Source organism: Salvelinus alpinus, chromosome 6, assembly GCF_045679555.1.
Source record: "Salvelinus alpinus chromosome 6, SLU_Salpinus.1, whole genome shotgun sequence".
Classification (NCBI taxonomy): domain Eukaryota; kingdom Metazoa; phylum Chordata; class Actinopteri; order Salmoniformes; family Salmonidae; genus Salvelinus; species Salvelinus alpinus.
Window position 1 is genome coordinate 23,689,176 of NC_092091.1, and position 144,179 is coordinate 23,833,354.

Consider the following 144,179-nt stretch of genomic DNA (forward strand, 5'->3'; position numbering starts at 1 on the left):
TGTTGTTTTCACTTGCATAAAGATGACATGAAAGGCCATTGTCATAGTTGTGTCATGGCATGAGTCCTGGCTGTCACTCCTGTCTTTAGGCAACATACCTTTTAGATGTGCTCACATAAAACATTTCACAACTATTCAGGGACCTGTAACTGGCTTACTCTAGCAATAAGTTGAAAATTGATTTATACTGATGCCTCTTAAGTAGTTTTGGTATATACATTTAGCAATATTCATAGTTAGTGTGTCATGTAACCCCTTTCAACATAGTACAGCAAACCAGTATATTGAAATTGGTATATTTCACAAAGAAAAATAAAGTTGAATGTGTTTTTTTCTCTATCTCTGTAGTATCTCTGAATATATTTGGTCTGATTTAAATGGACTCCTGCATGGAGAGAATTTTACAGGAACCTTTCAATTCACATTTGAACTGTGGATCATGCCTCTCCCGCTCACTCCAGCACAGCCTTCCTGTGGTAAGCTCAGATTGCATGACAAGACAGATTACTCCACCAAACTCCTCAGGTTGGCCTAAAGGCACACATGCATTATCAATCTGCAAATGTATTTGGCAATAGGTGAATGAATCTCATGAATTGTATTGTGTAACCATGTGATTACACAAGTGGTTCTTGACTGAGTAGCCTAATGCAGTGGTTCCAAACTGTGGGGGTTCTTGCAGGAACCTAACTGCCCAACTGAAACATTTGGATTTGACAGGACAGCAGGTGCAGTCACTTAACTGAAAAACGTAAAGATCTCCTAAATTTAAGGTAAGGTTTGTCCCTTGTATGATCTAAATGTTATATTGTTTTGTGATGATACCATATCTTTTAACATTTGTGTAAATCTTTCTAAAACAGAAAATGGACACAGTTCAATGGATATCAATCAACAAAGGGGTAAGAATATGTACTGTATGCTATAAGAATATGTTGAAGGCTAGCTGTATTGGGTGCAGAGACTGAACTGCTCACTTTTGTGTCTGTGTCTGCAGGTATACAGACGAGGAGGCATACAAAGGTATGTCTACTGGTATCACGACTCAGGACAAGACCCAGATGCAGACAGTTCGAATCACAGATGTTTATAGACAAAAACAGGGGGCAGGCAGACGACAGGTCAAGGGGCAGGCAGAGGTCAGTAATCCAGGGCAGTCAGAAAGGTACAGAACGGCTGGCAGGCTCAGGGTCAGGGCAGAATGGTCAAAACCGGAAAAACTAGAAAACAGGGACTACAGAGAACAGGAGTACGAGGAAAAACCACGCTGGTAGGCTTGACGAGGCAAGACGAACTGGCTACTGTCAAACAGAAAACACAGGTATAAATACACAGGGAATGATGGGTAAAATGGGCGACACCTGGAGGGGGGTGGAGACAAGGACAAGACAGGTGAAACAGATCAGGGTGTGACAATTGTTATGCAGATCACATGTACCACCCTCATCCATTACCTCTTCAATGAAAATCCCGTAGGCCTCTACGTTATGGACAAGGTATATGTATGAAAACCATCACCAAAACATTTTTTCCCCCACATAAACCAAGGTATGAATACTGTCATGTGCATGTTTTGTTAAACATCTGTATAATTAAAAATGTTAGGATTCACAGACTTCACCCTCACTACACATCTGATGAATATAACAGGAAACCTGTTCAATCACCATGCACTGCAAAATCATTCTGGCTATGGATACGGAGGACATCAACACATTAACATCAACACGCCAGAGGATATAACCATTGGATTTGGGGCTCTGCTGGGAGTTTACCATTATTTTGATTTTGTTATTGTGCTTTGCCACTAAAATCATAATAAACACTGACATCTAAAATGTAATATTGTTGTTATTGTTATGCCTATTATTAATAATAATAATAGGGGAGGGGGTAGTTCAGATATTAACCCCAAAAGTTACTTCAAAAGGTTATTCGATGATCCATTGAGAGGGGTTCTTTGAAGAACTTATAGGGTTCCCCCACAGTTTCAATTTGAAACCCCCTAAAAGATACTCCAGGAACCTTTTGTTTTTAGAGTGTACAATTGCAGGAAATAAGATTTAAAGCTGCCAAATTCTCTCCACCAACAAGAGGGGTGTGAACAGTTTGTGTCATGAACAGTGCTTGTGCCCATAGAAATAGATGTGGGATGTTCCCCAATGATGGAAGGGGGACCCCGAGTGAAAAGATTTGGGAACCCCTGGCCTAGTGTATGGTATTTAATCAAGTTGGCGTTTTTCTCACATTAAAATATGTTTTAATTTCCTCTATCTTGCAAAAGCAGTTTTTTTACCACATGTATGATTGACGTTGTCAAGTCCGATTTTACAGGTGGTGGAGGATGTTATTCTACTCCAATATCGATCATTTTTGCAGCGCATTACATGTATAGCCTACATCTTAACGTTTAACAGCACCACTGTTTTACTGCACATGGCCTAAATGTGTTGGTCCAAACCCTTATCTTGTTTACTGTCACTGGTCCCACACTGCATTATAAGATTATGTATTTCTGCTTCACTTTTTTTCCTTCATGATTCAACAATTGTTTTAAATAAATAAAAAGCTGTATAATGTCTCCTGATGGGCCAAATCCTAATTTGAGATTTCGGTCGCAATGATGTGGCAGTCTAAAAAAAGGGCAACTCTCTAACGTGCAGTACAGGCTGTCCATGTACTGGACGCTGGACAGGTGCTGGATCTGCCTCCATGGACCCAACAAAAATAGAATTTTCAAGAAACAGTATGGCAACTATAGGCTACTACATATTTTAATAATAAAGGCAATATACTTTGAAATGTTCGAATCAAGTAGGCCTATTTCTGATAAAGTAAACATAACTTGGGTTTAGGCTATGTTAATTGGGTTTAGGCTATATTAATACAATTGATTTAGCCTATAAGGCCTATCCATGAGAGAATGTAACGAGGTAAAGGTATCCTGATGACGACAAATTTATGAAATCAATCATTTACATTTTAAAACTAACTTCATGGTGGAGATTCTATGAAGTTTGCGCCACATGGTTTCACATTGAAAACTCATTCAGGCTAAAATACAAAAGCAACGTTTTTGTCCTTTCTGCAAGTTATCGTCAGTTTGATTTTCTGCTAATTTCATTTGAAATAAACCTACAGATAAGAGTTTTTAGAAAAATAACTACCCAACATCCGTTTTTTAAGAAGTACAGGTAAAAGAAAAAAAGAGTGACCAATCCCAAGTATGCCGAGGTTAAAATAGCTTTCCAATTAGAGATGGTTGTGATTTCAGAATCGTATTTTCCCTTTGTCTCCTTTTGATTCGTGCAACCATGGACCAGTGAATGTTTCCCGACAGTTAATTAGACATTTCAGCTGCTAGCCAAAACCTGTTGCATTAGTTATTCTGATTTCATTCCGTATATGCTGAGTTTAACAAACACTCGTCCAAGCAAGTGAATTCGTTTGGCCAGAGGCTTTCTATTCAACACAAGATCATTGAGTTTCTGTTAGTTTCCTGTTTAATTCATGTTGTTCTTGTCGTCCTTTACAAAACTATCAAAAACATTGTAATAGCATTTACTCCTGCTTAGGGGTTTTATAGAATAAACAATGATTGGATGTCAGACCTAAAACGTATAAACAAAACAACCACAAATATACAAGAAACCATAAAATTGATCCCACAGTGTAATGTAAAATATCTCATACACTCTAAAAATAAAAGTCTCCTGGAGTATCCTTTAGGGGTTCTTCAAATTGAAACTGTGGGGGAACCCCTATAAATTCTTCAAAGAACCCTTTAAAAAAGGGTTCTTCAAAGAACTACTATCAATGGATCCTCGAAGAACCCTTTGAAGAACCTTTTGGGGTTCGATTTTTTAACCACCCCCCTCCCCTATTATTATTAATAATACGCATAACAATAAGAACAATAACGCAATATTTTAGTTGTCAGTGTTTATTATGATTTTAGTGGCAAAGCAGAATAGAAAAATCTAAATATGAGGTAAACTCCCAGCAGAGCCCCAAGTCCAATGCGTATATTAGTGGAACCTGAAAATGATTTAGTATTTTAAATCCCATGTCAGAAAAAATAAAAGGATTATTATTCTTCATAAATGTAGCTAAGGGACATTAAGCTTAACTGTCAAAGTAATGTGACATTTGAAAAATATTACTGTTTGTTTCAAAGAAATACTATTTTATTTTACCTCATATCACCAGTTTGGGCAAAAAGGTTTGAAGTTAGTCTTCAAATTATACATTTACGGTTATTGATAATCAAAGCATGGTAAAAACAAAACATGAATTTCACCCCAATCGATTTTTTTTTTAAATTAATGTTATCCAAGAGTTGAGCAACAAGTTACAATTTTATTTTAGCATATGAAGGGTTAAATATTCTGGCTAAATATTTGCGTTTTCCGTAAGCAGATTTTATGGAAATCATGCTTTCAATTGTATAAACCAGCATTTTCTAAAAACAGAACACAATGTCAAGTTTGCCTGGGTCGGGCCTAGATCTAACTGTATCAAACAGTATCAAATAAAGAGTGCATTAAAAGTAAAAGGAAGAAAACACTCACACACACACAATCTGCCTCTCCAGCTCTTGAATGGATTGTCTCATTTCTGTCTCATATATTAACAAATACTCCAGTATGGATTTTGTATGATCAGTTCACTGTTAAAATGCAAACCTGAGACTTAAATTCAAACAGGTGTATTATCCCATTGCATAACCAAGCTCGTAAACCTAGTCGAGATAAGACCTTAATATTCTTCATCAAATTATGCTATTAAGATTCTAATTAACAGGGCCATTTGACCTTTGACATCAAACAGTGAAGGGAAATCGAAAGAGGAGAATAATCCAGTAACAGCCTATACATTGGGGATTTCATTGCTACTGAAAATCATTAGTTCAGGTTAGATAACGACAAAAAGCCTTGCATGCGAGAGACAATCTCTTCAAACCAGATTCTATAATTGCACTAAAGACCAAATCCTTCAATCAAAGAATGCATATTCACTTGGGTCAATTTTCACTGTTACAATTCTACAATTATGTAGTAATATTGAACTGCTTTATCATTTTGGAAGAATGTGGTCATGGCCTACAGTTTTCAGTAACACTTTATTTTAAGGGTCTATAATAAACCATTTATAAGGCATTTATAAACAATCTGATCAACATTTATTGATCATTACTCCTACATTTCTAAGTTATTCACACGTGATGTTTAACGAAATACATGTTTAAGGAAATATATATATATTTCCTTAAACATCCTGTGTTGTGTGCTTATTCTTTACCAGGTACTGCAGGAATGTCTACCAATGCATGTCCATCTTTTTGTGAGAAGTTACACTGGTCACTCAGAACATTTATAAAGTATTTATAACATGTAAATAGCACTCATTTTAGATTTGAAACTGCCAAAATACGTTACTAATGATTGGTAAATGGTTTGCTAATGTGGGGATAATGATTCATAAATGGTGAACATACAATTTATATATTATTTATTATTATTTTTTTATTACAGACCCTTAAAATAAAGTCTTACCCAGTTTTCAAACACTTTAGTCCTAATGAACTGACACGCAGAAAGCAGTTGAACACACTGGGTTAAGTCACACTTATAAACTCATGCAGGACTTCCCTAAATTTCAGCAGAAATTTCCCTAAATTTCAGCAGAAACCAGCTGAACGCGCAGGGTTAATTTCGTGTAAAAGTCAATTTATAAGAATACTTATGCTACATTCATGAAAATTGAATATCAATAGAAAAACGATTAGGCTACGAATTATGAATAATTATTAATTAATTACAAATTATATTGTGTTTGGAATGTTAGGCTATTATAGTCAACTTCAGATATATTTTCCTTGAGGATGGATGCATAACCGTCTGTGGTCAAGTTCCCTTCTCCCTTCTGAAAGGTTTGAGCAAAGTGGGGTTAAAAGCAATGACAGATTTGACAACACCTGCCACGTTGACAGCTCTTCAAACCATTGTGCAGGTGTAATAAATACTGAGGATGTAATACACACCCCCACACACACACACACACACACACACACACACACACACACACACGCACACGCACACGCACACACACACACAATAAAAACAAGACCAATATTGTTATAGGCTGTTATATCTCTATTATAGAATGTATATCTCTCTGAGATTACAACATGTTTTGTAATAGCGTCTCACAGTGGGCAATAGTTGTCTTTTAGCTTTTTATAAACTACGCCATCAAGTGCAACACTAATAGAATGCGTTAAGCCACACACACTACCTCGCCCTCTCTCTCGCGCGCGCACACACACACACACACACACGCACACACACACACACCCGCACCCGCGCACACAGACACACACACCACCTTCGCGTTTCATCTATTCCTTCCCCGAGACGACTGTAAGATCTCCTATGAGCCCATCGTTCGGGACGTCTTTAAGGACGTTCACATACAGACGAAGCATTGATACCACATATTAAGGACATCTAGGCTATGTGTAGCCTACAATGCTGCAAATCAATGAGACCGAAGGATCAGTTCTGTAATTTAAAGATATAAAAACAATAACAGCACTATACATTACGACACCGTCAAGCGGTGTACAGTTTGCAGAATCTGCCCGAAATCGTTCAGCCCTTAGCTATTTTATAGGGAAATCTTTATTTTGTCCCATTTTACCTTGTAGCGAAGATTCTACGGGGATTGACGCTGAAGTAGCGAAGATTCTACGGGGATTGACGCTGCAGACTTCGCGTGGGACGTTTCTATTTGATCTCTGCGGGTTATTCTCCCCTCCGAAGACCACGGATTACTTCTGTTCGCGGATAAATGGATATGGAATAATAATAAAAACACGTCGACGAGATGACCATGCTTTGAACCGCGGTGCTGCATAAACTATAACTTGTCTGGGGGGGTTGGCAGTTTCGCTTCGAAATGGTACGTTTACAAATCAATTTCATCTTTATTTGTCCATGTTACAACAGACGCAAGGCGAGAATGATCACGCGTCAGTTGTGTGCACTCTGTAAAGTCAAATTGAGATTGCGTAGAGCTGCATTTTGGTGTTCTGCTCCTTTCCGTCTTTCTCGGCAGGCTACTCCTTTTATTGTTGGTTTTCAGCCAAGCGGAGTATTTGTGGGAAAGGCTAGAAATGCAGACATATGGTATATTTATGTTACACCTGCGCGTAATGATTGATATAGCCTACAAAGCGTTTTGGCACTTCTCCGCAGTGAAAGTTATTAGTTTTTTTTGTTCCCAGTTTGACTAGTGCAGCGCAGATGTATATTCACCACGGGATGTTGAAGTTCAAAGCCAATATACTCTGTGCCCGGTTAGAGTTTGTTCAGCAGAAAATGGCCGCAGCCAGAGCCAGAGCCGCAGGGGCGCCGGCTTGAATTTGAACCATAGACCGACAGAGGCGCTCCGTCCCTGGATGCAGTGCCGTTATAACCCACATAGCCTACTTGCAGAGTTGCAATCGGAGTGTTTTGAAAGTGCACTCAATTGGCATGGGGATATTTAGAGTCTGTGTGAAAACAATATACTTTCTCTGGCCTACTGTTTTGGAAATATCAAATAAATATATTCAGGGCGTTATATTTCGGGATGTCATAGATAACAAAATGGCCAATTCTTCCAGTTATGTCTGAACTGCAGTTCACTTCACTTCATGAAGGCTGATTTACCCGCCACCACCAACGAACCGCTACAGACGTTAAACTTGTGCTACATGGATTGCATTCCGTTATTACTTTATACTTGGCTTATATAACGTTATTGCCAACTCAGGGTGTTAACTAATATTGATGCAGACAACATTGTCCCTTCAGACTGATCTCAGAATAGTTTTCTCAACTTTGCCAGATATAAACTGGTCTGGTACTCACTTAAAGTAGACCAAGAAAGTTTATATTTCATTTTCTCTTCTGGCTTCATGGAGAGTCGTTAATACTCTTGTGTTCGTGATGACATGGGGATATATCTTTTAAGGGGAGATACAGGAATATTAGGCCTATTTTAGTATAGAATCCCAACCATTGATATCAATCAAACTGTGTAACATTTGGAGTCTTTTCAAACTTTAATGCTACAATGACTTTATACGTACACTTTATTGGCTACTTACGATCCCTTAGTTTAAAACTTGTTGTTGTGTGCATAGTTACAAAAGCAGAATGTGTCCATAAAGTCGAAAGACATCATCTTTCTTGGATAGTTCTCCAAATATTATTGTCATTACATCGACCACTTGTTTTGTGTGCAAGTCACATCTGACAATAATAAATACAATACTGTAGAAATTTATAAAAGTAGGTTACATCTGAATTCAATGAAAAGTAACAGTATGCTCACCACTGACGTCTCTGCGCTTTTACGCACAGACGTGTATAGCTTATTATTAGTTTGTATAGATGTCAGTGTGACATGGCTTCCCTATGTGCATGCATATATTATAGAAAACAGTTACCTTTATAACGGATGATGCATTTAGAAGCTTGGTTTTCTGAATGGTAGGCTATAATTGCATGATTAGGATATCTACGTTATCTGAGTTTTTTTTTAAACAAATCTTAGCAATTCTGATCATTTCATAAAGCTGTTGAACTTAGATGACATGACATTTTAGTCATTTATCAGACGGATCTTATCCAGAGCGACTTACAGTAGTGAGAGCCTACATTTTCTTACCATGCTCTACCAACTGAGCCACACGGGACCGCAGCTTAATGAAGTGTAGTAATAACAGCTCAATTAAGTGTAGTTCATTTTGTAGTTTAGTCATGAGGCCACTTGGTAGTGCAGGCTACTGTATCTGTAAACCAACGCACTCAAATGGTTCATAGGCCAATTACGCAGCAAGTTGCCACAGACACGATTTTGAATTAACGCTACAAGCGCACATGCAAAGTCGCTGTCCTCGATGCTGGGATAGGCTATGCGAGGGAGGGAGTGTGCGCACTTGCATGGGCGAGAGAAGTCCTCTGCAATTTGTCTTTCTAACCATCCGTACCAGTGTTGCACCTGATCTAAACGCATTACTTTGTTTAATTCGTGGATTTAACGGGTATTGCCACATGGAATCAGGGTTACTGCTTCTTTAAGTGATTTTTTGGGGATGGGCTATTTTCATAACGTCATTTAATTCCTCCCTCTTTTTCATTTTCTCGTTCTTTGATTATTTTTTCTCCCCCCATTTCCTAAATGGAACAGATTGCCCGAGCATTTTCATTTCCCAGCTTTCCCAATTTGTTGTATTAAAAGTTAGCCTACTCTTTTTATTTTACAGTATTTTTTAAGTTGAACTTTTCTTCTGTGTTTGAGGGCTTACATCTCAGTGGACGTAAACTGCAAGTCAATTGGGGCGATGGTGGAGGTGCAATGATGATGATGAACTTTAAAATAATGATTCACTAACTTGTTTGTCTTTTTCTACCTGACAAGTTGTTATAAGTTCCTTTTCATCATGATGTACTCTCCTCTCTGTCTTACTCAGGTAAATGATTCCTTACTTTTGGGGGGGAGTTATTATGCATGTGCGTCTGTCTTGACTGAACGTGGCTGTGAAATACAGATGATATTTCAGTTTAGAAAAGGGCGGGATGAGTGTTGTTGGCACAGTCCTTAACGAGACGCGGAAACCCGAGTCTCTCAGCCTCTATTAACTCCAGACTTTTTGTTAACACTATTTTACTCAATAGCATTATACCGACTCATATTTAACGTATATTTTTAGTCTCAGCTTTTCATGAAGTTTGTTTACCTTGGAGAAGTATAAGGCTAAAGTGTCCGCATTTTCATTCATTAGCTGTGACCGATGCAGGGCGCATGATGGCAAGCTGTGCATGCCGGAAGTATCATCAGAATTGTTAATCATAAAGTATAATCAAAAATTAGGCTATCAACCCTGTGTATGGGAGCGTTTCCCCCGAAGTATTCTACTCATTTTTGAGTTTAGGAGGGACAACAAACCACCCCCGAGAACTGTGGTCAGGCAAGGGAGCACTTCGGTTTAGTATTGATGTCCTGATTAATTATTTAAATGCTTATAATCTTTGGAAATAAAAAAGGCAATACAAACCAATAGTTTGTCGTTGGATAAGGATTAGTGTCTGTTCTCTCTCTCATGGAGTAGTGTGCACTTGTGTTTTGCGGCATTTTGTGTATCCAAATAGTCTATCAGTTTATTGAGAACACTACTCCGCATACTGTGATATCAGGATGTTTATTTAGAATATGTAATAGTGAACAAGTCAGAGCCACATTTCTTACCTGTTGTTGATTCTTTTTAATTGTGTTTTTGTCGTATGCATGAGAATTAGGCCTATTTTGAGTCAGGTTGACGCACGGTTTTGGACATCTAGTTAAAATATAATACATGTTGATCTAGTACGCATCCAATTAACATTTAATGAAGTTGTAATTGAGTAGATAATATTGCATACAATTTTAATGTAAAACTTAGAGAGAAGTGATATGTAAAGAAAGGCACTGCCTGGCCTATATGATAAATCAAGTAGCCTATGATCTTTGTATTGCAAGGTAGGCCTATTACAGGCCATGGCTGGTTTGGAGGAGCCTATTTCAATATATAGGTGGATGTATTTCACTTGGGTAAAACTATCCAAATAGGAAAAAATCTCTCTTCAATTTATTGATAGCCTTTAGCTGCCATTTACACGCAATAAGGTATAGCCACAAAGTCTTCATATAGGCCTACTGTAGTTCACCAGTAAAATTATAATTTGTTGGTCATTTTCAAATGGAATTCCACTTAACTTAATTCACAAAGTACATAGTAATAAAGGGATTGTAAATCAATAATATACCTTGTTTTAATAGCTGAAGACATAAATAGTACTGTAGTTTCCGTGAATAAATGCACTGCAAGAGGAATCCAGGGAAGAAGGGTTTGGGTTTTCTTGCATGGTTCTAAACTGTTATTGTGAAGGACTGTTTTTAATTCAGCAGAGGAAAGAATATTAGGCTAAATTCCTCATGTTGCTGTATGCAACAGGTTCCATATGTTTTACTGAATGTATATTTCAATAGTATTGTAACTTAACATTGTAGTAATACTGGTGACAGTTGTATTATTAATGTGCTTATGGAGTTGCCTCATATGAATAGTAGCAGTTCAAACATAATAATGCATTAAGGCCTTGGCCTACTTTATTTACAAAAGTTTATTGATGTCTCAGGTAGTGGCATTATATTTTTACTGAAATGTCCAGTATATAATTATGAATGGTTAAAATTAGCTGATGAATGTATTGTTTATTCATTGAGATTATCCAAATGAAATAATGAAGATGGTAAACCAAGTGTGATGTGAAAAGGAGTTCTATTTTTGGTCTTGAAATTAAGTCTGGAAGGCGATACACTCCTAGTGTATGCAGCCAACTGGTTTGTTGTATTGCTCATATGCATATCTTTAAACGTTTGGAACATTAGTGAATTCAGACTTGTTTAATGGTAGTAGAATATCAGTGTCGTTTGTAATATTTAGATGAATGTTAGTAAAGCAAAATAGTTCATTTTAAAACAGCAGAGATGGGCTCTTTTCCTTGAGTTGAGTTCACAACATAATAATACATTCCTATGTATTTGAACTTTTAAACACTTGTGACAATGAGTACAAATAAATCTGCATTCTGAAGGATAATAGGCCTACAATATCTAAATGAGGGGAAGACATTTTTGTTTACAAAGTTTTCTAAAGTTGGAGTTATGGTTGAGGTACTTTGCCGTACTAATTTGTGAGCCATGAACAACCCGCTTGCCTCCACCTTAGGAGAGCTGCTCTCGTGTCCAGCTCAAGTTGCACCTTTTCCTGGTGTGGATTTTGACAGGGTCTGATAGCGGGAGTGAGCCAGGCTGAGCTCCACAGTGTGCTGCTACTCTGTACTGTAGCTGCAGCAGGCCAGCCAGCTAGGCAGGCAGGCGGGAGGTGCAGGGCCGTACCAGGCTTATGTGAGGCCTCTCGTCTGCTGGCTGTCTGAGGCAGGGAGAGAGAGGAAGCCAGGGAGAGAGATAGGCGGGGAGAGAGGGGAAGGCAGGGAGAGAGAGGAAGGTAGAGGGAGGCAGGGAGAGAGGGGAAGGCAGGGAGAGAGAGGAAGGCAGGGAGAGAGGGGAAGGCAGGGAGAGAGGGAGGCAGAGCGTGCCAGACAACACTGCTGCCGCTCTGGTTCTGCTGGCAACCTGAAGGGCTGTGGCACTGCTAACGCTAAACACAAGTTATTACGCATTATTCCTTTACTGCTTCTTTTCCTCTCTGTTGCTGACAAATGCAGATAGATGCCGACGTTTTGTTCGTTTTGTTACCTCTTCCAAGAAGCTGATTTGATTTTTCACTTCCGAGTTTAATTTACATGAAATCATAAGCGATTCTCCTTTAAGGTCTGACTGAGTTTTTGCTGACCCCTGCTTAGAAAATCATTTTCAGCAGGTTTCCCTGCTTGAAGGACTGTTGTGGTGGTGAGCTTAAGGGGCATAACCCGAAGCTAGTATCAGTATGGTCAATAAACATTGCCATGACTAAGTGCATGCCCTGTGCTACAAAGTGATAGCCAAACCAGGGTATTCCTACAGCAGCATTTAAAAAGAGATGTAGGCTAATATCCATTTTAAGAGGGATTAGAGCAAGACAATGAGTATGCAGGGGTTTAATACTTGTAAACATACATGTGAAATTCATGGAAGATATTTACTGAATTTATCATGGTGAATCACATGAACATGAATAACATAAAATGATGACCCACCTTTTGTTTTGTAAAGGCATACATGTACATGGTAGAGTACTTTGAAGCATGCCAGCTTATATTATCTGTCAATATTGGATTATTTTGATTAGTTAGTAAAACCATGCCGCTGATGCGTTGTGTGTCTGCTGGAGATCTGTGAGTCTCAAATCCCACTGTGCTGGAAGTGCACTGTCATGCCCCCATTTTCTCATCCATTCAGTCTGTTAGAGCTGCAATTAGTGCCCCAAGGGAGAACCCAGCGTCGGGTCGAGTCAGGCCTGAGCTGGTCGCTACACAGCCCAACCATTTCACCATATTAAAACTCACCCAACTTTCATTAATTTCTGTCATTTGTCAAGTTCTACTTTTTTGCTCTGTGTTTTGTTGTAATGGATGTGAAATCTAAACCTCTACTGATATTTCTCTCTCATTCAACACAGGCCTGTCTTTTTGTCCATGCTGTACGTATAGTTTGCACGGTTGTTTCCATTGATCCACCCGCATAATAGTTTTGCTTTTGTGCAATCAGTGCCTGCGTTGCATAAGCGCGTTATAAAATGTAGGTTTTCCCCCATTATTTTTAGGCCCAGCCTCAACAAGAACAATTTTTGTGTAACAGTTGTTCTGGGGCTAGCAGACAGAGCAGGCCCTTCTTTAATTTAGGCTGAAATGTTCTGCACCCCTCTCCATGGTTGGACACATTGTGTTTGAAGTGCCGCTCGCTGCTCTCTCAAACCCAACAGTTTCCAAAAGAACCCCTGCTGGGTAGAGACTGGTATCTCTGAAGGCATCATTGCCGGAATGGGGGTGGGGAGAGTTCATTCGGAACAGAAATGCTTGCCCCACTTTTCCTCTCAGTGTCCTGAGTGGCACAACAGTCCTGGACGTGCTGTCCCTCTGCACCGCTCATCAGATGCACTGCCTCTAGTGATGGTCGCTCGCTGCCTGTGTGTGCCAATCAACATACTAATGAAGTTTATTTTGATTATTGGCCTCTCCAGAGTGTTGGGGGAGGGTCTTCTACTTTTTAAAAGTCTTTATTTATTCATGTCAGGAAGTGGAAAAATGGGACGGGTCTTAAGTAGAGCAGCTGCCTTCATGTGTTGATCCTGTTGACTGTCTGATTGTCACTAGGGGAAAGTGGGGAAAGTGGGAGGGCGGGGGCCCTGAAAAGTGCCCGCAGTTATAAAACCTAGAGCTCTTGTCATAGAGACTGGGACTCCATGTGGCCGTCGTTGCAGATGTCTGTCGAAGGTTGGCTGCATTTTATATCACACCCAGGTTCCTCGGCAGGGAGCATGGTGAGCAGAATTTTTTAATATTTACAGTATGATGCCTTGTTTAAATTCCACCTGAATATGCAGCCTCCTCTCATCGGCAGCCAGGGGAGGTTAGAACTGAGGAAGCTTTCTGGGCTTTTCACTTTTGGCCAGGCCAGACCAGGGTGTAGCTAGCTGTCTGTGACAGGCACAGCCAGGTTGGCAATGTCTCTCTTGTGGAATGATGCTTATAATGGATTCCTTGGCCTGCAAAGCCCTGGCGCAGAACTGGTATACAGGAGCCAGTTATAACAACTGACTTGGGTCTCTGAAGTGCTATTAGGATTCTGAGATAGAAGGAATTAAAAACACAAACAATTAGGCTACACTTCAGCTCACAGCTCTGTGGTTGTGTTCCCAATTCCTATTCAGTTGTTATTTGTATTTGGTACAAATATGTATCATATCTATTATTATATACCCACATGGACAGAGTTTTGGACATGGTAAGACATAGTCTTTGCTGTGTTTACTATCAGTGTATATGTCTTGGAAATGGATGAAAGCTTGTCAAGGCAGGCAGTTTGTTTCATAGTTAGAGGGTTTGAGGCTCAGATTTAGAGGGATTGAGGCTCCGATTTAGAGGGTTTGAGACTCAGTTAGAGGGTTTGAGGCTCAGAGTTAGGGAGTTTGAGGCTCCGAGTTAGGGGGTTTGAGGCTCAGAGTCAGGAGGTTTGAGGCTCAGAGTTAGGGTGTTTGAGGCTCAGAGTTAGGGTGTTTGAGGCTCAGAGTTAGGAGGTTTGAGGCTCAGCGTTAGGGGGTTTGAGGCTCCGAGTTAGGGAGTTTGAGGCTCAGAGTCAGGACTTTTGAGGCTCAGAGTTAGGGTGTTGGAGGCTCAGAGTTAGGAGGTTTGAGGCTCAGAGTTAGGAGGTTTGTGGCTCAGAGTTAGGGTGTTGGAGGCTCAGAGTTAGGAGGTTGGAGGCTCAGAGTTAGGGTGTTTGAGGCTCAGAGTTAGGAGGTTTGAAGCTCAGCGTTAGGAGGTTTGAGACTCAGCGTTAGGAGGTTTGAGGATCAGCGTTAGGAGATTTGAGGCTCATAGTTAGGAGGTTTGAGGCACAGCGTTAGGAGGTTTGAGGCTCAGAGTTAGGAGGTTTGAGGCTCAGCGTTAGGAGGTTTGGGGCTCAGCGTTAGGAGGTTTGAGTCTCAGAGTTAGGTTTGAGGCTCAGCGTTAGGATGTTTGAGGCTCAGAGTTAGGAGGTTTGAGGCTCAGCGTTAGGAGGTTTGAGGCTCAGCGTTAGGAGGTTTGAGGCTCAGAGTTAGGAGGTTTAAGGCTCAGCGTTAGGAGGTTTGAGGCTCAGAGTTAGGAGGTTTGAGGCTCAGAGTTAGGAGGGTTGAGGCTCAGTGTTAGGAGGTTTGAGGCTCAGAGTTAGGAGGTTTGAGGCTCAGAGTTAGGAGATTTGAGGCTCAGAGTTAGGAGGTTTGAGGCTCAGCGTTAGGAGGTTTGAGGCTCAGAGTTAGGAGGGTTGAGGCTCAGTGTTAGGAGGTTTGAGGCTCAGAGTTAGGAGGTTTGAGGCTCAGAGTTAGGAGGTTTGAGGCTCAGAGCTAGGAGGTTTGAGGCTCAGCGTTAGGAGGTTTGAGGCTCAGAGTTAGGAGGTTTGAGGCTCAGAGTTAGGAGGTTTGAGGCTCAGCGTTAGGAGGTTTGAGGCTCAGCGTTAGGAGGGTTGAGGCTCAGTGTTAGGAGGTTTGAGGCTCAGAGTTAGGAGGTTTGAGGCTCCGAGTTAGGAGGTTTGAGGCTCAGCGTTATGAGGTTTGAGGCTCAGAGTTAGGAGGTTTGAGGCTCAGAGTTAGGAGGTTTGAGGCTCAGAGTTAGTAGGTTTGAGGCTCAGCGTTAGGAGGTTTGAGGCTCAGAGTTAGGAGGTTTGAGGCTCAGAGTTAGGAGGTTTGAGGCTCAGAGTTAGGAGGTTTGAGGTTCAGTAGTAGGTCGACGTGAGAAGAACCTCAGCTCTTGGCAACACAAACAGAGTGCTGCTGGAGAGGCTTTTTGAAATGGTCCAACTGGAGGGCTATCAAAAATATACTGTTGCCGTGGCACAGTGCTGTGTTTATTTAAAATATCTTTGGTCCACTGCTGTTGCCAATGTAGCCTCGTTATGCACTGAACTGAATTCCTGGGTTTTAACCGTTCACTTATTCTTTCTTTCTAATGTCCACCAAACTTTATTCTTAAATGTACCATGGAGTGAATAAAATGGGAATAGTTTCTCAAGGATTTTGCTCATCAGAGCTTCATGTTGTCTTTGTGTGAGGCTGTACGCCACGTAGTTTATATTGAGCCGACAGTGATATTGATTGTTTATCAGGAATACTCTGGCACTTGACAAGTCTCAACACAGAGGGATAGAAAGGGAATTCAGGGTCTTGGCTCTCTCTCTCTGTGTGTGTGTGTGTGTGTGTGTGTGCGTGTGCGTGTGCGTGTGCGTGTGTGTGTGTGTGTGTGTGTGTGTGTGTGTGTGTGTGTGTGTGTGTGTGTGTGTGTGTGTGTGTGTGTGTGCGTGCGTGCGTGCGGTAGAGGTGAGGAGTGGCAGTGGAGAGGGCAGATCCCTTTGACATCTCTTCTTCTGTGTACTGCAATACAAAATAACGGTATAGACAGCAATTGCTTTAGCAGTGTGTGAAGAAGGGGCTGTTGTTTGTGACCGTATGAGAGGAATGGTAAGCAAGGAACTAGAGCTGTATTTTGTGATTGGGATCCAGTCATGCACAACGGCCACTGCGGGTGCTTTCAGAAGGTGAATCATACACATTTTGTATGGCTTGAGCTTTTATTCTAGAGTTGAAATTCGAATGTCTTTGCTCAGTTTCGGACAATATGAGACAGCCATGTGTGACTTCCAGTCTCTTCACAGTTTTATTTTTATTTATTTTTTAATTAATGACGTTTTGAGTAGCTTGTACACCACTTTATTTCAATCCTTGATATTAATATGGGTACTTCATTACCAGCTGAAATTAGGACTAAGTAGCTTAGAAACGCCATCTAATGGCGTGCGAGGCACTAATGAATGCAACGTAGTTTATTGGTATATTTCAGAATGCATGCTTCTGAGAACATACTCAATTGAAGCACCAGTGATGCTTCTCACGGTGGAAAACAGGCTTATTATCTGTCCCTTCATCTCTCCTATCTGGGTTCATACAGTACAATAGCCCTTCCTAGAGCCTAATCCATAGCCCATCATCTCATCTCATCCAGGTCCGGGGGCACAGCAGGTACTGTACTGCTGCAGCAGAAGCCCAGTAGTCTCTGGCTTGGCCTCCCAGTCCACCAGCAGACCTGCAGTACAGTATGGATGGGTATTGTGTTGTACTGTATGGTCGTGCCATCTGCAGCATGCTCCCTCTCATCTCCTGTGTTCCTCTTGGACAAGTGAAAAGGGGAACTATCCTGCCCTCTATTGAGATGCGCAGTTTTAATATTCCATCATCGTTGCAGTAGGTCATTTGTGATTTCAGAAGGGGGACGAGTTTTAAGGAGCCCAGTGCACATACTGTAGGTACAGTTTCTCACTGATTTACCTATAATAGGCTGCCTGTAATAACCAGAACAAAATAAATTCCTATGTTTCTTTAGCAGAACACAAGCATAAAACATTTACAGTATAGGAAACTGTTCTACAGGTGTGGCAGGTTGGAAATCATACGTATTGTTGATTGTAACATTGATATATAGATGACATTTAGAAAGGTGTGACACTTATCTTTAATTATTTGGTTTAACCTTGACTACCTAGAATCTGCTCCATGCCTGTGATTGGTTTTGATCCCTTGATTAGTTTCACTCAGTCAAAACAGTAGTGATGGGAGAAAAAATAGATACAGTTACATATCGGTATATTATTTTTGACCACATATTGTATCGTTTTGACTATATCGCAATATAATGTTTTGGGCTAGTTGGCTGTACCTGCACCAAAACTGTTTTTCCTTCATAGCTTGTTCTCCATCTACAATTTTTTTTCAGCACTTTTATTTCCATGGCTGATCAAAACTTGTTTTCTCATGGCTCTCTCTTGTACTTCTGCAGCAGACATATGGTCAGTAATATGTTTGGAACATCGAATTGGAATAAAATCACACTATCGACTCGCAATACATGTAGAATCGTGAAAATCGCGATACATATTGTATCAGCACAAAATAATCGTAATAATATCTTATCCTGAGGTCCCTGGCAATTCCCAGTCCTACAAAACAGCGTTTTCTATTTACACAGGGTTGACTTATTGCGTAATGTACACTATTTAAAAAATATGTTCGTTTATTATAGATGTGTTATAATCTGTATGACTGAAAATTCAGCTTTGGGCACTTGCGATTGTCAGAAAGCAATACACCATGCATAAGAATAAGAATAGCAAAAACGTATTCAGCTGCAATAACTTCTTCGTGGCAGTGAATGCAGACGATTTGCAAGTATTTAGGCAATGATGAATCACATCATATATCACTGTCAAAGCAGACGCTGCTCTAAGTGTAGAGATTTACAGGAAGTACGGAAGTGGAGACAGTCCCGTGAGACTCCCACTGGCTGGCTGCTGCTGGGCTGCTGGACCTCAACTCTCCTTGGGTCAGAATCGTCACACGACACTGGTTCCAGTCCCAGACATCAGTTAAATTCATTTAGGAAATGTATCTCCAAAATTAGGACAAATCAAAGAGATACTTTTGGATGATTTGGATTTAATGCAAAAAAAAATTTGAATATCGGTCCAATGACTAGAATGGGATTTGTGCCACAAATGCTAAAATGTTAGCATGTGGAAACAGTTCCAGGGAAACTAAACCAAAGCATGGATTACTGTCATATCTTGTCCATGGACTGCTTACAGGGTAAGGAAAACAATGTGTCACTTGGGTAAACTATCCCTTTAACGTTAATGAGGCCATCTATGACACAGTCATGTTTGTCATTGTCGGTCTTTAGACAACTCTGTGTTTAGAGAGACATTTCTTTGTGTGGAAAATAAGCTCACCCTTTCAGCCAGTGTGCCATGCTAATAGTGACAGGAACAGAAGGGTGGGGTGGGAAGTGTACTCTCAGGGGCGGTGTCCTAGGACACCTGTGGGCGGAGTGCTTGGGCCTGGGCTGACAGGAAAGCTGGTGAGGATAAACCATGTTCAGCAAGCTTTCTGTTCTCCCTCTTTTATTTGTTGACTTTGATTTTTTTGTTCTGCTCAATTCACTTACAACCCCCTGCTTGTCGAACATCTCATTCCAAAACCATGGGCATTAATACGGAGTTGGTCCCCCCTTTGCTGCAATAACAACCTCGACTCTTCTGGGAATGCGTTCCACTAGATTTTGGAACATTTCTGCGGGGACTTTTTTCCATTCAGCCGCAAGAGCATTAGTGAAGTTGGGCAATGATGTTGGGCGATTAGGCCTGGCTCGCAGTCGGCGTTCCAATTCATCCCAAAGGTGTTCGTTGGGGTTGAGGTCAGGGCTCTGCGCAGGCCAGTAAAGTTCTTCCACACTGATCTCGACAAACCATTTCTGTATGGACCTCGCTTTGTGCATGTGGGGCATTGTCATGCTGAAACAGGAAAGGGCCTTCCCCAAACTGTTGCCACAAATTTGGAAGCACAGAATCATCTAGAATGTAATTGTATGTTGTAGCATTAAGATTTCCCTTCACTGGAACTGAGGGGCCTTGCCCAAACCATGAAAAACAACCCCAGACCATTATTCCTCCTCCACCAAACTTTACAGTAGGCACTATGGGCAGCGTTCTCCTGGCATCTGCCAAACCCAGATTCGTCCATCGGACTGCCAGATGGGGAAGCGTGATTCATCACTCCAGAGAACGCGTTTCCACTGCTCCAGAGTCCCATGGTGGCGAGCTTTACACCACTCCAGCCGACGCTTGGCATTGCGCATAGTGATCTTAGGCTTGTGTGCGGCTGCTCGGCCATGGAAATCCATTTTATGAAGCTCCCGACGAACAGTTCTTATGCTGACGTTGTTTCCAGAGGCGGTTTGGAACTCAGTAGTGAGTGTTGTAACTGAGGACAGATGATTTTTAAGTGCTACGCGCTTTAGCTCTCGGCGGTCCCGTTCTGTGAGCTTGTGTGGCCTACCACTTTGCGGCTGAGCTGTTGTTGCTCCTAGACGTTTCCACTTCACAATAACAGAACTTATAGTTGACCGGGGCAGCTCTAGCAGGGCAGGAATTTGACAAACTGACTTGTTGGAGAGGTGTCATCCTATGACGGTGCCACGTTGAAAGTCACTGAGCTCTTCAGTAAGGCCATTCTACTGCCAATGTTTCTCTATGGAGATGCATGGCTGTGTGCTCAATTTTATTCACCTGTCAGCAACAGGTGTGGCTGACATAGGCAAATCCACTAATTTGAAGGGGAGTCCACATACTTTTGCATATATAGTGTAGTAGTACGGCGCCACCCGAAGAAATTAGGATTAAGTGCCTTGCTCAAGGGCACATCGGCAGATTCTTCACCTTGTCAGGAGGACATGTTTGGCCATTTGGCTGTGACCTAATATGACTCCAGCACCGCTCGGCTGCAGAAGTAGGGCAAGAAAATCGCTCTCACCCAGTCTTAACTCAACAGGCAATATTGCACAAGAGAAATTCCTTTTACTTCAGCCCTGATGGTTGCCAGATAACTGAACTCAGAGGCGGTGTAATGTTTATTGATAAATATTGTCAAGGTTGTTGGAAGCTGTAAAGGAGGCTGTCAATGGAACACTTATGGACAAATAGAATTTGTTCTCAATACTATAACCTGGTTTAGTAAAGATTGAATGTTATAACCTCCTTTGAAGGTTTCATCAATGAAACGTTGGTAAAGCACAGTAAGCTGTTTCATATTAGCTGTTCTGAGAACACTTTGATTCAGTCTGCAGGAAACAGACTACGTATACAACTTTTAGTGGGAAAATATTGAAACAAAACTTTTAGCTCCCTCAATTCCTCACGGAAATGGTGCACATTTCTTCAGTTATTTTTTAAGTTTGTATATTATGATTATGAACACTTGTTACTGAAACAACATTTGTCCACCCCCGACCCTGGTTTTTCCAAAAACTTTGATAGATTCCAGTTAGAAAATTATACTTGAGACCAGGTAACAAGCAGGCCAATTGGGAGTTAGATTCAGCCACAGTGAGGCTCAGTGGTTTGATCTTCAAGGAGCAGTCAGCCCACGTCTCAATGAGTGGGTGCACAAGGCCTGATGGCTCCAGCACAGCTCCCAGGGCAGGTTTTTCTTCCTCAAAACACTTATGGAGGAGAAAGGGAGCTTAAAGAACAGGCTTTGTTCAAGGCTAAGAGCAGTGCCCTGTTGTGGCACGACAGGGATTAGGGAGATTAGCCCGCTAGTATGTTATGTAATTGAATGTAACTGTTAGGGATAAAGCCGCAAGGGACATTGTCAGGACTCACTGCTGCTTGAGAAATCACAGAGCCACAGACACAGAGAGAGGGAGAGACACAGAGAGAGAGAGGGAGGGAGAGAGAGAGTGCAAGAGATACGGAGACAAAGAGAGAGAGAGAGAGAGAAAGAGGGAGGGGATGGGCTGTTGGCCCGCCATTATCAGGTCACTCGGTTCTCTTACCTAGAATGGCGTGGTGGATGAAAAGCTTTCCCAATCTGGTTCAGAGTTAGTTAAATCTGGAAAACATTGAGTGGAAAGTCAACAGAGATTTATCCATTGCAAAGCTGGTCCTAATGATATTTTGTTTTGAAGCTGATCCCTCTGGTATGCCCTCTAAGATATAGAACCATGTTTATTCTATTCAGTACATTTCTATGAATAGACAGACATTGATAGTGGGCCTAAGTTTAATATGCTTTTTGACAACTGTACTTCATTGATTCTTTTCAGATATCCTAACAGAGTGAGTTTATATGACTTCACCTCATTGTAATTTTTGAAAATCAGCCACATAAGCCTCCAAGTTTTCTCTATTTGCATTGTGCAATGACCAGTATGGAATACAGAACTGGCACTTCCATCAACAGGGACAGATTATTGTGAAATAGACACAAATTGCTTATTGGACATTTATGACTGGCACACGAAAATATTTTTTTGTTGTTGTTGTGTCAAGTCCACGATTTTGAGTACTTTTCAATCACAGATAAAGACTGTAGGTTACTTAAGACAGAAAATATAGGAGGGGAGGATGGGTGTGCTACCATATAGCAAACCCAAACGTTGCGTGTTTGAATCACGTCATGGACTATTTTAGCTATGGCCCAAAAAATTGCCAAGGACTCCAGCCACCCTAGTCATAGACTGTTCTCTCTGCTACCGCACGGCAAGCGGTACCGGAGAGCCAAGTCTAGGTCCAAAAGGCTTCTTAACAGCTACTACCCCCAAGCCGTAAGACTCCTGAACTATTTGCATTGTCCCCCACCCCCATTTTTACACTGATGCTACTCTCTGTTTATTATCTATGCATAGTCACTTTACCTCTACCTATATGTACATATTACCTCAATTACCTCGAATACCTGTACTCCCGCACATTGACTCTGTACCGTTACCCCCTCTATATATATATTTATTTTTTAATTTTTTATTTCAGTTTATTTTAGTAAATACTTTCTCAACACTTAATTTTTTTTTTAACTGCATTGTTGGTTAGGGGCTTGTAAGAAAGCATTTCACTGTAAGGTCTACACCGGTTGTATTTGGCGGATGTGACAAATCAAATTTGATTTGATTTAATTAGCTACTCTGCAACAACTTACTTACAACTTTTTTAACTACTTAGCTTGCACGTTAGCTAACCCAAACCTAGCCTTAACCCTACTTAGCTAGAATGTTACCTAACCCTAACCTTAACCCCTAACCCCTAGCCTAGCTAATGCTAGCCACCTAGCTATTGTTAACCACAAGAAATTGGAATTTGTGTAATACACAAAATGTGTTGTGAAGAAAAATCATATAGTAAGACCTTTTCATGTGCCCCTCACCAATTTTAAATAAGTAATGCTTATTAATAAGCTGTGATAGTGTGTTTGATCGACAATGTACTTTTATGTGTTTTAATCATGTGTTTTAATCCTCTATTTCTGTTATGCCCTGAGGCTTCTGAACACAACATCCTGATTGTTAAGAAGGCCACCTGAGGATAGCTGTATTTATGATCATAGACAATCTAACTGGTTGTTCATGTTAAATCCACGTATGCATGTTATTATATGTTTTCTGTTTATTAGCACAGCACCTGAACAGATTTGCTACAGACCTACTTTTAAAGATGCAAAACATATATTGAATGGCTGTGCTTCTGGCACCAACAGCTGACCTGTTCAAGAAACGTTTCTCATTATTTTAGTAAACACATTATACCTGCTCCTCAACCAAATGTACAGTACCAAGCTAGAGGCTGCAGGTGTTGCTAGCACTCATGGAAGGGAATTCACATTCTTTGACAGCAACTTGGTTTGTTAGAGCTGGAATAAAACTCTCATGGTTATTTATAAAAACCTGTGCCTTATCCGATCTTGATAAGAAAAGCTTCAAACTGGGATGGATAACAGTCAATCATTCCTGAAATTCACATCTGACTTTAATTAATTGAAAGGCTCCATATCCTCCTCTTTTTGACTGATTATTCATCATTCCCTCTCTCTCTTTCTCTCTCTCTCTCTCTTTCTCTTTCTCTCTCTCTTATAAATGTTCCCCTGACATACAGGAGGGGAGATTTTATATATAAGAGCGAGAGAGAGGGAGAGAGAGAGAACCTAGTTAATTTCTCCTGGATTTTCCACAGTAGAGAGCGGAACCCAATTAAATGACCCCCTAATGTGATTAAAGCAGTGGAGATGAGAGGACAGGGGTGTAGAAGAGACAGGGGCTCCCGCGCCTGTCCCTGGACCAGTCAACGCCAGACCAGGAGGCTACTGAGGACCCTCGCTACTCACTGGCATAATCTGACGATCTTTGGGTCCAGTCAGATCTCCTGTTTTTCCATCATTCTAATCATAAATCATCTTCCAAATCATATTTGATACTCTGTAGGACCCCACAATACATAAACATCTTTTGTAGAAACAGAACGATCTGTCATGTCAAGTTTATTTGTCATATGCACAGGTTACACATTGTACACAGTACTTTGAAATGCTTCATCTGTTTGTCTGTGGTCTGCTGTTCACCACAGTCAGTTTATTTCTCTATCTTGTTTGGGTTATTCTCCGTTGACCTGGTTGAGGACTGTTCTGGGCTCAGTGTTCATTGGCTCATTACACAGGTGGGTTTTAAATGGCTGTTGACTGGTCTCCCAAATGTTGTGTTTTTTTAGCAGCATGATTAACATCCATTATTAATCCAGCCATGAGTAGTTCTGCAGAAGGTTCCCTTTGGTGCGCTCTATGACGCTCGCAGACGCCTCTACGAGACTCCATGTTGACTTTTTATACACAGTGTACTGTAATAGTGGCATCAGTATTGTATAGATATGTTCCTTTGTATTTTCAGGAAGGGAAAGGGACTGTGTTCGGTCCACTGCATATCCTGTACTTGCACTGTACAATGGAATTATGATTGACTATGCTACATAGTGCACCTTCAGATGTATACATCTAAAAACTATGACTCAGGCTTTGCGTGTAGCTTACAAAAATAACAAACCATCCCAAAACATGAATATTTGACATAATTGTCTAGTTTACAAAATTACATAATTTTTTTCTCTCTCTCTCAGAGGTGGTAATGATTTGAAATGAATCTGTTCTAAACATAATGATAAAACAAATAATGATAAAGCAAAAACAGGTTTTTATAAATCTTTGCAAATGTATTACAAATAAAAAACGAAAATATCAATTTTACATAAGTATTCAGACCCTTTACTCAGTACTTTGTTGAAGTACCTTTGGCAGTGATTACAGCATCGAGTCTTCTTGGGTATGATGCTACAAGCTTGGCACACCTGCATTTGGGGAGTTTCTCCCATTCTTCTCTGCAGATCATCTCAAGCTCTGTCAGGCTGGATGAGGAGCATCGCTGCACAGCTATTTTCAGGTCTCTCCATAGATGTTCAATCGGGTTCAAGTCCGGGCTCTTGCTTGGCCACTCAAGGACATTCAGAGACTTGTCCCGAAGCCACTCCTGCTTTGTCTTGGCTGTATGCTTAGGGTCGTTGTCCTTTTGGAAGGTGAACCTTCGCTCCAGTCTGAAGCAGGTTTTCATCAAGGATCCCTCTGCACTTTGCTCCGTTCATCTTTGCTTCGATCCTGACTAGTCTCCAAGTCCCTGCCGCTGAAAAACATCCCCACAGCGTGATGCTGCAACCACCATGCTTCACCATAGGGATGGGGCCAGGTTTCCTCCAGACATGACGCTTGGCATTCAGGACAAAGAGTTCAATCTTGGTTTTATCAGACCAGAGAATCTTGTTTCTCATGGTCTGAGAGTCCTTAAGGTGCCTTTTGGCAAACTCCAAGTGGGCTGTCATGTGTCTTTTTACTGAGGAGTGGCTTCCGTCTGGCCACTCTACCATAAAGGCCTGATTGGTGGAGTGCTGCAGAGATAGTTGTCCTAAATAAATAAATACAGTATGGGGATGAGGTAGTTGGATGGGCTATTTACAGATGGGCTATGAACAGCTGCAGTGATCTGTGAGCTGCTCTGACAGCTGGTGCTTAAAGCTAGTGAGGGAGATATGAGTCTCCAGCTTCAGTGATTTTTGCAGTTCGTTCCAGTCATTTGCAGCAGAGAACTGGAAGAAAAGGCGGCCAAAGGAAGAATTGGCTTTGGGGGTGACCAGTGAGATATACCTGCTGGAGCGCGTGCTACGGGTGGGTGCTGCTATGGTGACCAGTGAGCTGAGATAAGATGGGGCTTTACCTAGCAAAGACTTGTAGATGACCTGGAGCCAGTGGGTTTGGCGACGAGTATGAAGCGAGGGCCAGCCAACGAGAGCGTACAGGTCACAGTGGTGGGTAGTATATGGAGCTTTGGTGACAAAACGGATGGCACTGTGATAGACTGCATCCAATTTGTTGAGTAGAGTGTTGGAGGCTCTTTTGTAGATGACATCACCGAAGTCGAGGATAGGTAAGATGGTCAGTTTTAGAGGGTATGTTTGGCAGCATGCGTGAAGCATGCGAAATAGAATGCCGATTCTAGATTTAATTTTGGATTGGAGATGCTTAATGTGAGTCTGGAAGGAGAGTTTACAGTCTAGCCAGACACCTAGGTATTTGTAGTTGTCCACATATTCTAAGTCAGAACCGTCCAGAGTAGTGATGCTGGACGGGCGGGCAGGTGCGGGTAGCGATCGGTTGAAGAGCATGCATTTAGTTTTACTTGCATTTAAGAGCAGTTGGAGGCCACGGAAGGAGAGTTGTATGGCATTGAAGCTCATCTGTAGGTTAGTTAACACAGTGTCCTAAGAAGGGCCAGAAGTATACAGAATGGTGTCATCTGCGTATAGGTGGATCAGAGAATCACCAGCAGCAAGAGCGACATCATTGATGTATACAGAGAAGAGAGTCGGCCTGAGAATTGAACCCTGTGGCACCCCCATAGAGACTGCCAGAGGTCCGGACAACAGGCCCTCCGATTTGAAACACTGAACTCTATCAGAGAAGTAGTTGGTAAACCAGGCGAGGCAGTAGTTGGTGAAATAGCCGAGCAGTTGAGGTTGAAATGAAGTCAAACAAGCAGTAGGCCTAACAGAGGTGTGTTTTTCCTGGATATGACGTACGTGTGTCTGTGTGAGTACAGTATGTTTTGGAGAACCCTATCAACCTTATCTCTGGGTGACAGGAGGCAATGGGGTCTGCTACTATCATGTCCGCATCATGATGTGTCCACATGCCTGCATGCCTCTACATTGGCCCCTTCTGACAGTTATCGATGGGCCGTAGCGCATAGGAATTTTCAGTCTTGCCACCGGCTGTTGTTATATGAAGTCTATTACACTATTTTTTGGTTCGCTAGGCCATCTTTGTGTGCCTATGGGTTCCCTGGTTTTGTGGTTTATGATATCCACTGCAAGGGAAATTCCAGGATAATATCTCTGATATCAACTCTGAATCAATGGCCAATAAAACCAATTTTAAGTGTAACAAACTGGAACTATCAATTGCATGAATGGAAATTATACAACAGCACTACTAGAAAGTTCTGTCATGATGTCATGAATATGTTTTTGTATTATTACTCATTGCTTACTGAGCGAATAACAGCGTCTGTGATTGGGCCTTTAGAGTGTAGTTGAACCCAGAAAGATGTCACTTAGTCCAATGCGTGTTCTGATGGATGTCATGCGATGCAGATTGCAGACGGTGGCATCTTGTTCATGTCAGCCATGTCATAATGTGGAGTGGGCCCCGGCGATTCAGTCTCATTGTCAGTGTGCATGGCCTCAGAAATCATTTTAGTCCCGGGGTCATGCCCTGTCTGACTTTGTCATTGAGTTGGGGCAAAGGCATGAGCTGGTTTTAAGTAGGGCTCAGTGTGCTGGTCCGTGTCTCCCAGGCCTGGGACTGTAGAGACTGTAGGAAGCTATGGGAGTCAATAAAACGGCCCATATTTTCAGGCTCAAGGGGGACTTGGGCACTTTGATCCTCTAAATCAGAGGCCAATTGTTTTGCACTTAACAAGGTCAGAGCTCAAGTGGTTGTGTAGCATTGCTAAAACATTTTGCTCTGCTGTGAGATTCAGCAATGCATGACTGAGGACACTTGACCAATAATGCTGTTCTGAGCCATGTGGTGGTGATACAAAATCATTAATGTCCCAGTGCTTGGAAGGCTGCCACGGTGCCTCCTTTATTTAAAGAGGAGATTAAGCTGATCCTAACAGTTATAGGCCAATTTATATCTTGCCCTGTTTATTAAAAGTTTTGGAAAAACTTGTTAATAATCAAGTGACTGGCTTTCTTGATGTCTATTGAATTCTCTCTGGTATGCAATTTGGTTTCCGCTCTGGTTATGGATGTGTCACTGGAACCTTAAAGGTCCTAAATTATTTCACCACTTCCCTTGACTCTAAGCAATGTTGTGCTGCGATCTGTATTGACTGCCCAAGCTTTCGATACGGTAGGTCATTCCATTCTTTTGGGTCGGCTAAGAAGTATTGGTGTCTCCTGAGGGGTCTCCTGCCTGATTTACTAACTACCTCCCTCAAAGAGTTCATTGTTTAAAGTCAGAACATCTGCTGTCTCAGCCCCTTCCTGTTACCAATGGAGTACCCCAAGGCTCGATCCTACGCCCCCCGCTCTTCTCAATTTATATCAACAACATAGCTCAGGCAGTAGGAACCTCTCGCCTCTACTTATATGCAGATGATACAGTCTTATACTCAGCTGGCCTCTCCCTAGATTTTGTGAACGCTCTACAACAAACCTTTCTTAGTGTCCAGCAAGCTTTCTCTGCCCTTAACCTTGTTCTGAACAACTCCAAAACAAAGGTAATGTGGTTCAGTAGGAAGAATTGCCATCTCTGTATTCCCAGCACAAAACCCATTTGTTGATGCTTATTTATATAACCCTCATTGGCCTCACTCCTCCCTATCTGAGATACCTACTACAACCCTCATCCCCCCCAAAGCACACACATCCCTGGGTCACTCCTCTTTTCAGTTCGCTCTAGCTAGCGACTGGAACGAGCTGCAAAAAACACTCAAACTGGATAGTTTTATCTCTCTGTTGTGTTGCTACCATGTTGTGTTGTTGTCATGCTGTGTAGCTGCCATGTTGTGTTGTTGTCATGTTGTGTTGCTGCTATGTTGTGTTTTTGTCATGTTGTGTTGCTGCCATGTTGTGTTGTTGTCTTAGGTCTCTCTTTATGTAGTGTTGTGGTTAGGGTTGGGTGGTATTCCGATTTTTATACCGTCATAGCGTTTCTGTACCATTCCGAGGTACACAGTATTACCAGAAGTGCACACAAGGGGCACTATTAAAAAAAGGAAAACAAATGTTTTTTCTTTTTACTCACAAAACAATTTAGGCATCAAGGATCTTGAATGTCTCTGCTGTAACCAAGAAACTTGATCTTGACATCTAGCCACTTAGCTAGCAAGTTAGCAAACCAAATGCATAGCTGGAGCCCTGAGCTGGATATTGTTTATTTGACTCTTCTTAGATTTGTCGTAGTTATACTTAACTTAACTTATAAGCAGTGATGTAAGGGTAGGCAACAACACATCTGCTACGCTGATCCTCAACACTGGGGCCCCTCAGGAGTGTGTGCTTAGACCCCTCCTGTACTCCCTGTTCACCCACAATTGCGTGGCCAAACACGACTCCAACACCATCATTAAGTTTGCTGACGACACAACAGTGGTAGGCCTGATCACCGACAACGATGAGACACCCTATAGGGAGTCATAGACTGTTTTCTCTGCTACCGCACGGCAAGCAGTACCGGAGCGCCAAGTCTAGGACCAAAAGGCTCCTTAACAGCTTCTACCCCCAAGCCGTAAGACTACTGAACAATTAATCAAATGGCCACACCGGATTATTTACATTGACACCCCCCCTCCCCATTTGTTTTTTACACTGCTGCTACTCGCTGTTTATTATCTATGCATAGTCACTTCACCCCTACCTACATGTACAAATTACCTCGACTAACCTGTACCCCTGCACATTGACTCGGTAACGGTACGCCCTGTATATAGCCTCGTTATTTTATTGTGTTACTTTTTATAATTTTTTACTTTAGTTTATTTGGTAAATATTTTCTTAACTCTTTATTGAACTGCACTGTTAGTTAAGGGCTTGTAAGTAAGCATTTCAGCGCAGGTGACTAATAAAGTTAGATTTTATTTGTAGAACGCACCCCCGCAGCCCCCTCCCCCCCTAACGGTATTGAAAATTATACTGTCGATATTTGGAAATATCCCGCTATGCTGTATAAATGGTATATCGCCCAAGCCTAGTTGTGGTATATCTTTATTTTCTTTTTATCCCAGACCCGTCCCTACAGGAGGCCTTTTGCTTCTTGCTAGGCCCTCATTGTAAATAAGAATTTGTTCTTAATTGACTTGCCTAGTTAAATAAAGGTTAAATAAATGAAAAAAGTGTTTGGTACAATTTAATGAAGAACAAATGGATCATTGATCAGATAGAGTATACATATGTCTACTCTGTAGCCTGCATAACACACAGAAAAAACACTGCCAGAGAGAGAGAGATTGCTTTGGCAATGTTAACATATATTTCCCATGCCAATAAAGCCCTTGAATTGAATTGAATTGAATTGAATTGAATTGAATTGAATTGAATTGAGAGAGAGAGAGAGAGAGAGAGAGAGAGCTGGGAAAGAGGGAGAGCAAAAGGTGTTGAAAAGCTATCGATTTTGAGACATGACTCCACTGTGCCATTTTCCGTTATGCTGCACCAATCAATGGAGCTAATGTCTGACTGCCTGTCTGTTTCTGCCTACTAGCACACCTGCGATCAGAGCCAGGCTGGCAGTGTTGTCAGTTTCAATGGCAGGCTGCAGCAGTGGTCTTGTTCCCACACTTAGGGCCTAACAACCTAACCGTGGTGGTGGTCTCAGCTGCAGTCTCATCCTGCTCTCAGAACTTGACTTTCAGTCCTCATGGGTACAAACCAGATCATTTCTTGACAGCTTGCCTCTCTCTCTCTCTCTCTCTCTCTCTCTCTCTCTCTCTCTCTCTCTCTCTCTCTCTCTCTCTCTCTCTCTCTCTCTCTCTCTCTCTCTCTCTCTCTCTCTCTCTCTCTCTCTCTCTCTCTCTCTCTCTCTCTCTCTCTCTCAGTATGAAAAAGCCAGGGGAGGGTGGGAGAGGACAGATGCAAAGTAAGTTATTTGAAGTGAGACACGGACCCAAAAAATTAATCATATTGCATTTCCAGGAAAGTGGGCTTATCAGGGGTTTCACCTTGAATCAGCAGAGTATTTTCAGCTTGGGTTCATCATTCTGGCACTGACGGAGGTGGAGAGATACGTTTGAATTTTTGCTTTAAACTGTGTAATTGTGAATCTGTATTCGCACTAGGGCTAGGCGACATGGCCTAAAAATCATATCTTTATTATTTTCAAACTTATGTGCTTATACTGTATATATATATATAAACTTATATATATATAATTTTTTGTAAAGTTTTCTCTAAATAAGCTTTGTGATACAATAAGGTCAAATACACTGTATTTAAAACAGTAAGCTATAATCTAATGAATTCAGGGCTTGTGAAATTATGTGTCCACAATCATAAGACCCACTAATAATGTAATTATTTTATCAAAATAGTTTAACCAGCTTTTTTGCAGTAATCACTGATCTGGCTTTTAAGTCTATGAAAATGCCCTTTTTGTTACAAATGTAACCAGAACTATGCATAATGCACATTCGCTTCTTGTTGCAGGCATAATAGAAAATCAAAACAGATCTCTCAAGCACAAGCCCACGTGCTAGTGAGTAACCAGCTAATCTTTATAGGAATCTTTATATGTCAGGTTTAGCCTACTTGGATCTACACTGAACAAAAATATCAACGCAACATGTAAAGTATTGGTCCCATTTTTCATGAGCTGAAATAAAAGACCCCAGAAATGTTCCATATGCACAAAAAGCTTATTTCTCTCAAATGATGTGCACAAATTTGTTTACATCCCTGTTAGTGACTAGTTCTCCTTTGGAGAAGGATAAGGATAATCCATCCACCTGACAGGTGTGGCATATCAAGAAGCTGATTAAACAGAATGATCATTACACAGGTGCAGCTTGTGCTGGGGACAATAAAAGCCACTAAAATGTGCAGTTTTCTCACACAACCCAATGCCACAGATGTCTCAAGTTTTGAGGGAGTGTGCAATTGGCATGCTGACTGCAGGAATATCCACCAGAGCTGTTGCCAGATAATTGGATGTTAATTTATCTACTGTAAGCCACCTCCAAGGTCGTTTTAGAGAATTTGGCGGTACGTCCAACCGGCCTCACAACCTCAGACCAAGTGTATGGCGTCGTGTGAGCGAGAAGTTTGCTGATGTCAACATTGTGAACAGAGTGCACCATGGTGGCCGTGGGGTTATGGTATGGGCAGGCATAAGCTACTGACAACGAACACAATTGCATTTTATTAATGGCAATTTGAACGCACAAAAATACCATGACGAGATCCTGAGGCCCATTTTTTGGGGGGGGGAATCTGTGACCAACAGATACATATCTGTATTCCTAATCATGTGAAATCCATAAATTATGGCCTAATACATTTATTTCACTTGACTGATTTCCTCATTTGAACTGTAACTAAATGGTTGCATGTTGCGTTTATGTTTTTGTTCAGTATATTTTATAGCTAACAGGGCAGAACAGTTAAATTGTTATGAACGCTCCCTTCTGTCCGTCTCCAACTGTTTGAACAGCATGCTAGCCTGTCCAGTTTGTTCAGATGTTGAAATCAAGTGGCCTAGCTTATTTCTCAGAATGAGAACAAGTTGGCAATTCCATACATAATTGTGTTTTATGCTTATTGCACATTTATAAAACAGATTTGGCAAATATTGTCGCATTGTGTTTTGGTGTCCAAATGATCGATTCTGTTGGCCCAAACCTCTAATGCAAATAGCGAGTTGAAACCCCTTGTCTGAGAGGAAAAAGTGATATCTCATCTTTGTTGTTGCGAGTGGCAGGCCCCCGACAGCTGCAACCAACCATAGAAATACAATCCATAGATGGCAGTTCCCATAAGACTTTCATCCATTGCTAGTCTACCCAGTCAAATGACCAGGGTAAGAGGTTACAAAACCCTTTCTATGGATTATATGTCTATAGCAACAAGCTGTAGCCTATATTTGTCTCACATGCTGCCCAAACTGCAGCGTTCCCGACTGTAGACATACATGTAACTGCCAAAATAAAGGAAACACTTGAGTAAACAAGGGATGTTATGGTGTGAGGTGCATTTGCCTGGCATGGTTTAGGTCCACTTGTAGAATCTATGCCAAGGCGCGTTGAAGCTGTTCTGGCAGCTCGTGGTGGCGCAATTACCCTTTTAAGACGCTCAATGTAGGTGTTTCCTTAATTTTGTGCTTGTGATAAAACTTAAATCCACAGTTATTTTTTTATAAACTATTGATTCTCTGTGGCTAAATGATGCTCTCTGGTGTATTCTGAACATTGAGAGCGGGCTCCTGTGGTTGGATAATAAAATATAATCATAAAAAAAATACTTTATATTTTTGCCTCTTGGGCCCAGCCCCTGACTCACACAATTGACCAGTCACATGTATTTATTATGCAGTTTTTATTTCATATTTTATTAATCAGTTACCCAATCAAGGCATAGCCCCCCCAGTTACCCACGTGGGCCCCTACCTCCTCTCCTCCCTCCTTCTGAAGATTAGCAGAGCGGCAGCAGGCAGCAGCAGGCTGTCTACACTCATTGAGAGCAGGCTCCTGAGTCTTCTTGTGGTTGACGCTTGCAGTGAAAAAATATGAAATATATACTACACATATAATAATGTTTTAATTTTAATTTTATATTTGTATATTTTTTGCTGCCTCTTGGGCCCCCCATGGGCCAGGGCCCAGGTGTTTCATTAATCTGGCCCTGCAAACGGCACAAAAGCCACTAAGGAGATGAGACCGAAACGACAACATGAGAACAAGTGGACATAAATGCTCATAAAAATGAAAAAAAATGAAATGCTTGTTTCTTGTGATACAGGTATTTGGAATATCATGCAAAAACATACATTAGAATTAATCAAATTAATTTGATATATCGCCCAGCCCTAATTTGCACTTCTTGAATCTTTCGTCATGACATTACTGGGTTTCTCTAGTCATCCGAGGATCTAAAACATATGGTTGATGACGTCTCCGAATGGCATAGGAAACACCAAACTCTCTCCCTCCCACAAACAAACCAAAAGATCACAGATTCAGTCATGACTGAAATATAAATTTAAATAGCTTACACAAATGTGCTATCTTAATTTGACCAGTTTCTCACAGCTGGAAAATAATCATGCAGCAACAGAAAATGTGAATTATTATGTGGATTATAATTAATGGCCATTTTTGTAGTGGTTGATACATTTTTCTTTAGGGCAAATCAAGTCTGACATGTGAAAGTGGAAATTACAAACTTTAGAAGCCTTCAATACACTACAATTTGCATTTCCTGCTGCGCAGGGAAATTCTCTGAAATAACAGTGATCAAATTAAGAGTGTAAATCTGTAGATTTGTATTTTGATCCCAATGTCACAGTTTATGTTCACTACTGGAACAGTTAAGATGCTGTGATTTCTTGAACGGTTCTCAAATCTTGAGATTTGCAATTAGAAAACTTACCCCCATCATTCCCATGCTACTAAATTATGTTTTCTCACGTTGAAAGGACTTATGTTTGATGTTTTGAAGACGAGGCAAGACGACATTATCAGTTACTCTCTCAGGATGTCTTTTACTATAACAGCCCTTTGCCAAGCCTAGACAGCCAGACTCTCACATGTTCAACCGTCCTGTGTACACACAGACATGCATGGTCATTATCTCACAGTCTCCTTTCCCACGTTAGGGGCTCTCATGGGATGTGTTGAAGGCCCACAGAGACCTGTCTCAAATCAGCCCAGACACACGGCTGCTTGTGCTACTTAAACCCAAGGCAGACGCAGGGATTACACTACATGACCAAAAGTATGTGGACACCTGTTCTTTGAACATCTCATTCCAAAATCATGACCATTAATATGGAGTTGGTCCCCCCTTTGCTGGTTATAACAGCCTCCACTCTTCTGGGAAGGCTTTCCACTAGATGTTGGAACATTGCTGCGGGGTCTTTTTTCCATTCAGCCACAAGAGCATTAGTGAGGTCGGGCACTGATGTTGGGTGATTAGGCCTGGCTCGCAATCGGCATTCCAATTCATCCCAAAGATGTTCAATGGGGTTGAGGTCAGGGCTCTGTGCAGGCCAGTCAAGTTCTTCCACACAAATCTCAACAAACCACTTCTGTATGGACCTCACTTTGTGCACGGGTGCATTGTTATGCTGAAACGGCAAAGGGCCTTCCTCAAACTGTTGCCACAAAGTTGGAAGCACGGAATCGTCTAGAATCTGTAGCGTTAAGATTTCCCTCCACTGGAACTAAGGGGCCTAGCCCAAACCATGTAAAACAGCCCCATACCATTATTCCTCCTCCACCAAACATTAGTTGGCACTATACAGTTGGCACTATGCATTGAGGCAAGTAGTGTTCTCCTGGCACCCGCCAAACCCAGATTCGTCCGTCGGACTGCCAGATGGTGAAGCGTGATTCATCACTCCAGAGAACGCGTTTACACTGTTCCAGAGTCCAATGGCGGCGAGCTTTACACCACTCCAGCTGACACTTGGCATTGCGCATGAGGATCTTAGGCTTGTGTGTGGCTGCTCGGCCATGAAAACCCATTTCATGAAGCTCCCGATGAACAGTTCTTGTGCTGACGTTGCTTCCAGAGGCAGTTTGGAACTCGGTAGTGAATGTTGCAACCGAGGACAGACGATTTTGTGCTTCAGCACTCGGTGGTCCCGTTCTGTGAGCTTGTGTGGCCTACCACTTCACGGCTGACCCGTTGTTGCTCTTAGACATTTCCACTTCACAATACGAGCACTTAGAGTTGACCGGGGCAGCTCTAGTAGGGCAGAAATTTGATGAACTGACTTGTTGGAAAGTTGTCATCCTATGATGGTGCCACGTTGAAAGTCACTGAGCTCTTCAGTAAGTCCATTCTACTGCCATTGTTTGTCTATGGAGATTGCATGGCTGTGTGCTCGATTTTATGCAACTGTCAGCAACGGGTGTGGCTGAAATTGCCAAATCCACTTATTTATAGGGGCGTCCACATACTTTTGTATTTTGTATAGTGTAGATCCGTCAACATAAAGCATGTATTGTTAATGGCATGCAGTGGAGTTAATGAGGTTTATTTGCCACTCAAATAATGGCAAGGAATGATAAACCCTCACTACTTTCAGTGAGACTGTGGGAAACAGATGCAATGTCCAGTCTTTTCTAAGAAGAAGAAGAAGAAGAGCCATGGACAATGGCCATAATCAGTGGTGTAAATAGTACCCAATTTTCATACTTGAGTAAAAGTAAAGATACCGTAATGGAAAATGACTCAAGTAAAAGTAAAATCACCCAGTAAAATACTACTTGAGTAAAAGTCTAAAAGTATTTGGTTTAAAATATACTTAAGTATCAAAAGTAAATACTAAAATATACTTAAATATCAAAAGTAAAAGTATAAATAATTTCTAATTCCTTATATTAAGCAAACCAGATGGCACCATTTTATTGTTTTTGAAATTTACGGATAGCCAGGGGCCTGCTACAACATTCACACATTATTTACAAATGAAGCCTGTGTGTTTAGTGAGTCCACCAGATCACAGACAGTAGAGATGACCAGGGATGTTCTCTTGATAAGTGTGTGAACTGGACCATTTTCCTGTCCTGCTAAGCATTCAAAATGTAATGAGTACTTTTGGGTGTCAAGGTGTGGAGTAAAAAGTACAATATTTTCTTAAAGAATTTAGTTCAGTAAAAGTAGTGAAAAATATAAATATTAAAGTAAAGTACAGATACCCAAAAAACTACTTAAGTAGTACTTTAAAGTATTTTTACTTAAGTACTTTACACCACTGGCCATATTAACCCAGTTTTGGAGAGAATGAGTGATCTGTTCATCAACACTAATAAAGAACTTTGACGTGGAAATTGCAGATGGGTTTTCCCCAGTATTTAATTGAGTCATAGTGAGTATGGCGTGTCTGACTCTGAACTCATACTGCCGCATAGTGAGTATGGCGTGTCTGACTCTGAACTCATACTGCCGCATAGTGAGTATGGTGTGTTTGACTCTGAACTCATACTGCCGCATAGTGAGTATGGCGTGTCTGACTCTGAACTCATACTGCCGCATAGTGAGTATGGTGTGTTTGACTCTGAACTTATACCGACGAAACACAAAATACAGCTTGTTAGATCAACATTTCAAAGGTCAGAATGTTCCCTTTCAGTTGACGGAGCACCTCCATAGTTGTGAGACCGTCACAAAGCTGTAGCCTCCATGTGGGACAGCAAAGGAGATCGACAGAGTGAGCTAACCCAAATACTGCAGTGAGTCTTCCCTCCTCTGTAGCTTGCTGCCTCTGTTCCAGTGCCCATCCCTCCTCCCTGCCCTCTATTGTCATTGTGCGTGGCTGAGGGCTGACTCAGCGATTGTGCAGCTACTAGGCAGGATGACTCACTGCTGGAAGTCAACACAACATCCCCTTTGACCCACTTAACATGCACAGCCATACCACGGCCCTGCTGGAAACAGGCCGACACACTTTCCCTAACTATTTATTACTCAGTAATGGAGCTAACAGTTATTTAGATATCCACATTCAGTATCACGCAGGGACATTCCTGTAATAGAGATGAGTGGTGAGATTGGTGCAGTCTTGGGGTTATTACTGATCGTTTGTTCTTGACGGGAACGATGCTTTTCACATCGTAACTGACCAAGGAAGGTTTGCCTCTGAAAAAGTGGAATTGTGCTGATGGTCTGGAGGAGATGGACACTGCAGACACTTTCATGGACGGTCAGTGTCTAGCCAGTCACACCCTAGTCACTTTCCTTCTAAATCTGGTTCCCTCTACAGTGTTGTGCCTGTTTGTAGGTGTAGTTGGCTGGCAGTGTGGTTAGAAGGTCTTTGGTACTAGCAGAGAGCATTTTTCTGATTTCTTGGCAATCAGCTGTTTTAGTATTCTACGACCATTAGCATTGAAATGAGAGAGGGAAGGAGATTTTGCCATTTTCATCCAGAGCCTCTGGCGATTGCTGCAGTTACAGTGCAGGATGGGGTGTGGAGGGAGGAATTCTTGTCATGAAAGCTTAGAAAGGCATAAATTCTGAGCATAATGAATTCAACATCACACTTGCCTCGATAAAGAGAATATGGGGGGAAAAATACAGCTCTTCAGTTTAAGTTGATGTTATAATACCGTACCTACAATATTCACAATGCAAAATAGGGTAAGGCTATACCAACCTTCCTGATGACAAAGGTGGTAGATTCTGTAGAAGTAATTTGAAAGTTCCATAGCTTAGATGTGTTATTTCATCAACTGTAAGAATACTTTCCACCCTCTCCTTCTTTGCTTGGGTTGTGACACGTGCTTGGCACAAAGTGTGACCATGGCAACATTGTGCATCTGACCACAACTCCACCATTCTCTCATTCGCTAGAAAGACCAACCCCCCTCCGGAAAAGGATTTGCAAAGAAATTACATTCTCTGTTTAAGACATAATAAAAATGGTATCCGAGCAACGAGCAGGAATAAAAACACATCTCCCTGGGCTCTGCAAAAACAAAATGATTAAATTACTGCACAAACACAGCTGTGATGGTCATGTCTTTCCTCTATGAGCAGGGCTCTGGACTCAGGTTATTTCTGGCCACTCTGACTCCAGTCAGTAGCCACCAGTATATACTATTGAATGGCCAAACTGATAGGTGCACAGAACAGATATCTTAGCAGGCCTCTGCTCTAAGCTGAGCTGCCTTCAGACCCAGGCTCTGATCAAAGATCTGCAGTCGGTCTGCCATATGGGAACTCATTCATCACCTCTGTTTATCAATAACATTCTCATCGTCAGAGTGTAAACAAATCTGAAGTCAAAGCAACCTTTTGATTTTGATTGTAGAAAAACCTTAGCATTCCATTGGAGCGGGTCCCTGCCCAGTATGGAAAGGAGAGAGAGGGTCCGCTTCTCAACTCCTTCCCTCAACTCCTTTACTCTGCACGGCTTTCTCATCCTCGTCTTTAATTCTGTAGTTATGAATGGATCAACATTTACAGAATGGTTAACTGGAGGAAAATGGGGGAGGGTCATGCTTCTTCCATTTCAGTGAAGGGGAGGGTTTAGTATTTTTTTTAAAAATCTAGTCCAGGGGAGGGTCATGTCATTTGTAATTGATGAAATGTCTATATTTCTCAGTATTGTAGAACTAGTTGCTTATTAGACTATATATCGATGTGTGCCCGATGCCCCCCCTCATCTCTGATTCAACGCTGGGCACGCAATATTAAGTCTGCCTATTTTTTTGGGATAGGCCTAGTCCAAAAATGCATTATCTTGCGCACCGACTAGCCTATAGCCCCAGGGTTCCCCAACTGGTGGTCCAAGTCCGAATTTGGCCCCCGACCATCCGCTCAAGAACAAATCGGCCCACGACTGAATCTAGTTGATGATCCCTGTTATAGCCTATGTTCAGTTCAGTTTGAGAAGGATAGCGCAAAGATGAGGAGGACCGGAGGTCAACTTTGATAGTTTGCTACTACTATAATAGATTTTATTAAAAACAATGTATTTCTTGCCCATTATGTATTTATCATAGTTACTGACCTCACAATAAGCCAGTTTCGAATAACTTACATTGTGGTGCTGGAACTTGAAGCAGCAGTCGCAGCACAATCAATCGGAAATGGACAGCTCATGGTGCTGAAAGTAGGCAAATTCGAGTAGGCATAATTAATTTACACCGTACTCATGTTTAATTAGACTTTACTAACAACAAGAGGGCTTTGTGTTCGAGCATATGTCTTCCTATTTAAGAAATAAGAGGTAGGCCTACTTGTTTTACAGACGAAATTAAGCTATAGGCTGCTATACCCATTGATTTGTCTGTCAATTCCTCCACCCACCATGCAGTCTTTGAATAGTCCTACCTCTGTGTCAGTGAAGGCTGTTAAATTAAAACCAAAACTGGAATTGAGAGCGTATGAGAAGGTATGCATGCCATAGGCTTACATTTAATTACAGAAAATGGCAAAAAGCACAGGCCTATATATAAGGATTGGTTATATAAAGTTATCTATAACAGCGCTTAGGTCCGCGATGCTGTATGCCATAAACATGCTGTAAAATACCCGGGAAAGATGTGACTCCGGTGCATAAGGGGATATCATTGTTTCGTTTCTTTGACATTCAGAGGCTGAGCTACAACCTTCTATAGCCGAGGAGACAAAAATTGACTTTGCTTTGGAAGTAATCTAATTCTGTCACTATGAATTGAGCTATTCACTTTCTGTGTACAAGATGTTTAAACCCAGACAGCATTTAGGGAAACACTTGTAACCTACACTAGCTGGGTTAAGCCACGGAAGAAGAGCAGCCAGCAGTTAATGCTTAACATCTTCTGCATCAGTAGGCTTAATCTGTCTGGGGTGGAAAGGTAGGCCTAACCTTTGCAAGTAACATGCTCAGATTCCTTATGACTTCTCAGATTTAATTATTTGCAAACAGGGAGAGTTTCGTTGCAAACATGTCACACTGGTTTGGCATTGGAGAAATATGATAAGATGAACACATGGACCTATCTCTCTGTCCATTCTTAGCATGTCATTTCTGTCATTTGTGTGGTATTAAAAAAGATTATGCTAATATGTAAAATGACACAGAATTGCATGAAATAGGATGATAGACGCATGCAATGCTTTTACTATAAAGGAGATCTTTTCACCCCTACTCTTTTCCACAGTGGTCTGCAAACCCAACCCCTTCTGGCCCGCAGCCCTGTACACTATCAAAATTCCTGTGTTGCCATGTAATGCTTGCAGGACGAAAAACTGTTTTTAAAACTGCATATCTAAGGCTCTGGTCTGTCCAAGAAGTGATGGTAAACGGTATAGACATGTTCTCTGCTATCCACTTTGTTTTAGTTGTTATTTTGGGCATAGGTGAGGGTCACTATTTTTTTTCCCTAGCGTTCAGGGAGGGTTTAGGGGGATGGCCATCCATTTTCATTTCAGAGAGGTCCGATTTTCTCCATGTAAGTAACCCTTATCATAAATAACGTTCACTACCTTAACGTTCGATAAGGCAACACTAGTTTCACCGCTAGGTTAATGGGTACTTTTAAATGATGGTCTCAGACCTCTATTCAGCTGTACAGTTAAGAAACTGTCCTGTATTGCTGTGGGGTTGGGACAGAGAGACGGTAGGGCACAGGTGAAAGAAGGACAGGTTTGTGTGGCTAGAGGCTACCATTAGGGGCCTGTAAAAGTCTAGTTTGCACAGATGGATGCTGTAGCTAGGGGGTATGTGGATGGAGGGAGCTATGAAAACATAAGGACCTCATAAAAGGGAGGCAGGGATAAGTGGAAAAGAGGGACATGCCCTAAAGTCCAGAAATGCACGTTTGGAGTTCACTGTAAATGTCATGGAAATATTTCAAAAATAGGAACTAACCTCAATGAAAGTATATTAGTGTTTACTTTTGCTGCAGGGGTGGTTGGTGTTCATATTCCAGCTCAATGTGGTTAATGAGAGGAACTCTATCCATGGGCCAGACAGGGGAACATCCATGGGCCAGACAGGGGAACATCCATGGTCAGGAGTCTTGTCTATGTGGGCTAGACACAAATAGGCAAGATAGGCACCCAATTGAGAAGTATACCACACATTGAAAATGGACTTGGCCTTGTACTCAAATTGTTACAATATCTTGAGTCTTTCCCCCCCTAAACGTTTTGTGGTGTTATCATTTGGCTAAAACACATATGATTATGAATGCCTGAAATGGCAGCTAACCTCTCTTCATCTTGACTGGAGAGCCGCAGCTCTGTTGTAAACGTTCTCTACAAAAACCAAACGTTATGTAACCGTTAAATAGACATACTGGGAGTTTGTTGTACCCGTGGCAGTGTTGAATTGCCTCTTTTTGGAAATTCATAAAGCCCCAGATTGTCTGTCTGGTTTCCAGGCCTCTGGTTTCTATCATGAGAGTTTCTCTCTGCTCTACTTGTTAGCTTTGGAACATTTACACAGTAACTCTATCTCTTCTCCATGATCCCTCTTCCGGCCCTGATTGTACATACTTGTGTATGTGCGCTGTGCATTCAGCAGGGCCAAGACAAAGGACTCTGAACCCCAAAATTACAGCCGACTGTTTTCTTTGAACCCTGTTTAGATATAAAGTTGACATAAGTGAAGCGGACATGAAAACACAATTTGTCCTGCTGTTACTGTTTAAAATAGGATGTATAAAACTGGTTTCCTCTTCTCAGTGGAGTCGTTGCTTTGAATATATTTGTTTTATAACTGTCCTGAATAGGAACACAGTGAAGCCAGACTAAATAAACGTGAAATAAAGGATGCTGTCTCTGCCACCACAGATGCTTTATTACGATTAAACTTCAAAAAGCATAAACCTTATCATACAGAATGCCCTCAAGGACATGATGCATCTTTTATTTAATGCAAACAGTAGTAAAATAATACACTAGCCATCCCTGGATCAAATGTAATGTTGGTATGGGAGGAATGATTAAAAGAAATAGATATATCTGAAACCGATGTCGTCTGCTCAGAGCAGGATGCCATGGTTGAGAAAGCTGGAAGCATTTAAAATGTTGTGCTGCTGAGAGCAGTACTGCAGACTGTTTATTGCATGAGATCTGCAGTGTAATACAGTCATGTCCAATTACGCTCTCTGGGCCGGCTCCTAGGGCCTGTATGGGCTCTCTGAAGCACCTTCACACTCCACTCCAACCTCTCTGTGTGGACACCAAGAATCCCATAGAGACGCCATTAACCAACACGTTAACCCTTTGAGGAAGGAAATCCTACAATGTTCTATTTTGGAGTGTTACAGTTAATTGAAAGAGATGATGATCACTGGAGAGTTGATATTGTGACACCGGTATTCCACAAAGGGTTAAACCTCATGGACACCAGGGTAAATACACAAAACCTAAAGGGCAGCATGATAAGTGGGTTGTACAGATTTGAGCACTGTACTCGCAATAAATCTTTAACTCAGCTTGTATGTGCAAATTACATTTTATTACATTTGGATGGATGACCCCTTTGCACACAATCGCTCAATTAATGGGCCTTCATGAGCAAGAACAAACACATACATACATATGCATGCATTTATAGCCTATGATGTGCTCATAAACAAACCTTAGTCTATACATTGTTTGGCTAAACCTGCAGACACGCAAACACATGCACGTAGGCACCATGCCTATATAATAGACTATATCGTTTTGCGTATTATATGTGCAAATTATCTCTGAATGCCTTTTATAGGGCAGGCTGGTGCATATGGGATTTTTGCTCAGTGAAAATATGGAAGTAATTAGAGATACCAAGAGAACATTGCTCAATCGTTGTGGGCTAAACAGCAAAGCAGCTGTGGCTTGTGAGGTGCCCAAAAGTCCTGCAGATGTATATTTTGTTTGTTGAAAATCTGACCAAAAGAAGGCAAATAATCAACAAAACATAATTGAATAAATGATTACTGTTGGTGGTGGTGTTCCACTGAGCATGGAGACAAAGAACCACTATGGTTGCACTTTTCTTTATTTACAGTAATTGGTTCCATACACATGTACTGTATACACTGTTATAGGTTACGGTTCATACAGCATGGTCGCTTCTGGTACATTTATGTAGAAAGTAGTACTAACCCCTTTCTTCTTGTTCACTTATCCAGGATGAGTTTCATCCGTTCATCGAGGCCCTTCTGCCGCATGTGCGTGCCTTCGCCTACACCTGGTTCAACCTGCAGGCGCGCAAACGCAAGTACTTCAAGAAGCACGAGAAAAGGATGACTAAGGACGAAGAGCGGGCGGTGAAGGACGAGCTGCTGGGAGAGAAGCCCGAGGTCAAGCAGAAGTGGGCGTCGCGTCTGCTGGCCAAACTGCGCAAGGACATCCGGCCCGAGTGCCGCGAGGACTTTGTGCTGTCCATCACAGGGAAGAAGCCCCCGTGCTGCGTCCTCTCCAACCCTGACCAGAAGGGCAAGATGAGGAGGATCGACTGCCTGCGTCAGGCCGACAAGGTGTGGAGGCTGGACCTGGTTATGGTCATCCTGTTCAAGGGCATCCCGCTGGAGAGCACGGACGGAGAGCGCCTGGTCAAGGCTGGGCCATGCAACAACCCCATCCTCTGTGTCCAGCCACACCACATCAGCGTCTCGGTCAAAGAGCTGGACCTCTACCTGGCCTACTTCGTACAGGAGAGAGGTACTGCACTCACATTCTCGCTAGTGTTTTATCAAAGGTTCCTTGTGCATCAGTGTAATGTCAGTGGAGGAAGTCTACATAGATGCTGTGGTGTAGTGAAAAACTGTTGACTCAGAGGAGTATCTTTTGAACAACCACTTTACTGAGTCACACAGCACTGTAGAAGTTGGTATTGAGAGAGCGAGGGGATACCTAGTCGGTTGTACAACTGAATGCATTCAACTGAATTGTGTCTTGTGCATTTAACCCAACCCCTCTGAATCAGAGAGGTGCGGGGGATTGTCTGAATGGGGGTTAACTGCCTTGCTCAAGGGCAGAACAGCAGATTTTAGCACCTTGCCAGCTCACGGATTTGAACCAGAAACATTTCAATTACTGGCCCAGCGATCTTAACCACTAAGCTACCTGCCGCCCCGAGAGAGCGAGAGAGACAGATAGTTAGCGAGAGAGAGAGAGAGCAAGCGAGAGAGAGAGAGAGAGAGAGAGAGCAAGCGAGAGAGAGAGAGAGAGAGAGCAAGCGAGAGAGAAGAAAGTAGAAAGAGAGAAATTAACTGGAGCCAAGTCCTGACAGTGTAAATCATTTTAAATTAGCATGGATTTCGAATGCCAGCCTCAGAGATGTGTTAAAATGTACAGTGTTTAATAAAAGGGTGTAGCCTGGTAGTTAGAGGGGAAAGCTGGGCACCAGCTGATGCACAGACAGGCAGGCAGGCTGCCTCTCAGGGCTAGAGCCAGCAGCCATCAGCCAGGGCCACTCTCTGCATCCTCTCTGCTACTTGGCTCAGAGTGGGGTGACTTGGCAGGCTGGTTGGGACCCATGGCAGAGGCCAAGGAGGAGCTGTCCCATCAGAGGAGGCAGCCCTTCCCTGGCCCCTGCCATAGGTCTCAACCAGCCTGCCAGGTCACCCTACATAACCCCAACCAGTAGGATAGACACACAATGAGCCTGTGCGCCCAATAGGCTGTTCTATTAGACCTCTTTAGTGGCAGGGAGGAGCAAAGCCTGTCATTAAATAAAATGATGAAAATAAATCATCTGCTACTGTCAGCCTGCAAACAGGTTGAAATATTATGGGAAGCAATTGGCTCCATATGCAGGTAAAATAATCATTTGCTGTACGATATACTGAATGCAGGGAATCAGCACTGCAGAAGACCCTCCTCAGCCCCTCTATGTGTGAGCAGAGCAGAAAGACAGGGTCTTCTCTATGGCCTGGTTGTGTGTGTGTGTGTGTGTGTGTGTGTGTGTGTGTGTGTGTGTGTGTGTGTGTGTGTGTGTGTGTGTGTGTGTGTGTGTGTGTGTGTGTGTGTGTGTGTGTGTGTGTGTGTGTGTGTGTGTGTGTGTGTGTGGGAGCAGTGGAGTGTGTGTTTATGTGGGCATCTGAGCGGTCAGTGTATCAACATGATCGAGAGTGAGCCTGAGGGGGTGATGTGTGTATGTGTGTGTGTGTGTGTGTGTGCGGGTGTGTATGTGTGTGTGTATGTGTGTGTCTCCACACAGCTCAGATTCACACACCGGTTTCTCTACCATCCCTCTGCAGCTACGGATGCTCTCATTCATCACCTTCTATCATGTCACCAGCAATATCATCCTGCAATGTACATACAGTACTGTACAGTGCAGAACTCCCCCATACAGCCAAGCCCACTCTGTAGGGGTTCCCTGCTATGCACACTGTCCTGGTAGGATTGTTTTGTGTATGTGTGTGTTGTGTTACATTATCAGTAATTGCTTTAATTTTGCTATATATTCTTAGCTGAATATTTTTTTTACAAGACTTTTCAAGCTTGTTAGCTTAGTTTATTTTCTTCTTAATTATTAATATATTTTATTTAGGACTTTGTCCACGTTTGACTCTGAATATGATAGGCATAAAGCTGAAAGCCTTTCTGTGCTGGTCAATCTCAGGTCAATCTGCCCCTGCCCCTTTCTGTGCTGGTCAATCTGCCCTTGAACAAGGTAGTTAACTCACTGTTTCCCGGTAGGCCATCATTGTAAATAAACATTTGTTCTTAACTGACTTGCCTAGTTAAATAAAGGTAAAAAATCTGCTGTATTTGTTTAGATTGAATAAATATGGCTGTTCCTGAGGTGAACGGGAAAAGGAAGATGGCAGAGAGGGAAGCCTGATAGCTGAGCTAGTGCTGGAAATTATTTCTGTCCTCAGCTGTGAGCCTCCAGCTAGCACATAATGCTCTGAGAACCATCCCAGCTAGCACATAATGTTATGAGAACCATATGTTTCTTAGAGCTTGGTGAGAGTGTGTTTGTCCTATGGTTATTTTGCATACAACCTTCCCACAACTTTCTGGGAATGGTGCAGGATAGTTGCTTGGCTTTGGAACATTCTCAGCACATTAACGGAAGTTGACAAAAAAACGTTATTTTAATGAAACTTTATTTCATTACCTTAATCGAACGTTTCCTAAAAGTTCAAACGTGGTTACATTTAATTTAAATTTTCGTAATGTTCTAGGAACGTTCGTCAACTGGTTAGGAAACCTGTTTCCTACAGGTTTCCTCATGGTTCTATTTAAAGTAATGTTCTCAAATTGTTCTGAGAATGTTAAGAAAACTTTCCATAAAAACTTTAGTAACGTTAAGAGAACGTTCTAAGAATGTTATTTAAAAACATATTCATTCCGTTCTCAGCATCAACAAACTCGCTCTATCCTTTATCTTGTTGTGTTTGTTCACGTGTTGGCCGCACCCACTAATTGGCCACACCTGATCTTAATGAGTGTTTGTTTACTTTGAAATGGGGTCTGTTTGAATAGACTAAAATGAACAGCTTTGTATGCGCAAAAAACATGTAATGCTAGCTTCATCCTGGTGATGCATTGGACTAATTCCATCGATAGAGAGCAAAAGATTATATGTTCAAATCTCACTGATGCCTTGTCACAATCAAAAATAAATATGTTTGCATGATTAATGCCTGAGGAAATGAATTTCCATGTGTCCTATCTGTGTTTGGAGTTAAAAAATGTTTAAAAAAAATAAGCTGGCTGTGTTATTAAAAGTCTTAATGAAACATTCAGTGAAAGTTTTAAGAAAGTTATTCCAAAACCTAGCATTTCCGTTCTCAGAGCATTAATAAAACCTCCCAAGAAACTTTAAAGAAAGCAGAGTAAAATGTTCTCAGAACCTCCCTGCAACCTAAAAATAAACCTTCCCAGAACAGGCGAAATGTTCACTTTAGTTTTACAAGTCAGGAAACATATGGCTTTGTTCCCACAACTTATATGGAACCAAAAACATACGTTCCCACAACTTATATGGAACCAAAAACATACGTTCCCACAACTTATATGGAACCAAAAACATACGTTCCCACAACTTATATGGAACCAAAAACATACGTTCCCACAACTTATATGGAATCAAAAACATACGTTCCCACAACTTATATGGAACCAAAAACATACATTCCCACAACTTATATGGAACCAAAAACATACGTTCCCACAACTTATATGGAACCAAAAACATACGTTCCCACAACTTCCATGGAACCAAATAAACTGGCTGGGCTGTGTGTCTGCCACTGATCTACCTCTGGCCTGGCTGGCTCTGGCCCCTCCCACCAGTAAACCCTGTCACCCCCCCTCCCTGAGGCAACCTTCACCCTGAGATGTCTGGGTCATGGTGCAGCACAGCCTCCCTGTCACCTGACCTGCCTAATAGCCTACAAACCCCTGGCTGTAAACACTCTGATAAGGAGCTGCAGCTTTTCACTTTCACTCAGACCAAAGAAAGAGGGAGGGCTGGAGGGAGAAGGCTAGTGCTGAGAGAGGGAAAGGAAAGGAAGGAGGGGGAGGAGAGAGGGAGAGCAGAGAGGCAACCAGTCAGCATTTGTTCTTAAAGGCACAGACCCCCCTTTCAGTTCCAAGGATATGTTGTGCTCTGCTTCCTTCATCAGAGCTCTCTCTCCACCTTCTCCCTCCCTCCCTCCCTGATCTCATCTCTGGGTTGGACAGGGAGAGCAGTGTTAGCAGTGTTAAGCCATCAAACAGCAACACCAGCTGGGCTGTGTTGGTCCCTGCTCATTTGCTGGCCTGTGTTTTGGTATCTTTACTAATTGAGCAGAGTGCAGTACTCCCGCGTGCATTGGATCCCCAAGGATGATGCTGGCTTAAAGCTTGTTGTTTTCTGCCTCTATGTTAATCAGGGTTTCATTTGCAGCAATAATGTGTTTACACAAACTCCCCTGTTTGGCTTATTACTCATATTTGTGTTAATAGTTTTTATTGCAGAATAATAAATGATGACCCAATGTAATAACTCTGCCAACTCTTTTAACAGGTTCTACTTGTCTTCTGTTATTCAGAATTTTTCTTGTGTTTGAAGACTTTTTATTAAACTCAATATAGCATAAATATTGTCACAATAGATGGTACGGTGGTTTGACCAATTTCACAAAAGACTCTTGTGAGGAGACAGTGCCAAAGTTCTAAGTGAGCACTTACTGAGAAGCCGAGCTCAGCCTGTCTGCCTCGAGCTGCCCGTGAACCCCTCCCATCTCCGGACTCCTCCATCTGCGGCCACGGCACTGCACAAAAAACACATTGTGTGTGTGCACTGTAACATTATGCTGTTATGTCACACACACTAAACTACCACACTGTACAGTTGTCTCTGTGACCGTTGAGCAGCATACCGTAAATCTGCACCCTGCACTGTGGCGGCCGCTTCCTGCTGCTGCAGAGGCTCAGACTCAGAGAGATCCCGCTCTCTCAGGCTCAGTCACAGACACGCATGTTCAGTCAACACAGCCACAGAGGAATGTGCTCCGCGGCTCTGGCAACGGAAATTTAGAAGGGATGGGAGGAGGAGCGGGCCTCCGAAGGGTCAAGTTCAGCAGTGTTGTTTTCCTCCGACAGGGGGAGGTGTTCTGCTCTCGTACCTGGAGTTATTTAACAGCCAATGAAACAGATTGTCATAGACACTTGAGCTAATTATATCACCTTGGACAGCAATTTTTTTTACTGTGAGCTGCATCCAGCCTTTCCCCTCTGGTTATTATCCAAGATCACTGCCAGTAGTTTGAAGGTGCAATAGTATGACTGATATGGAAAGAAAATGAAGTATAAATGGCCTTTACATTTAATTGAAGCAACGTCAATGTTGGCTTGAACCAGGCTACGTTCATTGGTAGGCTACGTGGTTCAACATATGAATGAATCAATTGGGAAGTGGTGTTAATTACCAATATTCAAACACATATGTTTAAAGTTAAATAAGTCATTAGTCTACATGGTCAAATATGAGTTTGCCTTTTGTTTACTGTAAATGTAGTTATGTATACTCTCTCTCTACCACCTGTGGTCCTTAGGGCTCCCATTCCCAGTGGACAGAAATAACACCTGGGTGAGCATGATCCTGGCAGGAGTCTCTCACTTTCATTCTGCTGGAAAATGGGACTGACCTCCCCCCCTCTCCACGCTTGGCTGCATATGTCAATATGGAATGACGTAGAGCGGGGAGTTTGTGGCTGTGATTCCACTGTGGTCACATTCACAACCCTATCCTTCCCTATTACCACCGTGGCTTACACACACACATTAATATTTTTACATTTGAGTCATTTAGCAGACTCTCTTATCCAGAGCGACTAACAGTATCGAGTGCATACAGCCCTGGCATTGCCAGCGCCATGCTCTACCAACTGAGCCACACGACAGACACCCACACACGCGCACACAGACACAGAGAGAGAAGGAGAGGGAGGTCACGGGTGAAAGTCAAAGACATTGCAGCTCTATGGTAATCAATCTAGTGGATCGATGGGCTGGGAGTGTGCTGGCAGAATGCAGGCATTGTGCTGAGTCTGGGCTCTATATTGGAACGGCTCTCTGTATTGGAGAGGCTCTCTGTATTGGAGAGGCTCTCTGTTTTGGAGAGGTGTCAGTGGACATGTGAGAGAACTCAGATAGGCAAACTGTCAGAGGCGTAAGGATACTAATGTGTCTGATTACTAGTAGCACTATGCAACACTGACTCAATTAGAGATATGCTGTTTTTGTTACACATTAGCTTTCTAAAGAGATCTTTGTGTTTGCATAAAAGTATAATTTTAGCACAGCAAGGGGTCTTAGGTATACATCAATATCTGTTCATTTGGACTCAAATCATCGACTTGGATTTAGTAACACGTCCAAAAGAACACTTGTTTTTTCGGCTTAAAATAAAACATTGAATGCAGATGCTGTTTTCAGATAATGCTTTTCAGGTTCTCAACTTTATACTTCAGAATTTTGGGCCAATGGTTATTGAGCCATTTAAAGTAGGCCTAGCGATGACTGGTGATCAATTTAATTTGAACTTAGGCCCAAACAGGTGTATATATAGACCATAGAGTGTATATCTACCTATCGCAAGTGTTTTTATTTGTAGTTATCAATAACAAATTCCACTCAACAAGCTCAATAATATTTCGAGAGTCTAATGAGATAGGAGGATTATATTTGACATTTTCAAGCAGAGTGCTTTGATGCTTTCTGACTCCCTGTCTCTGTGTTATAACAGTGCTTTCTGATTCCCTGTCTCTGTGTTAAAACAGTGCTTTCTGATTCCCTGTCTCTGTGTTATAACAGTGCTTTCTGACTCCCTGTCTCTGTGTTATAACAGTGCTTTCTGACTCCCTGTCTCTGTGTTATAACAGTGCTTTCTGACTCCCTGTCTCTGTGTTATAACAGTGCTTTCTGACTCCCTGTCTCTGTGTTATAACAGTGCTTTCTGACTCCCTGTCTCTGTGTTATAACAGTGCTTTCTGACTCCCTGTCTCTGTGTGATAACAGTGCTTTCTGATTCCCTGTCTCTGTGTTATAACAGTGCTTTCTGACTCCCTGTCTCTGTGTTATAACAGTGCTTTCTGATTCCCTGTCTCTGTGTTATAACAGTGCTTTCTGACTCCCTGTCTCTGTGTTATAACAGTGCTTTCTGACTCCCTGTCTCTGTGTTATAACAGTGCTTTCTGATTCCCTGTCTCTGTGTTATAACAGTGCTTTCTGACTCCCTGTCTCTGTGCTATAACAGTGCTTTCTGACTCCCTGTCTCTGTGTTATAACAGTGCTTTCTGACTCCCTGTCTCTGTGTTATAACAGTGCTTTCTGACTCCCTGTCTCTGTGTTATAACAGTGCTTTCTGACTCCCTGTCTCTGTGTTATAACAGTGCTTTCTGACTCCCTGTCTCTGTGTTATAACAGTGCTTTCTGACTCCCTGTCTCTGTGTGATAACAGTGCTTTCTGATTCCCTGTCTCTGTGTTATAACAGTGCTTTCTGACTCCCTGTCTCTGTGCTATAACAGTGCTTTCTGATTCCCTGTCTCTGTGTTATAACAGTGCTTTCTGACTCCCTGTCTCTGTGTTATAACAGTGCTTTCTGACTCCCTGTCTCTGTGTTATAACAGTGCTTTCTGATTCCCTGTCTCTGTGTTATAACAGTGCTTTCTGACTCCCTGTCTCTGTGCTATAACAGTGCTTTCTGACTCCCTGTCTCTGTGTTATAACAGTGCTTTCTGACTCCCTGTCTCTGTGTTATAACAGTGCTTTCTGACTCCCTGTCTCTGTGTTATAACAGTGCTTTCTGACTCCCTGTCTCTGTGTTATAACAGTGCTTTCTGACTCCCTGTCTCTGTGTTATAACAGTGCTTTCTGACTCCCTGTCTCTGTGTTATAACAGTGCTTTCTGACTCCCTGTCTCTGTGTTATAACAGTGCTTTCTGATTCCCTGTCTCTGTGCTATTTAACACCCCCACCAAACCATTATGAGACCAAATCCTCTCTGTGCTGCTGAAACCCCACTCATATCGTTACTCATAACATTACAGCTAACAAAGAGCTCACCATCCCTGATGCCTGGCAGTCAGGCAGGCAGCTAAGTTTTCTCTAGTCTAGGTGGTACAGACCAGGGTTTCCCAAACTCGGTCCTGGGGCCCCCCTGGGTGAACATTTTGGTTTTAGTCCTAGCACTACACAGCTTGATGATGAGTTGGATATTTGAATCAGCTATGTAGTGCTAGGACAAAGACAGAGTTTGGGAAACCCTGATATAGACTTCTGGTGGTAACACCCTCCCATTGCTGTTTTTCAGCTCCAGACCAGCTGCAGACTCATATGCTACCTAATTGCTGGGAAGGGTGGGACGTAAGTGACCTAACATTAGGCTCCCTCCCTCCCTTCCTGGTCTATCCCAGGCCCTGTGGTCTGGTCAGACAGAGCAGAGCAGGGCTCCCCACCACAGCTAATTGGAGCTGAGGAGAAGTGGATTTGAGTAGTGATCCTGTGTGGAGGCGATGAGGCCATCAGTCTCTCTGGGAATCGGAGGTTACCTCTCCTCCAGGTCCCTCCATTCAGGCCAAACAACGACTGGGAATCTCTTTCCCAACTCCCACCTATTCACAAAAGAGAAAGAGAGAAAGTGTTGGATGGAGGGAAGGAGAGGGAGGACAGGGGAGTTTGGCAGACATATAGAGAGAGTGTTGGATGGAGGGAAGGAGAGGGAGGACAGGGGAGTTTGGCAGACATATAGAGAGAGAGTGAGGAGGTCTCACAGTCTCAAAATATATTTTTTTTAAATCAGAATCTATGTGCAGCTGTTGTCATACAGAAAGACAGCTTCATTGAGTCCCCTTGTCCCGACACTGCCAGACTGTTATTTGGGGGAGGGCGTCAGGCGTCACTCGTCAGAATCCTTTCCACAGAGCCGGGTTACTTTACGCCTGTGTATCAGAGACAAAAGAGAACCACTGAGAGGAAAATAAGCCTCAAGTCCTGGAGCTGGAGGTGTTGTTTATACTCTCATTCCAGTCACTCAGTAAACCACCTGATTCCATTAATCATGGTTTGAAACAAGCTAATTCAGCTGGCCGTCCTGCTTCTCCCACTGTTGATGTTTCTAATGAAATCTCTTGAAAACCTCCAGGTCCTTAGTGTAGCCGCAGAGCAGCTGGCCAATCCAACAACCTCCCCAAACCCGAGTGCCCCAGTACTGGAGCAGGGGAGATGTTTATTTTCATTAGTCCTGGGTCCTAAAGGTTTACATTAATATAAAGCACTTCTCATTCTCAGCCAGGGTTATTTACAGTATATGTACATCATAGTCCTGTCTAATGGGAACGTACACTTAGAACTTTTCCCCATCTTGAGTAAATACAGTTAGATCATTATCATATTAGTGACAATTTGACACACAACAGTCACGTTGTTTCCAACTTTGCACAGTACATTCATTCAGTAGAGGGACTGTAACCTTGTGAAGCATCCGGTTTTCAACAGCCCTCTGTCATTTATGGTATTACACTGTATGTGTACAGTAAACAAAACACTCAGAGTGAAACTTCCCACAGACGCACTTATGGGTTTATGACGCAGGACACCCTAACCCAGTGAGGTTTCTGTTTTACAGAGCATAACTTTGAGTTGCTTTCATGTGGTTGGGGAAATGAGACATGAGAAGTCACTTCTCAGAGGTTGATGACCTATCCTGCATCCATACGTTGTTGTAGATGATGAGACATACCTTTATCTTGTCTTTCTATGGTTAGAATGCAAACATTTTCAATCTAAACAAATACAGCAGATTTTTTACCTTTATTTAACTAGGCAAGTCAGTTAAGAACAAATTATTATTTACAATGACAGCCTCGGAACAGTGGGTTAACTACCTTGTTCAAGGGCAGAATGACAGATTTTTACCTTGTCAGCTCGGGGATTCGATCTAGCAACCTTTCGGTTACTGGCCCAACGCTCTAACCACTAGGCTACCTGCCACCCCATCACGCAGCGATGTCACTAGAGAAGTAATGCAATTAGTTTGTAACAGTCTACATCTACAACAATATAGTATATAAAAGCAAAACAAAAGAAGTAATTTCATGAAGCCATTGGCTCTTTGTTTCAGCTTTGCTAGACTGTGTTCCCTACAGATTAGAAGAAGCTGAGAAGAAGCTCATGTTGGAGGCTAACATATACTCATCTTGGTACTCTCCTCCCTCGTAGCCTCTTTGAAGCCTGTTGTAGGTGATGGCTAGAAGCAGGCCTCCTGCCTCCAGACCTAGGAGTGTCGGTAGCGTTGGAGCTGATCAAAGCGCTGAAGGATAGAAGTGACAGATGAAAGGCAGACATGAAGGAGTGCTGCTGCTCCTCCCAGACGGAGAGAGTTTCCAGAGAAAGACTTGGCAGGTTCTCCCACTCACTGAGACCTAGCCTACATTCTGGCCTCCTTTCAGTGTTCGGGGAGAAGGTGCTCACACACACACACACACACACACACACACACACACACACACACACACACACACACACACACACACACACACACACACACACACACACACACAAACACACACACACACACACACACACACTCAGGGTAATCACAGATGAGCGCACATGTTCCGGATACCCACACTTCACCAGGACTGACCCCATATCTACCCAAGGAGAAGAACAGAAAACACGTCTATTAGATAGCCCCTCAATAACATCAGTTGAAAGCATAGTAGTTGAATGGCAGAAAGTACAGTTACTTCCAGAACAGTTAGCTCCAATACAGTTTTTTTTGCAAGTGAATCATGCTTCCCTGACAGATTGAAAGCATAAACAGTTTGTACCACAACACCCACCCACCCCCGTCTACACACCGCACCACTCCACCCATAGTGCATTTGCATTCCCTTTGAAAACAGAGCTGTTGTTTGACAGGGGTGCGTTATAAAAACGAAGTAGAATACATTTTTTATTTATTTATTTATTTATTTAACCTTTATTTAACCAGGTAGGCAAATTGAGAACACGTTCTCATTTACAATTGCGACCTGGCCAAGATAAAGCAAAGCAGTTCGACACATACAACAACACATAGTTACACATGGAGTAAAACAAACATATAGTCAATAATACAGTGAAAAAAAAATAAGTCTATATACAATGTGAGCAAGTGAGGTGAGATAAGGGAGGTGAAGGCAAACAAATATATGTATAAATAAATAAAAATATAAAAGGCCATGGAGGCGAAGTGAGTACAACACAGCAAGTAAAAAAAATAAATAAAAAAAAACAAAAAAAAACACTGGAATGGTTGGTTTGCAGTGGAAGAAAGTGCAAAGTAGAGACAGAAATAATGGGGTGCAAAGGAGCAAAATAAATTAATAAATAAATACAGTAGGTAAAGAGGTAGTTGTTTGGGCTAAATTGTAGATGGGTTATGTACAGGTGCAGTAATCTATGAGCTGCTCTGACAGCTGGTGCTTAAAGCTAGTGAGGGAGATAGGTGTTTCCAGTTTCAGAGATTTTTGTAGTTCGTTCCAGTCATTGGCAGCAGAGAACTGGAAGGAGAGGCGTCCAAAGGAAGAATTGGTTTTGGGGGTGACTAGAGAGATATACCTGCTGGAGCGCGTGCTACAGGTAGGTGCTGCTATGGTGACCAGCGAGCTGAGATAAGGGGGGACTTTACCTAGCAGGGTCTTGTAGATGACCTGGAACCAGTGGGTTTGGCGACGAGTATGAAGCGAGGGCCAGCCAACGAGAGTGTACAGGTCGCAGTGGTGGGTAGTATATGGGGCTTTGGTGACAAAACGGATGGCACTGTGATAGACTGCATCCAATTTATTGAGTAGGGTTTTGGAGGCTATTTTGTAAATGACATCACCGAAGTCGAGGATTGGTAGGATGGTCAGTTTTACAAGGGTATGTTTGGCAGCATGAGTAAAGGATGCTTTGTTGCGGAATAGGAAGCCAATTCTAGATTTGACTTTGGATTGGAGATGTTTGATGTGAGTCTGGAAGGAGAGTTTACAGTCTAACCAGACACCTAGGTATTTGTAGTTGTCCACATATTCTAAGTCAGAGCCGTCCAAAGTAGTGATGTTGGACAGGCGGGCAGGAGCAGGCAGCGATCGGTTGAAGAGCATGCATTTGGTTTTACTTGTATTTAAGAGCAGTTGGAGGCCACGGAAGGAGAGTTGTATGGCATTGAAGCTCGCCTGGAGGGTTGTTAACACAGTGTCAAAAGAAGGGCCAGAAGTATACAGAATAGTGTCGTCTGCGTAGAGGTGGATCAGAAGTCACAGAAGTCACAGAAGCAACATTGATTGCTGTATAGTTCAGTGAGTTCAAAATAAAGCCTCAGTGCTTTCTCTATTGTTTTTGTTGGTGGGGAAATGCAGTACGCTTGTCAGCCGAGGAGGGTGAAGAATGTTCTGAAGAATGTAAGAAACTTTCCTTCTCCTAGATATGGGATAGTTTGACTTTCTGGGAGTGTGGGGAAGTCTTCAGTACATCACCTAATGGTCTAGATTTGGACGGATATGATACGTTTATTAAGGCAAGCTATTTACTCTCCAACATGTCTAATGAGTACACTCTAAATTCCTGGAAAAGTCCTACATAGAACCAATGAATGTGCTTAGAGTCTGTAAATGCCCGTATTTCTTCATTTGGTGGGAGAATCCTACGAGACCCTGTGTCTCGGCCTAGTTTCTCGTTGGCCTCATCATCGCCTCATCATCTCCCTTGATCTAATCCTTTCTGCTCTCAAAGGAAGCAATTAAGACCCTTCCTTTAATCCCTGCAGTTCAACAGGGAGATTGCAGAGTACTTTGACGGCCAAATGAACCATAAGTGGTTGTTTTGCAGAGGGACTGCTGTTGGAAATAGCAGGATTGGAATTTAGTGGAGGTTAAAAGGCTGAACTACTGTAAAGTGAGGAGTTAGTATTTAGATCAGTATTTGAACTGAAACTGAACACAAACATAATCTTTTAGTAACGTTGCTCTGAGAATGCGTCTGCGACTCTTCAGTGTAATGAATGCTTTAGTTTATGATTATGTTTTAGAGCTCTGAAAGTTCAAGTCAAATATGCCCCCATTAGGCTTGGTATGGTCATCTGGACAGTCAAGTGTGTCTTGGGGGCAAGTCGTTTACAGTTCGACAATAACAATTACAGTTTCTCGTCAGTCCAAATGTACACTATGAGTTGTAATTTACAGTCTGTGAATGAGGTGTGTTTTTTATTTCTCTCCAACCGTTATGACCTTTGAATATATGTTCCCTATGGACTAAATAGGCACTGACAATTTCATGTGGGATTGTAATAGCTAGGCTCACAGCTGGCAGCAATAATTCCTCCTCCTCTTTCTATCTCGCTTTTCGCCCTCTCTCCATCTGTGTTTCCAGTTCTCAATCTCTCCCTCTAGCCTACAGTGTGTGTGTGACTTCATATGTAGGGGTGAGCCAAACCCGCTGATGTTACACATGAGCCATATGACAAAACAGACAACATGTGGTACAGTCAGAGTGATGGGTTCAGTCCCTTTATGGAAGTTGTTCACTAAAACCAACAAAGAGAAACATGGCTGTTAATCTCACGCATTTCTGAACTGACATTTGGGTGTGATCTATTGGGCTTTATCTGACTGTAAAATCAAAAATAATAAACTTGTCAGCTCACCCCTAAACAATGTGAAACAGTTGCACAATACCGTGTTGCCTTTTACACAATTTACAAACCCAGCATTGCACACCCATACTAGAAGTAGAAGTTAGTTTCCCATTAATCTTGTATCTAACTACATGTATCTTCAATTGTCATGCACATCCTTCCTTTACTCTAATGTGATCTGATCTGGTTTTCTTCCATAAACTGAGAAAAGGGAGAGGGACAGAGAGTCAAATTCTTTAGCTTCAGCCTGGTTTATCTGGTACATATCTATGGATTGCCTTTTTCCGTCGGCTTAATTCACTGTCTACATCTGGAGAATGTTGTTTTGTGCATAAGAGCTCTCATATGAGCCACAGCAGGCTTGGGCTGCAGTAAGTTAACCTCAGTTGATATCATGGTATAGCTCAAAGGGGGGCAAAGTACTTCAATCCGGCCCACGAGAAAATTAAAAAAAATACTTCCCCCCCAATTTTGTGGTATCCAACTGGTAGTTACAGTCTTGTCCCATAGCTGCAACTCCCGTACGGACTCGGGAGAGGTGAAGGTCGAGAGCCGTGAGTCCTCTGAAACACAACCCAGCCAAGACGCACTGCTTCTTGACACAAAACCTCCTTAACCCGGAAGCCAGCCGCACCAATGTGTCGGAGGAAACACCATACAACTGTCGACCGTGTCAGCGTGCATGCGCCCGGACGACACTGGGCCAATTGTGCGCCGCCTCATGGGTCTTCCAGTCACGGCCAGCTGTGACACAGCCTGGGATAGAACCCAGGTCTGTAGTGACGCCTCAAGCACTGCAATGCAGTGCCTTAGACCGCTGCGCCAATCGGGAGGCCCCTGCAAATTTATTTTAACAAACAATTGGTCCCCCAAAAAATGCGTCCCTCCGTTGAATTTCAAAATCCCGATGTGGCCCTCGAGCAAAAAAGTTTTCCCACCCCTGGTATAGCTCAAAGTGTTTTCCAGCCATACACAACATAAAGCTATTTCTTAGATCAGAGTAAAAAACGAATCTCTGTGCAAGGATCTGTCAACTTTGACAGATTTTCTGTAAGTTAAAGGCCAAGTGCAGTCCAAAATTAAATTTTTCTGTATTTTAGATTTATTTTCACACTATGAGGTTGGAATAATAATGTGACATTTTGAAAATAATGATAATGCCCTTTTAGTGTAAGAGCTGTTTGAAATGTCTGCCTGTTTTGGTGGGATGGAGTTTTGGCCTGCCTGGTGACATCACAGCTAGTTTTCAGTTTTCCCCTCCCCACTCAGACCACTCTAATTTTACAGAAAATGTGAAACTTGTCCTTGTAATTCTCTTCTAATATGCTGTACACATATAGGTGACTTCTGTTTCTGTTCCCCTACCTCAGCTACTCAACATTACTTGTTCTCTTTCGCTCTGTATGCCTCTTCACCCCCATGTCTGTCTGTCTGTACCCAGGAGGAGTGTGGTCGGACTGTTGGGCTGAGCACGTTGTGGTTTTCATTGTTCCAGCTCTTATTTTTCACCTCCAGTATGCGATACATTGTCAATATTGATTTTAAAAGAAGGGACACAAGTAGAGAGTACAAGTTAAACAAAAATAATGGGATACTGGTCACATCAATATGCAGCACAGTAGGTTGGTGGCAACTTAATTGGGGAGAACGGGCTCGTGGTAATGACTGGAGCGGAATCGGTGGAATGGTATCAAATACATCAAACACATGGTTTGATTCCATTCCATTCGCTTCGTTTCAGCCATTAATATGAGCCGTGCTCCGCTCAGCAGCCTCCACTGATATGCAGCATTTACTGAATCAGTCATACAGAATTGTATTTGTATTACTGTAACAACACATATACCGTAGATGCTGCTGTAGCTACAGTGCTTTGATCTACAGTACCCACATGAACAAACTTGATTGGAATGAGTAACACATCTACAGTAAATGCCACATATTTTCACTTTAGCAGTCGGTATAAGTAAACATCTATTAGGCTTAAGCTGTCGGACAAAGTGTCCTTGGTGGGGGAAGAGGGGAGGAGGAGGAGAGGGAAGGGGTGTCGCCACTGCCTTTCACCTGTCACCCCCTGGCATTAACAAGTGGAACATGAGGGTCATCTCAGTTATTCCTCCTGTCATGGCAACCTCTATTATCTCTCACACGTAACACACTGAACACACGGAACAGACTGAACACACTAAACACACGTAACACACTGAACAGACTGAACACACTAAACACACTAAACACACTGAACACACTAAACACACTAAACACACTGAACACAGTAAACACACTAAACACAGTAAACACAGTAAACACACTGAACAGACTGAACACACTAAACACACTAAACACACTAAACACACTAAACACACTAAACACACTAAACACACTGAACAGACTGAACACACTAAACACACTAAACACACTAAACACACTAAACACACTAAACACACTAAACACACTGAACAGACTGAACACACTAAACACACTAAACACACTAAACACACTAAACACACTGAACACACAGAACAGACTGAACACAGTAAACACACTAAACACACTGAACAGACTGAACAGACTGAACACACTAAACACACTAAACACACTGAACAGACTGAACAGACTGAACAAACTGAACACACTGAACACATTGAATAGACTGAACACACTGAACAGACTGAACAGACTGAACACACTGGATAGACTGAACACACTGAATAGACTGAATTGACTGAATAGACTGAATTGACTGAACAGACTGAACACACTGAACACACTGAACACACTGAATAGACTGAACACACTGAATAGACTGAACACACTGAACACATTGAATAGACTGAACAGACTGAACACACTGAATAGACTGAACACACTGGATAGACTGAACAGACTGAACACACTGAATAGACTGAACAGACTGAATAGACTGAACAAAATGAATAGACTGAACACACTGAACAGACTGAATACATTTTACATTTAAGTCATTTAGCAGACGCTCTTATCCAGAGCGACTTACAGTAGAGTGCATACATTTTATTACATTTTTTACATACTGAGACAAGGATATCCCTACCGGCCAAGAGCAGACGCTCTTATCCAGAGCGACTTACAGTAGAGTGCATACATTTTATTACATTTTTACATACTGAGACAAGGATCCCTACCCCTACCCCTACCGGCCAAACCCTCCCTAACCCGGACGACGCTATGCCAATTGTGCGTCGCCCCACGGATCTCCCGGTTGCGGCCGGCTGCGACAGAGCCTGGGCGCGAACCCAGCCCAGCCTGGGCGCGAACCCAGAGACTCTGGTGGCGCAGCTAGCACTGCGATGCAGTGCCCTAGACCACTGCGCCACCCAGATGCAGAATAGACTGAACACAATGAATAGACTGAACAGACTGAATAGACTGAACAGACTGAATAGACTGAACAGACTGAACAGACTGAACAGACTGAATAGACTGAACACACTGAACAGACTGAACAGACTGAACAGACTGAACACACTGAATAGACTGAACACACTGAATAGACTGAACAGACTCAATAGACTGAACAGACTGAGTAGACTGAGTAGACTGAACAGACTGAACAGACTGAATAGACTGAACACACTGAATAGACTGAACAGACTGAATAGACTGAATAGAGGGAGGCTGTCTGCGTTTCTATTCTACTCCCAAAGGACCACTATTTTCAAGTCGTGTTTCCTGTTTAACAGATTCCATTATTATTCTCCCTTCTGCGTGTAAGAGTATGTCTCCCTGCAATGTTCTGTTATATTAATGGCTCGGTATTGTTTTAGTTTTACTTAAGCGGGACGGAGATTAAACGCCAGGGAGTATTACAGGGTTCTCTAGAGACCAGAATAGCACAGCTTTTGGGCATGCTTTTTGTCACAGACCCAATTTGTATGCGATGGTGTGTGTGTTTGTGTGTATGCGAGTGCGCGCGTGTGTGCATCGGGCGGACAGGCGTGTGTTGTGTGTAGGGCTGTGGCGGTAATGAAATTTTGTCAGCGGGGTAACTGTCATGCAAGTAACTCCCGGTCTAATGGTAGTTGACCGTTAATTAATATAAACACATTTATCATCTCTGAGCTTTCACAAATAGCCTACAAGCCACTGATGCAGACATTTGGAACATTAACATGTTAAAAAGACTAATAAATACATTTAATAGACCTGTCACGTTCTGACCCTAGTTATTGTGTTAATTGTTTGTTTTAGTGGGTCAGGACGTGAGTTGGGTGGGCATTCTATGTTATGTGTTTCTATGTTGGGTTCATGTTAACTAGCCTGATATGGTTCTCAATCAGGGACAGGTGTTTTACGTTTCCTCTGATTGAGAACCATATTTAGGTAGGCTGTTCACACTGTTTGTTGGTGGGTGATTGTCTTCCGTGTCTGTGTTTGTCGCGCTACACGGGACTGTTTCGGTTTGTGTAGTCTATTCCTGTTCTGCGTGTTTATGTAAGTTTTCCAGTTCAGGTCTGTCTACGTCGTTTTGTTGTTTTGTAATATTCACAAGTGTATTTCGTGTTTCGTCTTTTACTTTAAATAAATTCATTATGTCCTATAACCACGCTGCGTGTTGGTTCGATCCATGCTCCTCCTCGTCTGAGGAGGAGAACGACTTCGACAACCGTTACAAGACCCTACACCATCACAATAAATCTATTATTTATTTTAGGCAGGTCTAAAGAAACATTATGATATGAAGAAATTGTAGCCTATTTCAGAATAACAGAATAGCATATTGTGAGTCGTCCTTATGTTAGGCCCTGATCTGGCTATGCCATATGGCTTTCGGCTACACTAGTTCATTTAGTAGACAAGATTTGCTTATAATATAATTTGCCTCTTTTATTATTTTATAGTAAGAAAAATACAATTGAACATAGCCTAATAAAATTGAAAGGATATTTTTTGCAAACGATTTCTAAGGAAGTGTTGAGCGCAGTTTAACAAAGTGATCAATTGAAACAGGTCCTCCTTAATGCTTAATTTAGAGTTATTTATTCAACTTTAGTTGTGATACAAACCTAAGGCTATATGTTTTGATTTCTAAAACATTCTAAGGCTGCATGATGCAAATCTAATGATGATTTGAAAAAACGGGCATTAAAGAAGCGTTTCCCAAATTCGGTCATGGGGACTCCAAGGGGTGCACGTTTAGTTTTTTTGTCCTAGCACTACACAGCTGATTCAAATAATAAACTAATCATCAAGCTTTGATTACTTGAATCAGTTGTGTAATGCTAGGGCAAAAACGAAAACGTGCACCCCTTGGGGTCCCCAGGACCGAGTTTGGGAAACGCTACATGAAAGGCATGCGCTCTGCTCTGTTTCTTGTGCAGGCTGCACACACTTCATCAGTCTCTCATTCACAATTTGAAAAGCACTTGATAATGTTCTCACCCATCAGACTATACTGAATTTAATCTGGTCTTTACACATAGCCTATTAATATATGTGTGGAATTCTTTAAAAAAAACATAGAATCCACACACTGCACTCGAATAGCGAATGGAGGTTACCTGTAGTTAAGTTTTTAATATGCCAGGTAGGCCACAGCGGTTGTAAAGTGGATTAATGTGGTTAATTTTCAGAACTGAGCAATAAATATAGCAGTACGAGAAAGCTGGGATCCTCTTTTAAAAAGCGGGCTTATAAGAACACGTTTCACTAGACTCTGTAGGCTACGGGCTCTTCAACCCTGTTCCAGGGGTCTTATTTCACTAGGCTCTTTAGACTATGGGCTCTTCAACCCTGTTCCAGGGGTCTTGTTTCACTAGGCTCTGTAGGCTACGGGCTCTCCAACCCTGTTCCAGTGGTCTTGTTTCACTAGGCTCTGTAGGCTATGGGCTCTTCAACCCTGTTCCAGGGGTCTTGTTTCACTAGACTCTGTAGGCTACGGGCTCTCCAACCCTGTTCCAGGGGTCTTGTTTCACTAGACTCTGTAGGCTATGGGCTCTCCAACCCTGTTCCAGGGGTCCTTGGCCTATATGCTACGCTTAGAGTTATTTGGTGACTTTAGTTGTGATACAAACCTTATCAAAACATATATGCTTATGGGCTAGGCTAAATCTTGATGCATGCGACTATGATTTGAAAAAGTTGCCAAACAATGCATGCGCTGTTTCTTGCCTTAGACTGCAAACGCTGGGCATCTGTTCATTCAATGCATCAACCAGCTATGAGGAACTGGCCCTCGCTGCGCAACAGTCCGCTCAAACTCTGAATTCCAGGGCTCTCATGAAGTGTGTGATATGATTTTAGATTGCATTTGCATTGATGTCAGAGTGGTTAGAGGGACAATAGAGGCCTGAGTGCCAGGCAGTTAGTGACTGGCCATTAGAACGTTTGGTAGGCTACTAACCACCAGTAGCATCAGAGTGCAGGTTTGGAGAAGCCTAGTTACCGTGACTCAGCGGTCACATGGAATTGGACTGCGGTCATGACTCGTGACTGCCGGTTTGACGGTAATACGGTCACCGTAACAGTCCTAGTTGTGTGTGCGTGCGTGCATGGGTGTGTAATATGCATGCTTGTCTGTAATTTAAGACATTTTTAGTTTTTCTCCTTATTACACAAAAAAATTCAATGAATTCAGCAAAGATGAAGACACGTTGATGGTGAGCAGCTGCCGGGCCTCCTGCTATTGACTAGACAAGCAAATAAGCAACAGAGAAATAGAAGAGACATAACAGCCAGTCGACAAGGCTTACAAGGCAGGCAGCTGTCCATCTGGTTAGGTGGCAGCTGTTCATTGTGAATCAATACACACCTGGTGCCTCTGAGAGGGGAGGGGGTAGGCAAGCAGGGCAGAGATGGTGGACGTTGTCAGGTTGGAAGGCGTTTATGTTGTTGTTTATCGTATCATTAGACACTGTCTAAACAGATGATGTAGGCCTACCTCATTCAACAGAGGACAAAGGTCAGGTCTTAAATATATTTTGTAGTCTCAGGAGAGTCTATGTAGTAAAGAAAGAGAGCAGATACACCTCTTAATTTAGTCTTTAACTCAATACAGGCTTTCACATTACATTTCCCCCCAACCCCCATTTTGCCCACAACCCACGTCCATCCCATCCCCCGGACCCCCAGAACCTCCCTCTCCTCAGTGTCCCCAGCACAGTGCCAGCTGTCTATAGGCCGCATGGAGCCCTGGCAGCTGGTTTCACTGGTGGTATGGAGACACTGACGCTGCCACTGATGGCATGCTTGGCATGCTGCCCATCCGCAACAAGAGGAAGATGAAGAGGTGGAGGGAGGGGAGCGATAGAGGGATGGAAAAGCAGCAGGAGTGGATCTACACAGGGAATAAAGAGAGAGAATGGGTAATTACATGGTTGTTTAGGTTTACTCAGCTCCCCCTCTCTCCCCTCCCCCTCCTGATTCATTACAGCTTGATTAAAAAACGCTCCACTCCACACTCTACATCTGACAGAATGGGGCAGCTGCCTGGTGTCACACAATAATTAAAACGTGCTAGAATGGTCAATTTGCAACCCTTATGTTACACAGGGTGTTTACTGCTTATTGATAATATTGTCTGCTTTTCTAAGGAAGACTTTATTGCCTTTATGATTGAGGAAGTCTATGGTCTATGCCAGTAAGTCACAAGGCTTTGTTGGTGTCGCCAGGCTGCATTAAACCACATAGTGCCAAGACAGGGCTAACTGAGTTAGAAACATTATGGTTTAAACATTATGGCTGCAACAACTCCTACTGTATTTGAAATGACAACAGCCTTATGGCAACCGCAAGCTCTGTTTGCTCCATCCCTTCTAAAAGATGTATTAGATGTGTGATTCATAAAAACAGACAGGACCTCTTCCATGAATTTTCACATCAATGGGGAAATAAGAATTGGCATTAATTTAACAGATCAAACATCTGGAGAATCGGTTATTAGTCTCTTTCACGGGCTTTTGTTGTGTTGTTAGTCAACCAAAAAAAGCTATTTTCTAGCTTAATCACAGCACAGTGGCACAGAGTGAGTGGCCTCTGTAGCCTGACTGTCTGAGTGACTATCTGCAGTCAGGACAGATTGATATGTCAGCCACGGGGACAGAGATGGGGAGAGGAGGACTGAACAGGGGCAATATGAGGCTACATTTCGAGTAGGTTTTAATAATGAATCTGTCTCACCTCCCCTGATACTTTCAGCCTCTGAACTCAGTGGCTCGTCCACTCCTCAGGGGCCAGAAGAGGAACTGCTTATTTCACCAAGGCCCAGTCATGTTTATGCCTCAGGAGTTGCAGTGTGTTATGGTTACCTCAGGACCTGTTGTGGAAGAATGAATCATGTGTAAGTTCTTCTATTGTTCATGATTAGTGAAGGTTCACTTGCTTGTTCATGTTCAAAATGGTCTCCATTCTAAATAGAAGAATGTCAACGGTTCTTTTCACCAGAGAGATGTCCTTTCCACTCCTATGAGGCTAGGTTGGGAAAGTCTGAAATATCTCCCCAGACTGGAGGGCCTGCAGACAGACAGGAAGTCTGCTGATGTCCTGCCGCACTGTATCTGCCCAGACAGCTCTTTTCAGGATTTTACTACTCTTTGTCATACAGGATAGTTACAGTCTGGTTATGATGTCTCTGTTTTCCTTTCTTAGAGCTGAGGTGTGGTAGTAGAGCCATTTATTTTGTACATGACTAGAAGGCGACTCATGGCTTCTGGACTTGGGACAGGCCTGGGCAAATCTTCCATGTGCCAGCTGACACTGTGTATCTGTAGACTGCAAACAGAGCAGTGGGTCATTGGCAAGAGCAGGGCAGGGGCAGCACAGACAGCAGCTGGACGGAAACAGATGGGGAGGGAGAGAGTTAGAGCAGAGACGGATATGGAGCAGGAGATAATGCTTACGTTGGAAAAGGCAGTGATATACAAGAATGATGAATGGTGAAAGTTACTAATCTTTTTTGTTGCGTTTCTGTAGGGGCCTGAAACGATACTCCCTTTTTAGCTCTGGATAATGTTCTAAGTATGGAACGGCTGCTTAGTCCAGAGATTGGAGAAAAAGTGAATTGACTATCCCTTATTTTGTCCAGATCACATTTTATGGACACTGGGTCCAAGTGGGAGAGGGTAGACTGCTCACAAGTTTAAATGCTGGCCTGCTTAGAGGTTGCGGGTTACATTTAACTCAACATTTTGGACTGCACAAATGTTTTCCCTCTCTGCCTTCTCCCTCAATCCTATCCCCTATTACATTGATTGAGAACAGGAAAACCTATACTTGTATACTTAAGCCCACCCGAAAAATATGGAATATTTTATATGCATGTTTATTTGGAATAAAAATCATGTGAGAGATTACTCAGAGAGAGAGAGAAAGTGCTGGCACCAGCTGTTTTCAGGGTTTGAGTTACACAGCTGCATTCACCCATGACCCTCGCCCCCCTCCCCAAACCCCCATCCCACCAGCCCCAAGCCTCTTGCAGGGATTTCTACCCAATATATTACCCTGCAATGACATGATAGATAGATAGATAGATAGATAGATATATAGATAGATAGATAGATAGATAGATAGATAGATAGATAGATAGATAGGAAACTGAACATTCAAGTTGACTGTAATAAGGATTCAAGTGTTACTAGTGTTATTACCTTTTGCATAAAACAAGACCACTCAGGTCACAAAGTTCACTGATGGCATGTAATTGAGCTTCCTCACTATGATAGTCACTCCAGCAGATGAACAGATTTACAGCCGCAAGTGTCCGCTGAAAACATTCAACCACATGATCAATGGCATGTGCATTGATGGCTAATTAAGTCTGTTTTGATTAAAAAGACAGGCCTCATTTGTTGGGGTCGTGAACTGCAATCCATTGGCTCAATTGGACATTTCCTATTCTCCAAGTGAGTGACAGCATCGACCGTTTGTTAACAGTATGTTTGAATGACTGGCTTTGTACAGTACGCTGTTTGGACAGTAATTGGATGTCTTGTGCGGGTACATACTGTTAACATGTACATTCTGTAGCGTTACCATAATTATGCTGTGAATGACTGAGTCAGTTATTCGGAAGGCCTTGCAGTATGCCTTTGGCTCATGGTCAAGTCTTTCTTCCTATAGGCCTACAGTGTATGCCTAGGTTGGCAGAGAGACAGCTTTGATTATTGCACAGTGCATGTAGCCATTATTTTAGACACAGACTACAGCTTGGTTTGAGACAAAATTTGAACAATAATTCAAAGGCATTCTAAAACAGAAAAATGTGCAGGTCGTATACCTCTCTACGGGAGTAAATGAGAATCAGTGGCGGTTCGTGCCGTTCAAGATTAGGGTGTATTTATTTTAATTAACATGGCTTTATTTCTATTACAGCATGTTGGATGACTGTCATTCATATTCCATTCACCCAGCTTAATGTAGCATCGATAGGTTTAGGATACTAGATGATACTCGAATTTGCCCTATATTATACCCATCATGAGGTTGCTACAACCTAGTCTACAAATGAATGTTTATTACGTAGGTGCACAGGTCTAGAGACAAATTGGAGTAATCAAGGTGACAGACAGTGACACATTCAATACTGCCTTGCACACTGTTACCTGCATCTAGCTGATCTGGCGTGAAATCATTAGTGCAAACAGTTGCAAAATGTTTTGCAACTAATACAAACGTTTTTCATTAGACAAATTAAGGTAAGTCCCTCCCCGTTTTGTTCCATTTCCTTCCGTTTAAGAAATGTTTTGCAGCAGAGTCGGCGGAATAAATAAACCCCTGATCACCCTCACACACAGTTCACTTTCATAGCAGCCGCGTACAGCATCATCAGTATGTATAATTGTATAATTTCTTCTCGCATCTATGCACTCTCCTCTCACCTTTTCCATTCGCTTGTGGACTTCAGTGTACAACACAACAGCTGTCGGTGACCAGGCGCAAAAACCTCTCCAAGCCAAACCTTCATACCATAACCACTAACCGCTACACAGCCTACATCTTTGTTACCTTATTAACGTTATAATCAACAAAATAGAACCAGTGAAATTAATAAAGCGGAAAGCTTACCTTGACTTGGAAGAGTTGTAGTGTTGGATAGCCTTAGCCAGTTAGCTAACATAAATAGCATTCCTGAAAGGTAAACTAGATCTCTCTCTCTTTCTCTCTCTCTCTTTGCTGCTTCTCCTTAATTTTTGAAGAAAACAATTTGTTCAAAACTGTTCAACTATTGTCTTCTTCTCTCTTTCAGTCAACTACTCACCACACTTTATGCAGTGCTATCTAGCTAGCTGTAGCGTATGCTTTCAGGAATAGGTCCATTCTCTGATACTTTGATTGGATGAACAAGATAGTTCATACTGCAAGCTCTGATAGGTTGGAGGATGTCCTCTGGAAGTCGTCATAATTACTGTCTATGGAAGGGGGTGAGAACCACGAGCCTCCTAGGTTTTTTATTGAAGTCAATGTACCCAGAGGAGGACAGAAAATATCTGTCCTCTGGCTACACCTGGTGCTACCCTACAGAGTGCTGCTGAGGCTACTGTAGACCTTCATTGCAAAACAGTGTCTTTTAATCAGTTATTTGATGACGTGAATATGTTTAGTATAGTTTTATCTAAAAAGGAGAACTTGTTTAAATGTTATTTTAACACACACACGCTCACACAACCACAGCCATTCCGGTATTTTTATTTAGAGGTCTGGATTGTGGATCTGTGATGCGGTGAGTTGTGTGTGTGTCAGTCACAGGCAGCAGCTCAGCTCCCATCTGGATCGGCCAAGCAGAATACCTGCAACCTGGCCGTCCTTGCAGCCCCAGACACACGCACTGCAACTGAATGATCCTGCTAGCAGATTGGGTTTCCTGGCTGTGTCTCTCTCTGTCGGCCTCTCTCATATTGATCAGGGTTTCCATGCTATTCTTAGCCCCACTGGGCCGCACGGTCCCCAAGCACTCAGAACCACAGCACAGAGCTGCTGCTCCATTCTATGGGAACATAGGCCTAGTTTCATGCACTCTCATGCTGTAGGGGTTGTTATTGTAGAGCAGTCAAGATTAGGGCTGGGAATTGCCAGGGACCTCACAATGCGATATTATCATGATACTTAGCTGCTGATACGATATGAATTGTGATTCGATACTGGGATTTTATTGCAATTGGATGTTCCAAAGATTTTGCTCACCATATCTCTGCTGCAGAGGTACAAGAAAGGAAATAAAAGTGCTGAAAACAAATTGACTCCCTATTTAAATAGAATATAGAGAACAAGCTATGAAGGAAAAACACTGGAGTTTTGGAGCAGTCAACTAGCGCAAAAATATATTGCGTTATTGTCAAAAGAATACAATACGATATATGGTAAAAAATGTAAATTCTAGGCTGATATGTAACTGTATCGATTTTCTCCCCCATCACTAGTCGAGATGATTTTCAACTGTAGTCTATGCTTTTCAAAACACATTGAAGAAAATTGTCACTGAAGTTTAAAAAAAGCACTGATATTACTGTTATGTTTTCCTTTTGAGTTGTATTAATATTTTATATATGTATCAAGACAGGCATCGAAGCCAGTATAGTGTATTACCACGTGTAAAATTATAGTAACACTTTGTTAGTGTCAAGATAGGGACAAGTTGAACACACTGGACTCTGTACACTGAATTATACTTTGTTGTTGCTTAACGCAGGAACTGTACTGTATAATAATATTTCACTTTTGTGCTATTTAACTTCTTCAGATTTAGTTTGACAGTGGCCTATTTGTGTTTAGTATATTATGTCATTCTTTTGTTTGTTTGATTTATACTACTAATTGTTACTTTGTTACTTGGATGAAGCCCAGAAAACGAACAAACTCGATTACAGAGGCAACAACGAGAAAGAGAGAGAAAGAGAAAGAGAGAGAGAGAGAGAGAGAGAGAGAGAGAGAGAGAGAGAGAGAGAGAGAGAGAGAGAGAGAGGGTAGTAGATATAGCTCCCTTTCTAATGACGAGTCCAGATGGCTTGACGTTAATGCAAATGTTTGCCACATTGCTGCGTTGTTGCACAAAGCATACAATAAAACTGTACAGAGAGGGATAGTGAGAGAGAAAAATAAAAGAGGGGTGGGGAGAGAGAGAGTTGGGGGAGGGGAATAACAGTCACGTAATGAAGAAAGGGCATTTCAGGACAAGTGCTACGTCACACCCTCAATCTCTCCTCCGTCCCCTTTTCCCTCCCTCACTCTCTCTCTCTGTCAGTAGCCATTACAGCGCAGTACAATATCATATTTTTGAAACAAACGTTATGCCAGAGAGGGTCAATCTTAGTTCAGGGTATGATATTAAAGTTAAAATAAAATACCAGTTAGTGATATATGGAGAGAACAGCATGTCAACACAACAAGTCTTTCAACTCTTTTTAAAGTTACTTTCTATCTCCTTCAACCTCATGGATTGCATTTGTGATTGATTCCACCCTCATTTTGATTAGAACCACAACAGTCTATCGCATGTCTTTTTAATCCCACACAGATGGAAGGAGCCTCAGTCTTGATTGATCTGTTGTTTTATCATTTCCATTCAAAAGGAATGACAACCATCTGTTATTTCATTCCATTTCTACAGTCTTAATCAGAGTAGGGTTTCAGCAACAACCCACTGTATTATCTTGGTGACTCTAGCTAGGTTAGGGTAGTTGTTAACTGTAGGGTGTAGATTGGTGATAATGACAATGTTCATGGCAGTGATGCTTCCCCTAATTCCACTAAATCTGATATGGTAAACAGGCCCACGTCTCCTCAGTGTAATCAGGCAGCGCAGAGTCCCAGGACAGGCTTCTGGCACTGCAGATAATCAACCCTCCCTCCCTCCCACTAAACTGGGGAGCTGTGGGGTGAAAGTAAAGCAGTACGGTACAGCGTCCCGGGCAAAATAAATAGTGGAGGTATGCCGTACCCGTAAAATATGAGCCTATCACAATAATTAAAACAAAATGTCAAGAAAACGGTAGGCTGTTACACTACTATTTATCATTACCGCATGTCAGAGGCATGAAAAACAGGTGGTATAGCTCCACAATGTGATGTGGTTTGACGAGAACACTGACATTTTGCCGAGGCAGAGAAGTGTGGGCGACACAGAGACGCGTGCGGACAGCAATGGACACTTAAATTCTGGCCTAATGACAATCGCCAAAGGTCATTACACTTGTTGGTGTTTTGTGTAACAGATGTCTGTTTCCGTTCACCACTGTTTAGAAGATATGTTGTGAGTGGATGAACGTGCGCTGGGAAACCTAGTAAAGGAGCCCTTTGAAGTGATTGTTTTATAAATCAGATGAAAACATCATGACTGGTTGATGCCACAATAAAAGGTCATACATTTTAAACGTTAAATGACACATCTTTACGACTAGACCCACAGAGATCCTATTGAATCAATAGGGATTCTATATGTAATACTATGATTAGGCCCATGAAGTAGTTTTTTAAGGAGGTCCTGGCCCGGGAAGAAATCTACTTTCACCCCTGGTTGTGACGCGCACCACCACGTAGCCTACGTCAGGGGTGGGAACACAACTTCAGGGGGAAAGGTAGCTAGATAACTGTCGTCCTGTAATTCGTCTTCTCATGTCTTGGGGTGGTATCTAAGAATCGCAAAGCCACAGCTTTGAGAGTGCGTCATGCTGATACAGTATTTCTATGAAATGTACTCGGTCACCCCATTCCCCCACCGCTTTATTGAATTGATTCAATCCAGACTTATGTGCTTTTTGCTGAATTATTTAGCTATAGTGTGCTCAGTAGGTCTACCTCTCAAAGTCTATATCCACCATACCCAAGATATGAGTCAGTCCCAGTTCCAGACCCCAGCCCTCCCAGATCCCCTTTTGACAAGACAATTTTCCCTCCAGAGGGATTCATTTTGCCTTGTAGTTGAGGTTAAGCCTTTAGGCACCAGTGCCAAGCCACAGTCCATCAACTGGAGCTGCCATCCATCCATACAACACATCATATCACCCAGGCAGGCACCAGGCAGACACCCAGCTATCTGTGGGAGGAGGGTTGCCTCAGATGACCTCCTGTGTTGATCCTGTGCTCTCTCTCTCGACACTCGTGGCACGCGCTGCAAGTTTGATAGGAGTGCTGAGATAAGTTGTGTGAACAGAGAGAATGTTAAGTGAAGCCTCACTTTCAAGGCAATACTTTCAGCAAATTTTCCAGTTTGAAGAAGTATCTTCAAGAGCATATTAGACTGAGCAGAATCTGTATCTAAACTAGACATGAGACCTACAGAAATCTCTCTGTCTCTGTCTCTCTCCTCTCTGTTCCCAGACTGCACTTTGACAGCTCACAGATTGGTGCTCGTCAAAAGAACACAAACAATCTTACAAAAACCACTCTGGTCGTTTAACGATCTCCCTTTTTCTTTCTGGTCGCTGCTGGCTCACCCCTAACATGTGGTGTAAAGATGCCAGAGTGTCAGACCACCTATGTCTGACTCTCATTAGCCTCCCTGACTTCATTGGCTCACTTCAATGCTGCACCAATAGGATGGATGACAGCATCTGCATCTGCCAATTAAATGTCCTGTAGTGACTGATTACCAGGGGTGAAAAACTACCCCTTCTCATTGAAGCCATGGAAGTTCAAATCTGACAGGCTTGTTAGCAGAAAACAGGATCCCCGTTAAAATGAATGGGAAAATAGCAGTTTTTGTGGTCATTCTTCATGTGAATAGAAATATGTTTCGAAGACAATCATGGTACCAATAATTGCTTTTAATAGACCAGATGTATGTCCTTGAACTGATTATTTTTTTAATTGTACACAGAAGACGTTATAAGGATAATTTAGTTGCTAATGGCAGCCTACAGTATCCCGGTCGGCCTTTAACTTGAGTTACTCAATAAAAGGGGGCAGCACTGAGCTAGCCTTCAACTTCACTTCCTGGAGTAACCAGGAAGTGAATGGTGTCATATGATCAATGGCTTTGTCCATTCATATATACAGTCATTGCTGATTACACTAGTGCTTTAATTTAATGTATTACAGTAGATGCAGTTTAGCCTAAGATCCATTGCTGGTTTGCAGAAACACTCATCAGACTCATCCTGTGTGTATGTGACAGCTGTACAGTTCTACACTCACCAGCAGAGCAGTGTACCGTACTATAGTAGGGGTTGTGGCTGGGTCATCTAAGCCAAAGCATGCTGTATCAGTAGTGAATTCTGCATCAGAGCCTCTCATGAAACTACTGACCTCCACACTGCCCCCTGTGGTTACAGATGGACACACACCCAGGCCGGGGCTACTTGGGAAAGCTTTTTAAAATGGTAATGATATATTATACTAGTATAACTAACTGGCTTGGTGAACAGTATGTGAGAAGTGATTATTGACCACACAGAATAACAAGGCATTGACCCTCTGTGTAAAAAATTAGCTGGGCAAACAGAGAGCAGTAAAGTGAGACATTAACATCCTTGGGGGTCTGTCCATGAAGTTGTTCCTAGAGCGTACCATTGTGGTCTGATATATGTTATTGTTTGCCATCAATTCAGCTGTCTGGCTCACGTTATTGTCATTCCAGTAATGTCCACTTAAAACTGGAGACAGAGGGTGTAGAGAAAGGGGTCAGCGAGCTAGCCGGTAGCTTCTCACCACAGTGAAATTATGCTATGGATATACTCTATTGTTGCCAAGCCAGAAAAGCCTATTTGAAATGGAATCTGCTGTGAATGGAAGACAGAAGGAGTGTGAAGGACAGCCTGCCTGCATGGTGGTAATTCCTTTCTATTTAGAGTCCTGGTGGTGGGAAGACTCCTGGAGCTGTCTCCAACACAAACAGGCACTACAAATACACTACAATTTAGCATTTTCTGCTGTGCATGAATATTCTCAGCAACAAAAGAGTGATCAAATTAAAATCCTGCATCTGTATGTTATCAGGTGACCAAATCAGATTGGTCAAATAAAGGGTTAAATACATTACTATGAAAAAAAAAGCTTGGCTGAAAGCCCCCATCATGCTGTTCTCTTACTTTAGCCACATACCAAAGACTCCCATAGGATGGAAAGAAAATGATGTAAGACATTCAGATTGTGGTTAATTGTAAAGATGTGCGTGTGCTTTATCATTCGTTATTTCATGTGCAAGGTTTTGTGTGCACACCGCTCCACGTGTCCACGCAAACGACATGTTGAGCTCAAATTGCAGGGAGAAATCTTTATAGCCGATCCAAAAGGGATGGTGGGTGGTTTAAAACCTTACATATAAATATATATTTTAATATGTCTATGAAATCCGTCCAAAAATAACTTGAAAAGAACACAGTGTTCGCATCTGGTTTTTTATATTGTGGTTTGTGGAAAAGCAAGAAAAATAAAGTTTTATCATTCTTTACGAACAACACAAGCGAGGCCTTCTCTGGAGCTATTAATGCCCAGGACTAGTCACTATAGTTGTTTAATAGCTCTCCCTGTTGGAATAAAAAAACTGACCTCCCGTGGCACGACTCACGCTGACAGCACTAATTGTAGTCGGGAGACTCCATGGCTTCTTTCACTCTGGAAGTTCAATGATCACTTTCTGCCTCTTACAAAATATCTCTTTCAATATTTCTCGTTTGACTTCCTATGTGGTAACAAGTACCAAGAGGGAGCTCAGAGAGGGGTCGCTCATTTGACTGCAAATCATGGCAGTGTTAGCGTTTGTGTGCCTTACTGTCTTTGGTCATACTGTGTGCTGCACCATGTGTAGTGTCTGTGTGTTTTGTTTTACCCTACATGAGCAGTGTGTGCGTGTGTGTGTGCGTGGGTGCATACCCACATGCAGACACTGTGTCCTCTGTATCTGAGTGAGTATCCTTCCCCCAGCTGGTAGCTATTCCTCTCCTGATTGAGCAAAATGCCTGATGTGTTATTACTGCCATGCCGCCCCCACTCCTTAAAGACCCACTACCACAGGAAGCTGCACTCTACTGCAAGGAAAGGTCAGCTGGTCCAATTATCAGAGGCCACCATTTTCACACCAATGCCTGACTTCCTGATATCCACTGTAACCAACTCCTTTCCTGGAACCTCAGTCTGCCAGCAGCGGGGCTGGAAGTTTGGCTTTTTGCAGCTGCGTAGTGTGCTTCTTTACCGTCAACATATTTTTTCCCATTCATTTTAGTTGTCTTTTTTGGTATCGTGACATTATTTGACAACAACCTGACCTCTACCCTACTTTACTTTTTAGCTGTCATCTCATTTTCTCTCCCTTCATCCTTCTCTGTGCTTGCGTCTCACTTTTTCTTCTCCAGATCCCTGTATGTTTTTCTGTCTGTGTTTTACGGTGGGCTGGTGCTGTTTATCAGTTTGAGAGCTGTGCGGTGTGTTTGACAGACGTGACTTAGGGCTCTCCTCTGCTCAGTTCTCCTCAGCGTAGTCTCTCTCTCTCAGACTCCATATAGAACACTTCAGTGCTCCAGCACATAAAAGGATGGCTGCGTCAAATTAAAGTCAGTACTGCAGCGCCTGATTCTCTCATGCTCAGCATTTTTTTCTGAATGAATTAAAAGGAGAATGCTCTCCAAGCTGACTGAGGGTTCTGTAATTCTGCAAAGACTTTCACTTGTGTAATCAGATCGAGTGACCCTCACTGTGTATGTTTCAGCAACAACCCAGCTTTAGGCTAAAACTGTTGGAAAATCTACCTTGAAATATATAGTATAAGCAGGATTAAAGCAGCCATCTACCAGCCAGCACTTGCTTTGTTTGCAAGAGAGGTTAGCTATTTTGAATATAAATTAGCGGTCTCTGCACCTTATTCTGAATAAATTAGGATGAGTTTAACAACACCATGGAACTCATTAGATGGTTAGATGATTTGGCCAATAAAAGTTTTCTGTTGAATTGGTTTCTATGTGGATTCTGGTCCAGCAGGCCTCTTCTATTTGGTGTCTCCCATTCTAAATGTTAACCAGCGTGGGGAGTTTGTGGGTGGGGAGGGCTGCTGGGGCTGTGCAGACAGATTCAGACTGTCTGCATGGGCTGAAACGGAGGGGGGAAGAAGAGAGGGAGAAGAAGTGCAAGCAAGAAGGGGGAAAGAAATCAAACAGATAGGGAAAGAAATCGAACAGATAGGGAAAGAAATCGAACCGATAGGGAAAGAGGCTATCAACGTTTTTGTTTGCTGTAATATCTCTGCGTTGGCTTTGTTCTTGTCATTCCAAACAATTCGGTTTGAAATTTAATTGAAGATGTGAAATTGATTGGGGTTGCTGAGGGGAGAAGGGAGAGATGGAGAGAGATGGAGAGGTAAAATGAAGGGAGAGGGCTGAGCTCAGTAGCTCTGTTGCTGGGGCAGAACTCCATTGATTGGTTTGTTCTCTGAGCTCAGCTGCAGTGAGCTGGACAATCTTACCACAGAGAAACACGGAGACAGACTGCTGAGAAAGATTACAAGAGGGAGCCCCTGGTGTTATATCATAGCACAAGCACTAGATATCATTTTATTTATCTGCATTTTCCCATATTACTCCAAACTAGTAAATCATACGATATGCTTGAACATACTACAACAATAAGTAAACTGTAGATATTCATGTTTTGGGGAATGTGTACGGTATTGTGGTTGAGAATTGAATATGAGTGATATAAGTTCTATCCTATACTGAAGGGGGTGCCTTCCCACAGTGGTCTTACAGTACATCAGTAGAGCCTAGATGAGCTTTGCTGCAGCACGCTCAATTGTGCTAAAATGAACATTACTGTGATTAGCTTGTTACACACTAGAGAGGCTATCAGTTACACATTGGATTTGAATTGACTGTTCAATTCCATTTGAGATTTTAAAGTAGACAATCGGTTTGATAGTTACAAGGTAGCCATCTCTATACCAGAAGCTTGATTGTCGTAATGAATTAGTGTGTTATCGCTACATATTAAAGCCTCATAATAGGTGGGTCGTGTTCATTAAGTTATTTTTCCTAATTGCTCCAGTAAGGGGTGTAGTATTGAGAGCACAGCAATGTCTGTGATTCATATGAAATGCATATGATTCATATGAAGTTATAAGGGAACAGACAGGTCATAATTGTTTCCGTGTTTTGACCTATGTTGTTCCACTGTTACATCATCATAGCTTCAGTTCTCGTTCCTGCTAGAAACTGAGCTGCTGGAGAAATAGCTCCTCTCACCTAGTGACTGATGGGTAATGGGTTTGGGAGAAGCCAAAGATTGTCTCTCCAAATTTGCCCAGGCACCAGGGTAAATGTGAATAGACAGCCTTGCCTCAGAATCCCTAGCTTAGCTTCCTCTGTCCACTTCAGCCGGCAGTGTTGGCTTTAGCCAGCCAGCCACTGTATTTACAATAATGTCATGAGATCAAAATGAAACCAAATACTGGGTGCATTGTAGAAATTCTAATTCACCATCCTTGTGGTTTTCCTGTTATGGGAAAATATATACTGTACAAAGGGTTGTGTTACAAGAATCTCTCAGTTACGAGTATACTTGCAGCTTGGACCATATCTCTGGTAATTTACTTCAGACAAGCATGTGTCCCCTGGTTGGACTGATGAGGGAAGCTACTTTGCTTCCCTGTGCTTGTAATGCTGTCTGTTCTGTGTTGTAATTTAACTGTGACACACTGATTGCAGAGTAACTCAGCTAAAATGAGTTTCTGGTTAAGTCACTTCCATAGCAAAAATGTATTTCTCTCTCAAAACCCTCTCTATGTGCATCTCTCTCCCCCTCTCTATTTCTCTCTTTCTTCCTCTCTTTCTCTCTGTCTGCCAACAGCAATTAAGTGGCACTGCTCTGTCTCTCTCTCTTTTCGTCTTTCGTCTGAAGGGGTGATTTGGCACAGGAGCATGCTGGCACTCTTCAACCGTGTTAGTTGTACTTTGTGTGTTCTTTCTCTGGGCGAGAGAGAGAACGAGAGGGGGAGGGAGAGAGTGAGTGAGTGAAAGAGAGACGGGAGAAAGAGCAATCTAAAATGGCTGCCAACACTAAAGTCCTCTGCACATGAAATGTCTGCCAAAATGTATGTTTAGTTTAGCGATCCCTGGCCAGAGAAATAACTTACTTGGAAAGAAAATAGCAACAACAAGTGCCACAACATATATATATATATATATTAATAATAAATGTGTAACGATGAGGTCAGGAATATGAGGGTGAGGATAGAGAGAGAAAGAGAAGAGAGATATAGTTAAATTCTGAAAGTGCGTAATAACACATTTTCAAAGTGTTTAATCCTGATGGAATGTGAATAAAAAAATATTTAAAAAATAACAAGTTTAGGGACAAGTAGATCAATTTTGCCCTCATTGAACCCTGGTCAAGCTCACGAGGGGACAGCTGCAATGTTCATTTATTATCCTTTCTGACATTTATGAATTTGTCACGTTTGAATGGTATCTCAGAGGTGTTGGAGATTTGTTCATTAACTCTTACAATCCTGGTATGATAAAACCATCAAAACAATATGACTTGAAAACATAAAGACACAATGTTAACAGTTAACAAAATGGCAGTCAACTACTTTCGGAGGGAAAATGGATGGTCTCTTGTTTCGCCCACGTTTTATTGCATCATCATGGCATCACCCCCCCCCACCCCACACCCCACAAACACCCTTACAAACCCATATATTTTTTCAAAAATATGATAAAGAAAATGCATTAACTATGTATTTGTTTTCCCCAGCAATGTCTTTGGGGCATTACGTGTCTTTGTGTGTGTGTGTGTGTGTGTGTGTGTGTGTGTGTGTGTGTGTGTGTGTGTGTGTGTGTGTGTGTGTGTGTGTGTGTGTGTGTGTGTGTGTGTGCCAGTCTCTCTCGCCTTCTCTTGCTATAGTTCCCTCTTTATTTTGCTCTTTGTGCCAGGGATTTTGTCTGAGGGTGGCCTGCCTAGAATCCGCTGTAGCTTTTGGCAAGAATGTATTGAGTATTGAAGATAGCAGAGGAGAGAAACAATTGGAGAAGTTTCATTGGCAGGGTATGTCTGACTTGGCCAGAGTAAAATCAAGATGGCTGTTTGTTTGTTTCTTTTCTGCAGTTTTTTTCGTTGTCTTTCTACTACAGTAGATTAGCCACAGAACAAACCACAGCCCAGAGGTCGACCATACTCCTCAATCAGTTTGAATGCTGCCTGCCAATTCTTTAGCACATCGCCCCATGATAGTGATTATAAGCTTGAGCACCATCGAAGTGGCTGTGGAAGAACGTATAAGGGGGATAAGGTAGAAATAATGCCATTCACTACAGAGCTTCATGAAGAAGACAGTCATTGCTACCTGTGTGGTGGTGCAGTCTGCTGTGGTTGTCACACATCACAGTAAGGTGTCTGGCTCATTCGTCCAGTGTAGAGGGAAGTCCAGAGGAAGCGGGGTGCTCGTTCTAGTGATGGGGAGTCAATGTGAAGATTACAATGAGGCGCTCCCTCCACAGACTCTAAACTCCAACTTGTGGAGCAGTGTGGAATGTGTGTGGCTTTGATCCGCTAGTGGAATCATGCCTATCTGATAGAGGAGGGCCCTATTTATTTACTTTTAGATTTTTACTGCTGTTCCCTTTGACTCTTTGTGGTAGATCTAGTATGCTCTGATTTCACACTAAGAATCCCCATTCTGGTTTGGACTGCACTCTATTTATTTAGCTTGTATTATCTGCATTTGCCAGGTTAAGCAGATATAAAAGTAGATTGTATTGGATTGTGTGGCCTTCCCATTGTTGTGATGCTTTATTGAGTGTACATTTTGGCAGAACAAAAATATTAGCCTGCCGAGTGGCGCAGCAGTCTAAGGCACAGCATCTCAGTGCTTGAGGCGTCACTACAGACACCCTAGTTCAATTCCAGGCTGTATCACAACCGGCCGTGATTGGGAGTCCCATAGGGCAGTGCATAATTGTTGAGGCTGCAGGTAGCCTAGTGGTTAGAGTGTTGGACTAGTAACCGAAAGGTTGCAAGATCAAATCCCTGAGCTGACAAGGTAAAAATCTGTTGTTCTGCCCCTGAACAAGGCAGTTAACCCACTGTTCCTAGGCTGTCATTGTAAATAAGAATTTGTTCTTAACTGACTTGCTTAGTTAAATAAATAATACAATTGGGAATCTAGTTAGACTTGCCCAACAAGGCAGTTTTACAATGAGGGATTTGGATCATGTTTCACATTTTTGTGGTAGGCCAATTTTATTTTTCTGAAACCATACTGGTTATAATAGCTTTAGCTCTATCTATAAACTTTTACATCAATATAGTACTTATTTGAAATTTGTCCCATTATTCCTCACTAAATATGTTCATTTTTGGAGACTGTTTCTAACTACTTAATCACCCTCAAATGAGCCTTTTACATGGTAGAAACTGAAACCAATTATGTTGGGTTTAGACTTATGTATCTCACCCACCCATCCCCTCCCCCCTGTTTCTCTCTTTCTCCCCCTCTCTCTTCCTTTCCTCCCCTCTCTTCAGAGTCAGAGCAGAGCAGTAGCCCACGCACAGGTATTGGGTCAGATCAGGAGGATAGCCGAGCTGCCACCATGGGTAAGGGGCCCCATCGACTCGCACACACATCCAAATACCAACACACAAACATATTCTTACACATTTACACACTGCCAGACAGTGACATAAGCACTGAGCTTGTTATTCATCTAGCACACGCAATACCTTTCACTGTAATATTTGGAATCCAATACATTCCAGGTAGCTGATAGGCTCAAACATTATGGGCATGTGCTTTACTGGCTTGCTGATACTCTGCCATGTATTGTGTCTTTGTCTTGTGATGTCTCTTAAAAGTGAGAAGTTCCTGTAATGTTTGTTGTATTATGTCACAGAACTCTCCATGGTGACTCATCTCTGTGTTTTCCAGATGCTCCTGAGTTTCAGGAAAGCTTTGTGACGTCAGGAGTTTTTAATGTAACAGAGCTGGTGCAAGTGTCCAGAAGTAAGATTTTTACACCTTTTATTTAGCTACGTGTGTTTTTATATATTTGTGGTTGAATGGATGGACGGAGTGTGTTGGTGCAATATCATCTTTTTGTTACAGTTCTTTCTTAAAACGTCATGTGTGGCTGCTTTCCTTATAACTCCCATAACTTACACAGCAACATGCTTAGGAGCTGGACATGTGTCACATAAACTATGGTGATTCAAGTTCTGACAGCCCTCTTCTGTGAAAAATGAGCTAGCTCACACACTCTGGCCCTCAGGCAGCGGGTGGAAACTCCCAGCCTCTCTGGCAGCAGTCACTCTGCTCCCCTCAGTAGCTGAGCTCCTAGTCTCTACATTGCTGCATGTTCCACTTCTGCTATTCAACCATAACCCCATCAGATGGATACACAGAGGTAGGAAACACATGGATGGTATAACAGCCTAGGTGACAAAGATGGTAGGGAATATCCAGGTCCAGGATTACGGGAGATACTAACGTAATCCACTTACAGCATTAATCACAGTCAACATGCAGAGTAAGCCTCTCCTTACTGTCTACACCCCATCAGACACTCAATATGATTTCTGACCGGGAATCAGATCATAGGGCTTTAGGATGACATTATTTAGGACTTCCTCATCATTCATGTTGTTTTATCTGTCTCATGGTGGATTGTGGATCGTGCAGATGTTTTATCCATGTAATATGTTCTACTCACAATGCTAAGGCTGCGTGTTCTGTGCTGTGTGCTTTGAGCTTTGTGATTGGCTGGGGATGCTGTGCTCACCAGGCCTGGCATTAGTGAATTAGGGCCACATTAACCTCTAATCACTTTGTATGAATAACCATCGTCTCCCAGCCCCACAGACCTCACTAGTCACCACCTGAGACCTCTATTCACTTACCCTCCAATCTGAGTCATCATTTACATACGTTATTTCATTATGTTTAGAAATTGAGTTTAATCAGATTTGAAAGGCAGCGCAAGTGAAGGGAGCTGAAGGGAGAGAAGCTCACCCATCTGTCGTATGTAATTGATCACGCTTTCGGTTTCCACAGTGATAATGCCTTTCTCCGAAGGGTCTTCATCTGTCATTCAAAATAAATGCTCTTCAGTATGAACGACAAGCTCTGATGAGCGTACATTCACTCACACACCGATTTGAAATACTTATTTGAATCCACTACAAAAAAAGGATCCAAACATTTCAAAGGTCCCTGTATTCATGGCACTCAAAGGTACAGAAAGCAAATCCTTCTCCAAACAGCTAGGCTGCCCACGACAACTGAAACAGAGTGTACATAGCCAATTGCTTTGCCCTAGTTTTTGTCAGGCCCACAATCTGGAGGCCACACACTGCAGGCCTGTGTACGTGGCCAAGACTGCCAAATATCAGCACCACCTTCTTGTACCTCCACCCGAGGCTGTCCAAGAGTGCCGCGAGAGGCGGATACTTCCGCAGCTTCTCGGCAAAGGCCTGCTCCATGTAGCCTTAAAATGAGCAGACCACTTCCACAATGAGCACCTCTCCCTTACCTCCCCCCACAACAACAATATCTGGCGTAGTTGGCACACATGAAAACACATCAACATAAAACCAGCTTCCCCTTACACAACAATGTTTCTGCATATGTGCTGTTGGTGAGACTGTCTCACCTCGCTGGCTATCAGGTCAATAAGACTGTCATGTCTAGCAATGTACAAATCCTTGTATGAACAGAAGCCATTCACAACATGGGCATTACATTTGACTTCTGTAGAATACAAAATGGGTACCGGAGTGCTAGATTATATTGTGTTGGTATAACTTGCAGCCTTGCCTTAACAGTAAAGGTGAGAATGTTCTCGCCAACGGCAGCATTCTGGTACATGGAAGTGGAGACACAGTCCAGAGCAGTGAGTTTCCCCTGCAGCCTCAGGCCAGTCCAGTGTGGTCAGTAGCTGCATCCATCTGATACCAAGGAGTGTTGTCCTATGTCACTATTGCCAGTGATTTGTGTTCAATGGTGAAGACAGGCATGGTGGGTGGAGGGCCGGATCTCCATTGGCAGACCACCTCTGTCTTGGTGGTGTTGATAGACAGTCCCATCCTGCTATAGACCCTCATAGATGCTACAAGGATGGACTGAAGGTCTTCTGGAGTGTGGGTCACTAGAGCACAGTCATCAGCCGAAGCCTTGGTGGTTGCTTGAAGCCTCCTGATGTTGAATAGGTTTCCATCCAGCCTGAAGGCCACCGCAACCATGCTGCTGTCCTCAAGCTCCTTGTGGAGAAGCTGGGTGACATATAGGAGGAAGATGTTAAAGAGTACCGGTGCCAGAACACATCCCTGTCTCACACTGATGCTTACTCCAAAGAGCACTGACTCCTGCCCTCCTATGGCCATCGGAGCCATCATCCCATCTTGGAACTGGCAAAGGATGTTGACACATTTGTCTGGACAGCCACATTTGAGTAGAATGCCCCATAGTAGTTCCCTGCTCACAATGTTGAAGTCCTTGGAGAGGTCGACAAAGACCATGAAAAGGTCCTGATGTTGTTCACGTTACTTCTCCTGGAGTTGCTGTGCCGTGAATATCATGTCGACCGTCTCCTGTTCTTTCTGAAGCCGCATTGTGACTCTGGCAGCAGTTCCTCTGTGATGTTGTTCACCAGCATGTGTAGCATCACCTTGGCCAGGACCTTGCCGGCAAAAGACAGAAGGGATATCCCCCGGCTGCTCCCGCAGATGGACTTGTCAGCCTTGTTCTTACCTCAGTGTACTTGTTGTTCTTGAGGGAACAGAAAGCTGATAACACCACACACACACACACACACACACACACACACACACACACACACACACACACACACACACACACACACACACACACACACACACACACACACACACACACACACACACACACACCTTATGTAGAATGCTTTAGCTATAATTATCAAAACTAAATGAGTGAGTTATTATGATGCATAGGGAACACGTTTCACATTACACCTGTCAAACTGGCTCTCTGTTTTCACATTACATCTGTCAAACTGGCTCTCTGTTTTCACATTACATCTGTCAAACTGGCTCTCTGTTTTCACATTACATCTGTCAACCTGGCTCTCTGTTTTCACATTACATCTGTCAAACTGTCTCTCTGTTTTCACATTACATCTGTCAACCTGGCTCTCTGTTTTCACATTACATCTGTCAAACTGGCTCTCTGTTTTCACATTACATCTATCAAACTGTCTCTCTGTTTTCACATTACACCTGTCAAACTGGCTCTCTGTTTTCACATTACATCTGTCAACCTGGCTCTCTGTTTTCACATTACATCTGTCAAACTGGCTCTCTGTTTTCACATTACACCTGTCAAACTGGCTCTCTGTTTTCACATTACACCTGTCAAACTGGCTCTCTGTTTTCACATTACATCTGTCAAACTGGCTCTCTGTTTTCACATTACACCTGTCAAACTGTCTCTCTGTTTTCACATTACACCTGTCAAACTGGCTCTCTGTTTTCACATTACACCTGTCAAACTGGCTCTCTGTTTTCACATTACACCTGTCAAACTGGCTCTCTGTTTTCACATTACATCTGTCAAACTGGCTCTCTGTTTTCACATTACATCTGTCAAACTGGCTCTCTGTTTTCACATTACATCTGTCAAACTGGCTCTTTGTTTTCACATTACACCTGTCAAACTGGCTCTCTGTTTTCACATTACACCTGTCAAACTGGCTCTCTGTTTTCCGTGTGGTATTTTGACTCACTAATTGGAATAAATGTAGAAGTTAGACTTCAATTAACCACCTGCCAGCTGGCCTCTCCCGGGGAAAAGACTGCTAGTCCAGACTCACCCCCTCGACTCCCAAAATCCTCAGCTGCCCATGGCGCTATGCTATAAGAACTATCACCTGCACCTCTGTTCATGTGGCATACTCCACAACACTTGTAATATGTATTTACGCTCATATCCATGCTCGCGTTTTGCCCCCAAGAGGCGTTGATTTAGATTTTAGACTACATAATTAGCTTATTTAACTAATCGGTTACTTTTAAGTGCACTCCACTTTATTTACCCAGGCCTCATGTGGGATGCATATCCTAGGAGACATTAGCCGCCTTTTAGAAAGGATGAATTCTCCACTGACCTACTTTACCAGTGTAATTAAACAGAGCAGAATGTGTTGTAATTACTGAGCTTGTTTACATCACCACGGCTATCCAGCTCAACTACAGAAATAGAATCCCTCACATGAATGGGGATTCCTGTTCTAATAATTCCATTTCTATGCTTTCAACCACCCCTGCCCGTGTTCAGTTCCCTCCCTGGTTACTCTTCTTTGGCCAGAGGTTCCTGTAAGGTGCACGTGAGGGAATTGCTACACTGGAGATCCATGAATCCTCCTTTTGTGTTGTGTTCTCCAGCGTCTCAGTACAGTGTGTAGTCAGGGAGAGATTGATTGCCGGGGGATCTGTAGTGACGCCATCCCACTGTTAATAAGCATACCTGCCCTAACAAATGGGCCATTGTTCTCCAAGCTCACTGTGTCGCCCTACTGCTCGGTAGTATAGTGCAACAACATCTCTGTCCACTCCAGCCAGACCACAGCACAGCAGCAGGCAGCCATTAATGCACATGGTTATATAAAGTACATTAGTGGAAACCTGAGACGGGAAATGGGGTAAAGGCTGATAGATGGCTACACAGCCCCAGACCCATAATTCCACATTCTCCTGCTCTTGTTCTGAGCGTTGAAGTATGGTAGCAGACTGCTGCTGGTATTGTCCACGTTTTGGAGCTGTTACAGAGAAGGGCACACAGATACAACACAATATCTTTGCTCACACAGCGACACAATTCTTCAGCAGCGATGTATGAGTGAGCTTGAGGATGGTGCTACATATCCTTTATGCAGATGTTTGAGTATGATTCCATAGATAATTGCATGTTTAATTGACAGTAATGTACAGTGTGTGACATGTTCCTCCCCTGACTGACCTGTCCCCTCTGTGTGTTTGTTGCATGCAGCTCCGGTGGTGACCGGGGCAGGCCCTAACTTCTCCCTGGGGGAGCTGCAGGGGCACCTGGCCTACGACCTCAACCCCTCAGGGGTGGGCATGAGGAGAACCCTGCCCAGCACCTCCTCCAGCGGGTCAGTACCAGCCCCAAAACACACACATGCACACAATCTAGACTGGAAATGAACAAACTGTATACACTACAAAGGCACAAACTCGCGGCACCGTACACTTCTTTAATTAATGTTGATATTACTCTACCCTGTGAATACACTCACATTCAGAATGTTCAAATACATTCCAGGTTAACATGAACCTTAAATGAAAGGCTGGATGTGCAACCACTTGAGAGGAAGACTGTGTTTTTTCATGGGTGCACAGAGAGCAGTGTCCTTTTGCCGAAAGCACAACACTTTAACTAAAAGAACAATGGCTGTTCCTCAGGTGACTGCAGACTGTGTGATTTATCTGGACGTGTACACCACTGCCAAAACACCAGCTGTGATTCATTGTGTAATTTGTCACTGTAAAAGGCAAGTAAAGCTGGGACAAAATGAGACTGTAAATTAACTGGTTTACCTGAAGGTCCTGAAACTACTCAGTTTTCTACCGGTCATCTTCAGGTTGCTGTTTTTGACCCACTTGTGTACTGTGTGTGTGTGTGTGTGTGTGTGTGTGTGTGTGTGTGTGTGTGTGTGTGTGTGTGTGTGTGTGTGTGTGTGTGTGTGTGTGTGTGTGTGTGCGTGCGTGCGTGCGTGCGTGCGTGCGTGCGTGCGTGCGTGCGTGCGTGCGTGCGTGTGTGTGCGTGCATGTGTTCGTTCGTGCTTGCTTGCGTGCGTGCGTGCTTGCTAACGCATCAAATCAGCCTCTAAAGTCCATTGTGCACGAGATGACGCTGTCGAGTAATATTAAACATAATTGAGCAAGCAAACGCTTAATCAAGAGGGCAGAGAATGGGTCCTGCGAGCAGAAGATGTGCCCCCGAGTGAACAGGCCAGTGGAGAGAGCAGAGGATGCGCCCGCGAGCGAACAGGCCAGTGGAGAGAGTAGAGGATGCGCCCGCGAGTGAACAGGCCAGTGGAGAGAGCAGAGGATGCGCCTGCGAGCGGACAGGCCAGTGGACAGAGCAGAGGATGTGTCCACGAGTGGACAGGCCAGTGGAGAGAGCAGAGGATGTGTCCACGAGTGGACAGGCCAGTGGAGAGAGCAAAGGATGCACCCGCGAGTGGACAGGCCAGTGGAGAGAGCAGAGGATGTGTCCACGAGTGGACAGGCCAGCGGAGAGAGCAGAGGATGTGCCCGCAAGCAGACAGGCCAGTGGAGAGAGCAGAGATGCACCCGCGAGCGAACAGGCCAGTGGAGAGAGCAGAGGGTGTGCCTGCGAGCGGACAGGCCAGTGGAGAGAGCAGAGGATGTGCCCGCGAGCGGACAGGCCAGTGGAGAGAGCAGAGGATGTGCCCGCGAGCGGACAGGCCAGTGGAGAGAGCAGAGGATGTGCCTGCGAGCGGACAGGCCAGTGGAGAGAGCAGAGGATGTGCCTGCGAGCGGACAGGCCAGTGGAGAGAGCAGAGGATGTGCCTGCGAGCGGACAGGCCAGTGGAGAGAGCAGAGGATGTGCCTGCGAGCGGACAGGCCAGTGGAGAGAGCAGAGGATGTGCCTGCGAGCGGACAGGCCAGTGGAGAGAGCAGAGGATGTGCCTGCGAGCGGACAGGCCAGTGGAGAGCTTGCAAGTGTTACTTTCAATTTGGCATTGGAAGTTGTATTGAGTACAGGCAGTAATACAGGAGTCAAATTGCATAGGGAGTCTCATCAGATCAGATGTTATCAGCAATTCAGAGCCATCTGGGGAAAGAGCACAAGTAGAACAAAGATATATGTGCTGAAAACTGATAAAATGTATCATTCAAGGTCAGATTTCACCTAAAACAATGACATGAACTCTGTCCCAATTAATCTCAGCTTAACTCCTCACTTCCTCTCTACTCGAATGCTTCTCAAAACCCATTGGAGGTCTGAGGCGAGGAACCTAGGGTCCTCTCCTCTGATGGTGTTTTAGAAGGAGGCACGTAAAAAGGATGCAAGGAATCGAGGAAAGATAAAATGGCACAGATCAGTGGCATGTTTGCCTCAATATGGAATGGCAGACGTCACTATGTGGGAGCACGCCCCTATCCACATCGACGGGACCACAGTGGAAAGGTGAAGAGCTTTAAGTTCCTCGGTGTACACATCACTGACAATCTGAAATGGTCCACCCACACAGACAGTGTGGTGAAGAAGGCACAACAGCTCCAATTCAACCTCAGGAGGCTGAAGAAATTTGGCTTGGCCCCTAAGACCCTCACAAACTTTTACAGATGTAAAATTGGGCTGTATAACCGCCTGGTATGGCAACTGCACCGCCCAAAACCACTGGAGGGTGGTGCAGTCTGCCCAGTGCATCTGCCCAGTGTCCTCCAGGACACCTACAACGCCCGATGTCACAGGAAGATCATCAAGGACATCAACCACCCGAGCCACGGCCTGTTCACCCCGCTATCATCCAGAAGGCAAGGTCAGTACAGGTGCATCAAAGCTGGGACCGAGAGACTGAAAAACAGCTTCAATCTCAAGGCCATCAGACTGTTAAATAGTCATCACTAGCCAGCTACCACCCAGTAACTTAATCCTGCACCTTGGAGGCTGCTGCCCTATGTACATAGACATGGAATCACTGGTCACTTGAAATGGAACACTAGGGAAAGGGGGAAACCTAGTCAGTTGTACAACTGAATGCCCTCAACTGAAATGTGTCTTCCACATTTAATCCAACCCCTCTGAATCAGAGAGGTGCGGGGGGCTGCCTTATTCAACATCCACGGCGCCCGGGGAACAGTGGGTTAACTGCCTTGCTCAGGGGCAGATATTTACCTTATCAGCTCAGGGATTCGATCCAGCAACCTTTTGATTGCGCTAACCACTAGGCTACCTGCCGCCTAATCACTTTAATAATGTTTACATACTGTTTTACTCATTTCATATGTATATTCTGTATTCTACTGTATTTTGGTCAATGCCACTCCAACATTGCTCGTCCTAATATTTATTTATTATTTATTATTTCTTAATTCCATTATTTTACTTTTAAATGTCTGTGTATTGTTGTGAATTGTTAGATACTACTGCACTGTTGGAGCTAGGAACACAAGCATTTCGCTACACCCGCAATAACATCCGCTAAATATGTGTATGTGACCAATACAATTTGATTTGATTTGAGCAGAGCAGAGGCGTACAATCCAGGGCCTTCGTCAGTGTTATTGAGCAATAAGAAACCTTCCTTAGAACTTTAGTTAAGAAACAGATAGATGAGCATACAGGTATGTTTAAGGTGCCATACCTTTAGCTCGTTGGTGCAGCTGATAGGCTAGATGGAGTTGGAGAAGGTCTTGACCACGCGCTGGCTGTTGGTGGCCATGTCCCCTCCCTCAGAACCAGTGAAGATCTCCAGGTTCTTACAGTGGGGCATCAGCACAATCTGTAGAGAAGACAGAAAGTTACAGAGGATTGAAGTAGATTTAGTATGGAGTCGAAGGGATGAATCCCAACTTAAAATCTTTGTAGCGTGAATTTTTATTCAGGTGACATCAATGCATGATTTACGCAAACGTCTCAGTTGTGTCTAGGTGTTTAACAGTGTGTGTGTGTGGGAACTAACCGAGTCAATGAGTGTGCATGGGGACTGGACATCACTGAGTGCAGAGTAGAGGGGCAAGCTAAGACGAACAGTGTAGTCCATCCCTGCCTCGAAACACTGGTCTGGGGAGCACCACATATCTGAGGAGTCGAGAGAGAGAGAGAGAGGGAGGGAGATCACAAAACACTGCACTAAATCACACGCAAGAAAAGTGTATGCAAACAAAACACAGGCCTGTAATGCAAGGTGTATACAGACTCATAGTAATGTAGACTCATATACACAACACGTATATCCTACACTACACACTACACTTGCATATACAGACCCATTACTCACACTCTCACGCACAACAACCATACACAGAGAGCAAGACTAGGTGTGTGTTTACCATGATCCAAGGTGGAGGAAATGTTTGTTGAGATGGGACGCATCACCTCCTCCCACTGGTCCAGTAACTATGCCAGCACAACGGGTACATAGACATTGGAGTTTGATTCCCCTGGTCAGGACTCCACTGAGGAAGGTGGAGGGATACATATGTGCTGAGTTGTGGAGGGATACATATGTGCCAATTTGTGTAAGGCACAATATGAGTTGCTGTTTTAAAAGAGGCAACTATGGATGATAATTTAGCCAAATATAACATACTATGTGGGACTGAGGCGAGCTGTACCCGTCCACGCCATTCGTCAGTCAGTATGGCTCAGTATTAAACAGCCTGCTGTCATTTCATGCCCAACCCTCATCTTGGAGAGCTATCCTCCTATAGGTTTTCACTTCATCCCTTACCTACACCAAATAGACAGCAGATGGTCAAAGTCAATAACATGTCATCCTCTCTATTTGACAAATGTCCTAACAACAATGACTCCATTCAACGTCAAAGCAATTAGAGGAACTCTCAGTACCACTAAGTTACGGGTAGAAGTCATGGTTAGGAAATCCCCAGAGTGCTGTGCATAGTGGAGAGCCAAGGTACTTGAAACAGAGTATCTCCTATCTCTGTCAGCTAAGCAGAGAATAACTTATCCACCACATAGTGAAAGTGGGCCTGGATGGAGAAAGGGATGGAGAGAGAATAGATGGTTAGAGGACATTCTCTCATTGTAACTGCCGAAAACTTGCCAGATTAAAAGTAATAAAATCTGTATTTCAAATAGACTGTATCTCAAAGTATTCTGCTGATTATGGCTTTGTGGTTGTGTTAACTAGGGCTGTGGCGGTCATGAAATTTTGTCAGCTGGTTATTGTCATGCAAAATACTGCCGGTCTCACGGTAGCTGAGAAATAAATAAAACAACACTTATTTCACTCCACGCATCAACCAGTGTTTGAGGAGCGTGCTCCCACTGTGCGAGAGGTGATATTCCGCTAAAACAATTTTAAAAATTATTTTCAAATGTATTTATTTTTATGACATTTTTTCTCACCAATTTCGTGGTATCCAGTTGGTAGTTCCGATCTTGTCTCATCGCTGCAACTCCCCAACGGCCTCGGTCAAGACATGCATCCTCCAAAACATGATCCACCAAGCTGCGCTGCTTCTTAACACACTGCCGCACCAATGTGTCCGAGGAAGCACTGTTTGACAGGTGACAGAGTCAGCTTGCAGGTGCCCGGCCCGCCACAAGGAGTTGCAAGAGCGCGATAGCCAAGGAAAGCCCCTCGCCCAAACCCTCCCCTAACCCGGATGGCATTGTGCCGATTGGGCACCGCCCTATGGGGATTACGGTCACGGACGGCTGTGACACACCCTAGGCTGTAGAGGCACCTCAGCACTGCGATGCAGTGCCTTAGACCGCTGCGCCACTCGGGAGGCCCGATATTCTGCTGAAACTCTGTATGCCATGGGCTCTCCGACCCTGTTCCTGCAGCTACCCAGTGCTTAATTTGGGAAACCAAGTGAAATATGTTTGGGAACATTGATAGTGACATGTTTTCTCAACAAAACATATTTCACTAAACTGTTGACAGCCCCTCTCTGCGCTCAAGAAAGGAATAAAGGAGAGAGGAGGAGATGGAAACGCATGGTGCTGAGATATTCTGTATAGCTGAAGGTGTGTCACCCAATTAATGAAGAAAATATAAAAAATTCCCTATTACTAGGCTATTCAAAATCAAATACAAATTCACTATAATTGTAGGCCAACTGTAAGCCGCCCTGCACAATCAATGAACCAACAGTATCGCCTAGGTCTATACGTTCTCTCCCAGACTCATGGATAGACATTTTGGAGCGTAGCAGAAGGTAACTAGTCCATCCAGTATGCATAATAATACAGTCCACACTCAAAGTTGATTACTCAAATTTGTTTAATTTTGGAGTATAGGCTAGATCAATTATATACCAAAGACATCTTTAATCAGTTTTGTTTGATGTTTTTCTGCCATGTGTAATATGCGGTAGGCTATGTATTGTATAACAGCACAATCATATATTTTTTTACATTTTTAAGTTGGGAGGCTTGGGCTCAGAAGCCTATGTATAAGCTCTAATATGTGTATTGTGTTTTGAATGAATCATCACCTTAGAAAGCGCTGGCCATTTCGTTGTGTTAGGTTTTGAAACAACACCCACAATGATAATGTTTTACACTCAGCTTCAACCTGCTGTTGAACTTCTTTCTTCAAACTGATCCTCACAGTGAGGTGAGTTTAAAAGCACAATACTGTTTTGATGATGTGTTTGATGCGATTTTGGATTGTATTTACAGTGAAGTCAGAGTGGTTAGAAGGACAACAGAGCCCTGAGTACCAGGCCATTAGGACCTGATGGAGGGACAACAGAGCCCTGAGTACCAGGCCATTAGGACCTGATAGAGCGACAACAGAGCCCTGAGTACCAGGCCATTAGGACCTGATAGAGCGACAATAGAGCCCTGAGTACCAGGCAGTTAGTGACCTGATGCAAGAACAATAGAGCCCTGAGTACCAGGCCATTAGGACCTGATAGAGGGACAATAGAGCCCTGAGTACCAGACCATTAGGACCTGATAGAGGGACAATAGAGCCCTGAGTACCAGACCATTAGGACCTGATAGAGGGACAATAGAGCCCTGAGTACCCGGAAGTTAGTGACCTGATAGAGGGACAATAGAGCCCTGAGTACCAGGCCATTAGGACCTGATAGAGGGACAATAGAGCCCTGAGTACCAGACCATTAGGACCTGATAGAGGGACAATAGAGCCCTGAGTACCCGGAAGTTAGTGACCTGATAGAGGGACAATAGAGCCCTGAGTACCAGACCATTAGGACCTGATAGAGGGACAATAGAGCCCTGAGTACCCGGAAGTTAGTGACCTGATAGAGGGACAATAGAGCCCTGAGTACCAGACCATTAGTGACCTGACGGTTGTTAGCAAGTTGGGTCCTACCAACGCATGTCCAGAGTGCATATGAGGAGATTACCGTGACTCAGCGGTCACATGGAATTTTACTGCGGTCATGACTCATGACTGCCAGTGTGGCGGTAATACAGTCACCGCAACAGCCCTAGTGTTAGCTAGTGACGACCATGTTCATTGGCTCGAATTTTCATTTATTTTTTTTAAATTATAGCAAAAGATTGCAGTTGTGAGAGCACGATTTTTGGGTGTGAGAGGAGAAATCCATGTGAGCATGTGGTTTATTTGTGAGAGCTCAGTAACTTCTGAGTCTTGACAAAACAGAACAAAAATCTCTGCTCTTGAATGAATATTTTTGCGTGCGGCAATGATGTGCCCGCGGGACCTCTGCGCTCTCGACTCAGTGTTTGCTTGCTCAGTGATGTTTCATCTTCACAGCTCCATTTTGCGTGCAATGGCCTTTAGAGGGTATAGTTTGACGCCACAGCGTGTACGTGTACATTCTTTAGACACTGTACACAGTTTCCCCCAGGAGCTCTCCATGTTTCACATTGCCTTCCCCTTATTTCCTCTTCCCTCTCTCCCTCTGTTTGACATCCAGGAGTAAGAGGCACAAGTCGGGCTCCATGGAGGATGATGTGGACACCAGTCCTGGAGGGGAGTACTACACCTCTCCCAACTCCCCGGCTAGCAGCTCCCGCAACTGGCAGGAAGACCTGGAAGGAGGTGAGCATCCCCTCTGGTCATCCACACAATCTCTTAGATATTGTATAGTTTTGTCCATTCTGTCATGTTGAGGACACTGGCTATCCTCCAACTCTTCAGTGATAACAAAGGGTGACTGAGTTCTGGTGTCCATCTTAAATGTTCTTTATTACGGGTATCAAGGAACATCAACATTCATACCTTTCATAATCACCGTGGGGAAACAGCTGAAATATCAGGCCATACTTTCACTTCAGGTACCTTGAAAGCTACTGACACAGTGCAAAAGAGCAAATGACAAATATATCATGTTATGAACTGCTGCACAGAAAGCCTTGGCTGCGAAATACGCGGCTTCAAATTTCCCAAATTGAGCCTGAAGTCGTAATTAATTCATGAACCAACACTTTTTGTGAAAGTCGACAAAAAGCCAAGTGGACCAGGGTACCTTGGAGCAGTATCCACAGATGCAACGTCCCAGTAGCTATCTTCTTTCTTTCCTCTCACCTCAGGCTCACGTACCAATTTGCTAGTATGGAATGATTTTCCTAACAAAGATATTTAGCAAAGTAAAGCTACTGTGTATCTCTCATCTAGATCCAAGCAATTGTTTCAAGATGATTGTTTAAAGCAGTATTTTAAATATTGAAATGGCAATATGCCTTTCAATATGTGTATTGTACAGTGTGGCCGTCCTCCCCCACCACCACTGACCTGGTTCTGGTAAAAAGAGGAGGAGTAGGTTACAGCATGCACAGTGTGCTCCAGTGGTTGAGTGTGGGAGTGTGGGTGAGAGCAGTGCAAGTAGTCAGGTAGGTGTGCTGAGGGAGTGGGGCCTGCCTGGTAAGTGCACTACACGTGCGGGGAGCATCGTTGGTATGAGCCATGAGGTGGTTCTCCATGGGTTAGCAGCACAAATGGGGAAGAGGATCACCATCTTTACCTAAGTATTTAACACACACACATGAAACATTTTAACACACTGTGTGTTTGTGCTATTAGGGGAGTTTATAGGCCTCCCATATAATCAATGCTGCGAGGTGATGCTGTTTAATTGTGGTGGACTCTCCACACTACACTAATAGTGTCCAGTGGCCTGTTAAGGGGCCTAGTGGTGTGTCCGGGGCTTTGTGGTGCTGTTAGCCAGAGTGGCCCCGGCTGGGCCCCTGGCCCCAGGAGCACCCCCAGGCTGCTGATGCTGTAACCAGAGCTGTGGAGGTCAGAAGAGCAGAGCCGGCCCCTCCCTCCCAGCCCCGACCCCATCACAGGCCCTGTAGGAGTCTGGTCCAGCCCTCCTCATGTCGTGCTCTCTCTCTTCCTGTCTAGACAGCCCTAACAAGCTCCTCTTTATGGGTGGCTGGTAGCCTCGAGCATTGGGCCAGTAACCGAAAGGTTGCTGGTTCAAATACCGGAGGTGATACGGTGAAAAACATCTGTGGCTGTGCCCTTGAACAAGGCATTTAACCCTAATTGCTCCAGGGGCACTGCACAATGGTGACCGTGGCTGTGACCCTGCAGGTGTCTCAGGGGGAATTGGGATATGAACAACAAAAATCCATTACACACTTCTGTGTCACAGGACATACTGAACACCCCCCAAATTAATATTTAACAACCCCATCTGATTGCTCTGAGATGGTGGGGGGGGATACTGGTTGAGAGGGGAATGTTTGTGCACCTTCCCCCAGGTAGAGGAGGTCAGGGAAGCTTGCGTCAGTCTGTAGCGTGGGGATTGGATTGGGAAGGTAAAGCCTGGCCTCCTGTAGAGCTGTGGCTCTGGACAGCAGAACTACCAACCATCACTCTGTAGACTTTCTTAAACAAGATATACATTTTCAAGATATTGTAATGTAAATGTAATGTGTCAAATACAGTAGGAAGATGTGTGGGTTGGAGACTGAGCTGAGAGATCAGTCAGATTAGTGTGATCAGGTAATTAACATCAGTGCTGTAATGGCTGCCCCTGCCTAGCCCCCAGCACTAAGCCGGACGTGCGTGTTTATCCTCTGAGCAAGTCTCTTGTTGAACCTCATCTGCACCCCTGCCCTCTGACATTCCCGAAAAGATGTGATTTGCTCACTCATTCTGCTCTGAGACAGAGGGCTAGGGGCGGATGGCTGGGGCAGAACAGGGGAAGAGGAAGCTGTCAGATAAGCCTCTCTCTCTCTTTCTGTTTTTCTCCCTCCCCCCTCTCTCTCTCTCTCTCACACACTCTCTCCTAGCTCTCTCTCTCTCCATCTCTTTCTTAGAAAATAATTAGAGCGTTAGAGGGGCATAACTGTATAATGTGTGAGAGAGAAACCTCAAAGTCATCACTCCATGACTGACAGACTGTTTCTTCCACTGCACAGTATCACAGCAACAACATGTACACTGTCTGCTCTGCAACTCCAAAGAAGGAAACAAAGAAAGAGCTGTGCAATCTTAAGACTCTGATCTAAAACAGGCCCGAGTTGGGTGGAGAAAGTGTTCCTAGCACACATTCTGTTATCAACAAGTGTGCGATAGCAAACTAAACACGGAGGAGTAGGACAGTAATATCACTGCAACAGAGACACACATTTGTTTAGCACATGTAAGCAACTCTGGTATCAGGCACTGCAGGCCTCTTGGGAATGTGAGTGATCTACCTAGGCGAACCTGATTTGAGGTAGATCTGACCAAAACATAATCTTGTTTCTGATCCTATTGTTTCGTCTCAATGAGGAAATGAGGAAGTTAGTTTGGAGCGTATGTGCTTTACTGCATCGTACTGCAGAGCTGATAATGACTGACTGGGTCATCTCAATGCACCCTGCCACCCTGTGGTGAGCTCCTGCCATTACAACAGCCGTGTAGTAGCAGATTGAACTTGACAATGAAATGTAGGGTCTTTTCAATATCCTCCACCAGACAGTCATTATTATTATGGGAGTCGCAGTGGCGTCAGTAACACCCTCTGTGTATCTCTGTCTCTGTGTCCAGGCATGTCCCCTGGAGTAAAGAAGACAGAGATGGACAGCCCGTCTCCTCAGGAGAGCTCCCCACGTCTCGGCTTCACACAGCACCACCGGCCCGTCATCGCAGTGCACAGTGGTCAGTACACACAGTCTTACGCATGTCACCCACCCACACACATTTACAGGAGACATCTTGTCACTGTTGCCACAATCTACCAAGCCTGACGCGCGTACTTCTCCTAGGATGTGAGAAGAATGTAGTCGGGAAAGAGAGAATGCATGTTTCATACGTCAGAAAAGACATGTTTCATACGTCAGAAAAGACATGTTTCATACGTCAGAAAAGACATGTTTCATACGTCAGAAAATACGTTTCATACATCAGAAAAGACATGTGTCTTACGTCAGAAAAGACATGTGTCTTACGTCAGAAAAGACATGTTTCTTACGTCAGAAAATACATGTTTCTTACGTCAGAAAATACATGTTTCTTACGTCAGAAAATACATGTTTCTTACGTCAGAAAAGACATGTTTCATACGTCAGAAAAGACATGTGTCTTACGTCAGAAAAGACATGTTTCTTACGTCAGAAAAGACATGTTTCTTACGTCAGAAAAGACATGTGTCTTACGTCAGAAAATACATGTTTCTTACGTCAGAAAAGACATGTGTCTTACGTCAGAAAAGACATGTTTCTTACGTCAGAAAAGACATGTTTCTTACGTCAGAAAAGACATGTGTCTTACGTCAGAAAAGACATGTTTCTTACGTCAGAAAAGACATGTTTCTTACGTCAGAAAAGACATGTTTCATACGTCAGAAAAGACATGTTTCTTACGTCAGAAAAGACATGTTTCTTACGTCAGAAAAGACATGTGTCTTACGTCAGAAAAGACATGTTTCTTACGTCAGAAAAGACATGTTTCTTACGTCAGAAAAGACATGTGTCTTACGTCAGAAAATACATGTTTCTTACGTCAGAAAAGACATGTGTCTTACGTCAGAAAATACATGTTTCTTACGTCAGAAAATACATGTTTCTTACGTCAGAAAAGACATGTGTCTTACGTCAGAAAATACATGTTTCTTACGTCAGAAAAGACATGTTTCTTACGTCAGAAAAGACATGTTTCTTACGTCAGAAAATACATGTTTCTTACGCCAGAAAAGACATGTTTCTTACGTCAGAAAAGACATGTGTCTTACGTCAGAAAAGACATGTGTCTTACGTCAGAAAAGACATGTTTCTTACGTCAGAAAATACATGTCTTAAGTCAGAAAATACATGTTTCATACATCAGAAAAGACATGTTTCTTACGTCAGAAAAGACATGTGTCTTAAGTCAGAAAAGACATGTTTCTTACGTCAGAAAATACATGTTTCTTACGTCAGAAAAGACATGTTTCTTACGTCAGAAAAGACATGTTTCATACGTCAGAAAAGACATGTTTCTTACGTCAGAAAAGACATGTGTCTTACGTCAGAAAAGACATGTGTCTTACGTCAGAAAAGACATGTGTCTTACGTCAGAAAATACATGTTTCATACATCAGAAAAGACATGTTTCTTACGTCAGAAAAGACATGTGTCTTACGTCAGAAAATACATGTTTCTTACGTCAGAAAAGACATGTTTCTTACGTCAGAAAAGACATGTGTCTTACGTCAGAAAATACATGTTTCTTACGTCAGAAAAGACATGTGTCTTACGTCAGAAAATACATGTTTCTTACGTCAGAAAATACATGTTTCTTACGTCAGAAAAGACATGTGTCTTACGTCAGAAAATACATGTTTCTTACGTCAGAAAAGACATGTTTCTTACGTCAGAAAAGACATGTTTCTTACGCCAGAAAAGACATGTTTCTTACGTCAGAAAAGACATGTGTCTTACGTCAGAAAAGACATGTGTCTTACGTCAGAAAAGACATGTTTCTTACGTCAGAAAATACATGTCTTAAGTCAGAAAATACATGTTTCATACATCAGAAAAGACATGTTTCTTACGTCAGAAAAGACATGTGTCTTAAGTCAGAAAAGACATGTTTCTTACGTCAGAAAATACATGTTTCTTACGTCAGAAAAGACATGTTTCTTACGTCAGAAAAGACATGTTTCATACGTCAGAAAAGACATGTTTCTTACGTCAGAAAAGACATGTGTCTTACGTCAGAAAAGACATGTGTCTTACGTCAGAAAAGACATGTGTCTTACGTCAGAAAATACATGTTTCTTACGTCAGAAAATACATGTTTCTTACGTCAGAAAATACATGTGTCTTAAGTCAGAAAATACATGTTTCATACATCAGAAAAGACATGTTTCTTACGTCAGAAAAGACATGTGTCTTAAGTCAGAAAATACATGTTTCTTACGTCAGAAAAGACATGTTTCATACATCAGAAAAGACATGTGTCTTACGTCAGAAAATCAACCCTTCTTCATAGTTAAGATATTGTCTAAAAGTTTGCCATTTTTTTTATGTCTGTACCTGTTGAGGTCATCCTGGTGTAGGTACTGACTGCAGGCATTATGCTTTAAACAAGACAAGCTTCCTTTCAGACAATGCATTATTTAGTTTTTTTAATTGAACTCCCCGTTAACACTTTCTGACAGGTAATTGTTTGTGGAGACAATGAAGAGTAATCTATGAGCAGGTATTGTTCCCCAGCCAAACGTCTGCTGGATGATGCATGAACAATTAAAGCTGCTGTTAAAACGAATTGACTATGTTAGCGAGTGGTCCTGATAAATAATAGTTGCCATACAAAATGTCATAAGCTCACGCAACAGATACTGTACCAAGGGAGAGTCGGAAAGATTGAGTCATTTCATTGTTTTTGCAAAAGCACACATCTTCAATGTCACTTATCTTATCTCAAGCGTATCATCATTGTGGACCATGAAAAAGTACATTTATGTACATATTCTCTCTTTCTCTCTCTGTCTTTCTTTCTCTCTGTCTTTCTTCCTCTCTTTTCTCCCTCTCCCTCTCTCTCTTTCTCTCTCTGTGCAGGGATCTCTCGGAGTCCGCACCCTTCCTCGTCTTTGCACTTCCCCACCACCTCCATCCTGCCCCAGTCCACCTCCTACTTCCCCCACACCGCCATCCGCTACCCGCCACACCTCAGCTCCCAAGACCCGCTGAAGGACCTGGTCTCCCTGGCCTGTGACCCGTCCAACCAGCAGCCCAGCCCAGTGAGTCCAGCCCATCTAACAACTCTAACTAGGGCCCCGAGTTTGTCCTGGTCAGGTCATTTGGTCAGTAAAACTTCTGCCCCCTACTCATTACTCATACTAGATAGGAACCCAGTAGAGAGAGAGTTGGCCTCCAATTCACCATGTTTTATGTGTTCATCTAGCAGAACCTATAGTATGACATCGTCTTTGGACCATGATTTCATGGCAAGACCTTAAGTTTGAGGTAATGTTAATTAAAGTTCACTCACTCAGAGGGTGTGGTTTATTCAGAGAACTGTGTTATTTCCATTTGTTGTTTAAATGAATTTGTTTATTTATTTATTTGGATCACCATTAGCTTTTACAGAGGCAGCAGCTATTATAGATTCACCTAATCGTTTGTTTGATATTTAATTCCTTCATGCTTCATGTTTCCTATGTCGTCACCCTGTCTCAAATGGCCTGTAGACTGTATGAAATGCCATTTCATTCCCATATTCTCCCCCACCGTGGTCTTTACTAGTGGACTGGGGATACTCTACTGTAGGTGACGTAACCTGAGAGAGCGGCAGGTTTCCCTCACGTAGCTGTTACTCCTCCTCCCCTCGGCTCCAAACTGCAGAATGGAGCCACCACAACCCTCCGTGACTCTCAGATTGATTAACACGCCCTGAAGGCGGCAACAATTCAATAGATCTGTAGCCATAAAATCATTGTTATAACTGTATGTGTTTTAGCCAACTTCTTCGATTATTACCGTTATTCAATGTGTTGGCTGTCTGGTAGTACAGTAGTGGTGAATCCCCCGTCACACAGAGGAAAATAAGCCTTCAGTCTTCCTGCTCTGTTTAGACTCAGCCTGCTAGCCCTGCTGATCCTGGGACCAGACCAGCTCCTCAGACATGGTTACACTCATTACCAATATGTGACATAGACCTGAGAGGACCTGCCACTGCACCACATGCAAAAGACCCCTCTTCCCTGCTTTAAATAGGCCGGAATTACAAGCCAAGTTGCTCAATGAAGCTGTCATACTGTTTCTGTATTGACTTGAAAGGGGTGAAGGGATGGAGGGAAGGGGTGGGGGGGGGGGCACTAGAGGAATGAACCTGAAGGAGATTCCAGTACGTCTCTGGCAGTGATGCTGATGTTGGCAGAGTGCATAAGTCTAGCACAGGGAGAGAGGAGAGGATAGACATTTACTTGTATCAGAAGTGCCCCCAGCAGCAGCCACGCTGGGCTCTGCTCGGCCAAGTTTCTGCAGAGTCATTGAAATTCCCCCTGCTGCAGTGCGACTGCAGCCAGGCAGTCACAAAGGACGAGCGCATGGCACCACAATGTAGCTGACTCATTTGCTCATCCATTGTTGTGGAGGACAGTGAGTGAGCAGTCCTCTCCTCTGGAGAGGGGAGAGTATCTGAAAGCCAGGCCAGCCAGGGGAAGAGCAGCCATGGATGGAGGGGAGGATGGATGACTAGCTGAGCAGTGCAGTGCAGTGCCCTGGACATTACTCGCTCTCCCTCATCTCTCCCTCCCTAACTCCCACATACACACACACCAGTGGAGGCTGCTGAGGAGAGGACGGCTCTTAATACTGGTTGGAACGGAGCAAATAGAATGGCATTAAACACCTGGAAACCATGGAAACCATGTATTTGATGTATTTGATATCATTCCACTGATTCCAGTCCAGTCATTACCACGAGCCCGTTCTCCCCAAATTAAGGTGCCACCAACCTCCTGTGACACACACACACACTCACACACACTCACACACACACAGTGCTGATGGAAAGAGAAAGCATGTGTATGTGAGAGAGAGAGAGAGAGAGAGTGAGAAATAGTTGAGGAGAGACAGGGCCAGTGCAGTGGCATGTAGTATTCTACCATCTGTGCTACAGCAGTGATGCTCCCCTACTCCTCCCAACTCCCACAGAGCTGACGTGTTCCCTCCTCTCTCCCTTCACAGCTGACGTGTTCCCTCCTCTCTCCCTTCACGACTGGCGTGTTCCCTCCTCTCTCCCTTCACAGCTGACGTGTTCCCTCCTCTCTCCCTTCACAGCTGACGTGTTCCCTCCTCTCTCCCTTCACAGCTGACGTGTTCCCTCCTCTCTCCCTTCACTGCTGACGTGTTCCCTCTTTCCCTTCACAGCTGATGTGTTCCCTCCTCTCTCCCTTCACAGCTGACGTGTTCCCTCCTCTCTCCCTTCACAGCTGATGTGTTCTCTCCTCTCTCCCTTCACAGCTGACGTGTTCCCTCCTCTCTCCCTTCACAGCTGACGTGTTCCCTCCTCTCTCCCTTCACTGCTGACGTGTTCCCTCTTTCCCTTCACGGCTGATGTGTTCCCTCCTCTCTCCCTTCACAGCTGACGTGTTCCCTCCTCTCTCCCTTCACAGCTGACGTGTTCCCTCTTTCCCTTCACAGCTGACGTGTTCCCTCCTCTCTCCCTTCACGACTGGCGTGTTCCCTCCTCTCTCCCTTCACAGCTGACGTGTTCCCTCCTCTCTCCCTTCACAGCTGACGTGTTCCCTCCTCTCTCCCTTCACAGCTGACGTGTTCCCTCCTCTCTCCCTTCACGACTGGCGTGTTCCCTCCTCTCTCCCTTCACAGCTGACGTGTTCCGTCCTCTCTCCCTTCACAGCTGACGTGTTCCCTCTTCTCTCCCTTCACAGCTGACGTGTTCCCTCCTCTCTCTCTTCACAGCTGGCGTGTTCCCTCCTCTCTCCCTTCACAGCTGACGTGTTCCCTCCTCTCTCCCTTCACGACTGACGTGTTCCCTCCTCTCTCCCTTCACTGTGACATGTTCCCTCCTCTCTCCTTCACTGTTGACGTGTTCCCTCCTCTCTCCCTTCACAGCTGACGTGTTCCCTCCTCTTTCCCTTCACAACTGACGTGTTCCCTCCTCTCTCCCTTCACAGCTGACGTGTTCCCCCCTCTCTCCCTTCACAGCTGACGTGTTCCCTCCTCTCTCCCTTCACAGCTGACGTGTTCCCTCCTCTCTCCCTTCACAACTGACGTGTTCCCTCCTCTCTCCCTTCACAGCTGGCGTGTTCCCTCCTCTCTCCCTTCACAGCTGGCGTGTTCCCTCCTCACTCCTTTCACAGCTGACGTGTTCCCTCCTCTCTCCCTTCACGACTGACGTGTTCCCTCCTCTCTCCCTTCACTGTTGACGTGTTCCCTCCTCTCTCCCTTCACGACTGACGTGTTCCCTCCTCTCTCCCTTCACAGCTGACGTGTTCCCTCCTCTTTCCCTTCACGACTGACGTGTTCCCTCCTCTCTCCCTTCACAGCTGATGTGTTCCCTCCTCTCTCCCTTCACAGCTGACGTGTTCCCTCCTCTCTCCCTTCACAGCTGACGTGTTCCCTCCTCTCTCCCTTCACAACTGACGTGTTCCCTCCTCTCTCCCTTCACAGATGACAAGTTCCCTCCTCTCTCCCTTCACAACTGACGTCTTCCCTCCTCTCTCCCTTCACGACTGACATGGTCCCTCCTCTCTCCCTTCACAGCTGACGTGTTCCCTCCTCTCTCCCTTCACAGCTGACGTGTTCCCTCCTCTCTCCCCTCACAGCTGAATGGCAGTGGTCAAGTGAAGTTGCCCAGTCACTACATCTCCTCCCAGATGCTGGCGCCCCCTCCGCCCCCCGGAATGCCCCGTCTGACGCTGCCCTCCGACTCCAAGTCCAGCACCACCACCTCGGACGGGGGAGCCAACTCCCCAACGTCACCCAGTAAGTGGGCCGTTGGTGAGCCTGCTACTCCCAGCCTCTAGGTCTTCAGTGACTATAGTTTGTGTGTGTGTGTGTGTGTGTGTGTGTGTGTGTGTGTGTGTGTGTGTGTGTGTGTGTGTGTGTGTGTGTGTGTGTGTGTGTGTGTGTGTGTGTGTATAGGGTTGTTATACAGAGAATGACTCATTTGATTGGATGATTCATGTCATTTTCTAAAACCTGTGCCCTCAACCCATCACACTTACAGTGGGGAGAACAAGTATTTGATACACTGCCGATTTTGCAGGTTTTACTACTTACAAAGCATGTAGAGGTCTGTAATTTTTATCATAGGTACACTTCAACTGTGAGAGACGGAATCTAAAACAAAAATCCAGAAAATCACATTGTATGATTTTTAAATAATTAATTTGCATTTTATTGCATGACATAAGTATTTGATACATCAGAAAAGCAGAACTTAATATTTGGTACAGAAACCTTTGTTTGCAATTACAGAGATTTCATTGGCTCTATTTTTGTCTCATCAGACCACATGACCTTCTCCCATTCCTCCTCTGGATCATCCAGATGGTCATTGGCAAACTTCAGACAGGCCTGGACATGCACTGGCTTAAGCAGGGGGACCTTGCGTGCGCTGCAGGATTTTAATCCATGACGGCGTAGTGTGTTACTAATGGTTTTCTTTGAGACTGTGGTCCCAGCTCTCTTCAGGTCATTGACCAGGTCCTGCCGTGTAGTTCTGGGCTGATCCCTCACCTTCCTCATGATCATTGATGCCCCACGAGGTGAAATCTTGCATGGAGCCCCAGACCGAGGGTGATTGACCGTCATCTTGAACTTCTTCCATTTTCTAATAATTGTGCCAACAGTTGTTTCCTTCTCACCAAGCTGCTTGCCTATTGTCCTGTAGCCCATCCCAGCCTTGTGCAGGTCTACAATTTTATCCCTGATGTCCTTACACAGCTCTCTGGTCTTGGCCATTGTGGAGAGGTTGGAATCTGTTTGATTGAGTGTGTGGACAGGTGTCTTTTATACAGGTAACGAGTTCAAACAGGTGCAGTTAATACAGGTAATGAGTGGAGAACAGGAGGGCTTCTTAAAGAAAAACTAACAGGTCTGTGAGAGCCGGAATTCTTACTGGTTGGTAGGTGATCAAATACTTATGTCATGCAATAAAATGCAAATTAATTATTTAAAAATCATACAATGTGATTTTCTGGATTTTTGTTTTAGATTCCGTCTCTCACAGTTGAAGTGTACCTATGATAAAAATTACAGACCTCTACATGCTTTGTAAGTAGGAAAACCTGCAAAATCGGCAGTGTATCAAATACTTGTTCTCCCCACTGTATGTGCTGGATGTGATTATAAAAAACAAAGCATAAATGATTCAGCACCTGAAGGGTGAGTCTCTCAGTCCTTTATGAGAAAGAGAGCGAGAGAAAGCATTCAGGCGTTGCAGACAGATCAATATGCGTACCTACTGCCGTGAGAATGCTGTAACAATGCCAATAAATCCTCATGTGGGATTTTGATTGAAATCTCTGCAAGTTCCTCCACTATGTCAGCTTCCATTAGTGATCCATTCAGTCAAACTGGATTGGAAAGTTACAGTACAAAGTTAGTTGGATGCTGATATAAACTAACAGTGCTTAACTGTCCATAGATCAGTGACCAAGATGTGACCTATTATGGTGTGATCAGTGACCTACTATGATGTGCTCAGTGACCTACTATGATGTGATCAGTGACCTACTATGATGTGATCAGTGACCTACTATGATGTGATCAGTGACCTGCTGTGATGTGATCAGTGGCCTGCTGTGATGTGACCTACTGTGATGTGATCAGTGACCTACTATGATGTGATCAGTGACCTACTGTGATGTGATCAGTGACCTACTGTGATGTGATCAGCGACCTACTATGATGTGATCACTGACCTGCTGTTGTAACCGATGTGAAATGGCTAGCTAGTTAGCGGTGGTGCGCTCTAATAGTGTTTCAATCGGTGACGTCACTCGCTCTGAGACCTGAAGTAGTTGTTCCCCTTGCTCTGCAAGGGCCGTGGCTTTTGTGGCGCGATGGGTAACGATGCTTCGTGGATGTCAGTTGTTGATGTGTGCATAGGGTCCCTGGTTCGAGCCCAGGTTGGGGCGAGGAGAGGGACCGAAGCTAAACTTTTACACTGTGATGTGACCTGCTGTGATGTGATCAGTGACCTGCTGTGATGTGACCTGCTGTGATGTGATCAGTGACCTACTATGATGTGATCAGTGGCCTGCTGTGATGTGATCAGTGACCTACTATGATGTGATCAGTGACCTGCTGTGATGTGATCAGTGACCTGCTGTGTTGTGACCTGCTATGATGTGATCAGTGACCTGCTGTGATGTGACCTGCTGTGATGTGATCAGTGACCTGCTATGATGTAATCAGTGACCTGCTGTGATGTGATCAGTGACCTACTATGATGTGCTCAGTGACCTACTATGATGTGCTCAGTGACCTACTATGATGTGATCAGTGACCTACTATGATGTGATCAGTGACCTACCATGTGACCAAGATAAGTTATGATCAAAATCAGTTCTGATATATGCTCTGAGGTCTTGTATTGCGGCCAAGTATTACCAAGTCATGCATATTCCAAATTAAGATGACACTTTGACTTAGTGTCTATATGCAAACTCTGCCTGTTTGGAAACACACTGAGGCAGGCCAATTCCCTTCAAATAACGGTGTGCACGACACATCTGCCATTCTTAATGCCTACAGTGATTTACATAACAAGCCATGAAGTTCTAAGTGTCCCCTCTCTCTCTCTCTCTCTCTCTCTCTCTCTCTCTCTCTCTCTCTCTCTCTCTCTCTCTCTCTCTCTCTCTCTCAGCATACTCAGCTCCAGGGACGCCCCCTGCCAACCGCCCCTTTGTAGGGATTGGACCTCGAGACCCTGGCGGACTCTACCAGGCACAGGTACAGAGCACAGATAACTTATACTGGAGAAAAGCAACGATTTCTCTGTTTTCTGTTACACACTTGGTGATCTATATACTCATTTGAATATTCCTTATCACTATGATTTAAGAAAGTTGCTGATGTCATACATACCAAAGGCCTCTACTCCTGTTGCTCATGGCAGTTCAGAGCTGTAAACTCACTCACCCCCCTGGCTTTGTTCCTCTCTCTGATATCAAAACCATATGTCTATGTTCAATTATAGATCTGAGGGCATTAGCTAGGATCTGCCTCAGGGTCTGAATGTTCACAGCCAGCCCAGGACCCTTTTGATGTAACAGGGCTTTTCCCTGTGTGAGAGAGATTCACATGGCTAAAAGCATTTCTCTCTTCTTCAAGCTTACATTTACCTCAGAGTGATGTCGTAGTTATTCACGGTTAACACTCGAGGCTTTCACTTCCATTTAGAGATAGATGAGTCTTTAATTTGGAAAACTTTAAACATTAAAGTTGGTCTCACTGTTTTGCAAGACTAAAAGACCAACTAAACACAGTATGTCCCAATGTGGCTGCAGAGCTGAGGCTTTTGGGGCTTGCTGCTGCATTGCAGTGCTCCCTGCTCCATAAAAAGTACAAGTGCACCTCAGTGAGGCGTGTGATGATGTAAAGTGAGAGAGGGAGAGAATGAGTGAGAAAGAGACCGCTGAGCTAGGAGAGGTGTGTTTGTGCGTGTGCCTGCCTGCCTGCCCGCCTGCCTGCCTGCCTGCTTGCCAACCTACCTGCGTGTGTGTGTTTGGGAATGTAACTTGAGAGGTGAATTAGATCTAAAGCACAATGGCAGAGTCAGCAGATCTGGCCAGGAGAAACATGAAAGAACACAGGGATCCTGCACATGCAATAGTAACCAACACAGTGTAATGCAATAAGACAGGGGCAATGCTACACCCCAGGCTACATTTTATTTTGTTGTAACCCAACTAAGGTTGCAAAGGGAAGGTATATTACTGGAAACTTTTGACGTTTACCAGTAAACTACCATAATTCTGGTCACTTTCAAGGATTATTTGTAATTTATCACAAGACATCCAGTGGCCCTTTTGGGTAATTCAGATTATCACAGATGTCTGTAATTCTCGTTGGCCCTATGTGTGACCTCATATAAAATAATAAAATAATATGATTGTAAAATAAACAATAGAATGACAAAGCTGTAAAACATTATCCTAAATATAAACCATCAACTTAGTGAATACAATTGGTGTTTAACATGAGGGTTTCAGCATGATATATCCTTTTATATTTTATACACACTTATTTATTTCACTATTTTAATATGTATTTGTTGTCGATGTTTTGGCGTCAAACTGGTGGCAGTTGTGAAAAAGGTCAATAGTTGGAAAAATTGCAGTTAACTGAGAGGAGGGGCGGGGGAGGGGATGGAGGAGCCTATTCAGGATGGTCACGTCCAGGACTGTCTGGTTGCTAAGGGAAACCAGACATGATGTAATTGCAGGATGCACTTGGACTTCAGGGAGCGGGAAAGAAACAAAGTCAAGCCTATCCAGCTCTAGTCATTCTTCTAGCGATCTGTCCACTGCGCAAAAAAGCTGGGATTGATTGCTCAGGCTTAGACTGAAAACCTGCTCCAGTGCATGCAGTGTGTACTGTAGAGTGTGTGTGTGTGTGTGTGTGTGTGTGTGTGTGTGTGTGTGTGTGTGTGTGTGTGTGTGTGTGTGTGTGTGTGTGTGTGTGTGTGTGTGTGTGTGTGTGTGTGTGTGTGTGTGTGTGTGTGTGTGTGTGTGTGTCTGTTTGTCACTATTGTTTACATTTTAATTATCTCATCATTTTCTTTTGGATAGTAGTAAGGTTTTTTTTTCTTCTGAAAAATATAACATCATAATGCCTCAAAGGCAGCGCAGTAATATAATAATATACACAGAGTGTACAAAACATTAAGAACACCTTCCAAATATTGAGTTTGCACCTCCCCTTTTGCCCTCAGAACAGCCTCAATTTGTCAGGGAATGGACTCTACAAGGTGTTGAAAGCGTTCCACAGGGATACTGGCCCATGTCGACTCCAATGCTTCCCACAGTTGTGTCAAGTTGGCTGGATGTCCTTTGGGTGGTGGACCATTATTGATACACACTGGAAACTGCTGAGCATGAAAAACCCAGCTGCGTTGCAGTTCTTTACACACTCAATCCGATGGACCTGGCACTTACAACCATACCCCGTTCAAAGGCACTTACATTAAATATTGTGTCTTGACCATTCACCCTCTGAATGGCACACATACACAATCATGTCTCATTTGTTTCAAGGCTTAAACATCCTTCTTTAACCTGTCTCCTCCCCTTCATCTACACTGATTGAAGTGGATTTAACAAGTGACAATAGGAGATCATAGCTTTCACCTGGATTCACTTGGTCAGTCTATGTCATGGAAAGAGCAGGTGTTCCTAATGTTTTGTACACTCAGTGTAAGGCCAGTGAGTTCAGTACAATAGTGTGCTGTGTTGAGGGGACAGCTGGGTAGCTCTCCTGCTACCCTCTAACTGTGGAGCTCTGTCCCAGCTCTGTATTTCCATAGCTATGCTTTCCCCACCGGGGGAAACATTTTGCAAGAAACAAAATATTGTTTTTGGAGTGAGACACTCACCACAGTTAACCTTGATTGGCTGCGGTTGCTTGTCTTTCCAATCACTAAAATGTTCTTTTGGTTCCTCGGAAGCGTGTATAATATGCAAATAATGAAGTTAATTAAATAAGTTATGCAACAAGAGTGCTGAAAGAAAAGGTGAACGCCTTTCCTAAGCAACAGAGAGAAATTATTACTTTTTCTTTGCAGCATATTTGGAACCTGCTCCGTTCTCTAAATGTAATTCCTATTTCCTCGTAATTCACCATTAAATCATAACATTTTAAGGGACCTAAAGGACTTTTACTTGAAACGTTAAGATGATTTCAACATTTTGTATTCATTTGTTTTTATATTAGTAAGTATACTCATTGCCATGTTACACTGTTGAGATGCATCATTCATATCACAGGCAATTGGATGAATGTATTTACCATGAATTGGTTGTGAAGAAACGAGTAGTACGGGAGAGGTCATAGGTCACCAAGAGGTCATAGAGTGAACTACTGCTTCACTGATTGCTCAACAGCCCCTCCCTTCACTGTTGTCCAAAGTTCATTCATAGTTACATGAATTGTTACAATGGGAGTCCATGAATAATTGAGGGGTTTACTTTATTTATATACTGTAGCCTCACACTTTAATATGTCGCTGATAGTGTGTTGTGCTCTGGTTTGTACATTACTTTGTTGGACTATAGGGCCAGTACTACTGCATCTTCAAACAGTCTCCAGTCTCACTACTACATGTCCATATCGCTCCCATTAAAGATGTGTCTTTCCTTTCCCAAGTATGAAGAGGAGTTGGACACAGCTGGTTGTTTGCTCCAGCTCCACTGACCATAATGTCAGCACAACTCTCTGTGGCTCCAGGCCTAGGGCTGCTGCTATTGACCTACATCGGGGCCTTTGTAAAGCAAGTTCATCACTGTTACAATATATTGTAAAGAGAGAGACGTGTTCTGTTTTGAGGAAGGAGTCTGAGCCCAATGCAGAGAGGTCTGGCAAAGCTTATGCTTATTTGTAAAGAGAGAGCCCCAGGAGGTTGCCACAGAAATGCCTAAATGAGAGGGGGGAATTCACAATGTAAATTGCCAGGCTCCACTGAGGCAAGTATTGTGTTTCTATAACGTAAACTCAAAATATATTGAATCATGACTGGTTTCTTGAAAGCGGAGGTAGATCGTATATTTCCCCTCCCCCCCCTCCAAAATACTGGAATGGCATGCGGCCATTTTAATTCATTGCATAGATGAGATCCAAAACTTAACACATTTGTTGATTACATTATGCCAGTAGTAGAAGGCTCTGGACACTGTGTTGAATGCTGCAGTCATTTTTTATCAATTGCTAAGATATGGTGCCTGTAGCCTACAGTATAGGCATTTACCCTCTGCACTCTTTAATAAGAGCTCTGCTGTATGGACACAGGGAAGGCAGCAGCTCCAGTCATTACAGTAGGCTCTATCCCCATAGACTCAACAAGCAAGGGGCCCTCCAGAGTTCACTCCCCTGGCACAGACCCTCATCGCCCCCTGCTTTGACTGGCAACCTCCATTGTGGCCTTTCCTATGAGCCAGGCAACTCCACTGAATTACAATACTGCCTCTTTAATGTGGCTTTGGCTTGGTTTCTCCCGACCCTGCTCAGCGTTTTGTTTCCAAACCCCATTTCAAAGTTTTTCCAAGAGTCTGTCCATAGCTCCATAGCTCACTCCTCATTCCCCCAGAATACAGTGATAAGTAGGTACAAATTTGTACATCTGTGAATGATGAAGCGCCACTACATCGAGGTTATAAGCATACTAGCAGGCTCACTGCGGTGTGTGTGTGTTATCATTCGCTGTGTGTGTATTTGTTCGCAGTGTGCTTGCGTGTACGTGTGTGTGTGTGTGTGTGTGTGTGTGTGTGTGTGTGTGTGTGTGTGTGTGTGTGTGTGTGTGTGTGTGTGTGTGTGTGTGTGTGTGTGTGTGTGTGTGTGTGTGTGTGTGTGTGTGTGTGTGTGTGTGTGTGTGTGTGTGTGTGTGTGTACCTGGTGAACAGTGGGCAGGCAGGAGTTAAGAGACTGGAGCCATGGACCACAAGGTATTTTACTCTGAGCATTAACAAGGAATAGCCAAGAGGTTTCCTTTTTAAACTTGATTAAATCAGTACAATTGGGTGCAGTTAAAGAGGTCTGTTTGAGGGCTGTTAAAATGACATAAACCTTGGTGGAAAATGTTAAGATGGGGCCTGAGGGTACGTGTTGTTTTATTCAGCCCTGTCAATTGTTTTTGTAAGATTTCAGTGGTCTGCAGGCAAATGCCAAAGTCCTCGTATGTTTTTTAAAGGTTTGGGTGGAATCAAGCTGAGGTCTTTCTTGCTGTAGCAGCTCTTTTACTCCATATTATTTATTATATTATTTTTAATTGCTCCATTTGGTTGGTTGTCCTGACTGGAAGTGTTTGGGCCCCATTAGTGGAGAAGACACTGATTGCAGAACACTGTGAAAATAAAGCACTGTGTCTGGAGTTGGCCACAAAACTACCCTGGTCATGCATTATTCACAATCCCTACTATTCACATGGCGTCTCATACTGTACAGTAGGCCCAAAACAACACTGACATGCGCCGTGAACGCAAACACTCACGCACAGGGTTTACAACTACATAATAATATTCAACACACTGACAGGAATTCTTAGCCCTCTTAATATTAATTGTTGAAGCAAAACATAATTATGTTGAATTTATGCACTTGATGTAGACATAAAAGTTGTTTATCATACGACACATATAACTGCCAAAATAAAGGAAACACCAACATAAAGTGTCTTAATAGGGCGTTGGGCCACCATGAGCCAGAACAGCTTCAATACACTTTGGCAAAGATTCTACACGTGTCTGGAATTCTATTGGAGGGATGCGACACCATTCTTCCACTAGAAATTCCATGATTTGGTGTATTGTTGATGGTGGTGGAGAACGCTGTCTCAGGCGCCGCTCCAGAATCTCCCATAACTGTTCAATTAGGTTGAGATCTGGTGACTGAGACGGCCATGGCTAATGGTTTACATCGTTTTCATGCTCATCAAACCATTCAGTGACCACTCGTGGCCAGGGCCGGATTAAGAAATCATAGGCCCTCAGGGCTTAGTTTTTTTTTCTTGCCACCTCCCCTCGTCCCCCCCTCATCCACCAAGATGCAATTTGACGCGTGGTAAATTTACTGTTGAAGAAAAATACCCTTTATAATAAAGCCAATAACGTTTGCCATGTGGCATAGGCTACAGTTGAGCAGAAGCGTTTTTTAGGATTTCTACACATGGGAAACATTTTTGTAGGGTATGAAAAAAAATCAGCCTCTTAAAAACACATTTCATGCAATTCTACATCATTTACATGACAGAAGACGTTAGCTGAATCTTTTTTAATACCACACAAATGACCGAAATGACTGGCTACTCTGACACCACAAAATGAGATCAACCTGGTATTGAATTCAAACAAACAATAGCCCAGGCCAATGAAGCGACACACAGATTGTACAATATTAGGAGCCAATATATATATACTATATATACAGTGTCAGTCAAAAGTTTGGACACACCTACTCATTCAAGGGTTTTTCTTTATTTTTACTATTTTCTACATTGTAGAATAATAGTGAAGACATCAAAACTATGAAATAACACATGGAATCATGTAGTAACCAAAAAAGTGTTTAACAAATTATTAAAAGTAGCCACCAGCTTGACATTCTTGATGCAACTCTTGGCATTCTCTCAACAAGCTTCATGAGGTAGTAATCTGGAATGCATTTCAATCCATTTTAGAATAAGGCTGTAATGTAACAAAATGTGGAAATGGTCAAGGTGTCTGAATACTTTCCGAAGGCACTGTATGTCTATGGCCACAACGCAACAAGCTGTAGCCTATATTTGTCTCGCATGCTTCCCAAACTGCAGCGTTCCCGACTGTAGACATACATGTAACTGCCAAAATAAAGGAAACACTTGAGTAAACAAGGGATGATATGGTGTGAGGTGCATTTTCCTGGCATGGCTTAGGTCAACTTAATCTATGCCAAGGGGCATTGAAGCTGTTCTGGCAGCTTGTGGTGGCGCAACATCCTTTTAAAACACTTTAGTTTCAAGTTTTAATGTCACATGCAGAGAAATGCCTTTCTTGCTAGCTCTAACCCCAACAATGCAGTAATCAATAACAATGTAATACTAAAACTATCAAGGTAGAACAAAAACACACAATATATAAAAACAAGAAATAAGAAGAACATGATAAAGTAAGTAAGCATACTATATACAGGGTCAGTTCCAGTACCATATTTATAATGTGTAGGGATACTGGCGTGATAGAGGTAGATATGTTTAGGGGTAAGGTGACTAGGCATCAGGATATATGATAAACAGAGTAGCAGCAGCGTACGTTATATGATGATTGTATGTTAGTGGGTGTGTGTAGAGGCAGGATAACTGTATGTGCATATTATCTATGTGTGAGAAAATGATAGAGTGAGTGTTTTTATATGTGTTGGAGTATCAGTGTGTGTAGTGTGTAGGGCCCTGTGCCCTGTGCATAGAGACAGTGTAAAAATAAGAATAAAATACAAGGGTCAACTCAGATAGTCTGTGCAGCCATTTTGTTAGCTATTTAGCAGTCTTATGGCATGTGGATGCTGTTCAGAAGCCTGTTGGTGTCAGACTTGATGCACCGATACCGCTTGCCGTGCAGAAGCAGAGTGAACAGTATTGAGCTGGAGTATTTAATTATTTTCCGGGCCTTCCTTTCTCGCAACCTGATATAGAGTTCCTATGTTGGTGTTTCCTTAATGTTGGCAGATACCTTATGTGCTTGTGGTAAAACTTAATTCACAGTTGTTCTTTTATAAACTACGGGCTTGCGCACAGACTCACACAATTGACCAGTCACATTTATTTATTATGCAGTTAATTTTTTTAATTTGTGTTAATCAGTTACCCTATCAAGGCAGGGCCGCCCAGTTACCCACGTGGGCCCCTACCTCCTCTCCTCGCCCCATCTGAGGATTTTTTGGGGCTGTCTCTTTGGCCCCCCACAGGCCTGGGCCCAGGGGCTTCAGCCCTGATAAGCCCCTGCATTAAACCGGCCCTGCTCTTGCCCTGTGGATTGGGGCCTTGCCATGGTAGTCAAAATAATGGCCTGCCCAGCATTTTTATGGCCCTAAGCATGATGGGACGTTACTTTCTTAAATAACTCAGGAACCACACCTGTGTGCAAACACCTGCTTTCAATATACTTTATATCCCTCATTTAATCAAGTGTTTCCATTATTTGGGCAGTTACCTGTACATTGACTGTGATAATCTGCAGTGTACTCAGATGTGAAAATCGAGAGAAACAATGTTTTCTTATTGTCTTCTTTGAATATCAATGAAAAATGTCCGCCATTCATGTGTAATCTGAAAATGTTTGCTCTTTTTTTCAGTCCTGGTACCTGGGGAACTAAACAACACAAGGATAAGCGAAAAGGGCATGGACACGTGGATTTGAGATTCAACACTTTTTGTGGAATTAAGAAAAAAGAAAAAAAAGAGATGCAAGAGGGAAAATGTATATATATGCAGTATATATACAGTATGTATATATATAAATATATGTGTGCATATATATTTATATATGTATATCAACATAAAATATGCTTCAACACACCTTTTTGGAATAAAAGACAGAGGGGGAGAGAGCGAGGCCAAGGAGAGAAAGAAGATAGAAAGAGAAGAGGATGTTTGGGCAGCCAGAAGTAACTGTGGGGCAGAGACATGACCCCATGAACCCAGTACCCCCATACCCCCCCCCCCCCCCCCCGCTACAGGTGCTGCTTCTTCATATATGCAAAATAAGTATTCTTTATTTTCTTAATCAACAAGAAAGAGAAGAATTCAGTTCCAGTGATCATACTTTTCCACACTTCTTCTGGGACGGTAAAAACATATTCTTTTTGAAAGTAGGGAGGGGAGGCTGGTTGCGCATGGTCAATAACCTCCCTTTACCTACAGAAACAAAAGTCTACTTTTCATCAAATTTGATAGACAATCATGTAGTTACTTTGTTTAAAGGGGGGGGGGGGTTCAAGATTTCCTTTAACACAGTCCATTTTTGGTCATTTTTTAAATAAACACTGAGCTTCAGTGGCTTGAGAAAGTATTCACCCCCCATGGCATTTTTCCTATTTTGTTGCCTTTAGAATTAAAATGGATTTTGGGGAGGTTTGTATCATTTGATTTACACAACATGGCTACCACTTTAAAGATGCTAAATATTTTTTCTTGTGAAACAAACAAGAAATAAGACAAAAAAACAGAAAACTTGAGCGTGCATAACTAGTCACCCCCAAAGTCAATACTTTGTAGAGCCACCGTTTGCAGCAATTACAGCTGCAAGTCTCTTGGGGTATGTCTCTATAAGCTTGGCACATCTAGCCACTGGGATTTTTGCCCATTCTTCAAGGCAAAACTGCTCCATCTCCTTCAAGTTGGATGGTTTCCGCTGGTATACAGCAATCTTTAAGTCATACCACAGATTTTCAACTGGATTGAGGACTGGGCTTTGACTAGGCCATTCCAAGACATTTAAATGTTTCCCCTTAAACCCCTCAAGTGTTGCTTTAGCCGTATGATTAGGGTCATTGTCCTGCTGGAAAGTGAACATCCGTCCCAGTCTCAAATCTCTGGAAGACTGAAACAGGTTTCCCTCAAGAATTTCCCTGTATTTAGCGTCATCCATCATTCCTTCAATTCTGACCAGTTTCCCAGTCCCTGCTGATGAAAAACATCCCCACAGCATGATGCTGCCACCACCATGCTTCACTGTGGGGATGGTGTGTTCTCGGGGTGATGAGAGGTGTTGGGTTTGTGCCAGACATAGTGTTTTTGTTGATGGCCAAAAAGCTCAATGTTAGTCTCATCTGGCCTGAGTACCTTCTTATATATTTTTGGGGAGTCTCCCACATGCCTTTTGGCTAACACCAAACGTGTTTGCTTATTTTTTTCTTTAAGCAATGGCTTTTTTTCTGGCCACTCTTCCGTAAAGACCAGCTCTGTGGAGTATATGGCTTAAAGTGGTCCTATGGACAGATACTTTAATCTCCGCTGTGTAACTTTGCAGCTCCTTCAGGGTCATCTTTGGTCTCTTTGTTGCCTCTCTGATTAATGACCTCCTTGCCTGGTCTGTGAATTTTGGTGGGCGGCCCTCTCTTGGCAGGTTTGTTGTGGTGCCATATTCTTTCCATTTTTTTTAAATAATGGATTTAATGGTGCTCCGTGGGATGTTCAAAGTTTCGGATATGTTTTTATAACCCAACCCTGATCTGTACTTCTCCACAACTTTGTCCCTGACCTGTTTGGAGAGCTCCTTGGTCTTCATGGTGCCGCTTGCTTGGTGGTGCCCATCGCTTCATAGCAAAGGGGGTGAATACACATGCACGCACCTCTTTTCTGTTTATTTATTTTTTAGAATTTTTTGAAACAAGTTATTTTTTTTCATTTCACTTCACCAATTTGGACTCTTTTGTGTATGTCCATTACATGAAATCCAAATAAAAATCCATATAAATGACAGGTTGTAATGCAACAAAATAGGAAAAACGCCAAGGGGGATGAATACTTTTGCAAGGCACTGTAAGTGTCTTTTATGAGGCACGGATCAGAAGGATCAGGTTTTAGAGCAGTACAGAGCATCGCGAAAGGACAGGTACTGTAACAGGTGTTTGTAAGTCTTCACAATAACTGAGACGCCCTTTTGTGCCTGTCAACTGTTGTGTATTTGTGTTGACATTTGTTTGTGTGTGCATACAATTCAAACATAATGAAACCCCCTCTTGCCCCACTCTTGAGATAATATTGCATAAAGTTTTGATTAATGTAGATAACAGGGGTTTATTCTGCTTAGTGACAAAGGAGATCAGAAATAGTTTTGTCACTATTGAGAAACTATTGGGTGTAGAGGAGAGATGTTTTCTTTATTTTTTTGTGTATTCCGTTTAAATTGCATTGACATTACAGGCATTGCACTACTATAATTAATGCATTTTTCCTTTTTAGCAGCTATCTTTTGGCCTATTCATATTAAAATGCTGCAAGTCAAAGGTAGTTTTAGGATTATGTTGTAGAAACTACTATGTTGTGTTCTTTAGGTAGCAGGGTACATGAGCTATCGATTAGAACAATCCAAACCTACTGTGTTTCAGATATTCTATGCTCTAATGGAAGTTTCCTTGTGTATGTTGAGGTACAGGGAATCCTGACAGGTTTAGGGCATCACACCGTTTTGGATCTCTCTCTACATTCTGTGTATCTACGTCACATCTTTATTCTTTTACTCATGCTGTTTTTATATAATCGAAAAACAAAATGAATTTATGATTGTCTTTTGTACAGCAGATCACAGACTTTAGATGAGTCGATGAGATCATTAGAAGCGTGGCTGTAAAGGTAACCATTGATAGTGCCACCATTGGCCCCAAACCTAATGGTTTCTATGCCAACGGTACTGCATGTTTCCATGTTTGCACATGGCAGAATTCTGTCTCATTGACAAGGAGCAACTGACTGGCCAGCAGTGTCCATTACCAGTCTATTTAGTAAGACCTATCTTTAGAGGTTTTGTCCCTGGGTCTCATTTGCTGATGCAATGCAAAGTTTGTGACAACAGACTTTGTTGCAGCATGTTTTGGGATGAATGCAGAATTCATCTTTATAAATAGAAAACAACATCAGGGCTTGAGACTCCTCAATCAAACCCAAACCATATATACAGCCATGAAAAGTGCCTAAGACATAGCACGAGTTCTTTTCTCCTTTCTTTGTATTTTAGTTTTTGTTTGTTTGAAGTACTGCAAGCCTCAATGACTTCTAGGCAGGCAACAGAAGTGGTGGGAAAGAGAGGTGTGACACACAGAGGGGGAGAAGGTATGGAGAGCTCACAGCCCTAACCCGTCTCCAGCCAAATGCACCTTCCACGTGTTTTTCTGAGCACAGGCTTCTCATTGGTGGTTAGCTGGGGACAAGCCAAGAAAAGACATAACATAAAACCCTGCTATCAGCAATGACATCATGAAACCAACATATCAAAGCGCTATATATATATATATATATATATATAGAGAGAGAGAGAGAGAGAGAGAGAGAGGGAAACTGTATGTATAGTTCAGATATGGCTCATTAAAACAGAAACACTTCTAGGGAATAATGTCATACATGCTGGTTACAAAAAGCAAACCTTTAGATACGGCTTTGCAATGGTGTTCCAATTCACATCTGTTATCTATATACAGAATACCTACAATGACTTGTTTTAAAGGTGCTGATATGAAATGATACTGATATATATATTCATGCATGGTGCTTTCAAAAGAAAATCATGAGATTCTAGCTCTATTGACCACCATAATGCTGACATGGGTGCATGGCAGAAACTCTTACTACCCTTCTGAAGCTTACCCTCCCCCCTAGCCCCTCCTCCCTCTAATCTATGGAACAGAGAGTAAATAATACTGATGGGTTCTTACCTTTTTACCTAATCATTTGGATTTTTTATTCCCTATTGTTAACTTCTATTTTGCACGATATTTTATATAACACATTATGTGCCTTGCCTTTAGTTAAGAACAATAATACATGATAAAAATAATGTAAATTCATTTCTCTTTTTAGTATAACCGGTAACGCTGCAAAAAAGACAAAAAACATTGCTGCATGTTTGATTGCTTGTCATTATCCAGTTTAGATGAATACAGTAGTAGATTAAGTAGTGACAGATTGGATTGTCTTTTCACCCTTTCCCTTTTGTGGGTATTATAGACTAGTATTATCGACTAGTATTATAGACTAGTATTATCGACTAGTATTATAGACTAGTATTTGTCTTTCCATCACATGGAACCCTTGCTGCATTTGAATCTTGTTAATTTCTTTGTTTTATTGACTCTCGTGGCTTTCCCCTCTCATTATGTCTTCCAGCTTGGTGTAATTCAGTATGTGAAATATGCAATTCTCGTTTCCTCTGCTCAGCATTTGCTGAAGTTGTATTTTGCCCCCTTTTTAAAGCTCTTCTTCAATGATAAAGAATGTGTGGCAAGAATGAGTGAAAATGTGCAATTACTCCAATTCAAGGATGGGCAACTTTTCTCCATGCTAGCAAACACAGCTGATTAAACAAATTGCATTTTAATCTGAAGATCATGATTAGTTGATTATTGGAGTCAGAGGACTGGAGTTGCTCATCCCAGCTCCAATTCAAGATGTTGATTTTTGCCTATTTGATTTAGTTGATTGACTCTGCAACTGGAGGTCAGAGCTAGAGAGGGTAGAGAGCTGTGAAGGTTGTGTTGTAGGTGACCAGTGATCAGGCTCCTAGCATGGAACAGAGATTTAAAGCACTGAGCTGGGCTCACATGTCCTCCAGCACCATGGCTATATCTGCCCCTGCAGACATAATGTTTTGACACCAAATGACCAGAGCTGAATATGGGGTACATTTGGTCCCCCTATTTTCTTACATTACATCCTACGAACCCCCTATACGCAGAAAGGCAAATCCAAGCACTTTAATAACTGTTCAAACGGGAACATCACAAAATAATTAATCTCTATACATATATTAAGCCAAGGGAAATTACTAATTTGGAATTGTTTAAGGATAAAGCTGAAGTTTCAGAGACAAATTCTTTACATGGAATGCTAACTGTGTTATTACGTAATGTGTCAATGGTGAGCAGTGCACAGTGCTTCACATCTCTCTTTTTGTGTTTGTGTTTTATGTATGAGAGAAAGAGTGTGTGTGTGTGTGTGTGTGTGTGTGTGTGTGTGTGTGTGTGTGTGTGTGTGTGTGTGTGTGTGTGTGTGTGTGTGTGTGTGTGTGTGTGTGTGTGTGTGTGTGTGTGTGTGTGCACGTGTGCGTGCGTGCGTGTAAGTGTGTGTGTGTGTGTAAGTGTAAGTGTTTGTGTGTGTAAGTGTAAGTGTTTGTGTGTGTGTGTTTGGCTAGGTAGCCTCACCTACCATAGTACTTTGTCGGTTCTCAGATTGCACATACATAAATCACCCGATAGCAGAGAGAGAGATTATTTGGTGTGTTCAAAAACGCTAATTTAGGAAGACTGAAAATCAAAGGAGAGCGAAAAAAATATGGGTTATTTTAGCACTACTAGATAGAATTGTCTGAGGGGAGTAGAAATGGGTGACAAACTAGTGCTGTGAGATGCAATAATGACATGAAAAATGCCCCTACCCAATTGTATACCTTGATCAGTAATCTGTGACTTAGATTAACGTTTTTGCATCTCACTGCATTTCCATGGGGTTAGGGGGTCAAATTATTTCACTGCGAATATGCACACTACCTGGATTGGTTTGAAATTAAATGATCAAAATCAGTAAAATAAAGTTTCATAACACTGGCTACAATCGAATGTTAAGCTTTACAGTGGGGAGAACAAGTATTTGATACACTGCCGATTTTGCAGGTTTTCCTACTTACAAAGCATGTAGAGGTCTGTAATTTTTATCATAGGTACACTTCAACTGTGAGAGACGGAATCTAAAACAAAAATCCAGAAAATCACATTGTATGATTTTTAAGTAATTAATTTGCATTTTATTGCATGACATAAGTATTTGATCACCTACCAACCAGTAAGAATTCCGGCTCTCACAGACCTGTTAGTTTTTCTTTAAGAAGCCCTCCTGTTCTCCACTCATTACCTGTATTAACTGCACCTGTTTGAACTCGTTACCTGTATAAAAGACACCTGTCCACACACTCAATCAAACAGACTCCAACCTCTCCACAATGGCCAAGACCAGAGAGCTGTATAAGGACATCAGGGATAAAATTGTAGACATGCAACAGGCTGGGATGGGCTACAGGACAATAGGCAAGCAGCTTGGTGAGAAGGCAACAACTGTTGGCGCAATTATTAGAAAATGGAAGAAGTTCAAGATGACGGTCAATCACCCTCGGTCTGGGGCTCCATGCAAGATCTCACCTTGTGGGGCATCAATGATCATGAGGAAGGTGAGTTATCAGCCCAGAACTACACGGCAGGACCTGGTCAATGACCTGAAGAGAGCTGGGACCACAGTCTCAAAGAAAACCATTAGTAACACACTACACCGTCATGGATTAAAATCCTGCAGCGCACGCAAGGTCCACCTGCTCAAGCCTGCGCATGTCCAGGCCCGTCTGAAGTTTGCCAATGACCATCTGGATGATCCAGAGGAGGAATGGGAGAAGGTCATGTGGTCTGATGAGACAAAAATAGAGCTTTTTGGTCTAAACTCCACTCGCCGTGTTTGGAGGAAGAAGAAGGATGAGTACAACCCCAAGAACACCATCCCAACCGTGAAGCATGGAGGTGGAAACATCATTCTTTGGGGATGCTTTTCTGCAAAGGGTACAGGATGACTGCACCGTATTGAGGGGAGGATGGATGGGGCCATGTATCGCGAGATCTTGGCCAACAACCTCCTTCCCTCAGTAAGAGCATTGAAGATGGGTCGTGGCTGGGTCTTCCAGCATGACAACGACCCGAAACACACAGCCAGGGCAACTAAGGAGTGGCGCCGTAAGAAGCATCTCAAGGTCCTGGAGTGGCCTAGCCAGTCTCCAGACCTGAACCCAATAGAAAATCTTTGGAGGGAGCTGAAAGTCCGTATTGCCCAGCGACAGCCCCGAAACCTGAAGGATCTGGAGAAGATCTGTATGGAGGAGTGGGCCAAAATCCCTGCTGCAGTGTGTGCAAACCTGGTCAAGAACTACAGGAAACGTATGATCTCTGTAATTGCAAACAAAGGTTTCTATACCAAATATTAAGATCTGCTTTTCTGATGTATCAAATACTTATGTCATGCAATAAAATGCAAATTAATTACTTAAAAATCATACAATGTGATTTTCTGGATTTTTGTTTTAGATTCCGTCTCTCATAGTTGAAGTGTACCCATGATAGAAATTACAGACCTCTACATGCTTTGTAAGTAGGAAAACCTGCAAAATCGGCAGTGTATCAAATACTTGTTCTCCCCACTGTATGTACCACGTGTAGATTATTATTTAGATGGTGAGTAAGTGCGTAGTATAATTTTGAGGTCCTCCACATTTAGGTCCATTGTGTGGAATCTACAAATCCACTTTATGTTGTTTTCAATATTAGCCCTGTACTTCAGAAGTATCAACTGACCTAGTCAGAATCACGGTATAGAGAATGAAAACAACACAAAATCTTTTCATAGCTGACTTGCTGATTTAAAAAAATATATATGTTTTACTGAAAGATGCCAAGATGCTTCATTAGTTCATTTTTTTTAAATTAGAGGGTAGATGATAATTTATCATTTCTTACTACGTAGTGTAATGGGAGTATATTGAACAAGAGAGGATATTGTGTATTTTTTCAGCAGGGTCAGAAAAGGCCATGTAAAAGTTTGTTATGCAGTGTACAGTGTTGTTTCTGTAATGGATATTGCAATGCTGGTAGCTATTAAAATTTTGCTGCAAGCAATTGAGAATTTAAGAAAAATGGCAGAACAAGAGGTATTGTTTACATGCCCGTCTTAAGATCTTGGTGATGACGGTTTATGTGTCCCGGTTCACAGTCCCAGGTTGAAGTGGAGTGCTGTAGCAAAGGCATTCCATCAAATCCATAAGATCCTCAAGCTAAACAAAATGCTGCGATCATTCAGCAAGCAATTTGATATTTGTTAAACAGGTCATGTGTTGAGGCAAGAGTCTGCTCCTGATCAAAGATCGCCCACATTATGGGTGTGTCTTGTGTGGTCCCTGGGGGCTTTCATTCATCCAAAAAGGAAAAGACCAACTGATGTGTTAACCATACACAACACTGTACAGTCAGTGGTCTATGGAGCACAAGGCCCATAATCAAGTCACAATATTCTCCTTCTAGTTTTCAGCACAGTCCAATTACTGCTGTAGTATCTGAGGTCTCCAAAGTGCCAATGTTTGGTAGCGCTGAAGAATCCTGAAGCTTACTGTATGTCGACTTATTAGGCATTTCAAAATACTACATTTGTACGTTTTCAATACAATTAGTGGAAATAGAGAAATAATCCTCTGTAAAGTCCCCCCCTGGTTCTAACTGTACAGTAGCAGCAGACGCTGGAGCCTCATGACATTTCCTGTGAAGATTTGCACTGCTCCACACTCACCTCTCCAGTTCAGTTTACCCTCCAGCCTGGGTCTGACTGGGACACATAGGGACAGGGGTCTGACGCCACCGTAGTCTAGCCAGCACAGTGGGTCTACAATAGGTGTTCAGCACACAGTCTTCTTATTTCATTTGCTTTTTGTAACTAAACACAGCTATACAGTATATTGTTATGACACCGACAGAGACTTTTGTTTTTAGAGCAGGGTGCTACCCCCAACACTTTTTAAAGTGGCCACAGGTGATGGTTGAACTTACTCTGAAAGACATTAATATGCATTCAATACTGACACATTTAAAATATTATCTTATTTTATTTCAAAACCCTTACTAATGTTTTTGTAGTAGTTATTGTTATCATTGTGATTATTGTAGGATTGTTACATTTTGGACTCATTATCCTATGTATAAATGCTTACAGTATATCAATGAGAATGAAAAAGACAAAATGTATATAAAAACTTTTTTTCTGTATTGTATAAGAAAGTACATGTTTATGTTGTGTGTTTAAATGTAGTTGTCTTAAGTTGTGGCCACGCCACAAAATATAATAATTACTTCTTAAGGATCTGCTATGGTTGGTGTGAGCTCACCACCGATTGCTGCATGCCTTTTTAAAGAAGGTACCTGTATTTGATTTTATCAACCCTGAAACCTGGACAGTAATTTCAGCATCACTTGTTGTCATTTTAAACAGAGACAAAACCTTCAGTAAGCCTCAAGGGGATATGCAAATTCCATTGCCATTTCTTTTTGCTTTTTTCCCACAATTCATCTAACAGTTCTGCATTTCTTTTTTTGAACTGTTGTCGTGCAAGCTTCAAAGAACTCACACACTTTCCTTCTATTTGGACGATTGCACTAGATAAACTGGTATTGACTATTTTGTTTAAGGAAACTTTTAAAGATGTACTTCTCTGGAAATCTTTCTGAAGCTCAACCTTTGATGTGTAGGAATGCTGATTGTGTGAGAGAGATGGAGCGAGAAAGTGAGAAAACAGCTGCTTGTAACAAGCTAAGAATATTATTCCCCGTGTATTGCCCCTTTCGTCGTTTATAGTTAGAGAACTCACTGAGTGCATCACTTGAAAGTCCACCCAGGTGGTACATTTTTGGTTTGTGGGATTCAGGCTTGAAAAGTTATTGGTTCAGTCCTAGACAATCAACGTCGGGGCTGACAGTCGTAATAGTTTTGCCGTAGTCCATACAAGGTGTGGTCAGTGTGTTTGTGTGTGTTTTTGGTCAGGCACGGTGTGCAGATGAAGCACAGTCCTCTGGTGGTGCAGGTGTGAGGCCCAACACTGCTCCGAGTGCCTTTCTTCTAGCAGTGAGGCGTTGTTGTGAATGTTACTCTAGTTTTACTCAAGGATGCACTGCTCTGCTCCACCCAGAGACTTGCTACTGATTGATGTGAGGCTGAGGGAGGTGTGTATGGTAGCTCATGCTGCAGCTGCAACAGGTATGGGTCCAGAATGACAAGAGAAGTCTTTAGACATGGTGCACCACAACCTTGAAGATTAGAATATGGAAAAAGTTGATTTACTATATTGGCCTTTGATTTTTCTTCACGTTTTTTTAACTGATGTAATTTATCGTTATGCAATTGGTACAGTATATAGATTAGAATGATGTAGTTTATAGTGTTTCGTGCCGGAACTCTGAATTTCCCCTATGCAATTAAGGGCTGGTATACCCTGTCAGGGTAAACACCTGGGAATCTGATACCTATTAATATGAATTCATAAGTTCGTAGTTACTCTTAGCAACAATCACTATCCAGACAGACTCTTAAGATGATTTATTTACCTACAATTAGAATTGGCACTGGATTAAAATGGTCCTGTTAGAGTTTCAAGATTATTTCTTCAGAGAGATGAAATACTTAGCAGCACACCAGTCAAAAGTGTAGAATGACCAGACTTGTATGTTTGTGAGAGTTTTAGGGAATCAGTAGATGGTGAGCCAAGCCATGTTCAGTTAGATAAAGGTAGTGGTTTTACTTTTATTGTATTTTGTTTTTCCTATTCCCCTGAATGATCAGTTAGTGGTGTTTTTTTTATGCAAATGGAGGTAAAATCTCAAACGAGAAGGTGAGCGGTAAACAGTCTCCACAATCCTCTTGTTACTGTATGAAGAGACATCAAGCACAGAATGGAGGCCACAACTCTCAGAGAGGTGTCACAATATAGTTTTTGTGGTGAAATGTGCTTCTGTTCACACAGTGTATAAAACTAACTGTTATGTTTGGTCTCAATATTTTACTTTCAACAAACCAGCAGGTAAAGCAACACTTACATGTGGATACTGAATACCAAAAATGATTTCAACAAGCAGTGCCTGTCATTTTACGGCTAATTCTTTTTCATTAATTTTCTGCCATTGCCCTTCTCAAGTTCTGATGTACATAGTGTTTGTACTCTAAGCTGCTGGAGGTCATTCTGACTTTGTGTGGGACTGTGTTTAGTGCCTGAGCCCCACTCTCACATTGGCTTCTGCTCATAGCTTTCCACACAAACTGTCCCAATGAGGTCCTACTGTACTCTGCTACAAGGTGAAGGGCACCCACTGGCCAATGGCAATGGCCTTTTGCTATGGAGGTGAAAAGCCATAAAAACCAAGTGCAGTTATGGAGATCTGTTCATGTTATTGATGATCCATATCACAGACTTACTGACATGTCAACACCAAGAAGCCCCACCCACAATAGAGGAAAGAACAAGGCGACATTTTAATGAGGGCTCTTTTTACACAAATCAAATATCTCACTTGATCTTCAACTGCTTAATGCCGCGTTCATGTGCTAGTCAGAACTAGAAAAACTCTGAAATGTCTCATTTGTTAACTTGGTTGAATGCGGCACGTGTATAACTACAACCAGTTAGCAAATCGGAGATTTCAGAGTTTCCTAGTTCCGACTAGCACGTGAATGCTGCATAAGTCTACTTGGTGCCCCAACCTTTTCTTGACAATTGGTTTATTTTCATATTTTTCTGGGCCTGTACTGTATGTTGATTCATTCTATAAGCATGCTGTTTTTCTCAGTGTGATGAAGTTGGTTGGCTGGAGGAGGGAAGAGATCAAGATGTTTCTCAGAGAGCATTCTAATGCAGTGTTAAATTTTAAGAATTTTTTTCTTCTCATTATTCTTTACAAATATTACCATAGTAGTTATTCATTAATCACTTGCTTGCTGCACAGACATACACACTTCACACCAGGAAAGAGCATGTGGACATTTAGTTCTGACACATCCGGTGGAATAGAGCAGAGAACAGATTCATAGCGCACACGGGTCACTTTGAACTGCTTGTGATTTTATTTTCCTTTTTGAAAACTTTAGTACAAAAGAATCAGCAAAGGTCAGTAATAACTTGTCTGTTAATTATTTGAAATGACTCTCATATAGGAAAACTAAATTTGCCATGTGTTTTTGAACTGGTGTGGGGGAAATGTACAGCTTTACCAATATTTCATTATAACATTGTATTCAGCCATCGCTGTTAGCAAATGCTCATAAATACATTACTGGAAGTGAGTGTGTTTCCCTATGCAAAAAAAGTATACAAAATAATAAACAAGCTATGCTACAACTCAGTGATGTGTCCTTGTTATTTTTATATTTCCATTGTTCATTCAATATAAATGACATTTACAGTACTGTATATGCCTTGTAATTCTGTTTTTCTTTTCAAATTCAATTGTGATCTTGACAATTATATCGTCATTAAGGGTAATTGCAATGTTACTCATTTTGACAATGAGGAATGACTAATAAGTTACTAATTTGAAGCAGCAGTCAGTGTTTTCCTTCTCAACTCAGAGATGTCTGTTGAATGTCAAATCTCATTCATTTAGATTTCTCAATTGAAATCAATATCTATTCTGCTGTAAAACTTGTCCCCGGACCAACAAAAGCATTTGCCTTGGAAGGAATGCACTTTGGAAGCAGTCTTTCCCTGGCTGAAGGTCGGGAGTGGAAGAGGAGCTGTGGGGGGCGTCTGGCTGTGTGGAACTGAAGATACTGTGAACAGAGTTCTGATAGAAGCCAGTGAACTCCAGGGAGTCAGTGATGTGTCTGTGATCTGTGGCCTTGAGGTTGGGAAGCCCAGATAAGGCCAGGGCCGGTTGGCTGACAGAGCAGACACAACCAAGACCTAAAGACCTAAAGACAACCAGGACTTCAGGAAACAGCAGAGGGAGCACCCCCCTATCCACATCGACGGGTCAGTAGTGGAGAAGGTGGAAAGTTTTAAGTTCCTCGGTGTACACATCACGGACAAACTGAATTGGTCCACCCACACAGACAGCGTTGTGAAGAAGGCGCAGCAGCGCCTCTTCAACCTCAGGAGGCTGAAGAAATTCGGCTTGTCACCAAAAGCACTCACAAACTTCTACAGATGCACAATCGAGAGCATCCTGTCGGGCTGTATCACCGCCTGGTACGGCAACTGCTCCGCCCACAACCGTAAGGCTCTCCAGAGGGTAGTGAGGTCTGCAGAACGCATCACCGGGGGCAAACTACCTGCCCTCCAGGACACCTACACCACCCGATGTCACAGGAAGGCCATAAAGATCATCAAGGACAACAACCACCCAAGCCACTGCCTGTTCACCCCGCTATCATCCAGAAGGCGAGGTCAGTACAGGTGCATCAAAGCAGGGACCGAGAGACTGAAAAACAGCTTCTATCTCAAGGCCATCAGACTGTTAAACAGCCACCACTAACATTTAGCGGCCGCTGCCAACATACTGACTCAACTCCAGCCACTTTAAAAATGGGAATTGATGGAAATTATGTAAAAATGTACCACTAGCCACTTTAAACAATGCCACTTAATATAATGTTTACATACCCTACATTACCCATCTCATATGTATATACTGTACTCTATATCATCTACTGCATCTTGCCATCTTTATGTAATACATGTACCACTAGCCACTTTAAACTATGCCACTTTATGTTTACATACCCTACAGTACTCATCTCATATGTATATACCGTACTCTATACCATCTACTGCATCTGCCATGCCGTTCTGTACCACCACTCATTCATATATCTTTATGTACATATTCTTTATCCCTTTACACTTGTGTGTGTGTGTAAGGTAGTAGTTGTGGAATTGTTAGGTTAGATTACTTGTTGGTTATTACTGCATTGTCGGAACTAGAAGCACAAGCATTTCGCTACACTCGCATTAACATCTGCTAACCATGTGTATGTGACTAATAAAATTTGATTTTTTTTATTTATTTATTTATTTTTTTGAAGAGGAGCTAATTATAGCACCTCTGGCTCCTCATAACCCTCCATTTACATTACATTTAAGTCATTTAGCAGACGCTCTTATCCAGAGCGACTTACAAATTGGTTGTTTGTAATGTAACCCCCCTGGTCTGCCTCACCCATGCCTCCTGGAACACCTGAACATGTGACATAGAGAGAAAATATTGGCATTTCTTGGATGGTAAAAAATGTCACATTTGAAAATGTAATGATGCATAAAATGGTTACTGCCAAATGCACATATGCGTAAGCATACACAGTCTGTAGACACAACCAGTCCAAGGGACAATATACTTTTGCATTTGAGGGAAAAGTTTATTAGCTGACCTTTCAGTGTTTTTCTCAGTCAACCACAGACCCTCTGTTAATTTGTCCGAAATAGTTCAAATCTAACTTCTACTTATAATCAATTATTTCTATTAGTCAGTTACCTTTATTTACCTTGCAATTTCCCCTGGTTATTATGACCAATTGCATGAGAAATGTTTGACCATTTATCCCCACTACTAAATGTTTGATCTATCTCAAAGTTGTGGCTGTTTGGCAGTTTGATGGTATTACCTTGGCCATAAAATTGTACACTGGCTGCTTTGAAATGGTTCCATGTAAAGTTGTTAGCAGAAACACAGTTTAGTGAGGGTGGCTAGGTGAAACCCCAGGCCATTGCTGTATAATAGACACATTAGCAGTCCTGCAGTCTCGTTGTGTTGTGTTTTATCTACATAAACTGAAGAGTACAAAGCATTGCCCCATCTCTATCCATGCCATCACCCCTGTCCTTAAAAAAAGGTACTAACAATAGCATGTAAATCACTGGCAACTTATATAGCACTTACCTCAGGAGTCCAGCAGAGCAAAGTACTTTAATTCCAGGAGAATAAAAAGAAAAGCTGAACAGTTGGGGTTAAGGGTATGTCTTCTGTTAGGCTTGGCTGCAGGATTTGACATACCTGACTCTAATCATTCCTCAAGCCATTACCCTCAATATAGGTTTGTTGGAACCGAGCTTGGAAAAATACAATCTCAGCTTTGGAAAGGAAGTGAAGTTTTATTTCATTTTAATGATTCACAATAAAAAAAGACCAGCAACACTTTTGTCTAAGGGTGAGTGAGTGCAGAAATGCTTTCATTAAAAGGGGTATCGCGTACGTTGCATACACACCACAATCAAATAAACATAAGGGAATGTTTGTACAGCACTAACTCATTTTAACGTACACTGAGTCCGATTACTTGAAAGATACTTTTTGAATGTAGAGTGCAATTTAGGACAGGGCCCTTAAGAAATATACGTACAACTTCCCTATGGAAACATAGTGAGTAATGGCTCGAGCAATCCTTCCTCTGCTCTAGCTATCAAGAGCTGGAGACAATAAAATAAAAGAGAACCAGAGGAGAACAGCTCGCACAGAGACAGAAAAGAAGTGGCGCCAAGTGTGAGTAGTGTTTTGAAACTAAGCCATTGAATGAATGACTAATGGGGCGACTCCCATAGCGACTGAGCCACGAGCTGTAGGTCTTTCATACTGAAATGGCACCATCCACAGATCCAAAGAAAACAAATGCCTCAGAGACCAAGTCAGTTGTTTTTGCAAAGGCCCAACTGCATATAGATGAGGAGAGAAATAATTAAAGCCTGATTCATGAAAACTATAAAAACGTACAAAGGAACGTTTTAATTACACACTGTGCTGCATAGGACCTGCTACTAAGACAGTTGCCCCAGCCAGGTACTTACACATCAGCCTGGTGCTTCACTCCTGCAATTATTCTTGGCCTCTTAACTGTTATGACTTCAATTATCAATATACTGCAGATTTGACAGAGAAATCCCTGGGTGAACTCACTGCTTCTTTGCTGTTGATCCAATCATTTCTAGCAATGATACAAATGATTTTTCTTGTTAGGGTGAAATATAATTTCTTGGTGTCTGTTACTGTACTTGGTGTCAATGTGATGGTGGAATTTGCGCTTCAGATCAGAGATATGTACAGAAAGTGTCCAAAATGAACACTACAGAGGTTTAGATGGGAATACATATAGAAATTTTTCCATTCTACATTTTTCCTTTTGTCAAAGGATTACTTTCTGCTTTTATTAAAAAAGAGATGTAATCTTATAGTCTCTTTCTCGTATTGGATCGATCTAACAGAGATGACCACATATTAAAATGGCAAAACTGCTCATCTGATTCTGAATGTGAGGGGATGAGTGTGTGGCTCTTCTGGCTCCAGAATAAACAAAGCCAACAAAAGCACCAACTACTGCCAGGAAATATGAAGATGACGCCGCAGTTGAGCGATTTAACTTCAGATGCAGCATAAAATGTGAAATTTCCACACGTTGTAAAAACAGCCACGTTGAATTTCAAAAAGGGGTCTTTTATGCACTTTAAGGAAAATGTGTACGAGCCAACAACCAAATCAATCAAACATACATCAGAAAAACTAAACTAGCCAAAATTGGCAACATAGAAGTCCAATTTTGATAGTAACTGGTTGGAGTAAGTGGAGGATGGTAGTGTGTAGCCGAAAAACAGGCAACAAAATGTGACTCTGTGACTCTACATCCAATGTACAGAAGGTATAGAAGATGGTCCCGCTTTAAATTAAGTGCAGCTTATAAAGGCTTCATAAAGCCTTCATAAACACTACATCTGTTACAAATCATCTATAACCGTATGTTGTTTTATTTGTTTATTTATTTTATTTCACCTTTATTTAACCAGGTAGGCTAGTTGAGAACAAGTTCTCATTTAAAACGGCGACCTGGCCAAGATAAAGCAAAGCAGTTCGACACATACAACAACACAGAGTTACACATGGAATAAACAAACATACAGTCAATAATACAGTAGAAAAAAAGTCTATATACAGTGTGTGAAAATGAGGTAGGATACCGGAGGTAAGGCAATAAATAGGCCATAGTGGCAAAATAATTACAATATAGCATTTAAACACTGGAGTGATAGATGTGCAGAAGATGAGTGTACAAGTAGAGATACTGGGGTGCAAAGGAGCAAGAATAAATAAAATAGATAACAGTATGGGGATGAGGTAGTTAGATGGGCTATTTACAAATAGGCTATGTACAGGTGCAGTGATCTGTGAGCTGCTCTGACAGCTGGTGCTTAAAGCTAGTGAGGGAGATATGCTTTATAAAGGATTCATATACAGTGGGGCAAAAAAGTATTTAGTCAGCCACCAATTGTGCAAGTTCTCCCACTTAAAAAGATGAGAGAGGCCTGTAATTTTCATCATAGGTACACTTCAACTATGACAGACAAAATGAGAGAAAAAAATCCAGAAAATCACATTGCAGGATTTTTAATGAATTTATTTGCAAATTATGGTGGAAAATAAGTATTTGGTCACCTACAAACAAGCAAGATTTCTGGCTCTCACAGACCTGTAACTTCTTCTTTAAGAGGCTCCTCTGTCCTCCACTCGTTACCTGTATTAATGGGACCTGTTTGAACTTGTTATCAGTATAAAAGACACCTGTCCACAACCTCAAACAGTCACACTCCAAACTCCACTATGGCCAAGACCAAAGAGCTGTCAAAGGACACCAGAAACAAAATTGTAGACCTGCACCAGGCTGGGAAGACTGAATCTGCAATAGGTAAGCAGCTTGGTTTGAAGAAATCAACTGTGGGAGCAATTATTAGGAAATGGAAGACATACAAGACCACTGATAATCTCCCGCGATCTGGGGCTCCACACAAGATCTCACCCCGTGGGGTCAAAATGATCACAAGAACGGTGAGCAAAAATCCCAGAACCACACGGGGGGACCTAGTGAATGACCTGCAGAGAGCTGGGACCAAAGTAACAAAGCCTACCATCAGTAACACACTACGCCGCCAGGGACTCAAATTCTGCAGTGCCAGACGTGTCCCCCTGCTTAAGCCAGTACATGTCGAGGCCCGTCTGAAGTTTGCTAGAGAGCATTTGGATGATCCAGAAGAAGATTGGGAGAATGTCATATGGTCAGATGAAACCAAAATATAACTTTTTGGTAAAAACTCAACTCGTCGTGTTTGGAGGACAAAGAATGCTGAGTTGCATCCAAAGAACACCATACCTACTGTGAAGCATGGGGGTGGAAACATCATGCTTTGGGGCTGTTTTTCTGCAAAGGGACCAGGACGACTGATCCGTGTAAAGGAAAGAATGAATGGGGCCATGTATCGTGAGATTTCGAGTGAAAACCTCCTTCCATCAGCAAGGGCATTGAAGATGAAACGTGGCTGGGTCTTTCAGCATGACAATGATTCCAAACACACCGCCCGGGCAACGAAGGAGTGGCTTCATAAGAAGCATTTCAAGGTCCTGGAGTGGCCTAGCCAGTCTCCAGATCTCAACCCCATAGAAAATCTTTGGAGGGAGTTGAAAGTCCGTGTTGCCCAGCAACAGCCCCAAAACATCACTGCTCTAGAGGAGATCTGCATGGAGGAATGGGCCAAAATACCAGCAACAGTGTGTGAAAACCTTGTGAAGACTTACAGAAAACCTTTGACCTCTGTCATTGCCAACAAAGGGTATATAACAAAGTATTGAGATAAACTTTTGTTATTGACCAAATACTTATTTTCCACCATAATTTGCAAATAAATTCATTAAAAATCCTACAATGTGATTTTCTGGAGAAAAAAAATCTCATTTTGTCGGTCATAGTTGAAGTGTACCTATGATGAAAATTACAGGCCTCTCTCATCTTTTTAAGTGGGAGAACTTGCACAATTGGTGGCTGACTAAATACTTTTTTGCCCCACTGTATGTGACATAACAGTGTGACATAACCACCGATGTCAAATGTGACATAACCCACTATGTCAAATATAACATAAACCTGTGCTTTACAAAGGGTGGAATAAGCACCGCTTATACATCATATTAAATTGAGGCTTCAAAAAGCATTTATAACCTTGTCATGTATCTTGATATTTAACCTTTATTTGACGAGGCAAGTCAGTTAAAAACAAATTCTTACTTACAATGACGACCTACCCCAGACGACGCTGGGCCAATTGTGCACCATCCTATGGGACTCCCAATCACGGCCGGTTGTGATACAGCTTGGAATCGAACCAGGGTCTCTAGTGACGCCTCTAGCACTGAGATGCAGTACCTTAGACCGCTGCACCACTCGGGAGGCCATTGCAACTCCAGGATAGTGGGTTCGATTCCCGGGACCACCCATACGTAAACATTTATTCACGCATGACTGTTAGTCACTTTGGATAAAAGCGTCTTTAAATGTTATGTATTATATTATATTACTCCAAAATATTTCTAGGATGGCCAAACCTCTTTTTCTCTTGGGTGCATAGTTAATATTGGACCTGACCACAACCTTCCCCAAAATGCTGTGCAGCAGGATGACACATACTCTAAAGTGCAGTCATACACAATAAAAAACAATGGTAGGGACTTTTAAAATCCATTTAAATTCTTTGCCTACTTCTGTTGTTTTTTTTCCCAAAATTCTATTTTCTCAGTTTAAATTTAGTTTTTGAGTGTAGTTGCCCTTTAATTCAGTGAGAATGCCCTGAACTGTTGTTTGGTTAGCAGGTTTGCAGTAAGCGCACATATGATGATTATGTATTCCATATAAAGTATTATTCAGAGCCCCATGAAATGGCACCATACAGTATATACATTCTACTGACCCTATTGAGTATTCCCTACAATACTTTTACCGAGGCACCCAGAATAGTTATTGCTCTAAGCCAATGGTTCCCAAACTTTTCATAATCCGGTACCCCTTCAAATATTCAACCTCCAGCTGCGTACCCCCTCTAGCACCAGGATCAGCACACTCTCAAATGTTGCTTTTTGCCATCATTGTAAGCCTGCCACACACACACTATATGATATGTTTAATAAATGTAAGCACGAGTGTGAGTTTTTGTCACAACCCGGCACGTGGGAAGTGATAAAGAGCTCTTATAAGACCAGGGCACAAAGAATAATAAACTCCCTTTTTCAGGACCCTGTCTTTCAAAGATAATTTGTAAAAATCCAAATAACTTCACAGATCTTCATTGTAAAGGGTTTTAACACTGTTTCCCATGCTTTTAATGAACATGCACCTATGGAACGGTCGTTAAGATACTAACAGCTTACAGACTGTTGGCAATTAAGGTCACAGTTATGAAAACTTAGGACACTAAAGAGGCCTTTCTATGGACTCTGAAAAACACCAAAAGAAAGATGCACAGGGGCCCTGCTCATCTGTGTGAACGTGCCTTAGGCATGCTACAAGGAGGCATGAGGACTGCAGATGTGGCCAGGGCAATAAATTGCAATGCCAGTACTGTGAGACACCTAAGATAGCGCTACAGGGAGACAGGGCGGACAGCTGATTGTCCTCGCAGTGGCAGACCACGTGTAACAACACCTGCACAGGATCGGTACATCCGAACATCACACCTGCGGGACAGGTACAGGATGGCAACAACAACTGCCCGAGTTACACCAGCAACGCACAATTCCTCCATCAGTGCTCAGACTGTCCGCAATAAGCTGAGAGAGGCTGGACTGAGGGCTTGTAGGCCTGTTGTAAGGCAGGTCCTCACCAGACATCACCGGCAACAACGTCGCCTATGGGCACAAACCCACCGTCGCTGGACCAGACAGGACTGGCAAAAAGTGCTCTTCACTGACAAGTCGCGGTTTTGTCTCACCAGAGGTGATGGTCGGATTCGAAGGAATAAGCGTTACACCGAGGCCTGTACTCTGGAGCAGGATCGATTTGGAGGTGGAGGTTCCATCAAGGTCTGGGGAGGTGTGTCACAGCATCATCGGACTGAGCTTGTTGTTGTTGTAGGCAATCTCAACGCTGTGCGTTACAGGGAAGACATCCTCTTCCCTCGTGTGGTACCCTTCCTGCAGGATCATCCTGACATGACCCTCCAGCATGACAATGCCACCAGCTCGTTCTGTGCGTGATTTCCTGCAAGACAGGAATGTCAGTGTTCTGCCATGGCCAGCGAAGAGCCCGAATCTCAATCCCATTGAGCACGTCTGGGACCTGTTGGATCGGAGGGTGAGGGCTAGGGCCATTCCCCCCAGAAATGTCCGGGAACTTGCAGGTGCCTTGGTGGAAGAGTGGGGTAACATCTCACAGCAAGAACGGGCAAATCTGATGCAGTTCATGAGGAGGAGATGCACTGCAGTACTTAATGCAGCTGGTGGCCACACCAGATACTGACTGTTACTTTTGATTTTGACCCCCCCTTTGTTCAGGGACACATTATTCCATTTCTGTTAGTCACAATGTCTGTGTAACATGTTCAGTCTATGTCTCAGTTGTTGAATCTTATGTTCATACAAATATTTACACGTTAAGTTTGCTGAAAATAAACGCAGTTGACTGTGAGAGGATGTTTCCTGTTTGCTGACTTTATAATAATAATCAATAATCTTGCTCTTTATTTAACCGTTTTACATATAAAACCTTATTTGTTTCGAAAATTGTGAATAACTCACCACAGGTTAATGAGAAGGGTGTGCTTGAAAGGATGCACATAACTCTGCAATGTTGGTTTGTATTGGAGAGTCTCAGATCATTTCCCACACACAGTCTGTGCCTGTATGCTAGTGAGGGCTGAGAATAGTAGGCCAAGGCCAAGGCAAATTGGGAAACTCTGATACTCCGATTCAAAAATTGGAGGCAGGCCATTAAAGGTATTACACTGCTCAAAAAAATAAAGGGAACACTTAAACAACACAATGTAACTCCAAGTCAATCACACTTCTGTGAAATCAAACTGTCCACTTAGGAAGCAACACTGATTGACAATAAATGTCACATGCTGTTGTGCAAATTGAATAGACAAAAGGTGGAAATTAGAGGCAATTAGCAAGACAACCCCAATAAAGGAGTGGTTCTGCAGGTGGTGACCACAGACCACTTCTCAGTTCCTATGGTTCCTGGCTGATGTTTTGGTCACTTTTGAATGCTGGCGGTGCTTTCACTCTAGTGGTAGCATGAGACGGAGTCTACAACCCACACAAGTGGCTCAGGTAGTGCAGCTCATCCAGGATGGCACATCAATGCGAGCTGTGGCAAGAAGGTTTGCTGTGTCTGTCAGCGTAGTGTCCAGAGCATGGAGGCGCTACCAGGAGACAGGCCAGTACATCAGGAGACGTGGAGGAGGCCGTAGGAGGGCAACAACCCAGCAGCAGGACCACTACCTCCGCCTTTGTGCAAGGAGGAGCACTGCCAGAGCCCTGCAAAATGACCTCCAGCAGGCCACAAATGTGCAGTCATGTGAAATCCATAGATTAGGGCCTAATTTATTTATTTCAATTGACTGATTTCCTTATATGAACTGGAACTCAGTCAAATCTTTCAAATTGCTAAATGTTGTGTTTTATATTTTTGTTCAGAATAGTTGCATTACTGGATTTTTTAAAAGTTAATGTATTTGTATTGTTAAAAAAATAAAAAAAAATAAAGGAAATGTATGGTTTAAACATGTCTTTAATGTTTCTTTGTTTTAGCTGTTAGTGATAATTCACTAAGTGTTAATACATTTGTGTTTACATCACTAAGCCTTTATGTAAGATGGCGCCGGGGCAGAAGGCAGATGTTTTACGTACCCCCAACCGATTGTGTTTTTTGTTCGTTTATCTGCGCTGTTTGTAACTTATTGTTTTACTCTTTTTATACATAATGTTGCCACTACCATCTCTTATGACCGAAAATAACTTCTAGACATCAGGACTGCAATTACTCACCACGGGCTAGTAGAATCCTTGTTCTTCTTTCACAATCTTGAGGAGCCCGAGGCGGAGGATATACGGCTCCCTCGGGAACAGGCCCCGACCCCAGTAATCTGTGTGACAAGGAGGCGGCGTAAAAGAAGCAGGGGGGCGGGCTGCCTTCCGAGAAGTTAGAGGCGATCGTAGAAACCCCCACTTCCCTCAATTCTGCTAGCAAACATGCAATCTTTGGACAATAAAATGGACGAGTTACTGGGTTAAACTACCAAAGGGACAAAAACTGTAATATCTTATGCTTCACGGAGTCCTGGCTGAACGACGACAATATCAACATACAGCTGGCTGGTTATACAATGTACCGGCAGGATAGAACAGCGGCGTCTGGTAAGACAATGGGCGGCGGTCTATGTATTTTTGTCAACAACATTTGGTGCACGATATCTAAGGAAGTCTCGAGCTATTGCTCGCCTGAGGTAGAGTTTCTCACGATAAGCTGTAGACCACACTACCAACTGAGAGAGTTTTCATCTGTATTCTTTGTAGCTGTTTACATACCACCACAGTCAGAGGCTGGCACTAAAATAGCATTGAATGAGATGTATTCCGCCATAAGCAAACAAGAAAATGCTCACCCAGAGGTGGTTCTCCTAGTAGCCGGGGACTTTAATGCAGGGAAACTTAAATCAGTTATACCAAATTTCTATCAGCATGTTAAATGGTGCAACCATAGGGAAAAGAACTCTGGACCACCTATACTCCACACACAGAGATGCATGCAAAGCTATCCCTCGCCCTCCATTTGGCAAATCTGACCATTATTCCATCCTCCTGATTCCTGATTACATGCTAAACTTAAAGCAGGAAGCACCAGTGACTAGATCAATAAAAAAGTGGTCAGATGAAGCAGATGCTAAGCTACAGGACTGTTTTGCTAGAACAGACTGGAACGTGTTCTTGGATTCCTCCAATGACATTGAGGAGTACACCACATCTGTCATTGGCTTCATCAATAAATGCATCGATGACGTCGTCCCCACAGTGACCGTACGTACATACCCCAACCAGAAGCCATGGATTACAGGCAGCATCCACACTTAGCTAAAAGCTAGAGCTGCCGCTTTCAAGGAGCGGGACCCTAACCTGGAAGCTTATAAGAAATCCCGCTATGCCCTCCGATGAACCGTCAAACAGCCAAAGAGTCAATACAGGACTAAGATCGAGTCGTACTACACCGGCTCTGATGCTCGTCGGATGTGGCAGGGCCTGCAAACCGTTACAGACTACAAAGGGAAGCACAGTCGAGAGCTGCCCAGTGACACAAGCCTACCGGACGAGCTAAACTACTTCTATGCTCGCTTTGACGCAAATAACACTGAAACATGCGTGAGAGCACCAGCTGTACCGGAAGACTGTGTGATCACACTCTCCGCAGCCGATGTGAGTAAGACCTTTAGACAGGTCAACATTCACAAGGCCGCAGGGCCAGACGGATTACCAGGACGTGTACTGCGAGCATGCGCTGACCAACTAGCAAATGTCTTCACTGACATTTTCAACCTCTCCCTGTCCGAGTCTGTAATAGCAACATGTTTTAAGCAGACCACCATAGTGTCTGTGCCCAAGAACACTAAGGTAACCTGTCTAAATGACAACCTACCTGTAGCACTCACATCTGTAGCCATGAAGTGCTTTGAAAGGCTGGTCATGGCTCACATCAACACCATCATCCCAGAAACCCTAGTCCAGCTCCAATTTGCATACCGCTCCAACAGATCCACAGATGATGCAGTATCTATTGCACTCCACACTGCCCTTTCCCAACTGGACAAAAGGAACACCCTTGTGAGAATGCTATTCATTGACTACAGCTCAGCGTTCAACACCATAGTGCCCTCAAAGCTCATCAATAAGCTAAGGATCCTGGGACTAAACACCTCCCTCTGCAACTGGATCCTGGACTTCCTGACGGGCCGCCCCAGGTGGTAAGGGTAGGTAACAACACATCCGCCATGCTGATCCTCAACACAGGGGCCGCTCAGGGGTGTGTGCTCAGCCCCATCCTGTACTCCCTGTTCACTCATGACTGCACGGCCAGGCACGACTCCAACACCATCATTAAATTTGCCGATGACACAACAGTGGCAGGCCTGATCACCAACAACAATGAGACAGCCTATAGGGAGGAGGTCAGAGATCTGGCCGTGTGGTGCCAGGACAACAACCTCTCCCTCAACGTGATCAAGACAAAGGAGATGATTGTGGACTACAGGAAAAAGAGGACCCGAGCACACCCCTATTCTCATCGACGGGGCTGCAGAAAGCACACCATGACAGTCATGAAGCGGGCACGACAAAACCTATTCCCCCTCAGGAGACTGAAAAGATTTGGCATGGGTCCTCAGATCTTCAAAAGGTTCTACAGCTGAACCATCGAGAGCATCCTGACTGGTTGCATCACTGCCTGGTATGGCAACTTCTCGGCCTCCGTCCGCTAGGCACTACAGAGGGTAGTGCGAGCGGCCCAGTACATCACTGGGGCCAAGCTTCCTGCCATCCAGGACCTCTATACCAGGCGGTGTCAGAGGAAGGCCCTAAAACTTGTCTGACTCCAGCCACCCTAGTCATAGACTGTTCTCTCTGCTACCACACGGCAAGCGGTACTGGAGCGCCAATTCTAGGTCCAATAGGCTTCTAAACAGCTTCTACCCCCAAGTCATAAGACTCCTGAACGTCTAGTCAAATGGCTACCTAGACTATTTGCAATCCCACCCTCCACACCACTGCCACTCTCTGTTGTCATCTATGCATAGTCACTTTAATTAACTCTACCTACATGTACATACTACCTCAACTAACCGGTGCCCCCGCACATTGACTCTGTACCGGCACCCCCCTGTATATATTGTTATTTTTTACTGCTGTTCTTTAATTACTTGTTATATTTATCTCTTCTTCTTATCCGTATCTTTTGAAACTGCATTGTTGGTTAGGGGCTCGTAAGTAAGCATTTCACTCTAAGGTCTACACCTGTTGTATTCGGCGCATGTGATTAATACAATTTGATTTGATTTGATGTACTGTATGCGTTATGAATGACCGAAGGTGTCTTACTTTACAGTAAGTACAGCATCATACGATACAATGCATTTATGTATGTGTCATAAATGACCAAAGGGATCTGACTTTAAATTAAGTACAGTGTTATGCGATATAGAGTCTTTATTGATGTGTTATGAATGACCGAAGGTGTCTCACTTCAAACTAAGTATTACAGGATAGTACATAAAGTGTCAATAAATAGGTTAATATTGTTTTGCTGATTTATGAAGGTTCTCTCATGATCCACAATTACTGTAGGGTGTGAGAGGTATTTAAATAGGTTGATGGACCTGCAAAGTGTTACGGCTGTCGTCTTCCTCCTCGGACGAGGAGAGGAGAGAAGGATCGGTGGACCAATACGCAGCGAGGTAATTAGACATAAATGATATTTATTGAAACACGAAGACGAAATACGAAAACACTTGGAAATTACAAAATAACAAACACGACGTAGACAGACCTGAACATGGAACTTACATAACTACACGCAGAACTCACGAACAGGAACAGACTACATCAAACGAACGAACAGCCAAGACAGTCCCGTGTGGTGCACATACACAGACACGAAAGACACAGGAGACAATCACCCACAAACAAACATTGAGAACAACCTACCTTAATATGACTCTCAATCAGAGGAAATGCCAAACACCTGCCTCTAATTGAGAGCCATACCAGGCAACCCTTTAACCCAACATAGAAACACAACACATAGAAATGCCCACCCCGCTCACGCCCTGACCAATAAACACATACAAAACAAGAGAAAACAGGTCAGGAACGTGACACAAAGCTTGCGTTTGTGTGTATGTGTCAGAACCAAGATGATTTGGAGTAGTCCAGCCTGAGACTACCGCACCAAGTATTCCTCTTTCATTCCCATGCTGGAGACCAGGGCTTGATTACAACCTGTTACAGTGGTGCCAACATGTTGTGGCTGATCTTTCAGTGGGGGAGAGGGTGAATGTGTCAAAGACCTGACTGGGCCCAGCACCGCACAGTATGGCTGGTTTTTGTTGTGTCAAAGACCTGACTGGGCCCAGCACCGCACAGTATGGCTGGTTTTTGTTGTGTCAAAGACCTGACTGGGCCCAGCACCGCACAGTATGGCTGGTTTTTGTTGTGTGCTTGTTTGTGTACTGAGGAACATGTAACTTGGTACCAGAAGAAAGCCACTTTCAATGTGTTTAGGTCGGGGGCTTTCATGAAGGTAAGTGTTTCTTTGTGTAACGTCGTCTCCAGGCTATTGCACATATAAGCCTGGGATATCAACCATTCAGAGTTGGCCTTAGTGGGAGTGACCATATAATTCTATATGAGTGACCTTACTAAAGTATTTGTCATCATCACTAGTTAAGACAGTCAAAAAGTCACACTTATGGTTAAACCCTGCCCATTTCCACAATTTATCTTCTTAAAATTGTATTTTAAACCTAACCTTAACTAATGAAGGCCAAGTTGGGCAGAAGTGTCTGGGAATGAGATTAGGTGTAATGTGACTAACATGACTTTACTTTAGAGAGTATGCCGTCCTTCAGCATAACAGTTCACCCTTTATAAAGCACATGTTTATATCATATTCAACATGGTGGGTTATGTCACTTTTGACATAGGTGATTATGTCGCACACTTATGCCACATTTATGAACCCTTTATAAAGCATGACATATGGTTATAGAGGCTTTGTAACACTTATGTAGTCCTTATGAAAGTATTATGAAGGCTTTATGAAGCCTTTATAAGCTGAACGTCATTTAAAGCGGGACCAAGATATATGCATATTGTACAGAAAAACACATTTGAGAATGTCTATAGGAGCTGGACCAGGTTATTCAGTGGCTCCTTTAATTATGGTGGTTTGCGTTTTGTGTGGCTGACAACTAAAATGTAAAAGGTCTTTTTTTCCCCCCTTGCTCTAATCTGCTTGTCTATGCTTATGTATTTAATAAGTCCATTTACAGTATGTGATGTGAACGCCTTGTACAAACACTGCACCAACTGCTTCCAGATGTCCAAACAAAGGCCAGTGTTCCCCTGGGACTCTCCTCTCTGCAATATGATAGCAATTAGGTCATTAAATTATATGGAGGCTTCTGGAGGAATAGCATGTTGTTGCATTAAAAAGCGAACCTCGATTGTTAATAACAAGACTCTGGTAGAACGTGCAAAAGGGTGGTGGGGACTCCTTTGAGGTTTGTCCCCTTGACCAGAGTCCTTTCTGGTGCCTGACAGTATCGTAATGAGAGCTATAAAAAATACCAGAGGTTATTAGAAGGTTGATAGTAAGTGTATACATGGTGGCAAGTAGCATAGCGGTTAAGAGCTTTGGGGCAGTAACCAAAAGGTTGCTGGTTCAATTCCCTGAGCTGACTAGGTGCAAAAACTGTTCATCTGTCCTTGAGCAAGGCACTTAACCCTAATTTCTCCTGTAAATTGCTCTGGATAAGACTGTCTGCTAAATTACTAAACTGTAAAATATGTATGTCTAGTGTAAAGCAATAGATTGAGCTTTTCAGGACTTTAAAATGCTTCATGATTGTCATTATCTCATTGCTTCAGAGGTCAAAGCAGAGTGTTTACTATGTTGAAATTCACCCATACGTACATTGGCACTGTTGAGCCTGACATACGTACATTGGCACTGTTGAGTCTGAATAAAAGGGAAACTTTGCCATGGCCAAATGCAGAAACCTGTCATGCTGCCTGTTTAATGTCCCGAGGAGGCCCAGCCAAGATTCACAACTCAAACCAGTCAAGGCTGGAAAACATTTAGCAAGGATTCTGTTAGCCTTGCTTGAGCCATAAAAAGCAGCACTAAAGTCGAAGGCAGAAGAAATGTTCAACTAAAAGTTGATCCTCTTGGACCATTTTTGTAATCGTTTGATTTAGACCCTGTTTCTTTCCGTTGGACGTACTGGTCTAAATGAGAGCAGACGAGTAACCCCTCTGCTTCACTGATGTTGATAATGCATCCCATCCCAGCCACAAGTTCTGGATCTCCAGGCCTTCCCTTGCTGTATCCTCATGCTCTGTGGTTGAGGGCTAGCCCAACGCGTGACAAGTCAAAATTTGACATGGACTCCTGGCTCAGATGTTGCTCTAAATGGGTCTATTCGTGAACGCTTCTATTTCAAGCTGTCTCCTGTCTTCTCTCTGGCCACTGGAGTGCTGCTAGCTGTCTGGAAAAGGAGGAAAAGCTAGGATTTCTCTTTTTCCTCCTCAGAGGGATCAATGTAATACTGAAGTCAACCAGGAATTAAAAACAA

The 144,179-nt window shown here is 42.9% G+C and overlaps 1 protein-coding gene and 2 long non-coding RNA genes across 17 annotated transcripts; 1 reads left to right on the forward strand and 2 right to left on the reverse strand.

Annotated features, from left to right (window-relative positions):
- The first annotated feature begins 6,347 nt into the window (after nucleotides 1–6,347).
- On the forward strand, nucleotides 6,348–119,801 carry LOC139578407 (nuclear factor 1 C-type-like). 15 transcript variants are annotated; one of them, XM_071405944.1, is made up of 11 exons: nucleotides 6,352–6,963; nucleotides 43,536–44,067; nucleotides 80,931–81,002; nucleotides 81,334–81,408; nucleotides 86,425–86,548; nucleotides 94,041–94,165; nucleotides 97,109–97,219; nucleotides 100,102–100,346; nucleotides 103,836–104,010; nucleotides 106,886–106,971; nucleotides 115,057–119,801. In XM_071405944.1, exons 1-11 carry the CDS (start codon nucleotides 6,961–6,963, stop codon nucleotides 115,075–115,077), a joined length of 1,569 nt encoding a protein of 522 aa, XP_071262045.1. In that variant the 5' UTR covers nucleotides 6,352–6,960; the 3' UTR covers nucleotides 115,078–119,801. The 15 variants fall into 15 exon arrangements, with proteins under 15 accessions (XP_071262057.1, XP_071262045.1, XP_071262055.1 ...); XM_071405945.1 differs by having other exon boundaries at nucleotides 6,354–6,963; nucleotides 103,836–103,995; XM_071405948.1 differs by having other exon boundaries at nucleotides 6,356–6,963; nucleotides 100,102–100,283; nucleotides 103,836–103,995.
- On the reverse strand, nucleotides 12,679–49,516 carry LOC139578408 (uncharacterized). Its single transcript, XR_011675540.1, has 4 exons — nucleotides 48,729–49,516; nucleotides 48,538–48,620; nucleotides 21,669–21,724; nucleotides 12,679–14,379 (listed from the first exon to the last, which is right to left on the reverse strand). It is a non-coding gene; the product is annotated as an uncharacterized lncRNA (long non-coding RNA).
- LOC139578409 (uncharacterized) lies at nucleotides 64,022–66,498 on the reverse strand. Its single transcript, XR_011675541.1, has 3 exons — nucleotides 65,931–66,498; nucleotides 65,670–65,805; nucleotides 64,022–64,827 (listed from the first exon to the last, which is right to left on the reverse strand). It is a non-coding gene; the product is annotated as an uncharacterized lncRNA (long non-coding RNA).
- Nucleotides 119,802–144,179: the final 24,378 nt, after the last annotated feature.

Coding starts and splice junctions, on each gene's coding strand:
- LOC139578407 (XM_071405957.1), top strand. CDS start 13,997: ATGTGGCCGTCGTTGCAGATGTCTGTCGAAGGTTGGCTGCATTTTATA. Junction 14,075..43,535: donor GTTCCTCGGCAGGGAGCATG/GTGAGCAGAATT, acceptor TCACTTATCCAG/GATGAGTTTCATCCGTTCAT. Junction 104,011..106,885: donor ACCCAGTAAGTGGGCCGTTG/GTGAGCCTGCTA, acceptor TCTCTCTCTCAG/CATACTCAGCTCCAGGGACG.